The 110,000-nt window shown below is 53.5% G+C and overlaps 4 long non-coding RNA genes across 4 annotated transcripts; all 4 read left to right on the top strand.

Moving 5' to 3' along the window:
- The first annotated feature begins 20,043 nt into the window (after positions 1-20,043).
- LOC135978250 (uncharacterized) lies at positions 20,044-31,172 on the top strand. Its single transcript, XR_010595680.1, has 4 exons — positions 20,044-20,243; positions 21,413-21,526; positions 29,752-29,911; positions 30,593-31,172. It is a non-coding gene; the product is annotated as an uncharacterized LOC135978250 (long non-coding RNA).
- Positions 31,173-45,869: 14,697 nt separating this feature from the next.
- LOC135978252 (uncharacterized) lies at positions 45,870-56,986 on the top strand. Its single transcript, XR_010595682.1, has 4 exons — positions 45,870-46,067; positions 47,237-47,350; positions 55,567-55,726; positions 56,408-56,986. It is a non-coding gene; the product is annotated as an uncharacterized LOC135978252 (long non-coding RNA).
- A 16,053-nt stretch (positions 56,987-73,039) lies between these two features.
- Positions 73,040-82,754, top strand: LOC135978251 (uncharacterized). The gene is made up of 3 exons (XR_010595681.1): positions 73,040-73,163; positions 81,379-81,538; positions 82,220-82,754. It is a non-coding gene; the product is annotated as an uncharacterized LOC135978251 (long non-coding RNA).
- A 15,982-nt stretch (positions 82,755-98,736) lies between these two features.
- On the top strand, positions 98,737-108,423 carry LOC135978249 (uncharacterized). The gene is made up of 3 exons (XR_010595679.1): positions 98,737-98,860; positions 107,076-107,235; positions 107,917-108,423. It is a non-coding gene; the product is annotated as an uncharacterized LOC135978249 (long non-coding RNA).
- Positions 108,424-110,000: the final 1,577 nt, after the last annotated feature.

Here is a 110,000-nt window from a genome sequence, read left to right as displayed (position 1 = left end):
CGTACTGAAAGGTGAACTGTCAGGCTGGAGGGAGGTTACTAGTGGCGTTCTTATATTATGGGAACAAGTAAATAACTTTTCCTTATTCCCTTTCTTCACATCACTCATGATTTCATACACCTCTATCATATCCCCCCATAGTCTCCTCTTTTCCAAGCTGAAAAGTCCTAGCCTCTTTAATCTCTCCTCATATGGGACCCCTTCCAAACCTCTAATCATTTTAATTACCCTTCTCTGAACCTTTTCTAATGCCAGTATATCTTTTTTGAGATGAGGAGACCACATCTGTACACAGTATTCAAGATGTGGGTGTACCATGGATTTATATAAGTGCAATAAGATATTCTCCGTCTTATTCTCTATCCTCTTTTTAATGATTCCTAACATCCTGTTTGCTTTTTTGACTGCCACTGCACACTGCGTGGAAGTCTTCAGAGAACTATCCACGATGACTCCAAGATCTTTTTCCTGATTCATTGTAGCTAAATTAGCCCCCATCATATTGTATGTATAGTTGGGGTTATTTTTCCCAATGTGCATTACTTTACGTTGTCCACATTAAATTTCGTTTGCCATTTTGTTGCCCAATCACTTAGTTTTGGGAGATCTTTTTGAAGTTCTTCACAGTCTGCTTTGGTCTTAACTATCTTGAGCACTTTAGTATCATCTGCAAACTTTGCCACCTCACTTTTTACCCCTTTCTCCAGATCATTTATGAATAAGTTGAATAGCATTGGTCCTAGGACTGACCCTTGGGGAACACCACTAGTTACCCCTCTCCATTCTGAAAATTTACCATTTATTCCTACCCTTTGTTCCCTGTCTTTTAACCAGTTCTCAATCCATGAAAGGATCTTCCCTCTTATCCCATGACAACTTAATTTACATAAGACCCTTTGGTGAGGGACCTTGTCAAAGGCTTTCTGGAAATCTAAGTACACTATGTCCACTGGATCCCCCTTGTCCACATGTTTGTTGACCCCTTCAAAGAACTCTAATAGATTAGTAAGACATGATTTCCCTTTACCTAAACTATGTTGACTTTTGCCCAACAATTTATGTTCTTCTATGTGTCTGACAATTTTATTCTTTACAATTGTTTCAACTAATTTGCCCGGTACTGACATTAGACTTACTGGTCTGTAATTGCCGGGATCACCAATAGTGCCCTTTTTAAATATTGGCGTTACATTAGCTATCTTCCAGTCATGGATGCAGAAGCTGATTTAAAGGACAGGTTACAAACCATAATTAGTAGTTCCGCAATTTCACATCTGAGTTCTTTCAGAACTCTTGGGTGAATGCCATCTGGTCCCAGTGACTTATCAGTTAATTCCAAAACCTCCTCTAGTAACACCGCAATCTGTGACAATTCGTGAGATTTGTCAGCTACAAATGCTGGCTGAGGTTTGGGAATGGCTGGAAGGTGAAAAGAGACAAATTCCTATGACAAATAAGGCACAAATATTCAACAGCGAGGATGACTGACCACAGGAAGAAGCTACCAAGGAAAGTGGTGGATTCTCCGTCTCTTGATGTCATTTAATAAAGACTAGATGCCTTTCTGGAATGTGTTTACCCCAAAAGTAGCTATTGTGGTAGACAGGAGGCCTGTGATATGCAGGGGGTCAGATTAGATGCTCTAACTGTCTCTTCTGCCCATAAAGTCTACTCATTTCTGAGAAACCGAGTGTAGTATTGGGAGCAGCCTCTGCTGTTTTACTGTCTAGCCGGCTTGCTTCCTAGAATGAACACTCATTGAGCGGGGTGATCCACAGAGAGTAGCTCAAACCTCCAAAGGGTCTGGCCTGCGGCAGAACATTAGCACTGCAGGGGAGGGGTGTGTGTGGGAGTGACATCACAAAGGCCTTTTGCAGGACCTCAGGCTATTGGTCAAAGGTGCTGGGGAGGTGGTGACCTCACAGAGAGATGCTGACATCAGCCAGGCAGGACAGGGGCGCAGGGCCAGGGAAACCTCAGAGTCCCCTGTAGCTTTCCTTCAGCAAGTCTCCTTCTCGAGGTCTCTCTTTGAGGACTGAGAGAGTATTAGGGGTCACGTACATGAGCGCCAGGAGGAACCTCTTTTGAGTTTTCTCCTTTCTTTTTCCTGATTTTACTAGAAAACAGACATCCCTGTTTAGAAGGTAAGAGCCTCCGAGAGGTTTGGAACCTGTTCAGTCTGATGCATCTGGCACCAGCTTAATTCTAGGCATGGAAAACACTAGCTTAAGGTGGCCGAATTTTATTCCCCACCTGGGATTTTGTCCCTTAGAATCACTGGGGACATTAGGGTTTGTCCTTTTTGTTTTACCTTTTCCTCCATCCCTCCCTCCTTTCTCTTCATCTCTTACTTCTTTTGTCCTTTCCTCTGTTCCCCTCCCACCACCAGGAGGACTCTGTGTGTGTGTCGTGGGGAGTGCTCTGCAATGGGAACAGGGACAATTCTCCAACTTTGGGCAGTCGAGAGCCTGGGTGAGATAAGGGGCGTTAAAGCCCTTTGTAAAGGAGAAAGGGGAGTTTCATGGTGTTGAGCACCAAGGAATTCTAAACTTTGCTAAAACATCTAGTCTGCAGAAACCAGAAATGGTTGGGGCCACATTGTAACCATTGTCTTTTTTAAAGCCCATTGAGGGATGTGAGTCCCACCCTTTTAGGTATCTGGGGTGCTGGGAGAAGAGAAGAGGTGCCTGTCTCCATTTTATGGCCTCAACAAACTAAGTGCTGTGCCCCAGTTCTCGTCAGAGATCCCTGAAAAAGAACAGAGGGTCCTGTGGCACCTTTGAGACTAACAGAAGTACTGGGAGCATAAGCTTTTGTGGGTAAGAACCTCACTTCTTCAGATGCAAGTGAGGTTCTTACCCACGAAAGCTTATGCTCCCAGTACTTCTGTTAGTCTCAAAGGTGCCACAGGACCCTCTGTTGCTTTTTACAGATTCAGACTAACACGGCTACCCCTCTGATACGTGAAAAAGAACGTCTTCCCATCCATTAACATACCTGGAAAGATACTGGAACTCCTTATTAAACAATCAGTTTGTCAGCACCTACAGGACAATTTGGTTCTTAGGACTAGTGAGCATGGACTTGTCAAGAACAAATCATTCCAAACCAATCCTAGCTCCTTCTTTGGCAGGGTTAGGGGCCTAGTGGAGGTGGGTAAACAGTAGATGTGATCCATCTTGGTGTTAATAAGGACATTCGCACAAGCAAACTAGGGAGATGTGGTCTAGATGCAATTAGTATAATATGTGTGCACAGATGGTTGAAAGCCCGTACTCCAACAGCCCAGAACCAAACACTCCTCCTCCTGGGCAGTGCGCTCTGACCTCTAATGGTCAGATGCTGCTTAGCACTGTCAGAGCAGCTTTTGCTGGGGGAGTCTCCCAGCACTTTCCAATAGTGGGAAAGTATGAAATCCCCATTTGACTGCTGGGGACAGAGCCTAGAGCGGGGAGCAACTTACCCAAAGTCCCACAGGTCAATAGGAAACCAGCAATGGAACCCAGGAGTCCTGACTCCCAGTTCCCTGCTCCAGTCACTCCAGCGGAGCACACTCCCTCTCAAAGCAGGGGGACCGGACATGAAGGCCTGGTTGTAATTGCCAGCTATGGGAGGGAGTGTGCAGCAGTGGTTAGTGAAGGGGCCTGGAAATAAGGACTGCTGGGTCCCATCCCTGGCTCTGACACTTGGTGTGACCCTGAGCCAGTAGCTTCCCCACCCCAGGCCTGTTTCCCATCAGTAGGGTTGGGGTAGCAGCCCCTACAGACCAGGGGGGTTGGGAGGCTCCAGGAAGGTGTGTAAAGTGCCGGGATGTCAGGATCCCGGAGGTGCTGTCACCCCCGCATTAGGCCAGTGTTCTGCACCCCCTGCTGCTGGCCGAGTTTCTCTGTCCCTTGGCAATAAGATAGACTCTTGTTTTCACAGCCAGTCGATCGCCCAGTGCTATCACCCTGCCTGCTGGCTGGGCAGGGTAACTCCTCAGGTCACCACCACCCTCTCCAGCCTGCCTTGGCTTTGGGGAGTGAGGAGGAGGGCGAGGGACGATACTGAACATCCTCCATCCATCGCTCCGTCAGCAGAGCAAGTGAGTGGCATTAGGGTTCCCCGTTGGCGTCCCCTGTCTGTCTGGGGAGAGGCAGAAAGAGGGGGAAAGAATCTCTCCCAAAGGAGATTGGATTTGCAAACCGCCCCCAGGAGCCCCTCGCTCTCAGACTGGGGAGGGGCTTCTCCAGAGCCGTCTCCAGTGTGTTTGGAAAGGTCCCAGCAATGGGGCTCCCAACGCTTCCCTTGTGGGAGACCGTTCCCCAGGCTGAGCGTCTCTGAGCTGGGCCAGACCCTGTGAGCTGCTGAGCATGGAAATCAATGGGAACGGCAGGGGCCCTGGCCTTGCTCTGCCTCGGGACTTTGACGTGGGGAATGGTTTCCCAGGAGAAGTCCGGACTCCTGGGTTCTGTTCCTTCTCTAGCCTGGGGGGGAGTGTGGCCTGGGACGGCAGGAGGGAGCTGCTTGTCCAAAGTGACTGAGCCCAGTGATGGAAAAGGAGGAGACTCCCCGGGCATTGCAGCCCCAGAGGTGACGAGGGGGAACGCTGGGAGCAGATCATGCAATGAACTCCTGCCAGTGCGTGTAGATTGCATTACATGCACCCCTGAGGGGGGAGGAGGAGCTGCTCTGGCTGGGGCAGGGATGGGGAGGGACCAAACAGGCTGGTTAGTGAGAGGCTGCCTTGACCCCAGACTCACGCCCGCTCCCCGCTCGGTTCCAGGGTGGCCAGGCTCCTGAGGATGTTCAGGAAGAAGGCTCTGCAGGTGGCCCCAGAGCCTGAGGGAAGCAGCTGCCATCTTCCCCGGGAGCAGAGCGGCCCCTCCGTCCCCACTGGCGGGGAAGGAGCTCCCGGCCAGGCCAGGAGGTGGAAGTGCCCAGTCTTCTGGCGGAGAAAACCCGCTCCCAGCGCAGGCGCCGAGGTGGGAGAGGCCAGGTCGAAATGGAGCTGGGCCAGGCTGCGGCTGGGCAGGCAGGACCCAGCGCAGGAGGGGAGCTGGGCAGAGTGACTCTGGGACATGTTGTGTGGGCAGCAGCAGCCCCAGGAGCCCAGCCCTGATTCCCAGCAGGAGGCATCGCCCTGCCCGGTCACTGAGGACTTTCCAGCCTCCCCAGGGCAGGAGGTGGAGGATCCCTGTCCCACCACCAGCAGCTCGGCCCGCTCCCCATGGGACAGCAGCAGTGCCTGGGACTCGGGCAGCAGCGAGGCCGATGGGCGCCGCAGCTTTGTTCCAGGTGAGGAGTCAGGCTGGGCTCAGGGAGAGGTGAGGGCGGGGCTGTGAACACCCTGGGCCCAGGCCCTCGATCAGTGCTATGGGGGCGGATCCCCAGCCCAGGGGTCTGGCCTGAGCCACATGAAGCCCACTGACACTAGATGCTGCCACTTTGGTCCTCGGTGCTCCAGTTGGGGGGAGGCACCTCCCAGGGAGTCCAGGACAGCGTGGGGGGGTCTCTTTGCTATGGGCTCCTGAAGGAGTTGGGGGCTGAAGGCATCACTGAGACCGGGGAGTGTGGGGCCCGATCTGCCCTGGGTCCCGGAGGTGGGAAGGGGACACATTGCCCCAGCGTGCCCCTGTCCTTCCCCCGAGTGGCAGCAGGCGTCACCCTGTCCCCTTCTCTCCCTGGTGCAGGGACCGCCAGGGACTCAGGGGACGAGGAGGAGGAATGGGTGGACGTGGCCACAGAGGAGGCTGCTCTCAATAACAGCCGAGAGCAGCTCCAAGACGGAGAAAAGGTACAAACGTTCCCCAGCTGTGCTGGAACCAAGACTGTCCTGCCCCTTCCCAGCACCTGACCCCCTGCAGAGGGTCTTGTCCCTGATGATCCACCAGCCCTAATGGGGACCTTTCTCCTCCATGATCTGGGACCCCAGAGGTGGGGGTGTCTGTCACACACCAGCCAGGTCTCCTCCCCCCACAGGCACTGTCCCAGTTCCTGACCCTGCTTGTGGTGGAGTGGTGGGTGATTTGGACAATGGGCGGGTCCCCACTATCCCCCATTCAGGCCTGAGTCCTGCAGCTGCTGTGTGGGGGCAGGGAGGTCCCTGGCTAACTGGCTCTCTCTCCCCTAACCCCACTCCTGGTGGGTGCAGGAGGAGGCCCAGCAGCTCGTGTTCCTGCACGCCATCCACCAGCAGAGAGGGCAGGACACACTGGAGCCGCACTGCTGCAAGGCTGCTGTGGCGGAGAGGATTGTGGTGAGCGAGACACGGCGCCCAGAGGGAGGACAGAGACATGGGAGGGGCAGGGGTCTCCCCAGGCCAATGGATGGGGGATGGCTGGTGCTGGAGGGGCAGCTGAGGGCAGGGATTGCTGGGGCTGAAGACTGGGGAGAAGAGACGGGAGAAATTCGGAGAGTGGTCACTATTGGGCAGGAATCGGAGGAGCGGGGGGTAGGTGGGGGGATCCTGCTGGCTGTGTGGGGCCCTGGCTGTGTAATCTCCTCACTGGGAAGTGTCAGTGAGGCCCGAATCTCACACGCTCCTTTGTCTCCTTTGGGTCTCACAGGAGCTCATTGAAGAGCTGCCTGATAACTCTCCACCCGGCGCCGTCCTCGCCAACTCCCTGATTGCTGTGGGCAACCTCAGGTACCGAGACCCTCCGGCCCGGTTCCCCTAACCCCAGTGCTGCTCAGGCCCAGGGCTGGGAGTCACTGCCCCTCCCACTCCCAGGTCACCGCCCAAGGGTGGCTCCTCTGGCAGAGGTGCGGGGAAGGTTCACTCTCTCCTGGCTGGGCTGTTCTTTTCACTCCAGTAACATTGCAACGGCTTTGGGGAGAGGCTCACACCCAGGATCAGATACAGGAGGGGCAGCAGGGTGCAGGGAACAGGGGCTATTCCTGCCCTGCCACTGTCTGTCTGAGAAACCTTGGCCTTGTCATTCCCTGGCTCGGTGCCTCAGTTTCCCTTCTTGCCAGCCTGTACCTATTTCCCTGCAGTTTCACCTGCGTGTTGGTGCCAGTCCCATCCCCGTACTGCACAGTCTAATACCGGCCCCTCTCTCTTGCCAGCACCATGACACCTGCCCTGGAGCCAGAGCTGGAGACCCACCTCCTCCGAGCTGCCCTGCACGCCGTCTTCACCCTGGGCATGGAGAAGGACACTGCCCAAGTGCAGGTAGATCATGCTAAAGTCATGGATTGAAGAGCCAGCTGTCATCCTGCCATGAGTCCTTGCTAATTGCCTGCAGTGGGATGTGAAGGAGAGAGGCCAGGATATGTGTTTGGGGGTCACACCAGTGCTTCCCAGAGACCCCACTTCCCATCCTGTGGCAAGTTTAGCCCCAGTTTCCCTAACTCTGACCCATGGCTCTCCCTTGCTTTCAGGATCTGCCTAGGGTCTTGCCAGACCTCCTGGACGCCATGCTGGGGAACCTGCTGGCAGAGTCCCCAGACACCGACAGGCTCCACTACATCTTGGAGGTGAGCCCGATGAGAGGGGTGGGGGCAATTTTACCTTCACTCTTAGATCCATTTTCCAGTCTGTCCTCCTAGCCGGGCCCCCAGTGGGCATCCTTGGTCAGGGCAGTCAGTGCAATGCCTCCTTTCCCCACAGCACATTAACTACTGGATCGTGTCCAGGGTGCCGCGAGAGAGAGCCAGGGCCGTTAAGAGCAGCACGGCCCTGCTCAGATTCACCATCACCCTCCCTGAGTTTGACATAAGTGACCTCTGACCCCAGCTTCCTGACTCCAGGCGTAGGTGATCTGGCTCTGACGGGCTGTAGGATCTGCTGCTGCAGGGGCTGTGGGTTAGGAGTGTTCCTCTTGGGGAGGCAGAGTCAGAGCAGAGAGTGAGCCTGGCTTGAGTCAAGTTCTTCTTGTCCTAGTTAAGTGGTGACTCTGGGCTTTTAAGGGGACTGTGCTCCAGGTTCATGCCTCCCTGTCATCCTGGAGCAGCTGGGGAAGCAAGTCCTCATGGAGGGCCCTGTCCACAGCCCTGTGCTCCAGGCTTCCTTGGGGGCAGAGGAAATTAAGGGTCTGGCTCTAGCTCCTATCCTCTAGCATCTCCTGCAGAGGGGCTGAGGGGAAGGAGAGTCCTGGCCCGGGGGGGACTGGGAGCTAACAGGAAAATGCTGATGGAGTCCCCTCTCCCTCTCCCGTCCATTAGAACTCAGCGGAATTCCCCAGGATGGGTCACCACATGGCACAGCTGGCTCTGTCCGTCAGTGACCCAGCCAAGGACATCAGCCGGCAGGCCAGGGAGGGGGTTTACCGGCTCTACCAGCTGCTGCTGCACCAGAGGGGTAAGGAACCCAGCTGGGAAATGGCACCCGCTAGAAGAGTGAGACTGGGACCCCAGCCAATTTCTCTCGGACTGACCCCGGCTGGAGGATGAGTCTCTCTATCTCTTTCTGTGTTCCACACCACGCCCTGCAATTCTGTTGGGCCGGGCACGCAGCGAGGACTCTGCCCACTGTGCAGCCACCAATGGGATTGGAAGGACACAAGCCCTGCAACCAGAAGGACAAATGTGTGTGTCTCTCTCCCTGTCACCTACTCCCTCCTGGGGGAAACCCAGCAGCTGATGGGGGACAAGGTGAGCAGCTGCATTAGACTCAGGAGATTGGGGCGGGGCCCAGGCCTCATTCCCATCCTGTGGCCATTCGCTGGCCTGGCACAAGGAGCCTGGTGGGGAATGAAAGGGAGAGCAGGTGCTCCTGGGAAGGGAGATGAATTCACCTCCATGAGCAGGAGCGAGCCAGCTTGTCCCCGGAGCAGCTCCACCCAGCTCTTTAGCCAGGCTAATTAATGACAAGCTTTGCCTCATCCCAGACTTACGTTCTTAGGACAGGGTGCTATCGCTCTTGGGAAGGGCAGGAGAGTCCCCCAAGTGCCCTCTGCGAGACTCTCCTGTCCCACAGGGCCGCACCCAATTCCTAGTGGTCTGGTGTCTGTGTCACCCGAGCCACCACCCAGAGTTGCTCCCATCACTGGCAGCCTGGGAGGCCAAGGACTGACGGGTGATGGCATCTGACCAGGCAGGGCTGAGGCACATGGGCAGGGGACGCTTGTCCTGCTGCTGGCAAGGCTGGACCCGTTCTGGAGAGAACAGGAGGATTCAGTCAGCAGTAGGGTTACCATGTCTAATAAATAAAAAAAGAGGACCCTCCACGGGCCCTGGCCCCGCCCATTTCCCCACCCCCTAGCCCCACCCCAACTCCACCCCTTCTCCGCCCTAACTCAGCCCCCTCCTCCCTCCCACTCCCAGCCATGGGGAAAGGGCTGCCCCAGCGCTACCGGCTTCACGGTTTGCCGGGCAGCCCCCAGACCCTGCGCCCCCGGCCGGCGCTTCCCCAGCACAGCTGGAGCCCGGGAAGGGAAGTGCCTGGCCCGTGGCTCGGGGTCCGGAGGCAGGGGGGCCTGCCCGAAGCCAGTAGCGCTGGCTCGGGCATCTCGGCTCTTAAAGTCTGAGAGGGGAGGAGCGGAGCAGCTCAGCTGGAGCCCGGGAAGGGAAGTGTCTGGCCGGCGGCTGGGGGTTCGGAGGCAGGGGGGGGCTGCCCGAAGCCGGTAGCGCTGGCTCGGGCAGCTCGGCTCTTAAAGTCTGAGCGGGGAGGAGCGGAGCAGAGCAGCCGCGGGAGGGGAAGTGCCCGGCCGGCATTTTCCCGGACATGTTTGGATTTTCGGCAATTCCCCCCGGACGGGCGTTTGATTGCCGAAAAGCAGGACATGTCCGGGAAAAACCGGACGTATGGTAACCCTAGTCAGCAGGGGCTGCCGATCCGTCCCATTCACCAGGGCTGCCATCCTGCGGCTTCAGCATTAGTGGCTGGGGTGACTTGGGGAAAGGTCTCAACCTCCCCACATCCCACTTCACTGCTGCCAGAATCCCTCCTGCCCCCCCGCTACAGTCCCCTCCCTACCCAACCTGGGTGGGGCTGGAGGAGAGGGGTCTGAGAACTTGAGCTGTGGATTGGAGGTGGAACGGCTGTCAGGGGCACTGATGGGGAAGTGGCAGGAGCTCCCCGTACAAGGAGGGGGGTTGCCACTGGAGGTCACTAGGAAGGACAACAAGACTCCATCCTGGGGGTCAGGAGGGGGAATCCATCCCTCAGAGGTGGGCAGGGGCTGGGTGGAAATGCTGCTGGTTCCAGGGGCCGTTAATCCCCCCTGATTCCTCGGAGACGTCTGAGTCTCAGAGAGGTTCTCGTTCCCTTGCAGCAGGAGGACGTCACGGCCAATGTGATGCGCCAGCTCCGTATCATGCGGCACTTGCGCCAGGTGCCCGAGGCGCTGCAGGGCCTGTGCCTCTGAGGCCACCAGCAACTCCCGCTCCCTGCTGCAGGTACTGCTCTGGCTCTCTGTAAATGGGGCGCTAGTGGAAGGGGAAATGGAGCCCCCCTGGCACTCACTGAAACCCTCTCCCCTCTCTGTGGGGCAGGGTCCTTTCCTCTGCCCCCAAATTCCTTCATCTGGGACAGGAACTCTTTCCCTCACACCCATTCCCCTCCCCCCTTTCCTTGATCTACCCCCATCCCATTCCCCCTGCGCCCAGGCAGAGCTCTGCCTGCCCCATATGGTGCAGAAAGGCCTGTGATATGCAGGGGGTCAGATTAGATGCTCTAACTGTCTTTTCTGCCCATAAAGTCTACTCATTTCTGAGAAACCGAGTGTAGCATTGGGAGCAGCCTCTGCTGTTTTACTGTCTAGCCGGCTTGCTTCCTAGAATGAACACTCATTGAGCGGGGTGATCCACAGAGAGTAGCTCAAACCTCCAAAGGGTCTGGCCTGCGGCAGAACATTAGCACTGCAGGGGAGGGGTGGGTGTGACAGTGACATCACAAAGGCCTTTTGCAGGCCTCAGCCTATTGGTCAAAGGTGCTTGGGAGGTGGTGACCTCACAGAGAGATGCTGACATCAGCCAGGCAGGACAGGGTCGCAGGGCCAGGGAAACCTCTGAGTCCCCTGTAGCTTTCCTTCAGCAAGTCTCCTTCTCGAGGTCTCTCTTTGAGGGCTGAGAGAGTATTAGGGGTCATGTACGTGAGCGCCAGGAGGAACCTCTTTTGAGTTTTCTCCTTTCTTTTTCCTGATTTTACTACAAAACAGACGTCCCTGTTTAGAAGGTCAGAGCCTCCGAGACGTTTGGAACCTGTTCAGTCTGATCCATCTGTTCCACAAGTTCTTCAGTCCAATCCACTTCCCTAACTAATTTCCTTAATTTTTTAAAGTTAGCCCTTTTGAAAAAAAAAAAACCCTAGTCACAGATCTATTTTTGTTTACCCTACCATTTAGTTTAAACTGAATTAGCTCATGATCGCTCAAACCAAGGCTGTCCCCTACAACCATTTCTTCTAAGAGATCCTCACTACTCACCAACACCAAATCTAAAATGGCATCCCCTCTTGTTGGTTCAGCAACTACTTGGTGAAGGAATCCATCAGCTATCACATCTAGGAAAATCTGAGCCCTATTATATTACTAGCACTTGTCCTCCAGTCTATATCTGGGAAGTTAAAGTCTCCCATGATCACACAATTCCCATTAGTATTTACTTCATTAAAATCATTGAAGAGGTCTCTATCCCTAACCAAATCAGACTCTTGTTCTAACAGACAGCAAACCCCCCCTCTCACCCTCCCGAAAGGCAGAGATAGAGCCCAGGAATCGAGATGGTGGGGAAATTTCATTGAAACCGTTTCTGACCGAAAATCCTATTCAAACTAAACCAGTTTGTTTCTTGAAATCATAACAAGTGGCAATGAAAATTCTTTGTCACAATGTGTTAACTTGTCTCGTGGCACTCAAAGAGGAGACACTTCGATCTCAAAAATTAGATAAGATGCTTCAGTCTGAGCTGAGTAGTTGCTGCTCTTAACAATTGCAAAATAATACAATACAAATAAAATAAACTATTTCAGCCATTCTATTATGTCCTAATCTGATCTGAGTAAACATGATAGGACACCTCATCTTATGCACTGCTCCTAGTGACACTCTCCAATAGACCCAGCAGTCCTTATTTCCAGGCCCCTTCACTAACCACTGCTGCACACTCCCTCCTACAGCTGGCAATTACAACCAGGCCCTCATGTCCGGTCCCCCTGCTTTGAGAGGGAGTGTGCTCCGCTGGAGTGATTGGAGCAGGGAACTGGGAGTCAGGACTCCTGGGTTCCATTGCTGGTTTCCTATTGACCTGTGGGACTTGGGGTAAGTTGCTGCCCCCTCTAGGCTCTGTCCCCAGCAGTCAAATGGGGATTTCATACTTTCCCACTATTGGAAAGTGCTGGGAGAATCCCCCAGCAAAAGCTGCTCTGACAGTGCTAAGCAGCATCTGTTTGCTTGTGAGAATGTCCTATGGGACTGTGTCAAAAGCCTTATTAACACCAAGATAGATCACATCTACTGTTTACCCACCTCCACTAGGCCCCTAACCCTGCCAAAGAAGGAGCTAGGATTGGTCTGGAATGATTTGTTCTTGACAAGTCCATGCTCACTAGTCCTAAGAACCAAATTGTCCTGCAGCTGCTGACAAACTGATTGTTTAATAAGCAGAGGCTGCTCCCAATGCTACACTCGGTTTCTCAGAAATGAGTAGACTTTATGGGCAGCAGAGACCGTTAGAGCATCTAATCTGACCCCCTCTATATCACAGGCCTCCTGTCTACCACAATAGCTACTTTTGGGGCAAACACATTCCGGAAAGGCATCTAGTCTTTATTAATGACATCAAGAGATGGAGAATCCACCACTTTCCTTGGTAGCTTCTTCCTGTGGTCAATCATCCTCGCTGTTGAATATTTGTGCCTTATTTGTCATAGGAATTTGTCTCTTTTCACCTTCCAGCCATTGGGTCTTGTTCTGCCTTTCTCTGCTCGATTAAAGAGCCCTTTAATACCCAGTATTTTCTCTCCATTAAGGCATTTCAGCACTTCAGTGAAGTCACCTTTCAATCTTCTTTTGATAAGCTAAACAGGTTGAGCTCTTTCAATAGCTCACTAGAAGGCATTTTTCTCCAGCCCTCAGAACATTTCATGGCTCTTTGCTGCCCCAGCTCCAATTTCTAGGACCATCTTTTTCAAAGGAGGACACCAAGACTGGAGGCAGTATTCCAATAGGAGTCTCACTGCTGCTGCTGTCACCTCCCTATCCTACTCACGGCTCTGCTCCTACGTCTAATGATGGCTTTAGCCCTGTTCACCACAGCATCACACTGGGAGCTCATGTTGAGTGGCTTCTCCACTCTGGCCCCTAAATCCTTTTCAGAGTCACTGCTTTCCTGGATACACGTCCCCATTCTGGAGGTGTGGCCGGCGTGCCTTGTGGCTACGTATAGGACCTTGCATTGGGCTCTGCTCAAACTTGTTTTCTTTGAATGGGTCCAGCTGGCCAAATGAGCCAGATCGCTCTGTATCACTGCCCTCTCCCCATCAGGAATTACCACTCTGCCTGTATTTTGTCACCCCCCAATCTTATCCGCAGTGATTCTATGTTTTCTCCCAATTCATTGATGATAATTATTTTAAAAAATTAGTCCTTGAGAGCTTCTTCAGACCCTTAGTACCCAGGACCTGCTCCCCACAGCACAGTGAGAAATGCTGTCCAGCCCTGCTGGTACATATGGGATAAGCAGAGAACAAACACACTTTAGGAGCTGTGTTGTCCATAGGCTCTGAACAACATGTGGGGGTCAGCAGATTACAAATGCACGACAGACCTGTAGTGTAGACAGGTCCCAACTGTGTCTCGGTTCCCCACCCTGCTCTAAGTTTAGTCACAGCCGCCATGTCTTTTCCGCCATGTCCCTTAACCCCACGTCACTGCAGAAGAGAGATTTTCTGGTAGCCAGCTGGCTCTCCTGCATGTGGATTTCATTCCAAAAGACGTGCTCTGGCTCAGTCCCATGCTATGGTTGGCTGAAGGAACCACTAGGCCCTGAGTTGTACAGGAGGGGCGACTAGATGCACATAATGGTCCTTTCTGACCTGAACCTCTATCAATCGCTACATTTTCTGCTGCTAGGAAGAGAACTCTGGACCTATTTTCTCTCATTCACTTTCAGTCAGAATAATTTCAATCCAGGCCAAAGGATTTCCTCTTCCATTGTGTCTTCAGCACCTTTGCGAGCAAAGAGTTACTGTTACCCACAGGTTACCAGTTTCAACCTGTCCCTGGGTGAGATGGCCAGGAAAGGGGTTGGAGCTCAACTGCACCTGGCCCAGGTGATGCAGCTCCCTAGGGTGAAGGGAATAAGTGCGGGGGTCACGTGACAAGACACAGCCTGTGACTGGGACCCAGGCCTGCTGAGAGATAGAAGGGCAGCCTGTGCTCAGCCAGGAGAGAGACCCCAAGGGAAGCAGGCATGGGAGGGGCTTGGAGCGTCCTTTAAAGGTCAGGGACAAGCTGGGAAGGGGCCAGGCTGAGCACTAAGGACAAGGCCCTAGGAGGGAAAGACAGGGCAGTTTAGGAGATGGGGCAGATAGTCCAGTTGGTTTCAGCTCCCAGGACCAGACACCCAGAGGTGAAGGTGATTGTCGGGGCTTCTGTCCTTCTTCCCCAGTGTGGACCAGCTTGGTCCCTTGATACACCTTCTTGGGGGAGGGATAGCTCAGTGGTTTGAGCATTGGCCTGCTAAACCCGGGGTTGTGAGCTCAATCCTTGAGGGGGCCATTTAGGGATCAGGGCAAAAAACTGTCTGGGGATTGGTCCTGCTTTGAGCAGGGGATTGGACTAGATGACTTCCGGAGGTCCCTTCCAACCCTGATATTCTATGATTCCTTCAGCAACCAAGACTTCCCTCACGGATCACAGGGGGAACTCAATCCTGCCAACTATGCTAATCATAAATGAATCTACTCATCGTTAGGTACCCCCCGGCAGCCAGGCATGGCATCACAGCCCTCTCGCTGGGTCCCCCATCACAGTCCCCCATCCATGGTCGCTCCAGCACCTCGGCAGTTTCTCTGCCTGGTAACTCCGGCCAGGTCACCACCTTTAGTCCACCCTTCTGGGGCCCAGCTTGCCTCACACTAAAAGTCCAAAGAGGTCTTTCCACAGACAGAAGTCCTTCTGCCATCGCTGGGGCACTTGCTCAGCCTGTAGCCCCCTTGCTGGGCTTGGGAACCCTCTCCAGGTGCGTGCACGCCGCCTCCTCTGGGGCCGGTAGGGGAACCCAGTCCCACCCTGACATTGATAGCAGCTCAGGGCCCTGGACCCAACAGCTAGGTCTGCACCTTTCTCTTTGCTGCACTTTTCCAACCTCTCTTCTCAAGTTCCCCTCCAGGCTTTCCTTGCTGCTCTGAACTTCCTACCTCGTTCTCAATCCTGTTGCTACCCCAGCTGGGGTGTATCACCACTGAAGTCTGGCTCTTTAGGGGGGCGGATATGGTGCCTCTCAGTTCGGGCTCATTCTGTAATCAGCTTTCTGTGAGTGCCAGGGGGCTCCATTTCCCCTTCCACTAGCTCCCCATTTACAGAGAGCCAGAGCAGTACCTGCAGCAGGGAGCGGGAGTTGCTGGTGGCCTCAGAGGCACAGGCCCTGCAGCGCCTCGGGCACCTGGCGCAAGTGCCGCATGATACGGAGCTGGCACATCACATTGGCCGTGACGTCCTCCTGCTGCAAGGGAACGAGAACCTGTCTGAGACTCAGACGCCTCCGAGGAATCAGGGGGGATTAACGGCCCCTGGAACCAGCAGCATTTCCACCCAGCCCCTGCCCACCTCTGAGGGATGGATTCCCCCTCCTGGCCCCCAGGATGGAGTCTTGTTGTCCTTCCTAGTGACCTCCAGTGGCAACCCCCCTCCTTGTACGGGGAGCTCCTGCCACCTCCCCCTCAGTGCCCCTGACAGCTGTTCCACCTCCAATCCACAGCTCAAGTTCTCAGACCCCTCTCCTCCAGCCCCACCCAGGTTGGGTAGGGAGGGGACTGTAGCGGGGGGGCAGGAGGGATTCTGGCAGCAGTGAAGTGGGATGTGGGGATGTTGAGACCTTTCCTCAAGTCACCCCAGCCACTAATGCTGAAGCCGCAGGATGGCAGCCCTGGTGAATGGGACGGATCAGCAGCCCCTGCTGACTGAATCCTCCTGTTCTCTCCAGCAGGGCCGGCTTTAGGAAGGGCGGGGCCCAATTCGAACATTTTTGGCGGGGCCCCGGCAGGGATGACTAACAAAAAAAATAATGTAAAAAAAAGCCTTTCATTTCTTCCATGTATTATTTACTTTCCATAACTATATAAATAATAAAATGATATATTCTGTACATTGCATCATATATGCTGTTGATCGGTTATTAATGAGCTCCATTTCACGTGTCTGGGTCGCCGCCACTCCCTGGGGGTGTGCTAGGGTGACCAGATGTCCTGATTTTATAGGGACAGTCCCGATTTTTGGGTCTTTTTCTTATAGGATCCTATTATCCCCCACCCCCTGTCCCGATTTTTCACACTTGCTGTCTGGTCACCCTAGTGGTGTGCACATGTGTGGGTCCCAGCTGCTCCCTGCCCCCCTCATTGAAGCAGGTGTGCAGGGTTACTGCCCTGGGAACTGCAGGGCACCAGTGGACATGGGGCTGGCTGCAGGCAGGGCAAGGGGTGCGGGGCTGGCTGGAGACAGGGGTGTGTGGGGCTGGCTGGCTTTGGGCAGGGCCGCAGGGGGGTGCGGCAGGGGTTGCCTGGAGACAGGGCAGGGGGTGCGGCAGAGGCTGGCTGTGGGCAGGGGGTGCAGGGCTGGCTGCAGGCAGGGCAGGGGGGCAGGCTGGTGCGGGCAGAACAGGGGTGGCGGGGCTGGAGGTAGGGCAGGGGTGCAGCAGGGGCTGGCTGCAGACAGGGGGTGCAGGGCTGGCTGGAGACGGGGCTGGCTGCGGGCAGGGCAGGGGGTGCGGGCTGGTGCAGGGACGGGGTGCAGCAGAGGCAGCTGGAGCCCCGGCCCTTTAAATAGCCCCCGAGCCCCCCGCTATCCCAGGGCTCTGGGGGCTATTTAAAGGGCCCAGGGCTCCCCTGCTTCTACCGCCCCGGCCCTTTAAATAGCCGCGGGAGCTCTGGGGAAGCAGCGGGGCTCCAGTGGCTATTTAAAGGGCCGGGTTGGTAGAGGCAGCGGGAGCCCCGGACTTTTTAAATAGCCCCCAGAGCCCCGCAGCCCTACCCCAGGGCTCCAGCAGTGGGGGGCTGGTGGCAACTTAAAGGGCCTGGGGCTCCGGCCCCTGCTGGGAGCCCTAGGTCCTTTAAATTGCCCCCTGGGGAAGCCGAGCCACCCTGGTACAGCGCACCGGCTCTTGCCGGTACACCGTACCGGGGCTTGGGCCCGGGGCCCGATTCAGGGGAATTGGTTGAATTGGCCTAAAGCCGGCCCTGGTGGGGGTATGGCCACAGCGCCGCAGGGAGGGGAACCCTGAGGTGTGGGGGCTGGGTGGGTACTGGGAGTTCCTCCTGAAGGGACGGGGGTTGGCCAAGGTCACTCAGCCCCGGGGTGTGGGAGGGGGACTGGCTGAGGGCACTCAGAGCCCCAGGAAGTGGGGGGGGGGGGGGCTGAGGGGAGGGACTGGCCAGGGGCACTCAGAGCTCTGGGGGGGGGGCTGTCCGGGGGGGCACTCACAGCCCCAGGAGGTGGGTGGGGGAGGGGCGCACAGGATTTCCGGAATTCCCTGGCAGTGAAGAGCTGCTGGCGGCAGGGAGGAGCCAGCCGTGACAATCCCCACTTGGGATCCCTGGCTGGGCTAGTGGCTATGGGGGCCCGTGGCCAAGCTGCAGTGGAAGGTGACCTGAAGGAAATGCCTCGGCCTCCAGCTAGGAAGGGCCTGGGCCAGTAATGGTCCACCGTGCAGTGTCCCAGCTCCCTACCCCACACCTGCGGGGCACGGCCCCTCCTCTGTAGGGAGGTTGGCATGTATCTTAGTGCTGCTTCCTCCATCCCCAAAGGCCTCTCCCAGCCAGTCTCTGGCAACCCCTGCCGTTCAGTACGCACATTACCCTGCTGTGACATACCGGGGGGGGGAACCCCTCGGGGATGGGGGGGCTGTCACACAGCTGGGCAATTTAACCCGGCTGGGCAGGAGTGACTGTCTCCCTGGAGCTGGGGTCTCTGCTCCTCTGAGTCTCAGCCCAGGTGTCTCTCTGCCCTTCCCCCCAGTCACCCCCGGGCGAGGTGGGAGAGCCCCACATTGCGTTCCAGCCCCGCATTCATACCCACAAGTGCTGGTGGGTTCCAATCCCAGCTGAACACGCCCACCCGGCCCTAGTGCAGAGCAGAAGGGCCCAGAGCTGCCCCACAGACCCTCTGGCTCTCCGAGCCAGCTCTTACCCATCACTGCAGCACGTCTGGCCCAGGCTGAACGCTGCTGCTCTGTTCAGAGAGGCTGGCACTTCTCGCTCCTGCCGTACGAGGGGCAGGTGCTGCTACCGACTGCTCCCCCTAACCCCCGCCCTGCTGCGCTCTGGGGATGCTGCCCTGCTGTGGAGCTCTCAGGTGTCTTGAACTGGAATTTGTTTGGAGAGAAACTGCTAAGAAGCCCTATCAGCCCCGAGCAGAGAGTACCTGGGAGCCTGCCTGGGTCAGGCGGGTCTGGTACAGCCTCCCGCCAGATAAGGCTCTTCCCTGGACCTGCCACTCATTGGAATCTGGAACGATTCCCTCCGAGGTAACACCCGGGGCAGCCAGGGCAGGGCAGGGCACGGCCTGCTCCCCGGGAGCGTTAGGGCTTTCAGGAGTCAGAGGTGCCAGCGGAGCAGGTTGTACGTTAAAGCAGCGAAGGCATTTGGGGGGGGCAGAGGAATTGGGTGCTTTGCCATTGCACTTGATCAGCTCAATTTGAAACTTCTTTCAAAGGAAATCCAGAAGTATACATCTGACTGGGGTACATGTACACACATACACACGCACACTCACATGTGCACACACTCATGTGCACATACACGTACACACATACATACGCACATGTACACATTCATATATATACAGACGTACACATACACGCACATACGCTGTCCCTGGAGCGCCCCAGGATGCGACTGACGGGGTGGCTGGCTATTATGGAGGCAGAAGGGGGTTGGGAGAAAATAATCAAGAAGAACTTTTGCTGAAAATGCAAACCTAAGCTGGAAATCTGTGCAGGGCTGGGTCAGCGAAAATGATCTTTTGAGCTGTTCTTATTAACCGTGGTCCTGTACTTCCTGGTTTGCGTCGGACCCAGGCAGGAGACTGGGCTGCTCTCAGCTGTAGAAGCCATTGGAATGAGCCAGGTCGGAATGAGCCAGGCCCTCAGAGCCTTCTGCCACCAATCGCCCCAGCAGTCACTGATCCACACCAAACCACGTCCTTCCAGTCAGGCAGTTTCATATGCACACGTCAAACCCTTGGTTTGCCACTCAGACACCACGGTGATGGGCACAGTAAGGACCGAGAGACGCTAAACAGGCAGACAGACAAGGAAATAGTGGCCCTGCCTACAGGTGCGTGTGTGGTGCAAACGGATGAACACCAGTTGCTGGCTGAAGGCACAACCTTAATTCCCACATCCCCTGTCTGTCAGCTATCGTTCGCTTGGCAGCCTGAGCTCCGATTTCTAACGCAGCGTTTTGCTCTGGCCTATTGTGGTTCTCATGTCCGGGGGCGCCTTGGCCCCTGGTATCAGGAGCGGTGCTAAGGAGGCTGCTTTTCAAAGGTCCTTAAGTAGGGTTGCCAACTTTCTACTTGCACAAAACCAAACGCCCTTGATCCAACCCCTTTCATGACCTTCTCTACGGCCCCACCCCCACTCACTCCAGCCCAGCCCACCTCCCTCAGTCGCTCGCTCTCACACCCTCACTCACTTTCACTGGGCTGGAGCTGGGGGTTGGAGTGCAGGGAGGGGTGAGGGCTCCGGTGGGGATGTGGGCTCTGGGATTGGGCTGGAGATTAGGGGTTTGGGGGTGTCAGAGGGGGATCCGGGCTGGGGCAGAGGGTTGGGGTGCAGAGACTGGGAGGGAGTTTGGGTGCGGGAGGGGGCTCAGGGCTGGGGTAGGGGATTGGGGTGGGGGTGTGGGGTCTGGGAGGGATTAGGGTACAGGAGGGGGTTCCGACCTGGGGCAGGGTTTCTGGGTGCGAGCTCCGGCCAGGCGGGGCTTACCTCAGCCAGCTCTTGGTCAATGGCACACCGGTGCTAATGCAGGCTCCTGACCCCTGGTCTCCCTCCGCTGGCAGGCTCTGAGCAAGGCCTGCCCAGAGAACATGGATGACGAGCTCTCGATCCTGCTGACAGCACCCCCCAGCACAGACAAACTTCAGCACATCTTGGAGGTGAACAGAATGGGGAGGGGCCGCAGGGGTTTTACCTTAGCCCTGGGGACTCCTAGAAAGAAGAGACTGGAAAATCCATGTTTCTATTGGATCCTTCCGAGTATGCATTTGTGATATAAACTCACTGGGTGACCTTGGGGTAACTCACTTCCCCCTTACGGCATCAGTCTTCTCCACTATCAAATCTACACTGGGGAAGAAGGACAGAAGCCCCGACAATCACCTTCACCTCTGGGTGTCTGGTCCTGGGAGCCGAAACCAACTGGACTATCTGCCCCATCTCCTAAACTGCCCTGTCTTTCCCTCCTAGGGCCTTGTCCTTAGTGCTCAGCCTGGCCCCTTCCCAGCTTGTCCCTGACCTTTGAAGGACTCTCCAAGCCCCTCCCATGCCTGCTTCCCTTGGGGTCTCTCTCCTGGCTGAGCACAGGCTGCCCTTCTATCTCTCAGCAGGCCTGGGTCCTAGTCACAGGCTGCATCTTGTCACGTGACCCCCACACTTCTTCCCTTCGCCCTAGAGAGCTGCATCACCTGGGCTAGGTGCAGTTGAGCTCCAACCCCTTTCCTAGCCATCTCAGCCAGGGACAGGTTGAAACTGGAAACCTGTGGGTAACAGTAACTGGTTGCTCCCAAAGGTGCTGAAGACACAATGGAAGAGGAAATCCTTTGGCCTGGATTGAAATTATTCCGACTGAAAGTGAATGAGAGAAAATAGGTCCAGAGTTTTCTTCCTAACAGCAGAAAATGTAGCAATTGATAGAGGTTCAGGTCAGAAAGGACCATTATGTGCATCTAGTCGCCCCTCCTGTATAACTCAGGGCTAGAATGTGACCAAGTGGTTCCTTCAGCCAACCATAGCATGGGACTGAGCCAGAGCACGTCTTTTGGAACGACATCCACATGCAGGAGAGCCAGCTGGCTACCAGAAAATCTCTCTTCTGCAGTGACGTGGGGTTAAGGGACACGGGGGAAAAGACATGGAGGCTGTGACTAAACTTAGAGCAGCAAGGCCAGGAAAACCAGGGTTAGGTCCCAGGCCTGGCTATCAGATCTGCTGTTTTCTATTCCTGGCTTTGGGACCATGAGCGAGTCTCTGCACCGCTGGGTGCCTCGGTTTCCCCAGCTATCAAATGGAGCTAATCAAGGTTTTGTTTGTTCTCCCCATTTTACAGGGTGGGAAACCGAGACACAGTTGGGACCTGTCTACACTACAGGTCTGTCGTGCGTTTGTAATCTGCTGACCCCCACATGTTGTTCAGAGCCTATGGATAACACAGCTCCTAAAGGTACGTTTGTTCTGTGCTTATCCCCTATGTACCAGCAGGGCTGGACAACATTTCTCACTGTGATGTGGGGAGCAGGTCCTGGGTACTAAGGGTCTGAAGAAGCTCTCAAGGACTAATTTTTTAAAATAATTGTTATCAATGAATTGGGAGAAAACATAGAATCACTGCGGATAAGATTGGGGGGTGACAAAATACAGGCAGAGTGGTAATTCCTGATGGCGAGAGGGCAGTGATACAGAGCGATCTGGCTCATTCGGCCAGCTGGACCCATTCAAAGAAAACAAGTTTGAGCAGAGCCCAATGCAAGGTCCTATACGTAGCCACAAGGCACGCCGGCCACACCTCCAGAATGGGGACGTGTATCCAGGAAAGCAGTGACTCTGAAAAGGATATAGGGGCCAGATTGGAGAAGCCACTCAACATGAGCTCCCAGTGTGATGCTGTGGTGAACAGGGCTAAAGCCATCATTAGACGTAGGAGCAGAGCCGTGAGTAGGATAGGGAGGTGACACAGCAGCAGTGAGACTGCTATTGGAATACTGCCTCCAGTCTTGGTGTCTTCCTTTGAAAAAGATGGTCCTAGAAATTGGAGCTGGGGCAGCAAAGAGCCATGAAATGTTCTGAGGGCTGGAGAAAAATGCCTTCTAGTGAGCTATTGAAAGAGCTTAACCTGTTTAGCTTATCAAAAGAAGATTGAAGGGGACTTCATTGAAGTGTTGAAGTGCCTTAATGGAGAGAAAATACTGGGTATTAAAGGGCTCTCTAGTCTAGCAGAGAAAGGCAGAACAAGACCCAATGGCTGGAAGGTGAAAAGAGACAAATCCCTATGACAAATAAGGCACAAATATTCAACAGCGAGGATGATTGACCACAGGAAGAAGCTACCAAGGAAAGTGGTGGATTCTCCATCTCTTGATGTCATTAATAAAGACTAGATGCCTTTCCGGAATGTGTTTGCCCCAAAAGTAGCTATTGTGGTAGACAGGAGGCCTGTGATATGCAAGGGGTCAGATTAGACGCTCTAACTGTCTCTTCCGGCCATAAAGTCTACTCATTTCTGAGAAACCGAGTGTAGCATTGGGAGCAGCCTCTGCTGTTTTACTGTCTAGCCGGCTTGCTTCCTAGAATGAACACTCATTGAGCGGGGTGATCCACAGGGAGTAGCTCAAACCTCCAAAGGGTCTGGCCTGTGGCAGGACATTAACACTGCAGGGGAGGGGTGGGTGTGGCAGTGACATCACAAAGGTCTTTTGCAGGACCTCAGCCTATTGGTCAAAGGTGCAGGGGAGGTGGTGACCTCACAGAGGGATGCTGACATCAGCCAGGCAGGATGGGGCGCAGGGCCAGGGAAACCTCAGAGACCCCTGTGGCTTTGCTTCAGCAAGTCTCCTTCTCGAGGTCTCTCTTTGAGGTCTGAGAGAGTATTTGGGTTCAGGTACGTGAGCGCCAGGAGGAACCTCTTTTGAGTTTTCTCCTTTCTTTTTCCTGATTTCACTAGAAAACTGACGTCCCTGTTTAGAAGGTAAGAGCCTCCGAGAGGTTTGGAACCTGTTCAGTCTGACGCATCTGGCGCCAGCTGAATTTTAGGCATGGAAAACACTAGCTTAAGGTGGCCGAATTTTATTCCCCACCTGGGATTTTGTCCCTTAGAATCACTGGGGATATTAGGGTTTGTCCTTTTTCTTTTACCTTTTCCTCCATCCATCCCTCCCTCCTTTCTCTTCATCTCTTACTTCTTTTGTCCTTTCCCCGTTCCCCTCCCACCACCAGGAGGGGTGTGTGTGTGTCGTGGGGGGTGCTCTACAACTCCCATTGTGGGAGGTCCACCGAAAAATGTGGCGTTGAAATAGTGCTCAGACAGTGATCCCCAGCGGTGACCTGGGCCATCCTTTGGGCTCTCTGGTGAGAACCCTCATCCTCCCGCCCCTCGGTCGCTACCCTGATTGGCTGAGCAGGGGGTTATTGACAGGGAGGAGACTCGGGTCCCTGTTGTTTTCTTTTAAGACCAAGTAAATAGTCATAACCAGTCATATGTTCGACAAATTTTGCTGCTTCTCTGCAGTTCATTATTTTCTCTACCATTCCAGTTCTCCTAAAATACTTGCTGAATAATTACTATGAACTCTTGCTGGTCTGGAACTCACTTGAGAACACTTTATTCAGGTCATTCAATGTCTGAAATTCAAGATCCGATGGTTAGTTTGAAAATCAGGGCTCTTGGGTCCTATTCCCAACTCTGCCACGGACTGGCTGTGTGACCTAAGACAAGTCAATTCTCCTTTCTCAGCCTTAGCTTCTCCCTCTTTCAAGTAGGGAAAAGCTACTTGACAATCCGCTCCTACCTACCTCCCGACAGGTGGAGGATGGGGATCTATTGGAGAGTGTCACTAGGAGCAGTGCATAAGATGAGGTGTCCTATCACGTTTACTCAGATCAGATTAGGACATAATAGAATGGCTGAAATAGTCTATTTTATTTGTATTTTATTATGTTGCAATTGTTAAGAGCAGCAACTACTTAGCTCAGACTGAAACATCTTATCTAATTTTTGAGATCTAAGTGTCTCCTCTTTGTGTGCGACGAGACAAACACGTACTCCTGTTCTTTTTGTGACACAGAAGATGCTTTTGTTTTGCAACAAAATATTTTTGCAAAGAATTTTCATGCCACTTGATATGATTTCAAGAAACAAACTGGTTTAGTTTGAATGGGATTTTCGGACAGAAACGGTTTCAATGAAATTTCCCCACCATCTCGATTCCTGGGCTCTATCCCTGTCTTTGGGGGGTTTGCTGTCTGTTAGAACCAGGAGTCTGATTTGGATAGGGATTGAGACCTCTTTAATGTTTTTAATGAAGTAAATACTAATGGGAATTGTGTGATCATGGGAGACTTTAACTTCCCAGATATAGACTGGAGGACAAGTGCTAGTAATATAATAGGGCTCAGATTTTCCTAGATGTGATAGCTGATGGATTCCTTCACCAAGTAGTTGAAGAACCAACAAGAGGGGATGCCATTTTAGATTTGGTGTGGGTAGTGAGGATCTCTTAGAAGAAATGGTTGTAGGGGACAGCCTTGGTTTGAGCGATCATGAGCTAATTCAGTTTAAACAAAATGGAAGGGTAAACAAAAATAGATCTGTGACTAGGGTTTTTGATTTCAAAAGGGCTAACTTTAAAAAATTAAGGAAATTAGATAGGGAAGTGGATTGGACTGAAGAACTTGTGGATCTAAAGGTGGAGAAGGCCTGGAATTACTTCAAGTCAAAGTTGCAGAAACTCTCAGAAGCCTGCATCCCAAGAAAGGGGGGAAAATTCATAGGCAGGAGTTGTAGACCAAGTTGGATGAGCAAGCATCTCAGAGAGATGATTAAGAAAAAGCAGAAAGCCTACAAGGTGTGGAAGATGGGAGTGATCAGCAAGGAAAGCTACCTTACTGAGGTCAGAAAATGTAGGGACAAAGTGAGAAAGGCCGAAAGCCATGTAGAGTTGGACCTTGCAAAGGGAATTCAAACCAATAGTAAAAGGTGTAAAAGGTTCTATAGCCATATAAATAAGAAGAAAACAAAGAAAGAAGTGGGACCGCTAAACACTGAGGATGGAGTGGAGGTTAAGGATAATCTAGGCATGGCCCAATATCTAAACAAATACTTTGCCTCAGTCTTTAAGAGGCTAATGAGGAGCTTAGAGATAATGGTAGGATGACAAATGGGAATGAGGATATGGAGGTAGATATTACCACATCTGAGTTAGAAGCCAAACTCGAACAGTTTAATGGGACTAAATCGGGGGTCCCAGATAATCTTCATTCAAGAATATTAAAGGAACTGGCATATGAAATTGCAAGCCCATTAGCAAAAAATGTTAATGAATCAGTAAACTCAGGGGTTGTTCCATATGACTGGAGAATTGCTAACATAGTTCCTAGCTTTAAGAAAGGGGAAAAAAGTGATCCGGGTAACTACAGGCCTGTTAGTTTGACATCTGTAGTATGCAAGGTCTCAGAAAATGTTTTGAAGGAGAAAGTAGTTAAGGACATTGAGGTCAATGGTAATTGGGACAAAATACAATATGGCTTTACAAAAGGTAGAGCGTGCCAAACCAACCTGATCTCCTTCTTTGAGAAGGTCACAGATTTTTTAGACAAAGGAAACGCAGTGGATCTAATTTCCCTCGATTTCAGTAAGGCATTTGATACGGTTCCACATGGGGAATTATTAGCTAAATTGGAAAAGATGAGGATCAATATGAAAATTGAAAGGTGGATAAGGAATTGGTTAAAGGGGAGACTACAACGGGTCGTACTGAAAGGTGAACTGTCAGGCTGGAGGGAGGTTACTAGTGGAGTTCTTATATTATGGGAACAAGTAAATAACTTTTCCTTATTCCCTTTCTTCACATCACTCATGATTTCATACACCTCTATCATATCCCCCCATAGTCTCCTCTTTTCCAAGCTGAAAAGTCCTAGCCTCTTTAATCTCTCCTCATATGGGACCCCTTCCAAACCTCTAATCATTTTAATTACCCTTCTCTGAACCTTTTCTAATGCCAGTATATCTTTTTTGAGATGAGGAGACCACATCTGTACACAGTATTCAAGATGTGGGTGTACCATGGATTTATATAAGTGCAATAAGATATTCTCCGTCTTATTCTCTATCCTCTTTTTAATGATTCCTAACATCCTGTTTGCTTTTTTGACTGCCACTGCACACTGCGTGGAAGTCTTCAGAGAACTATCCACGATGACTCCAAGATCTTTTTCCTGATTCATTGTAGCTAAATTAGCCCCCATCATATTGTATGTATAGTTGGGGTTATTTTTCCCAATGTGCATTACTTTACGTTGTCCACATTAAATTTCGTTTGCCATTTTGTTGCCCAATCACTTAGTTTTGGGAGATCTTTTTGAAGTTCTTCACAGTCTGCTTTGGTCTTAACTATCTTGAGCACTTTAGTATCATCTGCAAACTTTGCCACCTCACTTTTTACCCCTTTCTCCAGATCATTTATGAATAAGTTGAATAGCATTGGTCCTAGGACTGACCCTTGGGGAACACCACTAGTTACCCCTCTCCATTCTGAAAATTTACCATTTATTCCTACCCTTTGTTCCCTGTCTTTTAACCAGTTCTCAATCCATGAAAGGATCTTCCCTCTTATCCCATGACAACTTAATTTACATAAGACCCTTTGGTGAGGGACCTTGTCAAAGGCTTTCTGGAAATCTAAGTACACTATGTCCACTGGATCCCCCTTGTCCACATGTTTGTTGACCCCTTCAAAGAACTCTAATAGATTAGTAAGACATGATTTCCCTTTACCTAAACTATGTTGACTTTTGCCCAACAATTTATGTTCTTCTATGTGTCTGACAATTTTATTCTTTACAATTGTTTCAACTAATTTGCCCGGTACTGACATTAGACTTACTGGTCTGTAATTGCCGGGATCACCAATAGTGCCCTTTTTAAATATTGGCGTTACATTAGCTATCTTCCAGTCATGGATGCAGAAGCTGATTTAAAGGACAGGTTACAAACCATAATTAGTAGTTCCGCAATTTCACATCTGAGTTCTTTCAGAACTCTTGGGTGAATGCCATCTGGTCCCAGTGACTTATCAGTTAATTCCAAAACCTCCTCTAGTAACACCGCAATCTGTGACAATTCGTGAGATTTGTCAGCTACAAATGCTGGCTGAGGTTTGGGAATGGCTGGAAGGTGAAAAGAGACAAATTCCTATGACAAATAAGGCACAAATATTCAACAGCGAGGATGACTGACCACAGGAAGAAGCTACCAAGGAAAGTGGTGGATTCTCCGTCTCTTGATGTCATTTAATAAAGACTAGATGCCTTTCTGGAATGTGTTTACCCCAAAAGTAGCTATTGTGGTAGACAGGAGGCCTGTGATATGCAGGGGGTCAGATTAGATGCTCTAACTGTCTCTTCTGCCCATAAAGTCTACTCATTTCTGAGAAACCGAGTGTAGTATTGGGAGCAGCCTCTGCTGTTTTACTGTCTAGCCGGCTTGCTTCCTAGAATGAACACTCATTGAGCGGGGTGATCCACAGAGAGTAGCTCAAACCTCCAAAGGGTCTGGCCTGCGGCAGAACATTAGCACTGCAGGGGAGGGGTGTGTGTGGGAGTGACATCACAAAGGCCTTTTGCAGGACCTCAGGCTATTGGTCAAAGGTGCTGGGGAGGTGGTGACCTCACAGAGAGATGCTGACATCAGCCAGGCAGGACAGGGGCGCAGGGCCAGGGAAACCTCAGAGTCCCCTGTAGCTTTCCTTCAGCAAGTCTCCTTCTCGAGGTCTCTCTTTGAGGACTGAGAGAGTATTAGGGGTCACGTACATGAGCGCCAGGAGGAACCTCTTTTGAGTTTTCTCCTTTCTTTTTCCTGATTTTACTAGAAAACAGACATCCCTGTTTAGAAGGTAAGAGCCTCCGAGAGGTTTGGAACCTGTTCAGTCTGATGCATCTGGCACCAGCTTAATTCTAGGCATGGAAAACACTAGCTTAAGGTGGCCGAATTTTATTCCCCACCTGGGATTTTGTCCCTTAGAATCACTGGGGACATTAGGGTTTGTCCTTTTTGTTTTACCTTTTCCTCCATCCCTCCCTCCTTTCTCTTCATCTCTTACTTCTTTTGTCCTTTCCTCTGTTCCCCTCCCACCACCAGGAGGACTCTGTGTGTGTGTCGTGGGGAGTGCTCTGCAATGGGAACAGGGACAATTCTCCAACTTTGGGCAGTCGAGAGCCTGGGTGAGATAAGGGGCGTTAAAGCCCTTTGTAAAGGAGAAAGGGGAGTTTCATGGTGTTGAGCACCAAGGAATTCTAAACTTTGCTAAAACATCTAGTCTGCAGAAACCAGAAATGGTTGGGGCCACATTGTAACCATTGTCTTTTTTAAAGCCCATTGAGGGATGTGAGTCCCACCCTTTTAGGTATCTGGGGTGCTGGGAGAAGAGAAGAGGTGCCTGTCTCCATTTTATGGCCTCAACAAACTAAGTGCTGTGCCCCAGTTCTCGTCAGAGATCCCTGAAAAAGAACAGAGGGTCCTGTGGCACCTTTGAGACTAACAGAAGTACTGGGAGCATAAGCTTTTGTGGGTAAGAACCTCACTTCTTCAGATGCAAGTGAGGTTCTTACCCACGAAAGCTTATGCTCCCAGTACTTCTGTTAGTCTCAAAGGTGCCACAGGACCCTCTGTTGCTTTTTACAGATTCAGACTAACACGGCTACCCCTCTGATACGTGAAAAAGAACGTCTTCCCATCCATTAACATACCTGGAAAGATACTGGAACTCCTTATTAAACAATCAGTTTGTCAGCACCTACAGGACAATTTGGTTCTTAGGACTAGTGAGCATGGACTTGTCAAGAACAAATCATTCCAAACCAATCCTAGCTCCTTCTTTGGCAGGGTTAGGGGCCTAGTGGAGGTGGGTAAACAGTAGATGTGATCCATCTTGGTGTTAATAAGGACATTCGCACAAGCAAACTAGGGAGATGTGGTCTAGATGCAATTAGTATAATATGTGTGCACAGATGGTTGAAAGCCCGTACTCCAACAGCCCAGAACCAAACACTCCTCCTCCTGGGCAGTGCGCTCTGACCTCTAATGGTCAGATGCTGCTTAGCACTGTCAGAGCAGCTTTTGCTGGGGGAGTCTCCCAGCACTTTCCAATAGTGGGAAAGTATGAAATCCCCATTTGACTGCTGGGGACAGAGCCTAGAGCGGGGAGCAACTTACCCAAAGTCCCACAGGTCAATAGGAAACCAGCAATGGAACCCAGGAGTCCTGACTCCCAGTTCCCTGCTCCAGTCACTCCAGCGGAGCACACTCCCTCTCAAAGCAGGGGGACCGGACATGAAGGCCTGGTTGTAATTGCCAGCTATGGGAGGGAGTGTGCAGCAGTGGTTAGTGAAGGGGCCTGGAAATAAGGACTGCTGGGTCCCATCCCTGGCTCTGACACTTGGTGTGACCCTGAGCCAGTAGCTTCCCCACCCCAGGCCTGTTTCCCATCAGTAGGGTTGGGGTAGCAGCCCCTACAGACCAGGGGGGTTGGGAGGCTCCAGGAAGGTGTGTAAAGTGCCGGGATGTCAGGATCCCGGAGGTGCTGTCACCCCCGCATTAGGCCAGTGTTCTGCACCCCCTGCTGCTGGCCGAGTTTCTCTGTCCCTTGGCAATAAGATAGACTCTTGTTTTCACAGCCAGTCGATCGCCCAGTGCTATCACCCTGCCTGCTGGCTGGGCAGGGTAACTCCTCAGGTCACCACCACCCTCTCCAGCCTGCCTTGGCTTTGGGGAGTGAGGAGGAGGGCGAGGGACGATACTGAACATCCTCCATCCATCGCTCCGTCAGCAGAGCAAGTGAGTGGCATTAGGGTTCCCCGTTGGCGTCCCCTGTCTGTCTGGGGAGAGGCAGAAAGAGGGGGAAAGAATCTCTCCCAAAGGAGATTGGATTTGCAAACCGCCCCCAGGAGCCCCTCGCTCTCAGACTGGGGAGGGGCTTCTCCAGAGCCGTCTCCAGTGTGTTTGGAAAGGTCCCAGCAATGGGGCTCCCAACGCTTCCCTTGTGGGAGACCGTTCCCCAGGCTGAGCGTCTCTGAGCTGGGCCAGACCCTGTGAGCTGCTGAGCATGGAAATCAATGGGAACGGCAGGGGCCCTGGCCTTGCTCTGCCTCGGGACTTTGACGTGGGGAATGGTTTCCCAGGAGAAGTCCGGACTCCTGGGTTCTGTTCCTTCTCTAGCCTGGGGGGGAGTGTGGCCTGGGACGGCAGGAGGGAGCTGCTTGTCCAAAGTGACTGAGCCCAGTGATGGAAAAGGAGGAGACTCCCCGGGCATTGCAGCCCCAGAGGTGACGAGGGGGAACGCTGGGAGCAGATCATGCAATGAACTCCTGCCAGTGCGTGTAGATTGCATTACATGCACCCCTGAGGGGGGAGGAGGAGCTGCTCTGGCTGGGGCAGGGATGGGGAGGGACCAAACAGGCTGGTTAGTGAGAGGCTGCCTTGACCCCAGACTCACGCCCGCTCCCCGCTCGGTTCCAGGGTGGCCAGGCTCCTGAGGATGTTCAGGAAGAAGGCTCTGCAGGTGGCCCCAGAGCCTGAGGGAAGCAGCTGCCATCTTCCCCGGGAGCAGAGCGGCCCCTCCGTCCCCACTGGCGGGGAAGGAGCTCCCGGCCAGGCCAGGAGGTGGAAGTGCCCAGTCTTCTGGCGGAGAAAACCCGCTCCCAGCGCAGGCGCCGAGGTGGGAGAGGCCAGGTCGAAATGGAGCTGGGCCAGGCTGCGGCTGGGCAGGCAGGACCCAGCGCAGGAGGGGAGCTGGGCAGAGTGACTCTGGGACATGTTGTGTGGGCAGCAGCAGCCCCAGGAGCCCAGCCCTGATTCCCAGCAGGAGGCATCGCCCTGCCCGGTCACTGAGGACTTTCCAGCCTCCCCAGGGCAGGAGGTGGAGGATCCCTGTCCCACCACCAGCAGCTCGGCCCGCTCCCCATGGGACAGCAGCAGTGCCTGGGACTCGGGCAGCAGCGAGGCCGATGGGCGCCGCAGCTTTGTTCCAGGTGAGGAGTCAGGCTGGGCTCAGGGAGAGGTGAGGGCGGGGCTGTGAACACCCTGGGCCCAGGCCCTCGATCAGTGCTATGGGGGCGGATCCCCAGCCCAGGGGTCTGGCCTGAGCCACATGAAGCCCACTGACACTAGATGCTGCCACTTTGGTCCTCGGTGCTCCAGTTGGGGGGAGGCACCTCCCAGGGAGTCCAGGACAGCGTGGGGGGGTCTCTTTGCTATGGGCTCCTGAAGGAGTTGGGGGCTGAAGGCATCACTGAGACCGGGGAGTGTGGGGCCCGATCTGCCCTGGGTCCCGGAGGTGGGAAGGGGACACATTGCCCCAGCGTGCCCCTGTCCTTCCCCCGAGTGGCAGCAGGCGTCACCCTGTCCCCTTCTCTCCCTGGTGCAGGGACCGCCAGGGACTCAGGGGACGAGGAGGAGGAATGGGTGGACGTGGCCACAGAGGAGGCTGCTCTCAATAACAGCCGAGAGCAGCTCCAAGACGGAGAAAAGGTACAAACGTTCCCCAGCTGTGCTGGAACCAAGACTGTCCTGCCCCTTCCCAGCACCTGACCCCCTGCAGAGGGTCTTGTCCCTGATGATCCACCAGCCCTAATGGGGACCTTTCTCCTCCATGATCTGGGACCCCAGAGGTGGGGGTGTCTGTCACACACCAGCCAGGTCTCCTCCCCCCACAGGCACTGTCCCAGTTCCTGACCCTGCTTGTGGTGGAGTGGTGGGTGATTTGGACAATGGGCGGGTCCCCACTATCCCCCATTCAGGCCTGAGTCCTGCAGCTGCTGTGTGGGGGCAGGGAGGTCCCTGGCTAACTGGCTCTCTCTCCCCTAACCCCACTCCTGGTGGGTGCAGGAGGAGGCCCAGCAGCTCGTGTTCCTGCACGCCATCCACCAGCAGAGAGGGCAGGACACACTGGAGCCGCACTGCTGCAAGGCTGCTGTGGCGGAGAGGATTGTGGTGAGCGAGACACGGCGCCCAGAGGGAGGACAGAGACATGGGAGGGGCAGGGGTCTCCCCAGGCCAATGGATGGGGGATGGCTGGTGCTGGAGGGGCAGCTGAGGGCAGGGATTGCTGGGGCTGAAGACTGGGGAGAAGAGACGGGAGAAATTCGGAGAGTGGTCACTATTGGGCAGGAATCGGAGGAGCGGGGGGTAGGTGGGGGGATCCTGCTGGCTGTGTGGGGCCCTGGCTGTGTAATCTCCTCACTGGGAAGTGTCAGTGAGGCCCGAATCTCACACGCTCCTTTGTCTCCTTTGGGTCTCACAGGAGCTCATTGAAGAGCTGCCTGATAACTCTCCACCCGGCGCCGTCCTCGCCAACTCCCTGATTGCTGTGGGCAACCTCAGGTACCGAGACCCTCCGGCCCGGTTCCCCTAACCCCAGTGCTGCTCAGGCCCAGGGCTGGGAGTCACTGCCCCTCCCACTCCCAGGTCACCGCCCAAGGGTGGCTCCTCTGGCAGAGGTGCGGGGAAGGTTCACTCTCTCCTGGCTGGGCTGTTCTTTTCACTCCAGTAACATTGCAACGGCTTTGGGGAGAGGCTCACACCCAGGATCAGATACAGGAGGGGCAGCAGGGTGCAGGGAACAGGGGCTATTCCTGCCCTGCCACTGTCTGTCTGAGAAACCTTGGCCTTGTCATTCCCTGGCTCGGTGCCTCAGTTTCCCTTCTTGCCAGCCTGTACCTATTTCCCTGCAGTTTCACCTGCGTGTTGGTGCCAGTCCCATCCCCGTACTGCACAGTCTAATACCGGCCCCTCTCTCTTGCCAGCACCATGACACCTGCCCTGGAGCCAGAGCTGGAGACCCACCTCCTCCGAGCTGCCCTGCACGCCGTCTTCACCCTGGGCATGGAGAAGGACACTGCCCAAGTGCAGGTAGATCATGCTAAAGTCATGGATTGAAGAGCCAGCTGTCATCCTGCCATGAGTCCTTGCTAATTGCCTGCAGTGGGATGTGAAGGAGAGAGGCCAGGATATGTGTTTGGGGGTCACACCAGTGCTTCCCAGAGACCCCACTTCCCATCCTGTGGCAAGTTTAGCCCCAGTTTCCCTAACTCTGACCCATGGCTCTCCCTTGCTTTCAGGATCTGCCTAGGGTCTTGCCAGACCTCCTGGACGCCATGCTGGGGAACCTGCTGGCAGAGTCCCCAGACACCGACAGGCTCCACTACATCTTGGAGGTGAGCCCGATGAGAGGGGTGGGGGCAATTTTACCTTCACTCTTAGATCCATTTTCCAGTCTGTCCTCCTAGCCGGGCCCCCAGTGGGCATCCTTGGTCAGGGCAGTCAGTGCAATGCCTCCTTTCCCCACAGCACATTAACTACTGGATCGTGTCCAGGGTGCCGCGAGAGAGAGCCAGGGCCGTTAAGAGCAGCACGGCCCTGCTCAGATTCACCATCACCCTCCCTGAGTTTGACATAAGTGACCTCTGACCCCAGCTTCCTGACTCCAGGCGTAGGTGATCTGGCTCTGACGGGCTGTAGGATCTGCTGCTGCAGGGGCTGTGGGTTAGGAGTGTTCCTCTTGGGGAGGCAGAGTCAGAGCAGAGAGTGAGCCTGGCTTGAGTCAAGTTCTTCTTGTCCTAGTTAAGTGGTGACTCTGGGCTTTTAAGGGGACTGTGCTCCAGGTTCATGCCTCCCTGTCATCCTGGAGCAGCTGGGGAAGCAAGTCCTCATGGAGGGCCCTGTCCACAGCCCTGTGCTCCAGGCTTCCTTGGGGGCAGAGGAAATTAAGGGTCTGGCTCTAGCTCCTATCCTCTAGCATCTCCTGCAGAGGGGCTGAGGGGAAGGAGAGTCCTGGCCCGGGGGGGACTGGGAGCTAACAGGAAAATGCTGATGGAGTCCCCTCTCCCTCTCCCGTCCATTAGAACTCAGCGGAATTCCCCAGGATGGGTCACCACATGGCACAGTTGGCTCTGTCCGTCAGTGACCCAGCCAAGGACATCAGCCGGCAGGCCAGGGAGGGGGTTTACCGGCTCTACCAGCTGCTGCTGCACCAGAGGGGTAAGGAACCCAGCTGGGAAATGGCACCCGCTAGAAGAGTGAGACTGGGACCCCAGCCAATTTCTCTCGGACTGACCCCGGCTGGAGGATGAGTCTCTCTATCTCTTTCTGTGTTCCACACCACGCCCTGCAATTCTGTTGGGCCGGGCACGCAGCGAGGACTCTGCCCACTGTGCAGCCACCAATGGGATTGGAAGGACACAAGCCCTGCAACCAGAAGGACAAATGTGTGTGTCTCTCTCCCTGTCACCTACTCCCTCCTGGGGGAAACCCAGCAGCTGATGGGGGACAAGGTGAGCAGCTGCATTAGACTCAGGAGATTGGGGCGGGGCCCAGGCCTCATTCCCATCCTGTGGCCATTCGCTGGCCTGGCACAAGGAGCCTGGTGGGGAATGAAAGGGAGAGCAGGTGCTCCTGGGAAGGGAGATGAATTCACCTCCATGAGCAGGAGCGAGCCAGCTTGTCCCCGGAGCAGCTCCACCCAGCTCTTTAGCCAGGCTAATTAATGACAAGCTTTGCCTCATCCCAGACTTACGTTCTTAGGACAGGGTGCTATCGCTCTTGGGAAGGGCAGGAGAGTCCCCCAAGTGCTCTCTGCGAGACTCTCCTGTCCCACAGGGCCGCACCCAATTCCTAGTGGTCTGGTGTCTGTGTCACCCGAGCCACCACCCAGAGTTGCTCCCATCACTGGCAGCCTGGGAGGCCAAGGACTGACGGGTGATGGCATCTGACCAGGCAGGGCTGAGGCACATGGGCAGGGGACGCTTGTCCTGCTGCTGGCAAGGCTGGACCCGTTCTGGAGAGAACAGGAGGATTCAGTCAGCAGTAGGGTTACCATGTCTAATAAATAAAAAAAGAGGACCCTCCACGGGCCCTGGCCCCGCCCATTTCCCCACCCCCTAGCCCCACCCCAACTCCACCCCTTCTCCGCCCTAACTCAGCCCCCTCCTCCCTCCCACTCCCAGCCATGGGGAAAGGGCTGCCCCAGCGCTACCGGCTTCACGGTTTGCCGGGCAGCCCCCAGACCCTGCGCCCCCGGCCGGCGCTTCCCCAGCACAGCTGGAGCCCGGGAAGGGAAGTGCCTGGCCCGTGGCTCGGGGTCCGGAGGCAGGGGGGCCTGCCCGAAGCCAGTAGCGCTGGCTCGGGCATCTCGGCTCTTAAAGTCTGAGAGGGGAGGAGCGGAGCAGCTCAGCTGGAGCCCGGGAAGGGAAGTGTCTGGCCGGCGGCTGGGGGTTCGGAGGCAGGGGGGGGCTGCCCGAAGCCGGTAGCGCTGGCTCGGGCAGCTCGGCTCTTAAAGTCTGAGCGGGGAGGAGCGGAGCAGAGCAGCCGCGGGAGGGGAAGTGCCCGGCCGGCATTTTCCCGGACATGTTTGGATTTTCGGCAATTCCCCCCGGACGGGCGTTTGATTGCCGAAAAGCAGGACATGTCCGGGAAAAACCGGACGTATGGTAACCCTAGTCAGCAGGGGCTGCCGATCCGTCCCATTCACCAGGGCTGCCATCCTGCGGCTTCAGCATTAGTGGCTGGGGTGACTTGGGGAAAGGTCTCAACCTCCCCACATCCCACTTCACTGCTGCCAGAATCCCTCCTGCCCCCCCGCTACAGTCCCCTCCCTACCCAACCTGGGTGGGGCTGGAGGAGAGGGGTCTGAGAACTTGAGCTGTGGATTGGAGGTGGAACGGCTGTCAGGGGCACTGATGGGGAAGTGGCAGGAGCTCCCCGTACAAGGAGGGGGGTTGCCACTGGAGGTCACTAGGAAGGACAACAAGACTCCATCCTGGGGGTCAGGAGGGGGAATCCATCCCTCAGAGGTGGGCAGGGGCTGGGTGGAAATGCTGCTGGTTCCAGGGGCCGTTAATCCCCCCTGATTCCTCGGAGACGTCTGAGTCTCAGAGAGGTTCTCGTTCCCTTGCAGCAGGAGGACGTCACGGCCAATGTGATGCGCCAGCTCCGTATCATGCGGCACTTGCGCCAGGTGCCCGAGGCGCTGCAGGGCCTGTGCCTCTGAGGCCACCAGCAACTCCCGCTCCCTGCTGCAGGTACTGCTCTGGCTCTCTGTAAATGGGGCGCTAGTGGAAGGGGAAATGGAGCCCCCCTGGCACTCACTGAAACCCTCTCCCCTCTCTGTGGGGCAGGGTCCTTTCCTCTGCCCCCAAATTCCTTCATCTGGGACAGGAACTCTTTCCCTCACACCCATTCCCCTCCCCCCTTTCCTTGATCTACCCCCATCCCATTCCCCCTGCGCCCAGGCAGAGCTCTGCCTGCCCCATATGGTGCAGAAAGGCCTGTGATATGCAGGGGGTCAGATTAGATGCTCTAACTGTCTCTTCTGCCCATAAAGTCTACTCATTTCTGAGAAACCGAGTGTAGCATTGGGAGCAGCCTCTGCTGTTTTACTGTCTAGCCGGCTTGCTTCCTAGAATGAACACTCATTGAGCGGGGTGATCCACAGAGAGTAGCTCAAACCTCCAAAGGGTCTGGCCTGCGGCAGAACATTAGCACTGCAGGGGAGGGGTGGGTGTGACAGTGACATCACAAAGGCCTTTTGCAGGCCTCAGCCTATTGGTCAAAGGTGCTTGGGAGGTGGTGACCTCACAGAGAGATGCTGACATCAGCCAGGCAGGACAGGGTCGCAGGGCCAGGGAAACCTCTGAGTCCCCTGTAGCTTTCCTTCAGCAAGTCTCCTTCTCGAGGTCTCTCTTTGAGGGCTGAGAGAGTATTAGGGGTCATGTACGTGAGCGCCAGGAGGAACCTCTTTTGAGTTTTCTCCTTTCTTTTTCCTGATTTTACTACAAAACAGACGTCCCTGTTTAGAAGGTCAGAGCCTCCGAGACGTTTGGAACCTGTTCAGTCTGATCCATCTGTTCCACAAGTTCTTCAGTCCAATCCACTTCCCTAACTAATTTCCTTAATTTTTTAAAGTTAGCCCTTTTGAAAAAAAAAAAACCCTAGTCACAGATCTATTTTTGTTTACCCTACCATTTAGTTTAAACTGAATTAGCTCATGATCGCTCAAACCAAGGCTGTCCCCTACAACCATTTCTTCTAAGAGATCCTCACTACTCACCAACACCAAATCTAAAATGGCATCCCCTCTTGTTGGTTCAGCAACTACTTGGTGAAGGAATCCATCAGCTATCACATCTAGGAAAATCTGAGCCCTATTATATTACTAGCACTTGTCCTCCAGTCTATATCTGGGAAGTTAAAGTCTCCCATGATCACACAATTCCCATTAGTATTTACTTCATTAAAATCATTGAAGAGGTCTCTATCCCTAACCAAATCAGACTCTTGTTCTAACAGACAGCAAACCCCCCCTCTCACCCCCCCGAAAGGCAGAGATAGAGCCCAGGAATCGAGATGGTGGGGAAATTTCATTGAAACCGTTTCTGACCGAAAATCCTATTCAAACTAAACCAGTTTGTTTCTTGAAATCATAACAAGTGGCAATGAAAATTCTTTGTCACAATGTGTTAACTTGTCTCGTGGCACTCAAAGAGGAGACACTTAGATCTCAAAAATTAGATAAGATGCTTCAGTCTGAGCTGAGTAGTTGCTGCTCTTAACAATTGCAAAATAATACAATACAAATAAAATAAACTATTTCAGCCATTCTATTATGTCCTAATCTGATCTGAGTAAACATGATAGGACACCTCATCTTATGCACTGCTCCTAGTGACACTCTCCAATAGACCCAGCAGTCCTTATTTCCAGGCCCCTTCACTAACCACTGCTGCACACTCCCTCCCACAGCTGGCAATTACAACCAGGCCCTCATGTCCGGTCCCCCTGCTTTGAGAGGGAGTGTGCTCCGCTGGAGTGATTGGAGCAGGGAACTGGGAGTCAGGACTCCTGGGTTCCATTGCTGGTTTCCTATTGACCTGTGGGACTTGGGGTAAGTTGCTGCCCCCTCTAGGCTCTGTCCCCAGCAGTCAAATGGGGATTTCATACTTTCCCACTATTGGAAAGTGCTGGGAGAATCCCCCAGCAAAAGCTGCTCTGACAGTGCTAAGCAGCATCTGTTTGCTTGTGAGAATGTCCTATGGGACTGTGTCAAAAGCCTTATTAACACCAAGATAGATCACATCTACTGTTTACCCACCTCCACTAGGCCCCTAACCCTGCCAAAGAAGGAGCTAGGATTGGTCTGGAATGATTTGTTCTTGACAAGTCCATGCTCACTAGTCCTAAGAACCAAATTGTCCTGCAGCTGCTGACAAACTGATTGTTTAATAAGCAGAGGCTGCTCCCAATGCTACACTCGGTTTCTCAGAAATGAGTAGACTTTATGGGCAGCAGAGACCGTTAGAGCATCTAATCTGACCCCCTCTATATCACAGGCCTCCTGTCTACCACAATAGCTACTTTTGGGGCAAACACATTCCGGAAAGGCATCTAGTCTTTATTAAATGACATCAAGAGATGCAGAATCCACTACTTTCCATGGTAGCTTCTTCCTGTGGTCAATCATCCTCGCTGTTGAATATTTGTGCCTTATTTGTCATAGGAATTTGTCTCTTTTCACCTTCCAGCCATTGGGTCTTGTTCTGCCTTTCTCTGCTCGATTAAAGAGCCCTTTAATACCCAGTATTTTCTCTCCATTAAGGCATTTCAACACTTCAGTGAAGTCACCTTTCAATCTTCTTTTGATAAGCTAAACAGGTTGAGCTCTTTCAATAGCTCACTAGAAGGCATTTTTCTCCAGCCCTCAGAACATTTCATGGCTCTTTGCTGCCCCAGCTCCAATTTCTAGGACCATCTTTTTCAAAGGAGGACACCAAGACTGGAGGCAGTATTCCAATAGGAGTCTCACTGCTGCTGCTGTCACCTCCCTATCCTACTCACGGCTCTGCTCCTACGTCTAATGATGGCTTTAGCCCTGTTCACCACAGCATCACACTGGGAGCTCATGTTGAGTGGCTTCTCCACTCTGGCCCCTAAATCCTTTTCAGAGTCACTGCTTTCCTGGATACACGTCCCCATTCTGGAGGTGTGGCCGGCGTGCCTTGTGGCTACGTATAGGACCTTGCATTGGGCTCTGCTCAAACTTGTTTTCTTTGAATGGGTCCAGCTGGCCAAATGAGCCAGATCGCTCTGTATCACTGCCCTCTCCCCATCAGGAATTACCACTCTGCCTGTATTTTGTCACCCCCCAATCTTATCCGCAGTGATTCTATGTTTTCTCCCAATACATTGATGATAATTATTTTAAAAAATTAGTCCTTGAGAGCTTCTTCAGACCCTTAGTACCCAGGACCTGCTCCCCACAGCACAGTGAGAAATGCTGTCCAGCCCTGCTGGTACATATGGGATAAGCAGAGAACAAACACACTTTAGGAGCTGTGTTGTCCATAGGCTCTGAACAACATGTGGGGGTCAGCAGATTACAAATGCACGACAGACCTGTAGTGTAGACAGGTCCCAACTGTGTCTCGGTTCCCCACCCTGCTCTAAGTTTAGTCACAGCCGCCATGTCTTTTCCGCCATGTCCCTTAACCCCACGTCACTGCAGAAGAGAGATTTTCTGGTAGCCAGCTGGCTCTCCTGCATGTGGATTTCATTCCAAAAGACGTGCTCTGGCTCAGTCCCATGCTATGGTTGGCTGAAGGAACCACTAGGCCCTGAGTTGTACAGGAGGGGCGACTAGATGCACATAATGGTCCTTTCTGACCTGAACCTCTATCAATCGCTACATTTTCTGCTGCTAGGAAGAAAACTCTGGACCTATTTTCTCTCATTCACTTTCAGTCAGAATAATTTCAATCCAGGCCAAAGGATTTCCTCTTCCATTGTGTCTTCAGCACCTTTGCGAGCAAAGAGTTACTGTTACCCACAGGTTACCAGTTTCAACCTGTCCCTGGGTGAGATGGCCAGGAAAGGGGTTGGAGCTCAACTGCACCTGGCCCAGGTGATGCAGCTCCCTAGGGTGAAGGGAATAAGTGTGGGGGTCACGTGACAAGACGCAGCCTGTGACTAGGACCCAGGCCTGCTGAGAGATAGAAGGGCAGCCTGTGCTCAGTCAGGAGAGAGACCCCAAGGGAAGCAGGCATGGGAGGGGCTTGGAGTGTCCTTTAAAGGTCAGGGACAAGCTGGGAAGGGGCCAGGCTGAGCACTAAGGACAAGGCCCTAGGAGGGAAAGACAGGGCAGTTTAGGAGATGGGGCAGATAGTCCAGTTGGTTTTGGCTCCCAGGACCAGACACCCAGAGGTGAAGGTGATTGTCGGGGCTTCTGTCCTTCTTCCCCAGTGTGGACCAGCTTGGTCCCTTGATACACCTTCTTGGGGGAGGGATAGCTCAGTGGTTTGAGCATTGGCCTGCTAAACCCGGGGTTGTGAGCTCAATCCTTGAGGGGGCCATTTAGGGATCAGGGCAAAAAACTGTCTGGGGATTGGTCCTGCTTTGAGCAGGGGATTGGACTAGATGACTTCCGGAGGTCCCTTCCAACCCTGATATTCTATGATTCCTTCAGCAACCAAGACTTCCCTCACGGATCACAGGGGGAACTCAATCCTGCCAACTATGCTAATCATAAATGAATCTACTCATCGTTAGGTACCCCCCGGCAGCCAGGCATGGCATCACAGCCCTCTCGCTGGGTCCCCCATCACAGTCCCCCATCCATGGTCGCTCCAGCACCTCGGCAGTTTCTCTGCCTGGTAACTCCGGCCAGGTCACCACCTTTAGTCCACCCTTCTGGGGCCCAGCTTGCCTCACACTAAAAGTCCAAAGAGGTCTTTCCACAGACAGAAGTCCTTCTGCCATCGCTGGGGCACTTGCTCAGCCTGTAGCCCCCTTGCTGGGCTTGGGAACCCTCTCCAGGTGCGTGCACGCCGCCTCCTCTGGGGCCGGTAGGGGAACCCAGTCCCACCCTGACATTGATAGCAGCTCAGGGCCCTGGACCCAACAGCTAGGTCTGCACCTTTCTCTTTGCTGCACTTTTCCAACCTCTCTTCTCAAGTTCCCCTCCAGGCTTTCCTTGCTGTTCTGAACTTCCTACCTCGTTCTCAATCCTGTTGCTACCCCAGCTGGGGTGTATCACCACTGAAGTCTGGCTCTTTAGGGGGGCGGATATGGTGCCTCTCAGTTCGGGCTCATTCTGTAATCAGCTTTCTGTGAGTGCCAGGGGGCTCCATTTCCCCTTCCTCTAGCTCCCCATTTACAGAGAGCCAGAGCAGTACCTGCAGCAGGGAGCGGGAGTTGCTGGTGGCCTCAGAGGCACAGGCCCTGCAGCGCCTCGGGCACCTGGCGCAAGTGCCGCATGATACGGAGCTGGCACATCACATTGGCCGTGACGTCCTCCTGCTGCAAGGGAACGAGAACCTGTCTGAGACTCAGACGCCTCCGAGGAATCAGGGGGGATTAACGGCCCCTGGAACCAGCAGCATTTCCACCCAGCCCCTGCCCACCTCTGAGGGATGGATTCCCCCTCCTGGCCCCCAGGATGGAGTCTTGTTGTCCTTCCTAGTGACCTCCAGTGGCAACCCCCCTCCTTGTACGGGGAGCTCCTGCCACCTCCCCCTCAGTGCCCCTGACAGCTGTTCCACCTCCAATCCACAGCTCAAGTTCTCAGACCCCTCTCCTCCAGCCCCACCCAGGTTGGGTAGGGAGGGGACTGTAGCGGGGGGGCAGGAGGGATTCTGGCAGCAGTGAAGTGGGATGTGGGGATGTTGAGACCTTTCCTCAAGTCACCCCAGCCACTAATGCTGAAGCCGCAGGATGGCAGCCCTGGTGAATGGGACGGATCAGCAGCCCCTGCTGACTGAATCCTCCTGTTCTCTCCAGCAGGGCCGGCTTTAGGAAGGGCGGGGCCCAATTCGAACATTTTTGGCGGGGCCCCGGCAGGGATGACTAACAAAAAAAATAATGTAAAAAAAAGCCTTTCATTTCTTCCATGTATTATTTACTTTCCATAACTATATAAATAATAAAATGATATATTCTGTACATTGCATCATATATGCTGTTGATGGGTTATTAATGAGCTCCATTTCACGTGTCTGGGTCGCCGCCACTCCCTGGGGGTGTGCTAGGGTGACCAGATGTCCTGATTTTATAGGGACAGTCCCGATTTTTGGGTCTTTTTCTTATAGGATCCTATTATCCCCCACCCCCTGTCCCGATTTTTCACACTTGCTGTCTGGTCACCCTAGTGGTGTGCACATGTGTGGGTCCCAGCTGCTCCCTGCCCCCCTCATTGAAGCAGGTGTGCAGGGTTACTGCCCTGGGAACTGCAGGGCACCAGTGGACATGGGGCTGGCTGCAGGCAGGGCAAGGGGTGCGGGGCTGGCTGGAGACAGGGGTGTGTGGGGCTGGCTGGCTTTGGGCAGGGCCGCAGGGGGGTGCGGCAGGGGTTGCCTGGAGACAGGGCAGGGGGTGCGGCAGAGGCTGGCTGTGGGCAGGGGGTGCAGGGCTGGCTGCAGGCAGGGCAGGGGGGCAGGCTGGTGCGGGCAGAACAGGGGTGGCGGGGCTGGAGGTAGGGCAGGGGTGCAGCAGGGGCTGGCTGCAGACAGGGGGTGCAGGGCTGGCTGGAGACGGGGCTGGCTGCGGGCAGGGCAGGGGGTGCGGGCTGGTGCAGGGACGGGGTGCAGCAGAGGCAGCTGGAGCCCCGGCCCTTTAAATAGCCCCCGAGCCCCCCGCTATCCCAGGGCTCTGGGGGCTATTTAAAGGGCCCAGGGCTCCCCTGCTTCTACCGCCCCGGCCCTTTAAATAGCCGCGGGAGCTCTGGGGAAGCAGCGGGGCTCCAGTGGCTATTTAAAGGGCCGGGTTGGTAGAGGCAGCGGGAGCCCCGGACTTTTTAAATAGCCCCCAGAGCCCCGCAGCCCTACCCCAGGGCTCCAGCAGTGGGGGGCTGGTGGCAACTTAAAGGGCCTGGGGCTCCGGCCCCTGCTGGGAGCCCTAGGTCCTTTAAATTGCCCCCTGGGGAAGCCGAGCCACCCTGGTACAGCGCACCGGCTCTTGCCGGTACACCGTACCGGGGCTTGGGCCCGGGGCCCGATTCAGGGGAATTGGTTGAATTGGCCTAAAGCCGGCCCTGGTGGGGGTATGGCCACAGCGCCGCAGGGAGGGGAACCCTGAGGTGTGGGGGCTGGGTGGGTACTGGGAGTTCCTCCTGAAGGGACGGGGGTTGGCCAAGGTCACTCAGCCCCGGGGTGTGGGAGGGGGACTGGCTGAGGGCACTCAGAGCCCCAGGAAGTGGGGGGGGGGGGCTGAGGGGAGGGACTGGCCAGGGGCACTCAGAGCTCTGGGGGGGGTTGTCCGGGGGGGCACTCACAGCCCCAGGAGGTGGGTGGGGGAGGGGCGCACAGGATTTCCGGAATTCCCTGGCAGTGAAGAGCTGCTGGCGGCAGGGAGGAGCCAGCCGTGACAATCCCCACTTGGGATCCCTGGCTGGGCTAGTGGCTATGGGGGCCCGTGGCCAAGCTGCAGTGGAAGGTGACCTGAAGGAAATGCCTCGGCCTCCAGCTAGGAAGGGCCTGGGCCAGTAATGGTCCACCGTGCAGTGTCCCAGCTCCCTACCCCACACCTGCGGGGCACGGCCCCTCCTCTGTAGGGAGGTTGGCATGTATCTTAGTGCTGCTTCCTCCATCCCCAAAGGCCTCTCCCAGCCAGTCTCTGGCAACCCCTGCCGTTCAGTACGCACATTACCCTGCTGTGACATACCGGGGGGGGGAACCCCTCGGGGATGGGGGGGCTGTCACACAGCTGGGCAATTTAACCCGGCTGGGCAGGAGTGACTGTCTCCCTGGAGCTGGGGTCTCTGCTCCTCTGAGTCTCAGCCCAGGTGTCTCTCTGCCCTTCCCCCCAGTCACCCCCGGGCGAGGTGGGAGAGCCCCACATTGCGTTCCAGCCCCGCATTCATACCCACAAGTGCTGGTGGGTTCCAATCCCAGCTGAACACGCCCACCCGGCCCTAGTGCAGAGCAGAAGGGCCCAGAGCTGCCCCACAGACCCTCTGGCTCTCCGAGCCAGCTCTTACCCATCACTGCAGCACGTCTGGCCCAGGCTGAACGCTGCTGCTCTGTTCAGAGAGGCTGGCACTTCTCGCTCCTGCCGTACGAGGGGCAGGTGCTGCTACCGACTGCTCCCCCTAACCCCCGCCCTGCTGCGCTCTGGGGATGCTGCCCTGCTGTGGAGCTCTCAGGTGTCTTGAACTGGAATTTGTTTGGAGAGAAACTGCTAAGAAGCCCTATCAGCCCCGAGCAGAGAGTACCTGGGAGCCTGCCTGGGTCAGGCGGGTCTGGTACAGCCTCTCGCCAGATAAGGCTCTTCCCTGGACCTGCCACTCATTGGAATCTGGAACGATTCCCTCCGAGGTAACACCCGGGGCAGCCAGGGCAGGGCAGGGCACGGCCTGCTCCCCGGGAGCGTTAGGGCTTTCAGGAGTCAGAGGTGCCAGCGGAGCAGGTTGTACGTTAAAGCAGCGAAGGCATTTGGGGGGGGCAGAGGAATTGGGTGCTTTGCCATTGCACTTGATCAGCTCAATTTGAAACTTCTTTCAAAGGAAATCCAGATGTATACATCTGACTGGGGTACATGTACACACATACACACGCACACTCACATGTGCACACACTCATGTGCACATACACATACACACATACATACGCACATGTACACATTCATATATATACAGACGTACACATACACGCACATACGCTGTCCCTGGAGCGCCCCAGGATGCGACTGACGGGGTGGCTGGCTATTATGGAGGCAGAAGGGGGTTGGGAGAAAATAATCAAGAAGAACTTTTGCTGAAAATGCAAACCTAAGCTGGAAATCTGTGCAGGGCTGGGTCAGCGAAAATGATCTTTTGAGCTGTTCTTATTAACCGTGGTCCTGTACTTCCTGGTTTGCGTCGGACCCAGGCAGGAGACTGGGCTGCTCTCAGCTGTAGAAGCCATTGGAATGAGCCAGGTCGGAATGAGCCAGGCCCTCAGAGCCTTCTGCCACCAATCGCCCCAGCAGTCACTGATCCACACCAAACCACGTCCTTCCAGTCAGGCAGTTTCATATGCACACGTCAAACCCTTGGTTTGCCACTCAGACACCACGGTGATGGGCACAGTAAGGACCGAGAGACGCTAAACAGGCAGACAGACAAGGAAATAGTGGCCCTGCCTACAGGTGCGTGTGTGGTGCAAACGGATGAACACCAGTTGCTGGCTGAAGGCACAACCTTAATTCCCACATCCCCTGTCTGTCAGCTATCGTTCGCTTGGCAGCCTGAGCTCCGATTTCTAACGCAGCGTTTTGCTCTGGCCTATTGTGGTTCTCATGTCCGGGGGCGCCTTGGCCCCTGGTATCAGGAGCGGTGCTAAGGAGGCTGCTTTTCAAAGGTCCTTAAGTAGGGTTGCCAACTTTCTACTTGCACAAAACCAAACGCCCTTGATCCAACCCCTTTCATGACCTTCTCTACGGCCCCACCCCCACTCACTCCAGCCCAGCCCACCTCCCTCAGTCGCTCGCTCTCACACCCTCACTCACTTTCACTGGGCTGGAGCTGGGGGTTGGAGTGCAGGGAGGGGTGAGGGCTCCGGTGGGGATGTGGGCTCTGGGATTGGGCTGGAGATTAGGGGTTTGGGGGTGCCAGAGGGGGATCCGGGCTGGGGCAGAGGGTTGGGGTGCAGAGACTGGGAGGGAGTTTGGGTGCGGGAGGGGGCTCAGGGCTGGGGTAGGGGATTGGGGTGGGGGTGTGGGGTCTGGGAGGGATTAGGGTACAGGAGGGGGTTCCGACCTGGGGCAGGGTTTCTGGGTGCGAGCTCCGGCCAGGCGGGGCTTACCTCAGCCAGCTCTTGGTCAATGGCACACCGGTGCTAATGCAGGCTCCTGACCCCTGGTCTCCCTCCGCTGGCAGGCTCTGAGCAAGGCCTGCCCAGAGAACATGGATGACGAGCTCTCGATCCTGCTGACAGCACCCCCCAGCACAGACAAACTTCAGCACATCTTGGAGGTGAACAGAATGGGGAGGGGCCGCAGGGGTTTTACCTTAGCCCTGGGGACTCCTAGAAAGAAGAGACTGGAAAATCCATGTTTCTATTGGATCCTTCCGAGTATGCATTTGTGATATAAACTCACTGGGTGACCTTGGGGTAACTCACTTCCCCCTTACGGCATCAGTCTTCTCCACTATCAAATCTACACTGGGGAAGAAGGACAGAAGCCCCGACAATCACCTTCACCTCTGGGTGTCTGGTCCTGGGAGCCGAAACCAACTGGACTATCTGCCCCATCTCCTAAACTGCCCTGTCTTTCCCTCCTAGGGCCTTGTCCTTAGTGCTCAGCCTGGCCCCTTCCCAGCTTGTCCCTGACCTTTGAAGGACTCTCCAAGCCCCTCCCATGCCTGCTTCCCTTGGGGTCTCTCTCCTGGCTGAGCACAGGCTGCCCTTCTATCTCTCAGCAGGCCTGGGTCCTAGTCACAGGCTGCATCTTGTCACGTGACCCCCACACTTCTTCCCTTCGCCCTAGAGAGCTGCATCACCTGGGCTAGGTGCAGTTGAGCTCCAACCCCTTTCCTAGCCATCTCAGCCAGGGACAGGTTGAAACTGGAAACCTGTGGGTAACAGTAACTGGTTGCTCCCAAAGGTGCTGAAGACACAATGGAAGAGGAAATCCTTTGGCCTGGATTGAAATTATTCCGACTGAAAGTGAATGAGAGAAAATAGGTCCAGAGTTTTCTTCCTAACAGCAGAAAATGTAGCAATTGATAGAGGTTCAGGTCAGAAAGGACCATTATGTGCATCTAGTCGCCCCTCCTGTATAACTCAGGGCTAGAATGTGACCAAGTGGTTCCTTCAGCCAACCATAGCATGGGACTGAGCCAGAGCACGTCTTTTGGAACGACATCCACATGCAGGAGAGCCAGCTGGCTACCAGAAAATCTCTCTTCTGCAGTGACGTGGGGTTAAGGGACACGGGGGAAAAGACATGGAGGCTGTGACTAAACTTAGAGCAGCAAGGCCAGGAAAACCAGGGTTAGGTCCCAGGCCTGGCTATCAGATCTGCTGTTTTCTATTCCTGGCTTTGGGACCATGAGCGAGTCTCTGCACCGCTGGGTGCCTCGGTTTCCCCAGCTATCAAATGGAGCTAATCAAGGTTTTGTTTGTTCTCCCCATTTTACAGGGTGGGAAACCGAGACACAGTTGGGACCTGTCTACACTACAGGTCTGTCGTGCGTTTGTAATCTGCTGACCCCCACATGTTGTTCAGAGCCTATGGATAACACAGCTCCTAAAGGTACGTTTGTTCTGTGCTTATCCCCTATGTACCAGCAGGGCTGGACAACATTTCTCACTGTGATGTGGGGAGCAGGTCCTGGGTACTAAGGGTCTGAAGAAGCTCTCAAGGACTAATTTTTTAAAATAATTGTTATCAATGAATTGGGAGAAAACATAGAATCACTGCGGATAAGATTGGGGGGTGACAAAATACAGGCAGAGTGGTAATTCCTGATGGCGAGAGGGCAGTGATACAGAGCGATCTGGCTCATTCGGCCAGCTGGACCCATTCAAAGAAAACAAGTTTGAGCAGAGCCCAATGCAAGGTCCTATACGTAGCCACAAGGCACGCCGGCCACACCTCCAGAATGGGGACGTGTATCCAGGAAAGCAGTGACTCTGAAAAGGATATAGGGGCCAGATTGGAGAAGCCACTCAACATGAGCTCCCAGTGTGATGCTGTGGTGAACAGGGCTAAAGCCATCATTAGACGTAGGAGCAGAGCCGTGAGTAGGATAGGGAGGTGACACAGCAGCAGTGAGACTGCTATTGGAATACTGCCTCCAGTCTTGGTGTCTTCCTTTGAAAAAGATGGTCCTAGAAATTGGAGCTGGGGCAGCAAAGAGCCATGAAATGTTCTGAGGGCTGGAGAAAAATGCCTTCTAGTGAGCTATTGAAAGAGCTTAACCTGTTTAGCTTATCAAAAGAAGATTGAAGGGGACTTCATTGAAGTGTTGAAGTGCCTTAATGGAGAGAAAATACTGGGTATTAAAGGGCTCTCTAGTCTAGCAGAGAAAGGCAGAACAAGACCCAATGGCTGGAAGGTGAAAAGAGACAAATCCCTATGACAAATAAGGCACAAATATTCAACAGCGAGGATGATTGACCACAGGAAGAAGCTACCAAGGAAAGTGGTGGATTCTCCATCTCTTGATGTCATTAATAAAGACTAGATGCCTTTCCGGAATGTGTTTGCCCCAAAAGTAGCTATTGTGGTAGACAGGAGGCCTGTGATATGCAAGGGGTCAGATTAGACGCTCTAACTGTCTCTTCCGGCCATAAAGTCTACTCATTTCTGAGAAACCGAGTGTAGCATTGGGAGCAGCCTCTGCTGTTTTACTGTCTAGCCGGCTTGCTTCCTAGAATGAACACTCATTGAGCGGGGTGATCCACAGGGAGTAGCTCAAACCTCCAAAGGGTCTGGCCTGTGGCAGGACATTAACACTGCAGGGGAGGGGTGGGTGTGGCAGTGACATCACAAAGGTCTTTTGCAGGACCTCAGCCTATTGGTCAAAGGTGCAGGGGAGGTGGTGACCTCACAGAGGGATGCTGACATCAGCCAGGCAGGATGGGGCGCAGGGCCAGGGAAACCTCAGAGACCCCTGTGGCTTTGCTTCAGCAAGTCTCCTTCTCGAGGTCTCTCTTTGAGGTCTGAGAGAGTATTTGGGTTCAGGTACGTGAGCGCCAGGAGGAACCTCTTTTGAGTTTTCTCCTTTCTTTTTCCTGATTTCACTAGAAAACTGACGTCCCTGTTTAGAAGGTAAGAGCCTCCGAGAGGTTTGGAACCTGTTCAGTCTGACGCATCTGGCGCCAGCTGAATTTTAGGCATGGAAAACACTAGCTTAAGGTGGCCGAATTTTATTCCCCACCTGGGATTTTGTCCCTTAGAATCACTGGGGATATTAGGGTTTGTCCTTTTTCTTTTACCTTTTCCTCCATCCATCCCTCCCTCCTTTCTCTTCATCTCTTACTTCTTTTGTCCTTTCCCCGTTCCCCTCCCACCATCAGGAGGGGGGTGTGTGTGTCGTGGGGGGTGCTCTACAACTCCCATTGTGGGAGGTCCACCGAAAAATGTGGCGTTGAAATAGTGCTCAGACAGTGATCCCCAGCGGTGACCTGGGCCATCCTTTGGGCTCTCTGGTGAGAACCCTCATCCTCCCGCCCCTCGGTCGCTACCCTGATTGGCTGAGCAGGGGGTTATTGACAGGGAGGAGACTCGGGTCCCTGTTGTTTTCTTTTAAGACCAAGTAAATAGTCATAACCAGTCATATGTTCGACAAATTTTGCTGCTTCTCTGCAGTTCATTATTTTCTCTACCATTCCAGTTCTCCTAAAATACTTGCTGAATAATTACTATGAACTCTTGCTGGTCTGGAACTCACTTGAGAACACTTTATTCAGGTCATTCAATGTCTGAAATTCAAGATCCGATGGTTAGTTTGAAAATCAGGGCTCTTGGGTCCTATTCCCAACTCTGCCACGGACTGGCTGTGTGACCTAAGACAAGTCAATTCTCCTTTCTCAGCCTTAGCTTCTCCCTCTTTCAAGTAGGGATAACAATCCGCTCCTACCTACCTCCCGACAGGTGGAGGATGGGGATCTATTGGAGAGTGTCACTAGGAGCAGTGCATAAGATGAGGTGTCCTATCACGTTTACTCAGATCAGATTAGGACATAATAGAATGGCTGAAATAGTCTATTTTATTTGTATTTTATTATGTTGCAATTGTTAAGAGCAGCAACTACTTAGCTCAGACTGAAACATCTTATCTAATTTTTGAGATCTAAGTGTCTCCTCTTTGTGTGCGACGAGACAAACACGTACTCCTGTTCTTTTTGTGACACAGAAGATGCTTTTGTTTTGCAACAAAATATTTTTGCAAAGAATTTTCATGCCACTTGATATGATTTCAAGAAACAAACTGGTTTAGTTTGAATGGGATTTTCGGACAGAAACGGTTTCAATGAAATTTCCCCACCATCTCGATTCCTGGGCTCTATCCCTGTCTTTGGGGGGTTTGCTGTCTGTTAGAACCAGGAGTCTGATTTGGATAGGGATTGAGACCTCTTTAATGTTTTTAATGAAGTAAATACTAATGGGAATTGTGTGATCATGGGAGACTTTAACTTCCCAGATATAGACTGGAGGACAAGTGCTAGTAATATAATAGGGCTCAGATTTTCCTAGATGTGATAGCTGATGGATTCCTTCACCAAGTAGTTGAAGAACCAACAAGAGGGGATGCCATTTTAGATTTGGTGTGGGTAGTGAGGATCTCTTAGAAGAAATGGTTGTAGGGGACAGCCTTGGTTTGAGCGATCATGAGCTAATTCAGTTTAAACAAAATGGAAGGGTAAACAAAAATAGATCTGTGACTAGGGTTTTTGATTTCAAAAGGGCTAACTTTAAAAAATTAAGGAAATTAGATAGGGAAGTGGATTGGACTGAAGAACTTGTGGATCTAAAGGTGGAGAAGGCCTGGAATTACTTCAAGTCAAAGTTGCAGAAACTCTCAGAAGCCTGCATCCCAAGAAAGGGGGGAAAATTCATAGGCAGGAGTTGTAGACCAAGTTGGATGAGCAAGCATCTCAGAGAGATGATTAAGAAAAAGCAGAAAGCCTACAAGGTGTGGAAGATGGGAGTGATCAGCAAGGAAAGCTACCTTACTGAGGTCAGAAAATGTAGGGACAAAGTGAGAAAGGCCGAAAGCCATGTAGAGTTGGACCTTGCAAAGGGAATTCAAACCAATAGTAAAAGGTGTAAAAGGTTCTATAGCCATATAAATAAGAAGAAAACAAAGAAAGAAGTGGGACCGCTAAACACTGAGGATGGAGTGGAGGTTAAGGATAATCTAGGCATGGCCCAATATCTAAACAAATACTTTGCCTCAGTCTTTAAGAGGCTAATGAGGAGCTTAGAGATAATGGTAGGATGACAAATGGGAATGAGGATATGGAGGTAGATATTACCACATCTGAGTTAGAAGCCAAACTCGAACAGTTTAATGGGACTAAATCGGGGGTCCCAGATAATCTTCATTCAAGAATATTAAAGGAACTGGCATATGAAATTGCAAGCCCATTAGCAAAAAATGTTAATGAATCAGTAAACTCAGGGGTTGTTCCGTATGACTGGAGAATTGCTAACATAGTTCCTAGCTTTAAGAAAGGGGAAAAAAGTGATCCGGGTAACTACAGGCCTGTTAGTTTGACATCTGTAGTATGCAAGGTCTCAGAAAATGTTTTGAAGGAGAAAGTAGTTAAGGACATTGAGGTCAATGGTAATTGGGACAAAATACAACATGGCTTTACAAAAGGTAGAGCGTGCCAAACCAACCTGATCTCCTTCTTTGAGAAGGTCACAGATTTTTTAGACAAAGGAAACGCAGTGGATCTAATTTCCCTCGATTTCAGTAAGGCATTTGATACGGTTCCACATGGGGAATTATTAGCTAAATTGGAAAAGATGAGGATCAATATGAAAATTGAAAGGTGGATAAGGAATTGGTTAAAGGGGAGACTACAACGGGTCGTACTGAAAGGTGAACTGTCAGGCTGGAGGGAGGTTACTAGTGGAGTTCTTATATTATGGGAACAAGTAAATAACTTTTCCTTATTCCCTTTCTTCACATCACTCATGATTTCATACACCTCTATCATATCCCCCCATAGTCTCCTCTTTTCCAAGCTGAAAAGTCCTAGCCTCTTTAATCTCTCCTCATATGGGACCCCTTCCAAACCTCTAATCATTTTAATTACCCTTCTCTGAACCTTTTCTAATGCCAGTATATCTTTTTTGAGATGAGGAGACCACATCTGTACACAGTATTCAAGATGTGGGTGTACCATGGATTTATATAAGTGCAATAAGATATTCTCCGTCTTATTCTCTATCCCCTTTTTAATGATTCCTAACATCCTGTTTGCTTTTTTGACTGCCGCTGCACACTGCGTGGAAGTCTTCAGAGAACTATCCACGATGACTCCAAGATCTTTTTCCTGATTCATTGTAGCTAAATTAGCCCCCATCATATTGTATGTATAGTTGGGGTTATTTTTCCCAATGTGCATTACTTTACGTTGTCCACATTAAATTTCGTTTGCCATTTTGTTGCCCAATCACTTAGTTTTGGGAGATCTTTTTGAAGTTCTTCACAGTCTGCTTTGGTCTTAACTATCTTGAGCACTTTAGTATCATCTGCAAACTTTGCCACCTCACTTTTTACCCCTTTCTCCAGATCATTTATGAATAAGTTGAATAGCATTGGTCCTAGGACTGACCCTTGGGGAACACCACTAGTTACCCCTCTCCATTCTGAAAATTTACCATTTATTCCTACCCTTTGTTCCCTGTCTTTTAACCAGTTCTCAATCCATGAAAGGATCTTCCCTCTTATCCCATGACAACTTAATTTACATAAGACCCTTTAGTGAGGGACCTTGTCAAAGGCTTTCTGGAAATCTAAGTACACTATGTCCACTGGATCCCCCTTGTCCACATGTTTGTTGACCCCTTCAAAGAACTCTAATAGATTAGTAAGACATGATTTCCCTTTACCTAAACTATGTTGACTTTTGCCCAACAATTTATGTTCTTCTATGTGTCTGACAATTTTATTCTTTACAATTGTTTCAACTAATTTGCCCGGTACTGACATTAGACTTACTGGTCTGTAATTGCCGGGATCACCAATAGTGCCCTTTTTAAATATTGGCGTTACATTAGCTATCTTCCAGTCATGGATGCAGAAGCTGATTTAAAGGACAGGTTACAAACCATAATTAGTAGTTCCGCAATTTCACATCTGAGTTCTTTCAGAACTCTTGGGTGAATGCCATCTGGTCCCAGTGACTTATCAGTTAATTCCAAAACCTCCTCTAGTAACACCGCAATCTGTGACAATTCGTGAGATTTGTCAGCTACAAATGCTGGCTGAGGTTTGGGAATGGCTGGAAGGTGAAAAGAGACAAATTCCTATGACAAATAAGGCACAAATATTCAACAGCGAGGATGACTGACCACAGGAAGAAGCTACCAAGGAAAGTGGTGGATTCTCCGTCTCTTGATGTCATTTAATAAAGACTAGATGCCTTTCTGGAATGTGTTTACCCCAAAAGTAGCTATTGTGGTAGACAGGAGGCCTGTGATATGCAGGGGGTCAGATTAGATGCTCTAACTGTCTCTTCTGCCCATAAAGTCTACTCATTTCTGAGAAACCGAGTGTAGTATTGGGAGCAGCCTCTGCTGTTTTACTGTCTAGCCGGCTTGCTTCCTAGAATGAACACTCATTGAGCGGGGTGATCCACAGAGAGTAGCTCAAACCTCCAAAGGGTCTGGCCTGCGGCAGAACATTAGCACTGCAGGGGAGGGGTGTGTGTGGGAGTGACATCACAAAGGCCTTTTGCAGGACCTCAGGCTATTGGTCAAAGGTGCTGGGGAGGTGGTGACCTCACAGAGAGATGCTGACATCAGCCAGGCAGGACAGGGGCGCAGGGCCAGGGAAACCTCAGAGTCCCCTGTAGCTTTCCTTCAGCAAGTCTCCTTCTCGAGGTCTCTCTTTGAGGACTGAGAGAGTATTAGGGGTCACGTACATGAGCGCCAGGAGGAACCTCTTTTGAGTTTTCTCCTTTCTTTTTCCTGATTTCACTAGAAAACAGACATCCCTGTTTAGAAGGTAAGAGCCTCCGAGAGGTTTGGAACCTGTTCAGTCTGATGCATCTGGCACCAGCTTAATTCTAGGCATGGAAAACACTAGCTTAAGGTGGCCGAATTTTATTCCCCACCTGGGATTTTGTCCCTTAGAATCACTGGGGACATTAGGGTTTGTCCTTTTTCTTTTACCTTTTCCTCCATCCCTCCCTCCTTTCTCTTCATCTCTTACTTCTTTTGTCCTTTCCTCTGTTCCCCTCCCACCACCAGGAGGACTCTGTGTGTGTGTCGTGGGGAGTGCTCTGCAATGGGAACAGGGACAATTCTCCAACTTTGGGCAGTCGAGAGCCTGGGTGAGATAAGGGGCGTTAAAGCCCTTTGTAAAGGAGAAAGGGGAGTTTCATGGTGTTGAGCACCAAGGAATTCTAAACTTTGCTAAAACATCTAGTCTGCAGAAACCAGAAATGGTTGGGGCCACATTGTAACCATTGTCTTTTTTAAAGCCCATTGAGGGATGTGAGTCCCACCCTTTTAGGTATCTGGGGTGCTGGGAGAAGAGAAGAGGTGCCTGTCTCCATTTTATGGCCTCAACAAACTAAGTGCTGTGCCCCAGTTCTCGTCAGAGATCCCTGAAAAAGAACAGAGGGTCCTGTGGCACCTTTGAGACTAACAGAAGTACTGGGAGCATAAGCTTTCGTGGGTAAGAACCTCACTTCTTCAGATGCAAGTGAGGTTCTTACCCACGAAAGCTTATGCTCCCAGTACTTCTGTTAGTCTCAAAGGTGCCACAGGACCCTCTGTTGCTTTTTACAGATTCAGACTAACACGGCTACCCCTCTGATATGTGAAAAAGAACGTCTTCCCATCCATTAACATACCTGGAAAGATACTGGAACTCCTTATTAAACAATCAGTTTGTCAGCACCTACAGGACAATTTGGTTCTTAGGACTAGTGAGCATGGACTTGTCAAGAACAAATCATTCCAACCCAATCCTAGCTCCTTCTTTGGCAGGGTTACGGGCCTAGTGGAGGTGGGTAAACAGTAGATGTGATCCATCTTGGTGTTAATAAGGACATTCGCACAAGCAAACTAGGGAGATGTGGTCTAGATGCAATTAGTATAATATGTGTGCACAGATGGTTGAAAGCCCGTACTCCAACAGCCCAGAACCAAACACTCCTCCTCCTGGGCAGTGCGCTCTGACCTCTAATGGTCAGATGCTGCTTAGCACTGTCAGAGCAGCTTTTGCTGGGGGAGTCTCCCAGCACTTTCCAATAGTGGGAAAGTATGAAATCCCCATTTGACTGCTGGGGACAGAGCCTAGAGCGGGGAGCAACTTACCCAAAGTCCCACAAGTCAATAGGAAACCAGCAATGGAACCCAGGAGTCCTGACTCCCAGTTCCCTGCTCCAGTCACTCCAGCGGAGCACACTCCCTCTCAAAGCAGGGGGACCGGACATGAAGGCCTGGTTGTAATTGCCAGCTATGGGAGGGAGTGTGCAGCAGTGGTTAGTGAAGGGGCCTGGAAATAAGGACTGCTGGGTCCCATCCCTGGCTCTGACACTTGGTGTGACCCTGAGCCAGTAGCTTCCCCACCCCAGGCCTGTTTCCCATCAGTAGGGTTGGGGTAGCAGCCCCTACAGACCAGGGGGGTTGGGAGGCTCCAGGAAGGTGTGTAAAGTGCCGGGATGTCAGGATCCCGGAGGTGCTGTCACCCCCGCATTAGGCCAGTGTTCTGCACCCCCTGCTGCTGGCCGAGTTTCTCTGTCCCTTGGCAATAAGATAGACTCTTGTTTTCACAGCCAGTCGATCGCCCAGTGCTATCACCCTGCCTGCTGGCTGGGCAGGGTAACTCCTCAGGTCACCACCACCCTCTCCAGCCTGCCTTGGCTTTGGGGAGTGAGGAGGAGGGCGAGGGACGATACTGAACATCCTCCATCCATCGCTCCGTCAGCAGAGCAAGTGAGTGGCATTAGGGTTCCCCGTTGGCGTCCCCTGTCTGTCTGGGGAGAGGCAGAAAGAGGGGGAAAGAATCTCTCCCAAAGGAGATTGGATTTGCAAACCGCCCCCAGGAGCCCCTCGCTCTCAGACTGGGGAGGGGCTTCTCCAGAGCCGTCTCCAGTGTGTTTGGAAAGGTCCCAGCAATGGGGCTCCCAACGCTTCCCTTGTGGGAGACCGTTCCCCAGGCTGAGCGTCTCTGAGCTGGGCCAGACCCTGTGAGCTGCTGAGCATGGAAATCAATGGGAACGGCAGGGGCCCTGGCCTTGCTCTGCCTCGGGACTTTGACGTGGGGAATGGTTTCCCAGGAGAAGTCCGGACTCCTGGGTTCTGTTCCTTCTCTAGCCTGGGGGGGAGTGTGGCCTGGGACGGCAGGAGGGAGCTGCTTGTCCAAAGTGACTGAGCCCAGTGATGGAAAAGGAGGAGACTCCCCGGGCATTGCAGCCCCAGAGGTGACGAGGGGGAACGCTGGGAGCAGATCATGCAATGAACTCCTGCCAGTGCGTGTAGATTGCATTACATGCACCCCTGTGGGGGGACGAGGAGCTGCTCTGGCTGGGGCAGGGATGGGGAGGGACCAAACAGGCTGGTTAGTGAGAGGCTGCCTTGACCCCAGACTCACGCCCGCTCCCCGCTCGGTTCCAGGGTGGCCAGGCTCCTGAGGATGTTCAGGAAGAAGGCTCTGCAGGTGGCCCCAGAGCCTGAGGGAAGCAGCTGCCATCTTCCCCGGGAGCAGAGCGGCCCCTCCGTCCCCACTGGCGGGGAAGGAGCTCCCGGCCAGGCCAGGAGGTGGAAGTGCCCAGTCTTCTGGCGGAGAAAACCCGCTCCCAGCGCAGGCGCCGAGGTGGGAGAGGCCAGGTCGAAATGGAGCTGGGCCAGGCTGCGGCTGGGCAGGCAGGACCCAGCGCAGGAGGGGAGCTGGGCAGAGTGACTCTGGGACATGTTGTGTGGGCAGCAGCAGCCCCAGGAGCCCAGCCCTGATTCCCAGCAGGAGGCATCGCCCTGCCCGGTCACTGAGGACTTTCCAGCCTCCCCAGGGCAGGAGGTGGAGGATCCCTGTCCCACCACCAGCAGCTCGGCCCGCTCCCCATGGGACAGCAGCAGTGCCTGGGACTCGGGCAGCAGCGAGGCCGATGGGCGCCGCAGCTTTGTTCCAGGTGAGGAGTCAGGCTGGGCTCAGGGAGAGGTGAGGGCGGGGCTGTGAACACCCTGGGCCCAGGCCCTCGATCAGTGCTATGGGGGCGGATCCCCAGCCCAGGGGTCTGGCCTGAGCCACATGAAGCCCACTGACACTAGATGCTGCCACTTTGGTCCTCGGTGCTCCAGTTGGGGGGAGGCACCTCCCAGGGAGTCCAGGACAGCGTGGGGGGGTCTCTTTGCTATGGGCTCCTGAAGGAGTTGGGGGCTGAAGGCATCACTGAGACCGGGGAGTGTGGGGCCCGATCTGCCCTGGGTCCCGGAGGTGGGAAGGGGACACATTGCCCCAGCGTGCCCCTGTCCTTCCCCCGAGTGGCAGCAGGCGTCACCCTGTCCCCTTCTCTCCCTGGTGCAGGGACCGCCAGGGACTCAGGGGACGAGGAGGAGGAATGGGTGGACGTGGCCACAGAGGAGGCTGCTCTCAATAACAGCCGAGAGCAGCTCCAAGACGGAGAAAAGGTACAAACGTTCCCCAGCTGTGCTGGAACCAAGACTGTCCTGCCCCTTCCCAGCACCTGACCCCCTGCAGAGGGTCTTGTCCCTGATGATCCACCAGCCCTAATGGGGACCTTTCTCCTCCATGATCTGGGACCCCAGAGGTGGGGGTGTCTGTCACACACCAGCCAGGTCTCCTCCCCCCCACAGGCACTGTCCCAGTTCCTGACCCTGCTTGTGGTGGAGTGGTGGGTGATTTGGACAATGGGCGGGTCCCCACTATCCCCCATTCAGGCCTGAGTCCTGCAGCTGCTGTGTGGGGGCAGGGAGGTCCCTGGCTAACTGGCTCTCTCTCCCCTAACCCCACTCCTGGTGGGTGCAGGAGGAGGCCCAGCAGCTCGTGTTCCTGCACGCCATCCACCAGCAGAGAGGGCAGGACACACTGGAGCCGCACTGCTGCAAGGCTGCTGTGGCGGAGAGGATTGTGGTGAGCGAGACACGGCGCCCAGAGGGAGGACAGAGACATGGGAGGGGCAGGGGTCTCCCCAGGCCAATGGATGGGGGATGGCTGGTGCTGGAGGGGCAGCTGAGGGCAGGGATTGCTGGGGCTGAAGACTGGGGAGAAGAGACGGGAGAAATTCGGAGAGTGGTCACTATTGGGCAGGAATCGGAGGAGCGGGGGGTAGGTGGGGGGATCCTGCTGGCTGTGTGGGGCCCTGGCTGTGTAATCTCCTCACTGGGAAGTGTCAGTGAGGCCCGAATCTCACACGCTCCTTTGTCTCCTTTGGGTCTCACAGGAGTTCATTGAGGAGCTGCCTGATAACTCTCCACCCGGCGCCGTCCTCGCCAACTCCCTGATTGCTGTGGGCAACCTCAGGTACCGAGACCCTCCGGCCCGGTTCCCCTAACCCCAGTGCTGCTCAGGCCCAGGGCTGGGAGTCACTGCCCCTCCCACTCCCAGGTCACCGCCCAAGGGTGGCTCCTCTGGCAGAGGTGCGGGGAAGGTTCACTCTCTCCTGGCTGGGCTGTTCTTTTCACTCCAGTAACATTGCAACGGCTTTGGGGAGAGGCTCACTCCCAGGATCAGATACAGGAGGGGCAGCAGGGTGCAGGGAACAGGGGCTATTCCTGCCCTGCCACTGTCTGTCTGAGAAACCTTGGCCTTGTCATTCCCTGGCTCGGTGCCTCAGTTTCCCTTCTTGCCAGCCTGTACCTATTTCCCTGCAGTTTCACCTGCGTGTTGGTGCCAGTCCCATCCCCGTACTGCACAGTCTAATACCGGCCCCTCTCTCTTGCCAGCACCATGACACCTGCCCTGGAGCCAGAGCTGGAGACCCACCTCCTCCGAGCTGCCCTGCACGCCGTCTTCACCCTGGGCATGGAGAAGGACACTGCCCAAGTGCAGGTAGATCATGCTAAAGTCATGGATTGAAGAGCCAGCTGTCATCCTGCCATGAGTCCTTGCTAATTGCCTGCAGTGGGATGTGAAGGAGAGAGGCCAGGATATGTGTTTGGGGGTCACACCAGTGCTTCCCAGAGACCCCACTTCCCATCCTGTGGCAAGTTTAGCCCCAGTTTCCCTAACTCTGACCCATGGCTCTCCCTTGCTTTCAGGATCTGCCTAGGGTCTTGCCAGACCTCCTGGACGCCATGCTGGGGAACCTGCTGGCAGAGTCCCCAGACACCGACAGGCTCCACTACATCTTGGAGGTGAGCCCGATGAGAGGGGTGGGGGCAATTTTACCTTCACTCTTAGATCCATTTTCCAGTCTGTCCTCCTAGCCGGGCCCCCAGTGGGCATCCTTGGTCAGGGCAGTCAGTGCAATGCCTCCTTTCCCCACAGCACATTAACTACTGGATCGTGTCCAGGGTGCCGCGAGAGAGAGCCAGGGCCGTTAAGAGCAGCACGGCCCTGCTCAGATTCACCATCACCCTCCCTGAGTTTGACATAAGTGACCTCTGACCCCAGCTTCCTGACTCCAGGCGTAGGTGATCTGGCTCTGACGGGCTGTAGGATCTGCTGCTGCAGGGGCTGTGGGTTAGGAGTGTTCCTCTTGGGGAGGCAGAGTCAGAGCAGAGAGTGAGCCTGGCTTGAGTCAAGTTCTTCTTGTCCTAGTTAAGTGGTGACTCTGGGCTTTTAAGGGGACTGTGCTCCAGGTTCATGCCTCCCTGTCATCCTGGAGCAGCTGGGGAAGCAAGTCCTCATGGAGGGCCCTGTCCACAGCCCTGTGCTCCAGGCTTCCTTGGGGGCAGAGGAAATTAAGGGTCTGGCTCTAGCTCCTATCCTCTAGCATCTCCTGCAGAGGGGCTGAGGGGAAGGAGAGTCCTGGCCCGGGGGGGACTGGGAGCTAACAGGAAAATGCTGATGGAGTCCCCTCTCCCTCTCCCGTCCATTAGAACTCAGCGGAATTCCCCAGGATGGGTCACCACATGGCACAGCTGGCTCTGTCCGTCAGTGACCCAGCCAAGGACATCAGCCGGCAGGCCAGGGAGGGGGTTTACCGGCTCTACCAGCTGCTGCTGCACCAGAGGGGTAAGGAACCCAGCTGGGAAATGGCACCCGCTAGAAGAGTGAGACTGGGACCCCAGCCAATTTCTCTCGGACTGACCCCGGCTGGAGGATGAGTCTCTCTATCTCTTTCTGTGTTCCACACCACGCCCTGCAATTCTGTTGGGCCGGGCACGCAGCGAGGACTCTGCCCACTGTGCAGCCACCAATGGGATTGGAAGGACACAAGCCCTGCAACCAGAAGGACAAATGTGTGTGTCTCTCTCCCTGTCACCTACTCCCTCCTGGGGGAAACCCAGCAGCTGATGGGGGACAAGGTGAGCAGCTGCATTAGACTCAGGAGATTGGGGCGGGGCCCAGGCCTCATTCCCATCCTGTGGCCATTCGCTGGCCTGGCACAAGGAGCCTGGTGGGGAATGAAAGGGAGAGCAGGTGCTCCTGGGAAGGGAGATGAATTCACCTCCATGAGCAGGAGTGAGCCAGCTTGTCCCCGGAGCAGCTCCACCCAGCTCTTTAGCCAGGCTAATTAATGACAAGCTTTGCCTCATCCCAGACTTACGTTCTTAGGACAGGGTGCTATCGCTCTTGGGAAGGGCAGGAGCGTCCCCCAAGTGCCCTCTGCGAGACTCTCCTGTCCCACAGGGCCGCACCCAATTCCTAGTGGTCTGGTGTCTGTGTCACCGGAGCCACCACCCAGAGTTGCTCCCATCACTGGCAGCCTGGGAGGCCAAGGACTGACGGGTGATGGCATCTGACCAGGCAGGGCTGAGGCACATGGGCAGGGGACGCTTGTCCTGCTGCTGGCAAGGCTGGACCCGTTCTGGAGAGAACAGGAGGATTCAGTCAGCAGTAGGGTTACCATGTCTAATAAATAAAAAAAGAGGACCCTCCACGGGCCCTGGCCCCGCCCATTTCCCCACCCCCTAGCCCCGCCCCAACTCCGCCCCTTCCCCGCCCTAACTCAGCCCCCTCCTCCCTCCCACTCCCAGCCATGGGGAAAGGGCTGCCCCAGCGCTACCGGCTTCACGGTTTGCCGGGCAGCCCCCAGACCCTGCGCCCCCGGCCGGCGCTTCCCCAGCGCAGCTGGAGCCCGGGAAGGGAAGTGCCTGGCCCGTGGCTCGGGGTCCGGAGGCAGGGGGGCCTGCCCGAAGCCAGTAGCGCTGGCTCGGGCAGCTCGGCTCTTAAAGTCTGAGAGGGGAGGAGCGGAGCAGCTCAGCTGGAGCCCGGGAAGGGAAGTGTCTGGCCGGCGGCTGGGGGTCCGGAGGCAGGGGGGGCTGCCCGAAGCCGGTAGCGCTGGCTCGGGCAGCTCGGCTCTTAAAGTCTGAGAGGGGAGGAGCGGAGCAGAGCAGCCGCGGGAGGGGAAGTGCCCGGCCGGCATTTTCCCGGACATGTTTGGATTTTCGGCAATTCCCCCCGGACGGGCGTTTGATTGCCGAAAAGCAGGACATGTCCGGGAAAAACCGGACGTATGGTAACCCTAGTCAGCAGGGGCTGCCGATCCGTCCCAGTCACCAGGGCTGCCATCCTGCGGCTTCAGCATTAGTGGCTGGGGTGACTTGGGGAAAGGTCTCAACCTCCCCACATCCCACTTCACTGCTGCCAGAATCCCTCCTGCCCCCCCGCTACAGTCCCCTCCCTACCCAACCTGGGTGGGGCTGGAGGAGAGGGGTCTGAGAACTTGAGCTGTGGATTGGAGGTGGAACAGCTGTCAGGGGCACTGACGGGGAAGTGGCAGGAGCTCCCCGTACAAGGAGGGGGGTTGCCACTGGAGGTCACTAGGAAGGACAACAAGACTCCATCCTGGGGGTCAGGAGGGGGAATCCATCCCTCAGAGGTGGGCAGGGGCTGGGTGGAAATGCTGCTGGTTCCAGGGGCCGTTAATCCCCCCTGATTCCTCGGAGACGTCTGAGTCTCAGAGAGGTTCTCGTTCCCTTGCAGCAGGAGGACGTCACGGCCAATGTGATGCGCCAGCTCCGTATCATGCGGCACTTGCGCCAGGTGCCCGAGGCGCTGCAGGGCCTGTGCCTCTGAGGCCACCAGCAACTCCCGCTCCCTGCTGCAGGTACTGCTCTGGCTCTCTGTAAATGGAGAGCTAGTGGAAGGGGAAATGGAGCCCCCTGGCACTCACAGAAACCCTCTCCCCTCTCTGTGGAGCAGGGTCCTTTCCTCTGCCCCCAAATTCCTTCATCTGGGACAGGAACTCTTTCCCTCACACCCATTCCCCTCCCCCCTTTCCTTGATCTACCCCCATCCCATTCCCCCTGCGCCCAGGCAGAGCTCTGCCTGCCCCATATGGTGCAGAAAGGCCTGTGATATGCAGGGGGTCAGATTAGATGCTCTAACTGTCTCTTCTGCCCATAAAGTCTACTCATTTCTGAGAAACCGAGTGTAGCATTGGGAGCAGCCTCTGCTGTTTTACTGTCTAGCCGGCTTGCTTCCTAGAATGAACACTCATTGAGCGGGGTGATCCACAGAGAGTAGCTCAAACCTCCAAAGGGTCTGGCCTGCGGCAGAACATTAGCACTGCAGGGGAGGGGTGGGTGTGACAGTGACATCACAAAGGCCTTTTGCAGGCCTCAGCCTATTGGTCAAAGGTGCTTGGGAGGTGGTGACCTCACAGAGAGATGCTGACATCAGCCAGGCAGGACAGGGGCGCAGGGCCAGGGAAACCTCTGAGTCCCCTGTAGCTTTCCTTCAGCAAGTCTCCTTCTCGAGGTCTCTCTTTGAGGGCTGAGAGAGTATTAGGGGTCATGTACGTGAGCGCCAGGAGGAACCTCTTTTGAGTTTTCTCCTTTCTTTTTCCTGATTTTACTACAAAACAGACGTCCCTGTTTAGAAGGTCAGAGCCTCCGAGAGGTTTGGAACCTGTTCAGTCTGATCCATCTGTTCCACAAGTTCTTCAGTCCAATCCACTTCCCTAACTAATTTCCTTAATTTTTTAAAGTTAGCCCTTTTGAAAAAAAAAAAACCCTAGTCACAGATCTATTTTTGTTTACCCTACCATTTAGTTTAAACTGAATTAGCTCATGATCGCTCAAACCAAGGCTGTCCCCTACAACCATTTCTTCTAAGAGATCCTCACTACTCACCAACACCAAATCTAAAATGGCATCCCCTCTTGTTGGTTCAGCAACTACTTGGTGAAGGAATCCATCAGCTATCACATCTAGGAAAATCTGAGCCCTATTATATTACTAGCACTTGTCCTCCAGTCTATATCTGGGAAGTTAAAGTCTCCCATGATCACACAATTCCCATTAGTATTTACTTCATTAAAATCATTGAAGAGGTCTCTATCCCTAACCAAATCAGACTCTTGTTCTAACAGACAGCAAACCCCCCCTCTCACCCTCCCGAAAGGCAGAGATAGAGCCCAGGAATCGAGATGGTGGGGAAATTTCATTGAAACCGTTTCTGACCGAAAATCCTATTCAAACTAAACCAGTTTGTTTCTTGAAATCATAACAAGTGGCAATGAAAATTCTTTGTCACAATGTGTTAACTTGTCTCGTGGCACTCAAAGAGGAGACACTTAGATCTCAAAAATTAGATAAGATGCTTCAGTCTGAGCTGAGTAGTTGCTGCTCTTAACAATTGCAAAATAATACAATACAAATAAAATAAACTATTTCAGCCATTCTATTATGTCCTAATCTGATCTGAGTAAACATGATAGGACACCTCATCTTATGCACTGCTCCTAGTGACACTCTCCAATAGACCCAGCAGTCCTTATTTCCAGGCCCCTTCACTAACCACTGCTGCACACTCCCTCCCACAGCTGGCAATTACAACCAGGCCCTCATGTCCGGTCCCCCTGCTTTGAGAGGGAGTGTGCTCCGCTGGAGTGATTGGAGCAGGGAACTGGGAGTCAGGACTCCTGGGTTCCATTGCTGGTTTCCTATTGACCTGTGGGACTTGGGGTAAGTTGCTGCCCCCTCTAGGCTCTGTCCCCAGCAGTCAAATGGGGATTTCATACTTTCCCACTATTGGAAAGTGCTGGGAGAATCCCCCAGCAAAAGCTGCTCTGACAGTGCTAAGCAGCATCTGTTTGCTTGTGAGAATGTCCTATGGGACTGTGTCAAAAGCCTTATTAACACCAAGATAGATCACATCTACTGTTTACCCACCTCCACTAGGCCCCTAACCCTGCCAAAGAAGGAGCTAGGATTGGTCTGGAATGATTTGTTCTTGACAAGTCCATGCTCACTAGTCCTAAGAACCAAATTGTCCTGCAGCTGCTGACAAACTGATTGTTTAATAAGCAGAGGCTGCTCCCAATGCTACACTCGGTTTCTCAGAAATGAGTAGACTTTATGGGCAGCAGAGACCGTTAGAGCATCTAATCTGACCCCCTCTATATCACAGGCCTCCTGTCTACCACAATAGCTACTTTTGGGGCAAACACATTCCGGAAAGGCATCTAGTCTTTATTAAATGACATCAAGAGATGCAGAATCCACTACTTTCCATGGTAGCTTCTTCCTGTGGTCAATCATCCTCGCTGTTGAATATTTGTGCCTTATTTGTCATAGGAATTTGTCTCTTTTCACCTTCCAGCCATTGGGTCTTGTTCTGCCTTTCTCTGCTCGATTAAAGAGCCCTTTAATACCCAGTATTTTCTCTCCATTAAGGCATTTCAACACTTCAGTGAAGTCACCTTTCAATCTTCTTTTGATAAGCTAAACAGGTTGAGCTCTTTCAATAGCTCACTAGAAGGCATTTTTCTCCAGCCCTCAGAACATTTCATGGCTCTTTGCTGCCCCAGCTCCAATTTCTAGGACCATCTTTTTCAAAGGAGGACACCAAGACTGGAGGCAGTATTCCAATAGGAGTCTCACTGCTGCTGCTGTCACCTCCCTATCCTACTCACGGCTCTGCTCCTACGTCTAATGATGGCTTTAGCCCTGTTCACCACAGCATCACACTGGGAGCTCATGTTGAGTGGCTTCTCCACTCTGGCCCCTAAATCCTTTTCAGAGTCACTGCTTTCCTGGATACACGTCCCCATTCTGGAGGTGTGGCCGGCGTGCCTTGTGGCTACGTATAGGACCTTGCATTGGGCTCTGCTCAAACTTGTTTTCTTTGAATGGGTCCAGCTGGCCAAATGAGCCAGATCGCTCTGTATCACTGCCCTCTCCCCATCAGGAATTACCACTCTGCCTGTATTTTGTCACCCCCCAATCTTATCCGCAGTGATTCTATGTTTTCTCCCAATTCATTGATGATAATTATTTTAAAAAATTAGTCCTTGAGAGCTTCTTCAGACCCTTAGTACCCAGGACCTGCTCCCCACAGCACAGTGAGAAATGCTGTCCAGCCCTGCTGGTACATATGGGATAAGCAGAGAACAAACACACTTTAGGAGCTGTGTTGTCCATAGGCTCTGAACAACATGTGGGGGTCAGCAGATTACAAATGCACGACAGACCTGTAGTGTAGACAGGTCCCAACTGTGTCTCGGTTCCCCACCCTGCTCTAAGTTTAGTCACAGCCGCCATGTCTTTTCCGCCATGTCCCTTAACCCCACGTCACTGCAGAAGAGAGATTTTCTGGTAGCCAGCTGGCTCTCCTGCATGTGGATTTCATTCCAAAAGACGTGCTCTGGCTCAGTCCCATGCTATGGTTGGCTGAAGGAACCACTAGGCCCTGAGTTGTACAGGAGGGGCGACTAGATGCACATAATGGTCCTTTCTGACCTGAACCTCTATCAATCGCTACATTTTCTGCTGCTAGGAAGAAAACTCTGGACCTATTTTCTCTCATTCACTTTCAGTCAGAATAATTTCAATCCAGGCCAAAGGATTTCCTCTTCCATTGTGTCTTCAGCACCTTTGCGAGCAAAGAGTTACTGTTACCCACAGGTTACCAGTTTCAACCTGTCCCTGGGTGAGATGGCCAGGAAAGGGGTTGGAGCTCAACTGCACCTGGCCCAGGTGATGCAGCTCCCTAGGGTGAAGGGAATAAGTGTGGGGGTCACGTGACAAGACGCAGCCTGTGACTAGGACCCAGGCCTGCTGAGAGATAGAAGGGCAGCCTGTGCTCAGTCAGGAGAGAGACCCCAAGGGAAGCAGGCATGGGAGGGGCTTGGAGTGTCCTTTAAAGGTCAGGGACAAGCTGGGAAGGGGCCAGGCTGAGCACTAAGGACAAGGCCCTAGGAGGGAAAGACAGGGCAGTTTAGGAGATGGGGCAGATAGTCCAGTTGGTTTTGGCTCCCAGGACCAGACACCCAGAGGTGAAGGTGATTGTCGGGGCTTCTGTCCTTCTTCCCCAGTGTGGACCAGCTTGGTCCCTTGATACACCTTCTTGGGGGAGGGATAGCTCAGTGGTTTGAGCATTGGCCTGCTAAACCCGGGGTTGTGAGCTCAATCCTTGAGGGGGCCATTTAGGGATCAGGGCAAAAAACTGTCTGGGGATTGGTCCTGCTTTGAGCAGGGGATTGGACTAGATGACTTCCGGAGGTCCCTTCCAACCCTGATATTCTATGATTCCTTCAGCAACCAAGACTTCCCTCACGGATCACAGGGGGAACTCAATCCTGCCAACTATGCTAATCATAAATGAATCTACTCATCGTTAGGTACCCCCCGGCAGCCAGGCATGGCATCACAGCCCTCTCGCTGGGTCCCCCATCACAGTCCCCCATCCATGGTCGCTCCAGCACCTCGGCAGTTTCTCTGCCTGGTAACTCCGGCCAGGTCACCACCTTTAGTCCACCCTTCTGGGGCCCAGCTTGCCTCACACTAAAAGTCCAAAGAGGTCTTTCCACAGACAGAAGTCCTTCTGCCATCGCTGGGGCACTTGCTCAGCCTGTAGCCCCCTTGCTGGGCTTGGGAACCCTCTCCAGGTGCGTGCACGCCGCCTCCTCTGGGGCCGGTAGGGGAACCCAGTCCCACCCTGACATTGATAGCAGCTCAGGGCCCTGGACCCAACAGCTAGGTCTGCACCTTTCTCTTTGCTGCACTTTTCCAACCTCTCTTCTCAAGTTCCCCTCCAGGCTTTCCTTGCTGTTCTGAACTTCCTACCTCGTTCTCAATCCTGTTGCTACCCCAGCTGGGGTGTATCACCACTGAAGTCTGGCTCTTTAGGGGGGCGGATATGGTGCCTCTCAGTTCGGGCTCATTCTGTAATCAGCTTTCTGTGAGTGCCAGGGGGCTCCATTTCCCCTTCCTCTAGCTCCCCATTTACAGAGAGCCAGAGCAGTACCTGCAGCAGGGAGCGGGAGTTGCTGGTGGCCTCAGAGGCACAGGCCCTGCAGCGCCTCGGGCACCTGGCGCAAGTGCCGCATGATACGGAGCTGGCACATCACATTGGCCGTGACGTCCTCCTGCTGCAAGGGAACGAGAACCTGTCTGAGACTCAGACGCCTCCGAGGAATCAGGGGGGATTAACGGCCCCTGGAACCAGCAGCATTTCCACCCAGCCCCTGCCCACCTCTGAGGGATGGATTCCCCCTCCTGGCCCCCAGGATGGAGTCTTGTTGTCCTTCCTAGTGACCTCCAGTGGCAACCCCCCTCCTTGTACGGGGAGCTCCTGCCACCTCCCCCTCAGTGCCCCTGACAGCTGTTCCACCTCCAATCCACAGCTCAAGTTCTCAGACCCCTCTCCTCCAGCCCCACCCAGGTTGGGTAGGGAGGGGACTGTAGCGGGGGGGCAGGAGGGATTCTGGCAGCAGTGAAGTGGGATGTGGGGATGTTGAGACCTTTCCTCAAGTCACCCCAGCCACTAATGCTGAAGCCGCAGGATGGCAGCCCTGGTGAATGGGACGGATCAGCAGCCCCTGCTGACTGAATCCTCCTGTTCTCTCCAGCAGGGCCGGCTTTAGGAAGGGCGGGGCCCAATTCGAACATTTTTGGCGGGGCCCCGGCAGGGATGACTAACAAAAAAAATAATGTAAAAAAAAGCCTTTCATTTCTTCCATGTATTATTTACTTTCCATAACGATATAAATAATAAAATGATATATTCTGTACATTGCATCATATATGCTGTTGATGGGTTATTAATGAGCTCCATTTCACGTGTCTGGGTCACCGCCACTCCCTGGGGGTGTGCTAGGGTGACCAGATGTCCTGATTTTATAGGGACAGTCCCGATTTTTGGGTCTTTTTCTTATAGGATCCTATTATCCCCCACCCCCTGTCCCGATTTTTCACACTTGCTGTCTGGTCACCCTAGTGGTGTGCACATGTGTGGGTCCCAGCTGCTCCCTGCCCCCCTCATTGAAGCAGGTGTGCAGGGTTACTGCCCTGGGAACTGCAGGGCACCAGTGGACATGGGGCTGGCTGCAGGCAGGGCAAGGGGTGCGGGGCTGGCTGGAGACAGGGGTGTGTGGGGCTGGCTGGCTTTGGGCAGGGCCGCAGGGGGGTGCGGCAGGGGTTGCCTGGAGACAGGGCAGGGGGTGCGGCAGAGGCTGGCTGTGGGCAGGGGGTGCAGGGCTGGCTGCAGGCAGGGCAGGGGGGCAGGCTGGTGCGGGCAGAACAGGGGTGGCGGGGCTGGAGGTAGGGCAGGGGTGCAGCAGGGGCTGGCTGCAGACAGGGGGTGCAGGGCTGGCTGGAGACGGGGCTGGCTGCGGGCAGGGCAGGGGGTGCGGGCTGGTGCGGGGACGGGGTGCAGCAGAGGCAGCTGGAGCCCCGGCCCTTTAAATAGCCCCCGAGCCCCCCGCTATCCCAGGGCTCTGGGGGCTATTTAAAGGGCCCAGGGCTCCCCTGCTTCTACCGCCCCGGCCCTTTAAATAGCCGCGGGAGCTCTGGGGAAGCAGCGGGGCTCCAGTGGCTATTTAAAGGGCCGGGTTGGTAGAGGCAGCGGGAGCCCCGGACTTTTTAAATAGCCCCCAGAGCCCCGCAGCCCTACCCCAGGGCTCCAGCAGTGGGGGGCTGGTGGCAACTTAAAGGGCCTGGGGCTCCGGCCCCTGCTGGGAGCCCTAGGTCCTTTAAATTGCCCCCTGGGGAAGCCGAGCCACCCTGGTACAGCGCACCGGCTCTTGCCGGTACACCGTACCGGGGCTTGGGCCCGGGGCCGGATTCAGGGGAATTGGTTGAATTGGCCTAAAGCCGGCCCTGGTGGGGGTATGGCCACAGCGCCGCAGGGAGGGGAACCCTGAGGTGTGGGGGCTGGGTGGGTACTGGGAGTTCCTCCTGAAGGGACGGGGGTTGGCCAAGGTCACTCAGCCCCGGGGTGTGGGAGGGGGACTGGCTGAGGGCACTCAGAGCCCCAGGAAGTGGGGGGGGGGGGGCTGAGGGGAGGGACTGGCCAGGGGCACTCAGAGCTCTGGGGGGGGGCTGTCCGGGGGGGCACTCACAGCCCCAGGAGGTGGGTGGGGGAGGGGCGCACAGGATTTCAGGAATTCCCTGGCAGTGAAGAGCTGCTGGCGGCAGGGAGGAGCCAGCCGTGACAATCCCCACTTGGGATCCCTGGCTGGGCTAGTGGCTATGGGGGCCCGTGGCCAAGCTGCAGTGGAAGGTGACCTGAAGGAAATGCCTCGGCCTCCAGCTAGGAAGGGCCTGGGCCAGTAATGGCCCACCGTGCAGTGTCCCAGCTCCCTACCCCACACCTGCGGGGCACGGCCCCTCCTCTGTAGGGAGGTTGGCATGTATCTTAGTGCTGCTTCCTCCATCCCCAAAGGCCTCTCCCAGCCAGTCTCTGGCAACCCCTGCCGTTCAGTACGCACATTACCCTGCTGTGACATACCGGGGGGGGGGAACCCCTCGGGGATGGGGGGGCTGTCACACAGCTGGGCAATTTAACCCGGCTGGGCAGGAGTGACTGTCTCCCTGGAGCTGGGGTCTCTGCTCCTCTGAGTCTCAGCCCAGGTGTCTCTCTGCCCTTCCCCCCAGTCACCCCCGGGCGAGGTGGGAGAGCCCCACATTGCGTTCCAGCCCCGCATTCATACCCACAAGTGCTGGTGGGTTCCAATCCCAGCTGAACACGCCCACCCGGCCCTAGTGCAGAGCAGAAGGGCCCAGAGCTGCCCCACAGACCCTCTGGCTCTCCGAGCCAGCTCTTACCCATCACTGCAGCACGTCTGGCCCAGGCTGAACGCTGCTGCTCTGTTCAGAGAGGCTGGCACTTCTCGCTCCTGCCGTACGAGGGGCAGGTGCTGCTACCGACTGCTCCCCCTAACCCCCGCCCTGCTGCGCTCTGGGGATGCTGCCCTGCTGTGGAGCTCTCAGGTGTCTTGAACTGGAATTTGTTTGGAGAGAAACTGCTAAGAAGCCCTATCAGCCCCGAGCAGAGAGTACCTGGGAGCCTGCCTGGGTCAGGCGGGTCTGGTACAGCCTCCCGCCAGATAAGGCTCTTCCCTGGACCTGCCACTCATTGGAATCTGGAACGATTCCCTCCGAGGTAACACCCGGGGCAGCCAGGGCAGGGCAGGGCACGGCCTGCTCCCCGGGAGCGTTAGGGCTTTCAGGAGTCAGAGGTGCCAGCGGAGCAGGTTGTACGTTAAAGCAGCGAAGGCATTTGGGGGGGGCAGAGGAATTGGGTGCTTTGCCATTGCACTTGATCAGCTCAATTTGAAACTTCTTTCAAAGGAAATCCAGATGTATACATCTGACTGGGGTACATGTACACACATACACACGCACACTCACATGTGCACACACTCATGTGCACATACACGTACACACATACATACGCACATGTACACATTCATATATATACAGACGTACACATACACGCACATACGCTGTCCCTGGAGCGCCCCAGGATGCGACTGACGGGGTGGCTGGCTATTATGGAGGCAGAAGGGGGTTGGGAGAAAATAATCAAGAAGAACTTTTGCTGAAAATGCAAACCTAAGCTGGAAATCTGTGCAGGGCTGGGTCAGCGAAAATGATCTTTTGAGCTGTTCTTATTAACCGTGGTCCTGTACTTCCTGGTTTGCGTCGGACCCAGGCAGGAGACTGGGCTGCTCTCAGCTGTAGAAGCCATTGGAATGAGCCAGGTCGGAATGAGCCAGGCCCTCAGAGCCTTCTGCCACCAATCGCCCCAGCAGTCACTGATCCACACCAAACCACGTCCTTCCAGTCAGGCAGTTTCATATGCACACGTCAAACCCTTGGTTTGCCACTCAGACACCACGGTGATGGGCACAGTAAGGACCGAGAGACGCTAAACAGGCAGACAGACAAGGAAATAGTGGCCCTGCCTACAGGTGCGTGTGTGGTGCAAACGGATGAACACCAGTTGCTGGCTGAAGGCACAACCTTAATTCCCACATCCCCTGTCTGTCAGCTATCGTTCGCTTGGCAGCCTGAGCTCCGATTTCTAACGCAGCGTTTTGCTCTGGCCTATTGTGGTTCTCATGTCCGGGGGCGCCTTGGCCCCTGGTATCAGGAGCGGTGCTAAGGAGGCTGCTTTTCAAAGGTCCTTAAGTAGGGTTGACAACTTTCTACTTGCACAAAACCAAACGCCCTTGATCCAACCCCTTTCATGACCTTCTCTACGGCCCCACCCCCACTCACTCCAGCCCAGCCCACCTCCCTCAGTCGCTCGCTCTCACACCCTCACTCACTTTCACTGGGCTGGAGCTGGGGGTTGGAGTGCAGGGAGGGGTGAGGGCTCCGGTGGGGATGTGGGCTCTGGGATTGGGCTGGAGATTAGGGGTTTGGGGGTGCCAGAGGGGGATCCGGGCTGGGGCAGAGGGTTGGGGTGCAGAGACTGGGAGGGAGTTTGGGTGCGGGAGGGGGCTCAGGGCTGGGGTAGGGGATTGGGGTGGGGGTGTGGGGTCTGGGAGGGATTAGGGTACAGGAGGGGGTTCCGACCTGGGGCAGGGTTTCTGGGTGCGAGCTCCGGCCAGGCGGGGCTTACCTCAGCCAGCTCTTGGTCAATGGCACACCGGTGCTAATGCAGGCTCCTGACCCCTAGTCTCCCTCCGCTGGCAGGCTCTGAGCAAGGCCTGCCCAGAGAACATGGATGACGAGCTCTCGATCCTGCTGACAGCACCCCCCAGCACAAACTTCAGCACATCTTGGAGGTGAACAGAATGGGGAGGGGCCGCAGGGGTTTTACCTTAGCCCTGGGGACTCCTAGAAAGAAGAGACTGGAAAATCCATGTTTCTATTGGATCCTTCCGAGTATGCATTTGTGATATAAACTCACTGGGTGACCTTGGGGTAACTCACTTCCCCCTTACGGCATCAGTCTTCTCCACTATCAAATCTACACGGGGGAAGAAGGACAGAAGCCCCGACAATCACCTTCACCTCTGGGTGTCTGGTCCTGGGAGCCGAAACCAACTGGACTATCTGCCCCATCTCCTAAACTGCCCTGTCTTTCCCTCCTAGGGCCTTGTCCTTAGTGCTCAGCCTGGCCCCTTCCCAGCTTGTCCCTGACCTTTGAAGGACTCTCCAAGCCCCTCCCATGCCTGCTTCCCTTGGGGTCTCTCTCCTGGCTGAGCACAGGCTGCCCTTCTATCTCTCAGCAGGCCTGGGTCCTAGTCACAGGCTGCATCTTGTCACGTGACCCCCACACTTCTTCCCTTCGCCCTAGAGAGCTGCATCACCTGGGCTAGGTGCAGTTGAGCTCCAACCCCTTTCCTAGCCATCTCAGCCAGGGACAGGTTGAAACTGGAAACCTGTGGGTAACAGTAACTGGTTGCTCCCAAAGGTGCTGAAGACACAATGGAAGAGGAAATCCTTTGGCCTGGATTGAAATTATTCCGACTGAAAGTGAATGAGAGAAAATAGGTCCAGAGTTTTCTTCCTAACAGCAGAAAATGTAGCGATTGATAGAGGTTCAGGTCAGAAAGGACCATTATGTGCATCTAGTCGCCCCTCCTGTATAACTCAGGGCTAGAATGTGACCAAGTGGTTCCTTCAGCCAACCATAGCATGGGACTGAGCCAGAGCACGTCTTTTGGAACGACATCCACATGCAGGAGAGCCAGCTGGCTACCAGAAAATCTCTCTTCTGCAGTGACGTGGGGTTAAGGGACACGGGGGAAAAGACATGGAGGCTGTGACTAAACTTAGAGCAGCAAGGCCAGGAAAACCAGGGTTAGGTCCCAGGCCTGGCTATCAGATCTGCTGTTTTCTATTCCTGGCTTTGGGACCATGAGCGAGTCTCTGCACCGCTGGGTGCCTCGGTTTCCCCAGCTATCAAATGGAGCTAATCAAGGTTTTGTTTGTTCTCCCCATTTTACAGGGTGGGAAACCGAGACACAGTTGGGACCTGTCTACACTACAGGTCTGTCGTGCGTTTGTAATCTGCTGACCCCCACATGTTGTTCAGAGCCTATGGATAACACAGCTCCTAAAGGTACGTTTGTTCTGTGCTTATCCCCTATGTACCAGCAGGGCTGGACAACATTTCTCACTGTGATGTGGGGAGCAGGTCCTGGGTACTAAGGGTCTGAAGAAGCTCTCAAGGACTAATTTTTTAAAATAATTGTTATCAATGAATTGGGAGAAAACATAGAATCACTGCGGATAAGATTGGGGGGTGACAAAATACAGGCAGAGTGGTAATTCCTGATGGCGAGAGGGCAGTGATACAGAGCGATCTGGCTCATTCGGCCAGCTGGACCCATTCAAAGAAAACAAGTTTGAGCAGAGCCCAATGCAAGGTCCTATACGTAGCCACAAGGCACGCCGGCCACACCTCCAGAATGGGGACGTGTATCCAGGAAAGCAGTGACTCTGAAAAGGATATAGGGGCCAGATTGGAGAAGCCACTCAACATGAGCTCCCAGTGTGATGCTGTGGTGAACAGGGCTAAAGCCATCATTAGACGTAGGAGCAGAGCCGTGAGTAGGATAGGGAGGTGACACAGCAGCAGTGAGACTGCTATTGGAATACTGCCTCCAGTCTTGGTGTCTTCCTTTGAAAAAGATGGTCCTAGAAATTGGAGCTGGGGCAGCAAAGAGCCATGAAATGTTCTGAGGGCTGGAGAAAAATGCCTTCTAGTGAGCTATTGAAAGAGCTTAACCTGTTTAGCTTATCAAAAGAAGATTGAAGGGGACTTCATTGAAGTGTTGAAGTGCCTTAATGGAGAGAAAATACTGGGTATTAAAGGGCTCTCTAGTCTAGCAGAGAAAGGCAGAACAAGACCCAATGGCTGGAAGGTGAAAAGAGACAAATCCCTATGACAAATAAGGCACAAATATTCAACAGCGAGGATGATTGACCACAGGAAGAAGCTACCAAGGAAAGTGGTGGATTCTCCATCTCTTGATGTCATTAATAAAGACTAGATGCCTTTCCGGAATGTGTTTGCCCCAAAAGTAGCTATTGTGGTAGACAGGAGGCCTGTGATATGCAAGGGGTCAGATTAGACGCTCTAACTGTCTCTTCCGGCCATAAAGTCTACTCATTTCTGAGAAACCGAGTGTAGCATTGGGAGCAGCCTCTGCTGTTTTACTGTCTAGCCGGCTTGCTTCCTAGAATGAACACTCATTGAGCGGGGTGATCCACAGGGAGTAGCTCAAACCTCCAAAGGGTCTGGCCTGTGGCAGGACATTAACACTGCAGGGGAGGGGTGGGTGTGGCAGTGACATCACAAAGGTCTTTTGCAGGACCTCAGCCTATTGGTCAAAGGTGCAGGGGAGGTGGTGACCTCACAGAGGGATGCTGACATCAGCCAGGCAGGATGGGGCGCAGGGCCAGGGAAACCTCAGAGACCCCTGTGGCTTTGCTTCAGCAAGTCTCCTTCTCGAGGTCTCTCTTTGAGGTCTGAGAGATATTTGGGTTCAGGTACGTGAGCGCCAGGAGGAACCTCTTTTGAGTTTTCTCCTTTCTTTTTCCTGATTTCACTAGAAAACTGACGTCCCTGTTTAGAAGGTAAGAGCCTCCGAGAGGTTTGGAACCTGTTCAGTCTGACGCATCTGGCGCCAGCTGAATTTTAGGCATGGAAAACACTAGCTTAAGGTGGCCGAATTTTATTCCCCACCTGGGATTTTGTCCCTTAGAATCACTGGGGATATTAGGGTTTGTCCTTTTTCTTTTACCTTTTCCTCCATCCATCCCTCCCTCCTTTCTCTTCATCTCTTACTTCTTTTGTCCTTTCCCCGTTCCCCTCCCACCACCAGGAGGGGGGTGTGTGTGTCGTGGGGGGTGCTCTACAACTCCCATTGTGGGAGGTCCACCGAAAAATGTGGCGTTGAAATAGTGCTCAGACAGTGATCCCCAGCGGTGACCTGGGCCATCCTTTGGGCTCTCTGGTGAAAACCCTCATCCTCCCGCCCCTCGGTCGCTACCCTGATTGGCTGAGCAGGGGGTTATTGACAGGGAGGAGACTCAGGTCCCTGTTGTTTTCTTTTAAGACCAAGTAAATAGTCATAACCAGTCATATGTTCGACAAATTTTGCTGCTTCTCTGCAGTTCATTATTTTCTCTACCATTCCAGTTCTCCTAAAATACTTGCTGAATAATTACTATGAACTCTTGCTGGTCTGGAACTCACTTGAGAACACTTTATTCAGGTCATTCAATGTCTGAAATTCAAGATCCGATGGTTAGTTTGAAAATCAGGGCTCTTGGGTCCTATTCCCAACTCTGCCACGGACTGGCTGTGTGACCTAAGACAAGTCAATTCTCCTTTCTCAGCCTTAGCTTCTCCCTCTTTCAAGTAGGGATAACAATCCGCTCCTACCTACCTCCCGACAGGTGGAGGATGGGGATCTATTGGAGAGTGTCACTAGGAGCAGTGCATAAGATGAGGTGTCCTATCACGTTTACTCAGATCAGATTAGGACATAATAGAATGGCTGAAATAGTCTATTTTATTTGTATTTTATTATGTTGCAATTGTTAAGAGCAGCAACTACTTAGCTCAGACTGAAACATCTTATCTAATTTTTGAGATCTAAGTGTCTCCTCTTTGTGTGCGACGAGACAAACACGTACTCCTGTTCTTTTTGTGACACAGAAGATGCTTTTGTTTTGCAACAAAATATTTTTGCAAAGAATTTTCATGCCACTTGATATGATTTCAAGAAACAAACTGGTTTAGTTTGAATGGGATTTTCGGACAGAAACGGTTTCAATGAAATTTCCCCACCATCTCGATTCCTGGGCTCTATCCCTGTCTTTGGGGGGTTTGCTGTCTGTTAGAACCAGGAGTCTGATTTGGATAGGGATTGAGACCTCTTTAATGTTTTTAATGAAGTAAATACTAATGGGAATTGTGTGATCATGGGAGACTTTAACTTCCCAGATATAGACTGGAGGACAAGTGCTAGTAATATAATAGGGCTCAGATTTTCCTAGATGTGATAGCTGATGGATTCCTTCACCAAGTAGTTGAAGAACCAACAAGAGGGGATGCCATTTTAGATTTGGTGTGGGTAGTGAGGATCTCTTAGAAGAAATAGTTGTAGGGGACAGCCTTGGTTTGAGCGATCATGAGCTAATTCAGTTTAAACAAAATGGAAGGGTAAACAAAAATAGATCTGTGACTAGGGTTTTTGATTTCAAAAGGGCTAACTTTAAAAAATTAAGGAAATTAGATAGGGAAGTGGATTGGACTGAAGAACTTGTGGATCTAAAGGTGGAGAAGGCCTGGAATTACTTCAAGTCAAAGTTGCAGAAACTCTCAGAAGCCTGCATCCCAAGAAAGGGGGGAAAATTCATAGGCAGGAGTTGTAGACCAAGTTGGATGAGCAAGCATCTCAGAGAGATGATTAAGAAAAAGCAGAAAGCCTACAAGGTGTGGAAGATGGGAGTGATCAGCAAGGAAAGCTACCTTACTGAGGTCAGAAAATGTAGGGACAAAGTGAGAAAGGCCGAAAGCCATGTAGAGTTGGACCTTGCAAAGGGAATTCAAACCAATAGTAAAAGGTGTAAAAGGTTCTATAGCCATATAAATAAGAAGAAAACAAAGAAAGAAGTGGGACCGCTAAACACTGAGGATGGAGTGGAGGTTAAGGATAATCTAGGCATGGCCCAATATCTAAACAAATACTTTGCCTCAGTCTTTAAGAGGCTAATGAGGAGCTTAGAGATAATGGTAGGATGACAAATGGGAATGAGGATATGGAGGTAGATATTACCACATCTGAGTTAGAAGCCAAACTCGAACAGTTTAATGGGACTAAATCGGGGGTCCCAGATAATCTTCATTCAAGAATATTAAAGGAACTGGCATATGAAATTGCAAGCCCATTAGCAAAAAATGTTAATGAATCAGTAAACTCAGGGGTTGTTCCGTATGACTGGAGAATTGCTAACATAGTTCCTAGCTTTAAGAAAGGGGAAAAAAGTGATCCGGGTAACTACAGGCCTGTTAGTTTGACATCTGTAGTATGCAAGGTCTCAGAAAATGTTTTGAAGGAGAAAGTAGTTAAGGACATTGAGGTCAATGGTAATTGGGACAAAATACAACATGGCTTTACAAAAGGTAGAGCGTGCCAAACCAACCTGATCTCCTTCTTTGAGAAGGTCACAGATTTTTTAGACAAAGGAAACGCAGTGGATCTAATTTCCCTCGATTTCAGTAAGGCATTTGATACGGTTCCACATGGGGAATTATTAGCTAAATTGGAAAAGATGAGGATCAATATGAAAATTGAAAGGTGGATAAGGAATTGGTTAAAGGGGAGACTACAACGGGTCGTACTGAAAGGTGAACTGTCAGGCTGGAGGGAGGTTACTAGTGGAGTTCTTATATTATGGGAACAAGTAAATAACTTTTCCTTATTCCCTTTCTTCACATCACTCATGATTTCATACACCTCTATCATATCCCCCCATAGTCTCCTCTTTTCCAAGCTGAAAAGTCCTAGCCTCTTTAATCTCTCCTCATATGGGACCCCTTCCAAACCTCTAATCATTTTAATTACCCTTCTCTGAACCTTTTCTAATGCCAGTATATCTTTTTTGAGATGAGGAGACCACATCTGTACACAGTATTCAAGATGTGGGTGTACCATGGATTTATATAAGTGCAATAAGATATTCTCCGTCTTATTCTCTATCCCCTTTTTAATGATTCCTAACATCCTGTTTGCTTTTTTGACTGCCGCTGCACACTGCGTGGAAGTCTTCAGAGAACTATCCACGATGACTCCAAGATCTTTTTCCTGATTCATTGTAGCTAAATTAGCCCCCATCATATTGTATGTATAGTTGGGGTTATTTTTCCCAATGTGCATTACTTTACGTTGTCCACATTAAATTTCGTTTGCCATTTTGTTGCCCAATCACTTAGTTTTGGGAGATCTTTTTGAAGTTCTTCACAGTCTGCTTTGGTCTTAACTATCTTGAGCACTTTAGTATCATCTGCAAACTTTGCCACCTCACTTTTTACCCCTTTCTCCAGATCATTTATGAATAAGTTGAATAGCATTGGTCCTAGGACTGACCCTTGGGGAACACCACTAGTTACCCCTCTCCATTCTGAAAATTTACCATTTATTCCTACCCTTTGTTCCCTGTCTTTTAACCAGTTCTCAATCCATGAAAGGATCTTCCCTCTTATCCCATGACAACTTAATTTACATAAGACCCTTTGGTGAGGGACCTTGTCAAAGGCTTTCTGGAAATCTAAGTACACTATGTCCACTGGATCCCCCTTGTCCACATGTTTGTTGACCCCTTCAAAGAACTCTAATAGATTAGTAAGACATGATTTCCCTTTACCTAAACTATGTTGACTTTTGCCCAACAATTTATGTTCTTCTATGTGTCTGACAATTTTATTCTTTACAATTGTTTCAACTAATTTGCCCGGTACTGACATTAGACTTACTGGTCTGTAATTGCCGGGATCACCAATAGTGCCCTTTTTAAATATTGGCGTTACATTAGCTATCTTCCAGTCATGGATGCAGAAGCTGATTTAAAGGACAGGTTACAAACCATAATTAGTAGTTCCGCAATTTCACATCTGAGTTCTTTCAGAACTCTTGGGTGAATGCCATCTGGTCCCAGTGACTTATCAGTTAATTCCAAAACCTCCTCTAGTAACACCGCAATCTGTGACAATTCGTGAGATTTGTCAGCTACAAATGCTGGCTGAGGTTTGGGAATGGCTGGAAGGTGAAAAGAGACAAATTCCTATGACAAATAAGGCACAAATATTCAACAGCGAGGATGACTGACCACAGGAAGAAGCTACCAAGGAAAGTGGTGGATTCTCCGTCTCTTGATGTCATTTAATAAAGACTAGATGCCTTTCTGGAATGTGTTTACCCCAAAAGTAGCTATTGTGGTAGACAGGAGGCCTGTGATATGCAGGGGGTCAGATTAGATGCTCTAACTGTCTCTTCTGCCCATAAAGTCTACTCATTTCTGAGAAACCGAGTGTAGTATTGGGAGCAGCCTCTGCTGTTTTACTGTCTAGCCGGCTTGCTTCCTAGAATGAACACTCATTGAGCGGGGTGATCCACAGAGAGTAGCTCAAACCTCCAAAGGGTCTGGCCTGCGGCAGAACATTAGCACTGCAGGGGAGGGGTGTGTGTGGGAGTGACATCACAAAGGCCTTTTGCAGGACCTCAGGCTATTGGTCAAAGGTGCTGGGGAGGTGGTGACCTCACAGAGAGATGCTGACATCAGCCAGGCAGGACAGGGGCGCAGGACCAGGGAAACCTCAGAGTCCCCTGTAGCTTTCCTTCAGCAAGTCTCCTTCTCGAGGTCTCTCTTTGAGGACTGAGAGAGTATTAGGGGTCACGTACATGAGCGCCAGGAGGAACCTCTTTTGAGTTTTCTCCTTTCTTTTTCCTGATTTTACTAGAAAACAGACATCCCTGTTTAGAAGGTAAGAGCCTCCGAGAGGTTTGGAACCTGTTCAGTCTGATGCATCTGGCACCAGCTTAATTCTAGGCATGGAAAACACTAGCTTAAGGTGGCCGAATTTTATTCCCCACCTGGGATTTTGTCCCTTAGAATCACTGGGGACATTAGGGTTTGTCCTTTTTCTTTTACCTTTTCCTCCATCCCTCCCTCCTTTCTCTTCATCTCTTACTTCTTTTGTCCTTTCCTCTGTTCCCCTCCCACCACCAGGAGGACTCTGTGTGTGTGTCGTGGGGAGTGCTCTGCAATGGGAACAGGGACAATTCTCCAACTTTGGGCAGTCGAGAGCCTGGGTGAGATAAGGGGCGTTAAAGCCCTTTGTAAAGGAGAAAGGGGAGTTTCATGGTGTTGAGCACCAAGGAATTCTAAACTTTGCTAAAACATCTAGTCTGCAGAAACCAGAAATGGTTGGGGCCACATTGTAACCATTGTCTTTTTTAAAGCCCATTGAGGGATGTGAGTCCCACCCTTTTAGGTATCTGGGGTGCTGGGAGAAGAGAAGAGGTGCCTGTCTCCATTTTATGGCCTCAACAAACTAAGTGCTGTGCCCCAGTTCTCGTCAGAGATCCCTGAAAAAGAACAGAGGGTCCTGTGGCACCTTTGAGACTAACAGAAGTACTGGGAGCATAAGCTTTCGTGGGTAAGAACCTCACTTCTTCAGATGCAAGTGAGGTTCTTACCCACGAAAGCTTATGCTCCCAGTACTTCTGTTAGTCTCAAAGGTGCCACAGGACCCTCTGTTGCTTTTTACAGATTCAGACTAACACGGCTACCCCTCTGATATGTGAAAAAGAACGTCTTCCCATCCATTAACATACCTGGAAAGATACTGGAACTCCTTATTAAACAATCAGTTTGTCAGCACCTACAGGACAATTTGGTTCTTAGGACTAGTGAGCATGGACTTGTCAAGAACAAATCATTCCAACCCAATCCTAGCTCCTTCTTTGGCAGGGTTACGGGCCTAGTGGAGGTGGGTAAACAGTAGATGTGATCCATCTTGGTGTTAATAAGGACATTCGCACAAGCAAACTAGGGAGATGTGGTCTAGATGCAATTAGTATAATATGTGTGCACAGATGGTTGAAAGCCCGTACTCCAACAGCCCAGAACCAAACACTCCTCCTCCTGGGCAGTGCGCTCTGACCTCTAATGGTCAGATGCTGCTTAGCACTGTCAGAGCAGCTTTTGCTGGGGGAGTCTCCCAGCACTTTCCAATAGTGGGAAAGTATGAAATCCCCATTTGACTGCTGGGGACAGAGCCTAGAGCGGGGAGCAACTTACCCAAAGTCCCACAGGTCAATAGGAAACCAGCAATGGAACCCAGGAGTCCTGACTCCCAGTTCCCTGCTCCAGTCACTCCAGCGGAGCACACTCCCTCTCAAAGCAGGGGGACCGGACATGAAGGCCTGGTTGTAATTGCCAGCTATGGGAGGGAGTGTGCAGCAGTGGTTAGTGAAGGGGCCTGGAAATAAGGACTGCTGGGTCCCATCCCTGGCTCTGACACTTGGTGTGACCCTGAGCCAGTAGCTTCCCCACCCCAGGCCTGTTTCCCATCAGTAGGGTTGGGGTAGCAGCCCCTACAGACCAGGGGGGTTGGGAGGCTCCAGGAAGGTGTGTAAAGTGCCGGGATGTCAGGATCCCGGAGGTGCTGTCACCCCCGCATTAGGCCAGTGTTCTGCACCCCCTGCTGCTGGCCGAGTTTCTCTGTCCCTTGGCAATAAGATAGACTCTTGTTTTCACAGCCAGTCGATCGCCCAGTGCTATCACCCTGCCTGCTGGCTGGGCAGGGTAACTCCTCAGGTCACCACCACCCTCTCCAGCCTGCCTTGGCTTTGGGGAGTGAGGAGGAGGGCGAGGGACGATACTGAACATCCTCCATCCATCGCTCCGTCAGCAGAGCAAGTGAGTGGCATTAGGGTTCCCCGTTGGCGTCCCCTGTCTGTCTGGGGAGAGGCAGAAAGAGGGGGAAAGAATCTCTCCCAAAGGAGATTGGATTTGCAAACCGCCCCCAGGAGCCCCTCGCTCTCAGACTGGGGAGGGGCTTCTCCAGAGCCGTCTCCAGTGTGTTTGGAAAGGTCCCAGCAATGGGGCTCCCAACGCTTCCCTTGTGGGAGACCGTTCCCCAGGCTGAGCGTCTCTGAGCTGGGCCAGACCCTGTGAGCTGCTGAGCATGGAAATCAATGGGAACGGCAGGGGCCCTGGCCTTGCTCTGCCTCGGGACTTTGACGTGGGGAATGGTTTCCAAGGAGAAGTCCGGACTCCTGGGTTCTGTTCCTTCTCTAGCCTGGGGGGGAATGTGGCCTGGGACGGCAGGAGGGAGCTGCTTGTCCAAAGTGACTGAGCCCAGTGATGGAAAAGGAGGAGACTCCCCGGGCATTGCAGCCCCAGAGGTGACGAGGGGGAACGCTGGGAGCAGATCATGCAATGAACTCCTGCCAGTGCGTGTAGATTGCATTACATGCACCCCTGTGGGGGGACGAGGAGCTGCTCTGGCTGGGGCAGGGATGGGGAGGGACCAAACAGGCTGGTTAGTGAGAGGCTGCCTTGACCCCAGACTCACGCCCGCTCCCCGCTCGGTTCCAGGGTGGCCAGGCTCCTGAGGATGTTCAGGAAGAAGGCTCTGCAGGTGGCCCCAGAGCCTGAGGGAAGCAGCTGCCATCTTCCCCGGGAGCAGAGCGGCCCCTCCGTCCCCACTGGCGGGGAAGGAGCTCCCGGCCAGGCCAGGAGGTGGAAGTGCCCAGTCTTCTGGCGGAGAAAACCCGCTCCCAGCGCAGGCGCCGAGGTGGGAGAGGCCAGGTCGAAATGGAGCTGGGCCAGGCTGCGGCTGGGCAGGCAGGACCCAGCGCAGGAGGGGAGCTGGGCAGAGTGACTCTGGGACATGTTGTGTGGGCAGCAGCAGCCCCAGGAGCCCAGCCCTGATTCCCAGCAGGAGGCATCGCCCTGCCCGGTCACTGAGGACTTTCCAGCCTCCCCAGGGCAGGAGGTGGAGGATCCCTGTCCCACCACCAGCAGCTCGGCCCGCTCCCCATGGGACAGCAGCAGTGCCTGGGACTCGGGCAGCAGCGAGGCCGATGGGCGCCGCAGCTTTGTTCCAGGTGAGGAGTCAGGCTGGGCTCAGGGAGAGGTGAGGGCGGGGCTGTGAACACCCTGGGCCCAGGCCCTCGATCAGTGCTATGGGGGCGGATCCCCAGCCCAGGGGTCTGGCCTGAGCCACATGAAGCCCACTGACACTAGATGCTGCCACTTTGGTCCTCGGTGCTCCAGTTGGGGGGAGGCACCTCCCAGGGAGTCCAGGACAGCGTGGGGGGGTCTCTTTGCTATGGGCTCCTGAAGGAGTTGGGGGCTGAAGGCATCACTGAGACGGGGGAGTGTGGGGCCCGATCTGCCCTGGGTCCCGGAGGTGGGAAGGGGACACATTGCCCCAGCGTGCCCCTGTCCTTCCCCCGAGTGGCAGCAGGCGTCACCCTGTCCCCTTCTCTCCCTGGTGCAGGGACCGCCAGGGACTCAGGGGACGAGGAGGAGGAATGGGTGGACGTGGCCACAGAGGAGGCTGCTCTCAATAACAGCCGAGAGCAGCTCCAAGACGGAGAAAAGGTACAAACGTTCCCCAGCTGTGCTGGAACCAAGACTGTCCTGCCCCTTCCCAGCACCTGACCCCCTGCAGAGGGTCTTGTCCCTGATGATCCACCAGCCCTAATGGGGACCTTTCTCCTCCATGATCTGGGACCCCAGAGGTGGGGGTGTCTGTCACACACCAGCCAGGTCTCCTCCCCCCACAGGCACTGTCCCAGTTCCTGACCCTGCTTGTGGTGGAGTGGTGGGTGATTTGGACAATGGGCGGGTCCCCACTATCCCCCATTCAGGCCTGAGTCCTGCAGCTGCTGTGTGGGGGCAGGGAGGTCCCTGGCTAACTGGCTCTCTCTCCCCTAACCCCACTCCTGGTGGGTGCAGGAGGAGGCCCAGCAGCTCGTGTTCCTGCACGCCATCCACCAGCAGAGAGGGCAGGACACACTGGAGCCGCACTGCTGCAAGGCTGCTGTGGCGGAGAGGATTGTGGTGAGCGAGACACGGCGCCCAGAGGGAGGACAGAGACATGGGAGGGGCAGGGGTCTCCCCAGGCCAATGGATGGGGGATGGCTGGTGCTGGAGGGGCAGCTGAGGGCAGGGATTGCTGGGGCTGAAGACTGGGGAGAAGAGACGGGAGAAATTCGGAGAGTGGTCACTATTGGGCAGGAATCGGAGGAGCGGGGGGTAGGTGGGGGGATCCTGCTGGCTGTGTGGGGCCCTGGCTGTGTAATCTCCTCACTGGGAAGTGTCAGTGAGGCCCGAATCTCACACGCTCCTTTGTCTCCTTTGGGTCTCACAGGAGCTCATTGAAGAGCTGCCTGATAACTCTCCACCCGGCGCCGTCCTCGCCAACTCCCTGATTGCTGTGGGCAACCTCAGGTACCGAGACCCTCCGGCCCGGTTCCCCTAACCCCAGTGCTGCTCAGGCCCAGGGCTGGGAGTCACTGCCCCTCCCACTCCCAGGTCACCGCCCAAGGGTGGCTCCTCTGGCAGAGGTGCGGGGAAGGTTCACTCTCTCCTGGCTGGGCTGTTCTTTTCACTCCAGTAACATTGCAACGGCTTTGGGGAGAGGCTCACACCCAGGATCAGATACAGGAGGGGCAGCAGGGTGCAGGGAACAGGGGCTATTCCTGCCCTGCCACTGTCTGTCTGAGAAACCTTGGCCTTGTCATTCCCTGGCTCGGTGCCTCAGTTTCCCTTCTTGCCAGCCTGTACCTATTTCCCTGCAGTTTCACCTGCGTGTTGGTGCCAGTCCCATCCCCGTACTGCACAGTCTAATACCGGCCCCTCTCTCTTGCCAGCACCATGACACCTGCCCTGGAGCCAGAGCTGGAGACCCACCTCCTCCGAGCTGCCCTGCACGCCGTCTTCACCCTGGGCATGGAGAAGGACACTGCCCAAGTGCAGGTAGATCATGCTAAAGTCATGGATTGAAGAGCCAGCTGTCATCCTGCCATGAGTCCTTGCTAATTGCCTGCAGTGGGATGTGAAGGAGAGAGGCCAGGATATGTGTTTGGGGGTCACACCAGTGCTTCCCAGAGACCCCACTTCCCATCCTGTGGCAAGTTTAGCCCCAGTTTCCCTAACTCTGACCCATGGCTCTCCCTTGCTTTCAGGATCTGCCTAGGGTCTTGCCAGACCTCCTGGACGCCATGCTGGGGAACCTGCTGGCAGAGTCCCCAGACACCGACAGGCTCCACTACATCTTGGAGGTGAGCCCGATGAGAGGGGTGGGGGCAATTTTACCTTCACTCTTAGATCCATTTTCCAGTCTGTCCTCCTAGCCGGGCCCCCAGTGGGCATCCTTGGTCAGGGCAGTCAGTGCAATGCCTCCTTTCCCCACAGCACATTAACTACTGGATCGTGTCCAGGGTGCCGCGAGAGAGAGCCAGGGCCGTTAAGAGCAGCACGGCCCTGCTCAGATTCACCATCACCCTCCCTGAGTTTGACATAAGTGACCTCTGACCCCAGCTTCCTGACTCCAGGCGTAGGTGATCTGGCTCTGACGGGCTGTAGGATCTGCTGCTGCAGGGGCTGTGGGTTAGGAGTGTTCCTCTTGGGGAGGCAGAGTCAGAGCAGAGAGTGAGCCTGGCTTGAGTCAAGTTCTTCTTGTCCTAGTTAAGTGGTGACTCTGGGCTTTTAAGGAGACTGTGCTCCAGGTTCATGCCTCCCTGTCATCCTGGAGCAGCTGGGGAAGCAAGTCCTCATGGAGGGCCCTGTCCACAGCCCTGTGCTCCAGGCTTCCTTGGGGGCAGAGGAAATTAAGGGTCTGGCTCTAGCTCCTATCCTCTAGCATCTCCTGCAGAGGGGCTGAGGGGAAGGAGAGTCCTGGCCCGGGGGGGACTGGGAGCTAACAGGAAAATGCTGATGGAGTCCCCTCTCCCTCTCCCGTCCATTAGAACTCAGCGGAATTCCCCAGGATGGGTCACCACATGGCACAGCTGGCTCTGTCCGTCAGTGACCCAGCCAAGGACATCAGCCGGCAGGCCAGGGAGGGGGTTTACCGGCTCTACCAGCTGCTGCTGCACCAGAGGGGTAAGGAACCCAGCTGGGAAATGGCACCCGCTAGAAGAGTGAGACTGGGACCCCAGCCAATTTCTCTCAGACTGACCCCGGCTGGAGGATGAGTCTCTCTATCTCTTTCTGTGTTCCACACCACGCCCTGCAATTCTGTTGGGCCGGGCACGCAGCGAGGACTCTGCCCACTGTGCAGCCACCAATGGGATTGGAAGGACACAAGCCCTGCAACCAGAAGGACAAATGTGTGTCTCTCTCTCCCTGTCACCTACTCCCTCCTGGGGGAAACCCAGCGGCTGATGGGGGACAAGGTGAGCAGCTGCATTAGACTCAGGAGATTGGGGCGGGGCCCAGGCCTCATTCCCATCCTGTGGCCATTCGCTGGCCTGGCACAAGGAGCCTGGTGGGGAATGAAAGGGAGAGCAGGTGCTCCTGGGAAGGGAGATGAATTCACCTCCATGAGCAGGAGCGAGCCAGCTTGTCCCCGGAGCAGCTCCACCCAGCTCTTTAGCCAGGCTAATTAATGACAAGCTTTGCCTCATCCCAGACTTACGTTCTTAGGACAGGGTGCTATCGCTCTTGGGAAGGGCAGGAGAGTCCCCCAAGTGCCCTCTGCGAGACTCTCCTGTCCCACAGGGCCGCACCCAATTCCTAGTGGTCTGGTGTCTGTGTCACCCGAGCCACCACCCAGAGTTGCTCCCATCACTGGCAGCCTGGGAAGCCAAGGACTGACGGGTGATGGCATCTGACCAGGCAGGGCTGAGGCACATGGGCAGGGGACGCTTGTCCTGCTGCTGGCAAGGCTGGACCCGTTCTGGAGAGAACAGGAGGATTCAGTCAGCAGTAGGGTTACCATGTCTAATAAATAAAAAAAGAGGACCCTCCACGGGCCCTGGCCCCGCCCATTTCCCCACCCCCTAGCCCCGCCCCAACTCCGCCCCTTCCCCGCCCTAACTCAGCCCCCTCCTCCCTCCCACTCCCAGCCATGGGGAAAGGGCTGCCCCAGCGCTACCGGCTTCACGGTTTGCCGGGCAGCCCCCAGACCCTGCGCCCCCGGCCGGCGCTTCCCCAGCACAGCTGGAGCCCGGGAAGGGAAGTGCCTGGCCCGTGGCTCGGGGTCCGGAGGCAGGGGGGCCTGCCCGAAGCCAGTAGCGCTGGCTCGGGCAGCTCGGCTCTTAAAGTCTGAGAAGGGAGGAGCGGAGCAGCTCAGCTGGAGCCCGGGAAGGGAAGTGTCTGGCCGGCGGCTGGGGGTTCGGAGGCAGGGGGGGGCTGCCCGAAGCCGGTAGCGCTGGCTCGGGCAGCTCGGCTCTTAAAGTCTGAGCGGGGAGGAGCGGAGCAGAGCAGCCGCGGGAGGGGAAGTGCCCGGCCGGCATTTTCCCGGACATGTTTGGATTTTCGGCAATTCCCCCCGGACGGGCGTTTGATTGCCGAAAAGCAGGACATGTCCGGGAAAAACCGGACGTATGGTAACCCTAGTCAGCAGGGGCTGCCGATCCGTCCCATTCACCAGGGCTGCCATCCTGCGGCTTCAGCATTAGTGGCTGGGGTGACTTGGGGAAAGGTCTCAACCTCCCCACATCCCACTTCACTGCTGCCAGAATCCCTCCTGCCCCCCCGCTACAGTCCCCTCCCTACCCAACCTGGGTGGGGCTGGAGGAGAGGGGTCTGAGAACTTGAGCTGTGGATTGGAGGTGGAACGGCTGTCAGGGGCACTGACGGGGAAGTGGCAGGAGCTCCCCGTACAAGGAGGGGGGTTGCCACTGGAGGTCACTAGGAAGGACAACAAGACTCCATCCTGGGAGTCAGGAGGGGGAATCCATCCCTCAGAGGTGGGCAGGGGCTGGGTGGAAATGCTGCTGGTTCCAGGGGTCGTTAATCCCCCCTGATTCCTCGGAGACGTCTGAGTCTCAGAGAGGTTCTCGTTCCCTTGCAGCAGGAGGACGTCACGGCCAATGTGATGCGCCAGCTCCGTATCATGCGGCACTTGCGCCAGGTGCCCGAGGCGCTGCAGGGCCTGTGCCTCTGAGGCCACCAGCAACTCCCGCTCCCTGCTGCAGGTACTGCTCTGGCTCTCTGTAAATGGGGCGCTAGTGGAAGGGGAAATGGAGCCCCCTGGCACTCACAGAAACCCTCTCCCCTCTCTGTGGGGCAGGGTCCTTTCCTCTGCCCCCAAATTCCTTCATCTGGGACAGGAACTCTTTCCCTCACACCCATTCCCCTCCCCCCTTTCCTTGATCTACCCCCATCCCATTCCCCCTGCGCCCAGGCAGAGCTCTGCCTGCCCCATATGGTGCAGAAAGGCCTGTGATATGCAGGGGGTCAGATTAGATGCTCTAACTGTCTCTTCTGCCCATAAAGTCTACTCATTTCTGAGAAACCGAGTGTAGCATTGGGAGCAGCCTCTGCTGTTTTACTGTCTAGCCGGCTTGCTTCCTAGAATGAACACTCATTGAGTGAGGTGATCCACAGAGAGTAGCTCAAACCTCCAAAGGGTCTGGCCTGCGGCAGAACATTAGCACTGCAGGGGAGGGGTGGGTGTGACAGTGACATCACAAAGGCCTTTTGCAGGCCTCAGCCTATTGGTCAAAGGTGCTTGGGAGGTGGTGACCTCACAGAGAGATGCTGACATCACCAGGCAGGACAGGGGCGCAGGACCAGGGAAACCTCTGAGTCCCCTGTAGCTTTCCTTCAGCAAGTCTCCTTCTCGAGGTCTCTCTTTGAGGGCTGAGAGAGTATTAGGGGTCATGTACGTGAGCGCCAGGAGGAACCTCTTTTGAGTTTTCTCCTTTCTTTTTCCTGATTTTACTACAAAACAGACGTCCCTGTTTAGAAGGTCAGAGCCTCCGAGAGGTTTGGAACCTGTTCAGTCTGATCCATCTGTTCCACAAGTTCTTCAGTCCAATCCACTTCCCTAACTAATTTCCTTAATTTTTTAAAGTTAGCCCTTTTGAAAAAAAAAAACCCTAGTCACAGATCTATTTTTGTTTACCCTACCATTTAGTTTAAACTGAATTAGCTCATGATCGCTCAAACCAAGGCTGTCCCCTACAACCATTTCTTCTAAGAGATCCTCACTACTCACCAACACCAAATCTAAAATGGCATCCCCTCTTGTTGGTTCAGCAACTACTTGGTGAAGGAATCCATCAGCTATCACATCTAGGAAAATCTGAGCCCTATTATATTACTAGCACTTGTCCTCCAGTCTATATCTGGGAAGTTAAAGTCTCCCATGATCACACAATTCCCATTAGTATTTACTTCATTAAAATCATTGAAGAGGTCTCTATCCCTAACCAAATCAGACTCTTGTTCTAACAGACAGCAAACCCCCCCTCTCACCCCCCCGAAAGGCAGAGATAGAGCCCAGGAATCGAGATGGTGGGGAAATTTCATTGAAACCGTTTCTGACCGAAAATCCTATTCAAACTAAACCAGTTTGTTTCTTGAAATCATAACAAGTGGCAATGAAAATTCTTTGTCACAATGTGTTAACTTGTCTCGTGGCACTCAAAGAGGAGACACTTAGATCTCAAAAATTAGATAAGATGCTTCAGTCTGAGCTGAGTAGTTGCTGCTCTTAACAATTGCAAAATAATACAATACAAATAAAATAAACTATTTCAGCCATTCTATTATGTCCTAATCTGATCTGAGTAAACATGATAGGACACCTCATCTTATGCACTGCTCCTAGTGACACTCTCCAATAGACCCAGCAGTCCTTATTTCCAGGCCCCTTCACTAACCACTGCTGCACACTCCCTCCCACAGCTGGCAATTACAACCAGGCCCTCATGTCCGGTCCCCCTGCTTTGAGAGGGAGTGTGCTCCGCTGGAGTGATTGGAGCAGGGAACTAGGAGTCAGGACTCCTGGGTTCCATTGCTGGTTTCCTATTGACCTGTGGGACTTGGGGTAAGTTGCTGCCCCCTCTAGGCTCTGTCCCCAGCAGTCAAATGGGGATTTCATACTTTCCCACTATTGGAAAGTGCTGGGAGAATCCCCCAGCAAAAGCTGCTCTGACAGTGCTAAGCAGCATCTGTTTGCTTGTGAGAATGTCCTATGGGACTGTGTCAAAAGCCTTATTAACACCAAGATAGATCACATCTACTGTTTACCCACCTCCACTAGGCCCCTAACCCTGCCAAAGAAGGAGCTAGGATTGGTCTGGAATGATTTGTTCTTGACAAGTCCATGCTCACTAGTCCTAAGAACCAAATTGTCCTGCAGCTGCTGACAAACTGATTGTTTAATAAGCAGAGGCTGCTCCCAATGCTACACTCGGTTTCTCAGAAATGAGTAGACTTTATGGGCAGCAGAGACCGTTAGAGCATCTAATCTGACCCCCTCTATATCACAGGCCTCCTGTCTACCACAATAGCTACTTTTGGGGCAAACACATTCCGGAAAGGCATCTAGTCTTTATTAAATGACATCAAGAGATGCAGAATCCACTACTTTCCATGGTAGCTTCTTCCTGTGGTCAATCATCCTCGCTGTTGAATATTTGTGCCTTATTTGTCATAGGAATTTGTCTCTTTTCACCTTCCAGCCATTGGGTCTTGTTCTGCCTTTCTCTGCTCGATTAAAGAGCCCTTTAATACCCAGTATTTTCTCTCCATTAAGGCATTTCAACACTTCAGTGAAGTCACCTTTCAATCTTCTTTTGATAAGCTAAACAGGTTGAGCTCTTTCAATAGCTCACTAGAAGGCATTTTTCTCCAGCCCTCAGAACATTTCATGGCTCTTTGCTGCCCCAGCTCCAATTTCTAGGACCATCTTTTTCAAAGGAGGACACCAAGACTGGAGGCAGTATTCCAATAGGAGTCTCACTGCTGCTGCTGTCACCTCCCTATCCTACTCACGGCTCTGCTCCTACGTCTAATGATGGCTTTAGCCCTGTTCACCACAGCATCACACTGGGAGCTCATGTTGAGTGGCTTCTCCACTCTGGCCCCTAAATCCTTTTCAGAGTCACTGCTTTCCTGGATACACGTCCCCATTCTGGAGGTGTGGCCGGCGTGCCTTGTGGCTACGTATAGGACCTTGCATTGGGCTCTGCTCAAACTTGTTTTCTTTGAATGGGTCCAGCTGGCCAAATGAGCCAGATCGCTCTGTATCACTGCCCTCTCCCCATCAGGAATTACCACTCTGCCTGTATTTTGTCACCCCCCAATCTTATCCGCAGTGATTCTATGTTTTCTCCCAATTCATTGATGATAATTATTTTAAAAAATTAGTCCTTGAGAGCTTCTTCAGACCCTTAGTACCCAGGACCTGCTCCCCACAGCACAGTGAGAAATGCTGTCCAGCCCTGCTGGTACATACGGGATAAGCAGAGAACAAACACACTTTAGGAGCTGTGTTGTCCATAGGCTCTGAACAACATGTGGGGGTCAGCAGATTACAAATGCACGACAGACCTGTAGTGTAGACAGGTCCCAACTGTGTCTCGGTTCCCCACCCTGCTCTAAGCTTAGTCACAGCCGCCATGTCTTTTCCGCCATGTCCCTTAACCCCACGTCACTGCAGAAGAGAGATTTTCTGGTAGCCAGCTGGCTCTCCTGCATGTGGATTTCATTCCAAAAGACGTGCTCTGGCTCAGTCCCATGCTATGGTTGGCTGAAGGAACCACTAGGCCCTGAGTTGTACAGGAGGGGCGACTAGATGCACATAATGGTCCTTTCTGACCTGAACCTCTATCAATCGCTACATTTTCTGCTGCTAGGAAGAGAACTCTGGACCTATTTTCTCTCATTCACTTTCAGTCAGAATAATTTCAATCCAGGCCAAAGGATTTCCTCTTCCATTGTGTCTTCAGCACCTTTGCGAGCAAAGAGTTACTGTTACCCACAGGTTACCAGTTTCAACCTGTCCCTGGGTGAGATGGCCAGGAAAGGGGTTGGAGCTCAACTGCACCTGGCCCAGGTGATGCAGCTCCCTAGGGTGAAGGGAATAAGTGCGGGGGTCACGTGACAAGACGCAGCCTGTGACTAGGACCCAGGCCTGCTGAGAGATAGAAGGGCAGCCTGTGCTCAGCCAGGAGAGAGACCCCAAGGGAAGCAGGCATGGGAGGGGCTTGGAGCGTCCTTTAAAGGTCAGGGACAAGCTGGGAAGGGGCCAGGCTGAGCACTAAGGACAAGGCCCTAGGAGGGAAAGACAGGGCAGTTTAGGAGATGGGGCAGATAGTCCAGTTGGTTTCAGCTCCCAGGACCAGACACCCAGAGGTGAAGGTGATTGTCGGGGCTTCTGTCCTTCTTCCCCAGTGTGGACCAGCTTGGTCCCTTGATACACCTTCTTGGGGGAGGGATAGCTCAGTGGTTTGAGCATTGGCCTGCTAAACCCGGGGTTGTGAGCTCAATCCTTGAGGGGGCCATTTAGGGATCAGGGCAAAAAACTGTCTGGGGATTGGTCCTGCTTTGAGCAGGGGATTGGACTAGATGACTTCCGGAGGTCCCTTCCAACCCTGATATTCTATGATTCCTTCAGCAACCAAGACTTCCCTCACGGATCACAGGGGGAACTCAATCCTGCCAACTATGCTAATCATAAATGAATCTACTCATCGTTAGGTACCCCCGGCAGCCAGGCATGGCATCACAGCCCTCTCGCTGGGTCCCCCATCACAGTCCCCCATCCATGGTCGCTCCAGCACCTCGGCAGTTTCTCTGCCTGGTAACTCCGGCCAGGTCACCACCTTTAGTCCACCCTTCTGGGGCCCAGCTTGCCTCACACTAAAAGTCCAAAGAGGTCTTTCCACAGACAGAAGTCCTTCTGCCATCGCTGGGGCACTTGCTCAGCCTGTAGCCCCCTTGCTGGGCTTGGGAACCCTCTCCAGGTGCGTGCACGCCGCCTCCTCTGGGGCCGGTAGGGGAACCCAGTCCCACCCTGACATTGATAGCAGCTCAGGGCCCTGGACCCAACAGCTAGGTCTGCACCTTTCTCTTTGCTGCACTTTTCCAACCTCTCTTCTCAAGTTCCCCTCCAGGCTTTCCTTGCTGCTCTGAACTTCCTACCTCGTTCTCAATCCTGTTGCTACCCCAGCTGGGGTGTATCACCACTGAAGTCTGGCTCTTTAGGGGGGCGGATAGGGTGCCTCTCAGTTCGGGCTCATTCTGTAATCAGCTTTCTGTGAGTGCCAGGGGGCTCCATTTCCCCTTCCCCTAGCTCCCCATTTACAGAGAGCCAGAGCAGTACCTGCAGCAGGGAGCGGGAGTTGCTGGTGGCCTCAGAGGCACAGGCCCTGCAGCGCCTCGGGCACCTGGCGCAAGTGCCGCATGATACGGAGCTGGCGCATCACATTGGCCGTGACGTCCTCCTGCTGCAAGGGAACGAGAACCTGTCTGAGACTCAGACGCCTCCGAGGAATCAGGGGGGATTAACGGCCCCTGGAACCAGCAGCATTTCCACCCAGCCCCTGCCCACCTCTGAGGGATGGATTCCCCCTCCTGGCCCCCAGGATGGAGTCTTGTTGTCCTTCCTAGTGACCTCCAGTGGCAACCCCCCTCCTTGTACGGGGAGCTCCTGCCACCTCCCCCTCAGTGCCCCTGACAGCTGTTCCACCTCCAATCCACAGCTCAAGTTCTCAGACCCCTCTCCTCCAGCCCCACCCAGGTTGGGTAGGGAGGGGACTGTAGCGGGGGGGCAGGAGGGATTCTGGCAGCAGTGAAGTGGGATGTGGGGATGTTGAGACCTTTCCTCAAGTCACCCCAGCCACTAATGCTGAAGCCGCAGGATGGCAGCCCTGGTGAATGGGACGGATCAGCAGCCCCTGCTGACTGAATCCTCCTGTTCTCTCCAGCAGGGCCGGCTTTAGGAAGGGCGGGGCCCAATTCGAACATTTTTGGTGGGGCCCCGGCAGGGATGACTAACAAAAAAAATAATGTAAAAAAAAGCCTTTCATTTCTTCCATGTATTATTTACTTTCCATAACTATATAAATAATAAAATGATATATTCTGTACATTGCATCATATATGCTGTTGATGGGTTATTAATGAGCTCCATTTCACGTGTCTGGGTCACCGCCACTCCCTGGGGGTGTGCTAGGGTGACCAGATGTCCTGATTTTATAGGGACAGTCCCGATTTTTGGGTCTTTTTCTTATAGGATCCTATTATCCCCCACCCCCTGTCCCGATTTTTCACACTTGCTGTCTGGTCACCCTAGTGGTGTGCACATGTGTGGGTCCCAGCTGCTCCCTGCCCCCCTCATTGAAGCAGGTGTGCAGGGTTACTGCCCTGGGAACTGCAGGGCACCAGTGGACATGGGGCTGGCTGCAGGCAGGGCAAGGGGTGCGGGGCTGGCTGGAGACAGGGGTGTGTGGGGCTGGCTGGCTTTGGGCAGGGCCGCAGGGGGGTGCGGCAGGGGTTGCCTGGAGACAGGGCAGGGGGTGCGGCAGAGGCTGGCTGTGGGCAGGGGGTGCAGGGCTGGCTGCAGGCAGGGCAGGGGGGCAGGCTGGTGCGGGCAGAACAGGGGTGGCGGGGCTGGAGGTAGGGCAGGGGTGCAGCAGGGGCTGGCTGCAGACAGGGGGTGCAGGGCTGGCTGGAGACGGGGCTGGCTGCGGGCAGGGCAGGGGGTGCGGGCTGGTGCGGGGACGGGGTGCAGCAGAGGCAGCTGGAGCCCCGGCCCTTTAAATAGCCCCCGAGCCCCCCGCTATCCCAGGGCTCTGGGGGCTATTTAAAGGGCCCAGGGCTCCCCTGCTTCTACCGCCCCGGCCCTTTAAATAGCCGCGGGAGCTCTGGGGAAGCAGCGGGGCTCCAGTGGCTATTTAAAGGGCCGGGTTGGTAGAGGCAGCGGGAGCCCCGGACTTTTTAAATAGCCCCCAGAGCCCCGCAGCCCTACCCCAGGGCTCCAGCAGTGGGGGGCTGGTGGCAACTTAAAGGGCCTGGGGCTCCGGCCCCTGCTGGGAGCCCTAGGTCCTTTAAATTGCCCCCTGGGGAAGCCGAGCCACCCTGGTACAGCGCACCGGCTCTTGCCGGTACACCGTACCGGGGCTTGGGCCCGGGGCCGGATTCAGGGGAATTGGTTGAATTGGCCTAAAGCCGGCCCTGGTGGGGGTATGGCCACAGCGCCGCAGGGAGGGGAACCCTGAGGTGTGGGGGCTGGGTGGGTACTGGGAGTTCCTCCTGAAGGGACGGGGGTTGGCCAAGGTCACTCAGCCCCGGGGTGTGGGAGGGGGACTGGCTGAGGGCACTCAGAGCCCCAGGAAGTGGGGGGGGGGGCTGAGGGGAGGGACTGGCCAGGGGCACTCAGAGCTCTGGGGGGGGGCTGTCCGGGGGGGCACTCACAGCCCCAGGAGGTGGGTGGGGGAGGGGCGCACAGGATTTCAGGAATTCCCTGGCAGTGAAGAGCTGCTGGCGGCAGGGAGGAGCCAGCCGTGACAATCCCCACTTGGGATCCCTGGCTGGGCTAGTGGCTATGGGGGCCCGTGGCCAAGCTGCAGTGGAAGGTGACCTGAAGGAAATGCCTCGGCCTCCAGCTAGGAAGGGCCTGGGCCAGTAATGGCCCACCGTGCAGTGTCCCAGCTCCCTACCCCACACCTGCGGGGCACGGCCCCTCCTCTGTAGGGAGGTTGGCATGTATCTTAGTGCTGCTTCCTCCATCCCCAAAGGCCTCTCCCAGCCAGTCTCTGGCAACCCCTGCCGTTCAGTACGCACATTACCCTGCTGTGACATACCGGGGGGGGGGAACCCCTCGGGGATGGGGGGGCTGTCACACAGCTGGGCAATTTAACCCGGCTGGGCAGGAGTGACTGTCTCCCTGGAGCTGGGGTCTCTGCTCCTCTGAGTCTCAGCCCAGGTGTCTCTCTGCCCTTCCCCCCAGTCACCCCCGGGCGAGGTGGGAGAGCCCCACATTGCGTTCCAGCCCCGCATTCATACCCACAAGTGCTGGTGGGTTCCAATCCCAGCTGAACACGCCCACCCGGCCCTAGTGCGGAGCAGAAGGGCCCAGAGCTGCCCCACAGACCCTCTGGCTCTCCGAGCCAGCTCTTACCCATCACTGCAGCACGTCTGGCCCAGGCTGAACACTGCTGCTCTGTTCAGAGAGGCTGGCACTTCTCGCTCCTGCCGTACGAGGGGCAGGTGCTGCTACCGACTGCTCCCCCTAACCCCCGCCCTGCTGCGCTCTGGGGATGCTGCCCTGCTGTGGAGCTCTCAGGTGTCTTGAACTGGAATTTGTTTGGAGAGAAACTGCTAAGAAGCCCTATCAGCCCCGAGCAGAGAATACCTGGGAGCCTGCCTGGGTCAGGCGGGTCTGGTACAGCCTCCCGCCAGATAAGGCTCTTCCCTGGACCTGCCACTCATTGGAATCTGGAACGATTCCCTCCGAGGTAACACCCGGGGCAGCCAGGGCAGGGCAGGGCACGGCCTGCTCCCCGGGAGCATTAGGGCTTTCAGGAGTCAGAGGTGCCAGCGGAGCAGGTTGTACATTAAAGCAGCGAAGGCATTTGGGGGGGGCAGAGGAATTGGGTGCTTTGCCATTGCACTTGATCAGCTCAATTTGAAACTTCTTTCAAAGGAAATCCAGATGTATACATCTGACTGGGGTACATGTACACACATACACACGCACACTCACATGTGCACACACTCATGTGCACATACACGTACACACATACATACGCACATGTACACATTCATATATATACAGACGTACACATACACGCACATACGCTGTCCCTGGAGCGCCCCAGGATGCGACTGACGGGGTGGCTGGCTATTATGGAGGCAGAAGGGGGTTGGGAGAAAATAATCAAGAAGAACTTTTGCTGAAAATGCAAACCTAAGCTGGAAATCTGTGCAGGGCTGGGTCAGCGAAAATGATCTTTTGAGCTGTTCTTATTAACCGTGGTCCTGTACTTCCTGGTTTGCGTCGGACCCAGGCAGGAGACTGGGCTGCTCTCAGCTGTAGAAGCCATTGGAATGAGCCAGGTCGGAATGAGCCAGGCCCTCAGAGCCTTCTGCCACCAATCGCCCCAGCAGTCACTGATCCACACCAAACCACGTCCTTCCAGTCAGGCAGTTTCATATGCACACGTCAAACCCTTGGTTTGCCACTCAGACACCACGGTGATGGGCACAGTAAGGACCGAGAGACGCTAAACAGGCAGACAGACAAGGAAATAGTGGCCCTGCCTACAGGTGTGTGTGTGGTGCAAACGGATGAACACCAGTTGCTGGCTGAAGGCACAACCTTAATTCCCACATCCCCTGTCTGTCAGCTATCGTTCGCTTGGCAGCCTGAGCTCCGATTTCTAACGCAGCGTTTTGCTCTGGCCTATTGTGGTTCTCATGTCCGGGGGCGCCTTGGCCCCTGGTATCAGGAGCGGTGCTAAGGAGGCTGCTTTTCAAAGGTCCTTAAGTAGGGTTGCCAACTTTCTACTTGCACAAAACCAAACGCCCTTGATCCAACCCCTTTCATGACCTTCTCTACGGCCCCACCCCCACTCACTCCAGCCCAGCCCACCTCCCTCAGTCGCTCGCTCTCACACCCTCACTCACTTTCACTGGGCTGGAGCTGGGGGTTGGAGTGCAGGGAGGGGTGAGGGCTCCGGTGGGGATGTGGGCTCTGGGATTGGGCTGGAGATTAGGGGTTTGGGGGTGCCAGAGGGGGATCCGGGCTGGGGCAGAGGGTTGGGGTGCAGAGACTGGGAGGGAGTTTGGGTGCGGGAGGGGGCTCAGGGCTGGGGTAGGGGATTGGGGTGGGGGTGTGGGGTCTGGGAGGGATTAGGGTACAGGAGGGGGTTCCGACCTGGGGCAGGGGGTTGGGGTGCCGGGTGTGAGGTCTGGGAGGGAATTTGGGTGTGGGAGGGGGTTCTGACCTGGGGCAGGGTTTCTGGGTGCGAGCTCCGGCCAGGCGGGGCTTACCTCAGCCAGCTCTTGGTCAATGGCACACCGGTGCTAATGCAGGCTCCTGACCCCTGGTCTCCCTCCGCTGGCAGGCTCTGAGCAAGGCCTGCCCAGAGAACATGGATGACGAGCTCTCGATCCTGCTGACAGCACCCCCCCTTACGGCATCAGTCTTCTCCACTATCAAATCTACACGGGGGAAGAAGGACAGAAGCCCCGACAATCACCTTCACCTCTGGGTGTCTGGTCCTGGGAGCCGAAACCAACTGGACTATCTGCCCCATCTCCTAAACTGCCCTGTCTTTCCCTCCTAGGGCCTTGTCCTTAGTGCTCAGCCTGGCCCCTTCCCAGCTTGTCCCTGACCTTTGAAGGACTCTCCAAGCCCCTCCCATGCCTGCTTCCCTTGGGGTCTCTCTCCTGGCTGAGCACAGGCTGCCCTTCTATCTCTCAGCAGGCCTGGGTCCTAGTCACAGGCTGCATCTTGTCACGTGACCCCCACACTTCTTCCCTTCGCCCTAGAGAGCTGCATCACCTGGGCTAGGTGCAGTTGAGCTCCAACCCCTTTCCTAGCCATCTCAGCCAGGGACAGGTTGAAACTGGAAACCTGTGGGTAACAGTAACTGGTTGCTCCCAAAGGTGCTGAAGACACAATGGAAGAGGAAATCCTTTGGCCTGGATTGAAATTATTCCGACTGAAAGTGAATGAGAGAAAATAGGTCCAGAGTTTTCTTCCTAACAGCAGAAAATGTAGCGATTGATAGAGGTTCAGGTCAGAAAGGACCATTATGTGCATCTAGTCGCCCCTCCTGTATAACTCAGGGCTAGAATGTGACCAAGTGGTTCCTTCAGCCAACCATAGCATGGGACTGAGCCAGAGCACGTCTTTTGGAACGACATCCACATGCAGGAGAGCCAGCTGGCTACCAGAAAATCTCTCTTCTGCAGTGACGTGGGGTTAAGGGACACGGGGGAAAAGACATGGAGGCTGTGACTAAACTTAGAGCAGCAAGGCCAGGAAAACCAGGGTTAGGTCCCAGGCCTGGCTATCAGATCTGCTGTTTTCTATTCCTGGCTTTGGGACCATGAGCGAGTCTCTGCACCGCTGGGTGCCTCGGTTTCCCCAGCTATCAAATGGAGCTAATCAAGGTTTTGTTTGTTCTCCCCATTTTACAGGGTGGGAAACCGAGACACAGTTGGGACCTGTCTACACTACAGGTCTGTCGTGCGTTTGTAATCTGCTGACCCCCACATGTTGTTCAGAGCCTATGGATAACACAGCTCCTAAAGGTACGTTTGTTCTGTGCTTATCCCCTATGTACCAGCAGGGCTGGACAACATTTCTCACTGTGATGTGGGGAGCAGGTCCTGGGTACTAAGGGTCTGAAGAAGCTCTCAAGGACTAATTTTTTAAAATAATTGTTATCAATGAATTGGGAGAAAACATAGAATCACTGCGGATAAGATTGGGGGGTGACAAAATACAGGCAGAGTGGTAATTCCTGATGGCGAGAGGGCAGTGATACAGAGCGATCTGGCTCATTCGGCCAGCTGGACCCATTCAAAGAAAACAAGTTTGAGCAGAGCCCAATGCAAGGTCCTATACGTAGCCACAAGGCACGCCGGCCACACCTCCAGAATGGGGACGTGTATCCAGGAAAGCAGTGACTCTGAAAAGGATATAGGGGCCAGATTGGAGAAGCCACTCAACATGAGCTCCCAGTGTGATGCTGTGGTGAACAGGGCTAAAGCCATCATTAGACGTAGGAGCAGAGCCGTGAGTAGGATAGGGAGGTGACACAGCAGCAGTGAGACTGCTATTGGAATACTGCCTCCAGTCTTGGTGTCTTCCTTTGAAAAAGATGGTCCTAGAAATTGGAGCTGGGGCAGCAAAGAGCCATGAAATGTTCTGAGGGCTGGAGAAAAATGCCTTCTAGTGAGCTATTGAAAGAGCTTAACCTGTTTAGCTTATCAAAAGAAGATTGAAGGGGACTTCATTGAAGTGTTGAAGTGCCTTAATGGAGAGAAAATACTGGGTATTAAAGGGCTCTCTAGTCTAGCAGAGAAAGGCAGAACAAGACCCAATGGCTGGAAGGTGAAAAGAGACAAATCCCTATGACAAATAAGGCACAAATATTCAACAGCGAGGATGATTGACCACAGGAAGAAGCTACCAAGGAAAGTGGTGGATTCTCCATCTCTTGATGTCATTAATAAAGACTAGATGCCTTTCCGGAATGTGTTTGCCCCAAAAGTAGCTATTGTGGTAGACAGGAGGCCTGTGATATGCAAGGGGTCAGATTAGACGCTCTAACTGTCTCTTCCGGCCATAAAGTCTACTCATTTCTGAGAAACCGAGTGTAGCATTGGGAGCAGCCTCTGCTGTTTTACTGTCTAGCCGGCTTGCTTCCTAGAATGAACACTCATTGAGCGGGGTGATCCACAGGGAGTAGCTCAAACCTCCAAAGGGTCTGGCCTGTGGCAGGACATTAACACTGCAGGGGAGGGGTGGGTGTGGCAGTGACATCACAAAGGTCTTTTGCAGGACCTCAGCCTATTGGTCAAAGGTGCAGGGGAGGTGGTGACCTCACAGAGGGATGCTGACATCAGCCAGGCAGGATGGGGCGCAGGGCCAGGGAAACCTCAGAGACCCCTGTGGCTTTGCTTCAGCAAGTCTCCTTCTCGAGGTCTCTCTTTGAGGTCTGAGAGAGTATTTGGGTTCAGGTACGTGAGCGCCAGGAGGAACCTCTTTTGAGTTTTCTCCTTTCTTTTTCCTGATTTCACTAGAAAATTGACGTCCCTGTTTAGAAGGTAAGAGCCTCCGAGAGGTTTGGAACCTGTTCAGTCTGACGCATCTGGCGCCAGCTGAATTTTAGGCATGGAAAACACTAGCTTAAGGTGGCCGAATTTTATTCCCCACCTGGGATTTTGTCCCTTAGAATCACTGGGGATATTAGGGTTTGTCCTTTTTCTTTTACCTTTTCCTCCATCCATCCCTCCCTCCTTTCTCTTCATCTCTTACTTCTTTTGTCCTTTCCCCGTTCCCCTCCCACCACCAGGAGGGGGGTGTGTGTGTCGTGGGGGGTGCTCTACAACTCCCATTGTGGGAGGTCCACCGAAAAATGTGGCGTTGAAATAGTGCTCAGACAGTGATCCCCAGCGGTGACCTGGGCCATCCTTTGGGCTCTCTGGTGAGAACCCTCATCCTCCCGCCCCTCGGTCGCTACCCTGATTGGCTGAGCAGGGGGTTATTGACAGGGAGGAGACTCAGGTCCCTGTTGTTTTCTTTTAAGACCAAGTAAATAGTCATAACCAGTCATATGTTCGACAAATTTTGCTGCTTCTCTGCAGTTCATTATTTTCTCTACCATTCCAGTTCTCCTAAAATACTTGCTGAATAATTACTATGAACTCTTGCTGGTCTGGAACTCACTTGAGAACACTTTATTCAGGTCATTCAATGTCTGAAATTCAAGATCCGATGGTTAGTTTGAAAATCAGGGCTCTTGGGTCCTATTCCCAACTCTGCCACGGACTGGCTGTGTGACCTAAGACAAGTCAATTCTCCTTTCTCAGCCTTAGCTTCTCCCTCTTTCAAGTAGGGATAACAATCCGCTCCTACCTACCTCCCGACAGGTGGAGGATGGGGATCTATTGGAGAGTGTCACTAGGAGCAGTGCATAAGATGAGGTGTCCTATCACGTTTACTCAGATCAGATTAGGACATAATAGAATGGCTGAAATAGTCTATTTTATTTGTATTTTATTATGTTGCAATTGTTAAGAGCAGCAACTACTTAGCTCAGACTGAAACATCTTATCTAATTTTTGAGATCTAAGTGTCTCCTCTTTGTGTGCGACGAGACAAACACGTACTCCTGTTCTTTTTGTGACACAGAAGACGCTTTTGTTTTGCAACAAAATATTTTTGCAAAGAATTTTCATGCCACTTGATATGATTTCAAGAAACAAACTGGTTTAGTTTGAATGGGATTTTCGGACAGAAACGGTTTCAATGAAATTTCCCCACCATCTCGATTCCTGGGCTCTATCCCTGTCTTTGGGGGGTTTGCTGTCTGTTAGAACCAGGAGTCTGATTTGGATAGGGATTGAGACCTCTTTAATGTTTTTAATGAAGTAAATACTAATGGGAATTGTGTGATCATGGGAGACTTTAACTTCCCAGATATAGACTGGAGGACAAGTGCTAGTAATATAATAGGGCTCAGATTTTCCTAGATGTGATAGCTGATGGATTCCTTCACCAAGTAGTTGAAGAACCAACAAGAGGGGATGCCATTTTAGATTTGGTGTGGGTAGTGAGGATCTCTTAGAAGAAATGGTTGTAGGGGACAGCCTTGGTTTGAGCGATCATGAGCTAATTCAGTTTAAACAAAATGGAAGGGTAAACAAAAATAGATCTGTGACTAGGGTTTTTGATTTCAAAAGGGCTAACTTTAAAAAATTAAGGAAATTAGATAGGGAAGTGGATTGGACTGAAGAACTTGTGGATCTAAAGGTGGAGAAGGCCTGGAATTACTTCAAGTCAAAGTTGCAGAAACTCTCAGAAGCCTGCATCCCAAGAAAGGGGGGGAAATTCATAGGCAGGAGTTGTAGACCAAGTTGGATGAGCAAGCATCTCAGAGAGATGATTAAGAAAAAGCAGAAAGCCTACAAGGTGTGGAAGATGGGAGTGATCAGCAAGGAAAGCTACCTTACTGAGGTCAGAAAATGTAGGGACAAAGTGAGAAAGGCCGAAAGCCATGTAGAGTTGGACCTTGCAAAGGGAATTCAAACCAATAGTAAAAGGTGTAAAAGGTTCTATAGCCATATAAATAAGAAGAAAACAAAGAAAGAAGTGGGACCGCTAAACACTGAGGATGGAGTGGAGGTTAAGGATAATCTAGGCATGGCCCAATATCTAAACAAATACTTTGCCTCAGTCTTTAAGAGGCTAATGAGGAGCTTAGAGATAATGGTAGGATGACAAATGGGAATGAGGATATGGAGGTAGATATTACCACATCTGAGTTAGAAGCCAAACTCGAACAGTTTAATGGGACTAAATCGGGGGTCCCAGATAATCTTCATTCAAGAATATTAAAGGAACTGGCATATGAAATTGCAAGCCCATTAGCAAAAAATGTTAATGAATCAGTAAACTCAGGGGTTGTTCCGTATGACTGGAGAATTGCTAACATAGTTCCTAGCTTTAAGAAAGGGGAAAAAAGTGATCCGGGTAACTACAGGCCTGTTAGTTTGACATCTGTAGTATGCAAGGTCTCAGAAAATGTTTTGAAGGAGAAAGTAGTTAAGGACATTGAGGTCAATGGTAATTGGGACAAAATACAACATGGCTTTACAAAAGGTAGAGCGTGCCAAACCAACCTGATCTCCTTCTTTGAGAAGGTCACAGATTTTTTAGACAAAGGAAACGCAGTGGATCTAATTTCCCTCGATTTCAGTAAGGCATTTGATACGGTTCCACATGGGGAATTATTAGCTAAATTGGAAAAGATGAGGATCAATATGAAAATTGAAAGGTGGATAAGGAATTGGTTAAAGGGGAGACTACAACGGGTCGTACTGAAAGGTGAACTGTCAGGCTGGAGGGAGGTTACTAGTGGAGTTCTTATATTATGGGAACAAGTAAATAACTTTTCCTTATTCCCTTTCTTCACATCACTCATGATTTCATACACCTCTATCATATCCCCCCATAGTCTCCTCTTTTCCAAGCTGAAAAGTCCTAGCCTCTTTAATCTCTCCTCATATGGGACCCCTTCCAAACCTCTAATCATTTTAATTACCCTTCTCTGAACCTTTTCTAATGCCAGTATATCTTTTTTGAGATGAGGAGACCACATCTGTACACAGTATTCAAGATGTGGATGTACCATGGATTTATATAAGTGCAATAAGATATTCTCCGTCTTATTCTCTATCCCCTTTTTAATGATTCCTAACATCCTGTTTGCTTTTTTGACTGCCACTGCACACTGCGTGGAAGTCTTCAGAGAACTATCCACGATGACTCCAAGATCTTTTTCCTGATTCATTGTAGCTAAATTAGCCCCCATCATATTGTATGTATAGTTGGGGTTATTTTTCCCAATGTGCATTACTTTACGTTGTCCACATTAAATTTCGTTTGCCATTTTGTTGCCCAATCACTTAGTTTTGGGAGATCTTTTTGAAGTTCTTCACAGTCTGCTTTGGTCTTAACTATCTTGAGCACTTTAGTATCATCTGCAAACTTTGCCACCTCACTTTTTACCCCTTTCTCCAGATCATTTATGAATAAGTTGAATAGCATTGGTCCTAGGACTGACCCTTGGGGAACACCACTAGTTACCCCTCTCCATTCTGAAAATTTACCATTTATTCCTACCCTTTGTTCCCTGTCTTTTAACCAGTTCTCAATCCATGAAAGGATCTTCCCTCTTATCCCATGACAACTTAATTTACATAAGACCCTTTGGTGAGGGACCTTGTCAAAGGCTTTCTGGAAATCTAAGTACACTATGTCCACTGGATCCCCCTTGTCCACATGTTTGTTGACCCCTTCAAAGAACTCTAATAGATTAGTAAGACATGATTTCCCTTTACCTAAACTATGTTGACTTTTGCCCAACAATTTATGTTCTTCTATGTGTCTGACAATTTTATTCTTTACAATTGTTTCAACTAATTTGCCCGGTACTGACATTAGACTTACTGGTCTGTAATTGCCGGGATCACCAATAGTGCCCTTTTTAAATATTGGCGTTACATTAGCTATCTTCCAGTCATGGATGCAGAAGCTGATTTAAAGGACAGGTTACAAACCATAATTAGTAGTTCCGCAATTTCACATCTGAGTTCTTTCAGAACTCTTGGGTGAATGCCATCTGGTCCCAGTGACTTATCAGTTAATTCCAAAACCTCCTCTAGTAACACCGCAATCTGTGACAATTCGTGAGATTTGTCAGCTACAAATGCTGGCTGAGGTTTGGGAATGGCTGGAAGGTGAAAAGAGACAAATTCCTATGACAAATAAGGCACAAATATTCAACAGCGAGGATGACTGACCACAGGAAGAAGCTACCAAGGAAAGTGGTGGATTCTCCGTCTCTTGATGTCATTTAATAAAGACTAGATGCCTTTCTGGAATGTGTTTACCCCAAAAGTAGCTATTGTGGTAGACAGGAGGCCTGTGATATGCAGGGGGTCAGATTAGATGCTCTAACTGTCTCTTCTGCCCATAAAGTCTACTCATTTCTGAGAAACCGAGTGTAGCATTGGGAGCAGCCTCTGCTGTTTTACTGTCTAGCCGGCTTGCTTCCTAGAATGAACACTCATTGAGCGGGGTGATCCACAGAGAGTAGCTCAAACCTCCAAAGGGTCTGGCCTGCGGCAGAACATTAGCACTGCAGGGGAGGGGTGGGTGTGACAGTGACATCACAAAGGCCTTTTGCAGGCCTCAGCCTATTGGTCAAAGGTGCTTGGGAGGTGGTGACCTCACAGAGAGATGCTGACATCAGCCAGGCAGGACAGGGGCGCAGGGCCAGGGAAACCTCAGAGTCCCCTGTAGCTTTCCTTCAGCAAGTCTCCTTCTCGAGGTCTCTCTTTGAGGACTGAGAGAGTATTAGGGGTCACGTACATGAGCGCCAGGAGGAACCTCTTTTGAGTTTTCTCCTTTCTTTTTCCTGATTTTACTAGAAAACAGACATCCCTGTTTAGAAGGTAAGAGCCTCCGAGAGGTTTGGAACCTGTTCAGTCTGATGCATCTGGCACCAGCTTAATTCTAGGCATGGAAAACACTAGCTTAAGGTGGCCGAATTTTATTCCCCACCTGGGATTTTGTCCCTTAGAATCACTGGGGACATTAGGGTTTGTCCTTTTTGTTTTACCTTTTCCTCCATCCCTCCCTCCTTTCTCTTCATCTCTTACTTCTTTTGTCCTTTCCTCTGTTCCCCTCCCACCACCAGGAGGACTCTGTGTGTGTGTCGTGGGGAGTGCTCTGCAATGGGAACAGGGACAATTCTCCAACTTTGGGCAGTCGAGAGCCTGGGTGAGATAAGGGGCGTTAAAGCCCTTTGTAAAGGAGAAAGGGGAGTTTCATGGTGTTGAGCACCAAGGAATTCTAAACTTTGCTAAAACATCTAGTCTGCAGAAACCAGAAATGGTTGGGGCCACATTGTAACCATTGTCTTTTTTAAAGACCATTGAGGGATGTGAGTCCCACCCTTTTAGGTATCTGGGGTGCTGGGAGAAGAGAAGAGGTGCCTGTCTCCATTTTATGGCCTCAACAAACTAAGTGCTGTGCCCCAGTTCTCGTCAGAGATCCCTGAAAAAGAACAGAGGGTCCTGTGGCACCTTTGAGACTAACAGAAGTACTGGGAGCATAAGCTTTCGTGGGTAAGAACCTCACTTCTTCAGATGCAAGTGAGGTTCTTACCCACGAAAGCTTATGCTCCCAGTACTTCTGTTAGTCTCAAAGGTGCCACAGGACCCTCTGTTGCTTTTTACAGATTCAGACTAACACGGCTACCCCTCTGATACGTGAAAAAGAACGTCTTCCCATCCATTAACATACCTGGAAAGATACTGGAACTCCTTATTAAACAATCAGTTTGTCAGCACCTACAGGACAATTTGGTTCTTAGGACTAGTGAGCATGGACTTGTCAAGAACAAATCATTCCAACCCAATCCTAGCTCCTTCTTTGGCAGGGTTACGGGCCTAGTGGAGGTGGGTAAACAGTAGATGTGATCCATCTTGGTGTTAATAAGGACATTCGCACAAGCAAACTAGGGAGATGTGGTCTAGATGCAATTAGTATAATATGTGTGCACAGATGGTTGAAAGCCCGTACTCCAACAGCCCAGAACCAAACACTCTTCCTCCTGGGCAGTGCGCTCTGACCTCTAATGGTCAGATGCTGCTTAGCACTGTCAGAGCAGCTTTTGCTGGGGGAGTCTCCCAGCACTTTCCAATAGTGGGAAAGTATGAAATCCCCATTTGACTGCTGGGGACAGAGCCTAGAGCGGGGAGCAACTTACCCAAAGTCCCACAGGTCAATAGGAAACCAGCAATGGAACCCAGGAGTCCTGACTCCCAGTTCCCTGCTCCAGTCACTCCAGCGGAGCACACTCCCTCTCAAAGCAGGGGGACCGGACATGAAGGCCTGGTTGTAATTGCCAGCTATGGGAGGGAGTGTGCAGCAGTGGTTAGTGAAGGGGCCTGGAAATAAGGACTGCTGGGTCCCATCCCTGGCTCTGACACTTGGTGTGACCCTGAGCCAGTAGCTTCCCCACCCCAGGCCTGTTTCCCATCAGTAGGGTTGGGGTAGCAGCCCCTACAGACCAGGGGGGTTGGGAGGCTCCAGGAAGGTGTGTAAAGTGCCGGGATGTCAGGATCCCGGAGGTGCTGTCACCCCCGCATTAGGCCAGTGTTCTGCACCCCCTGCTGCTGGCCGAGTTTCTCTGTCCCTTGGCAATAAGATAGACTCTTGTTTTCACAGCCAGTCGATCGCCCAGTGCTATCACCCTGCCTGCTGGCTGGGCAGGGTAACTCCTCAGGTCACCACCACCCTCTCCAGCCTGCCTTGGCTTTGGGGAGTGAGGAGGAGGGCGAGGGACGATACTGAACATCCTCCATCCATCGCTCCGTCAGCAGAGCAAGTGAGTGGCATTAGGGTTCCCCGTTGGCGTCCCCTGTCTGTCTGGGGAGAGGCAGAAAGAGGGGGAAAGAATCTCTCCCAAAGGAGATTGGATTTGCAAACCGCCCCCAGGAGCCCCTCGCTCTCAGACTGGGGAGGGGCTTCTCCAGAGCGGTCTCCAGTGTGTTTGGAAAGGTCCCAGCAATGGGGCTCCCAACGCTTCCCTTGTGGGAGACCGTTCCCCAGGCTGAGCGTCTCTGAGCTGGGCCAGACCCTGTGAGCTGCTGAGCATGGAAATCAATGGGAACGGCAGGGGCCCTGGCCTTGCTCTGCCTCGGGACTTTGACGTGGGGAATGGTTTCCCAGGAGAAGTCCGGACTCCTGGGTTCTGTTCCTTCTCTAGCCTGGGGGGGAGTGTGGCCTGGGACGGCAGGAGGGAGCTGCTTGTCCAAAGTGACTGAGCCCAGTGATGGAAAAGGAGGAGACTCCCTGGGCATTGCAGCCCCAGAGGTGACGAGGGGGAACGCTGGGAGCAGATCATGCAATGAACTCCTGCCAGTGCGTGTAGATTGCATTACATGCACCCCTGTGGGGGGACGAGGAGCTGCTCTGGCTGGGGCAGGGATGGGGAGGGACCAAACAGGCTGGTTAGTGAGAGGCTGCCTTGACCCCAGACTCACGCCCGCTCCCCGCTCGGTTCCAGGGTGGCCAGGCTCCTGAGGATGTTCAGGAAGAAGGCTCTGCAGGTGGCCCCAGAGCCTGAGGGAAGCAGCTGCCATCTTCCCCGGGAGCAGAGCGGCCCCTCCGTCCCCACTGGCGGGGAAGGAGCTCCCGGCCAGGCCAGGAGGTGGAAGTGCCCAGTCTTCTGGCGGAGAAAACCCTCTCCCAGCGCAGGCGCCGAGGTGGGAGAGGCCAGGTCGAAATGGAGCTGGGCCAGGCTGCGGCTGGGCAGGCAGGACCCAGCGCAGGAGGGGAGCTGGGCAGAGTGACTCTGGGACATGTTGTGTGGGCAGCAGCAGCCCCAGGAGCCCAGCCCTGATTCCCAGCAGGAGGCATCGCCCTGCCCGGTCACTGAGGACTTTCCAGCCTCCCCAGGGCAGGAGGTGGAGGATCCCTGTCCCACCACCAGCAGCTCGGCCCGCTCCCCATGGGACAGCAGCAGTGCCTGGGACTCGGGCAGCAGCGAGGCCGATGGGCGCCGCAGCTTTGTTCCAGGTGAGGAGTCAGGCTGGGCTCAGGAGAGGTGAGAGCGGGGCTGTGAACACCCTGGGCCCAGGCCCTCGATCAGTGCTATGGGGGCGGATCCCCAGCCCAGGGGTCTGGCCTGAGCCACATGAAGCCCACTGACACTAGATGCTGCCACTTTGGTCCTCGGTGCTCCAGTTGGGGGGAGGCACCTCCCAGGGAGTCCAGGACAGCGTGGGGGGGTCTCTTTGCTATGGGCTCCTGAAGGAGTTGGGGGCTGAAGGCATCACTGAGACGGGGGAGTGTGGGGCCCGATCTGCCCTGGGTCCCGGAGGTGGGAAGGGGACACATTGCCCCAGCGTGCCCCTGTCCTTCCCCCGAGTGGCAGCAGGCGTCACCCTGTCCCCTTCTCTCCCTGGTGCAGGGACCGCCAGGGACTCAGGGGACGAGGAGGAGGAATGGGTGGACGTGGCCACAGAGGAGGCTGCTCTCAATAACAGCCGAGAGCAGCTCCAAGACGGAGAAAAGGTACAAACGTTCCCCAGCTGTGCTGGAACCAAGACTGTCCTGCCCCTTCCCAGCACCTGACCCCCTGCAGAGGGTCTTGTCCCTGATGATCCACCAGCCCTAATGGGGACCTTTCTCCTCCATGATCTGGGACCCCAGAGGTGGGGGTGTCTGTCACACACCAGCCAGGTCTCCTCCCCCCACAGGCACTGTCCCAGTTCCTGACCCTGCTTGTGGTGGAGTGGTGGGTGATTTGGACAATGGGCGGGTCCCCACTATCCCCCATTCAGGCCTGAGTCCTGCAGCTGCTGTGTGGGGGCAGGGAGGTCCCTGGCTAACTGGCTCTCTCTCTCCTAACCCCACTCCTGGTGGGTGCAGGAGGAGGCCCAGCAGCTCGTGTTCCTGCACGCCATCCACCAGCAGAGAGGGCAGGACACACTGGAGCCGCACTGCTGCAAGGCTGCTGTGGCGGAGAGGATTGTGGTGAGCGAGACACGGCGCCCAGAGGGAGGACAGAGACATGGGAGGGGCAGGGGTCTCCCCAGGCCAATGGATGGGGGATGGCTGGTGCTGGAGGGGCAGCTGAGGGCAGGGATTGCTGGGGCTGAAGACTGGGGAGAAGAGACGGGAGAAATTCGGAGAGTGGTCACTATTGGGCAGGAATCGGAGGAGCGGGGGGTAGGTGGGGGGATCCTGCTGGCTGTGTGGGGCCCTGGCTGTGTAATCTCCTCACTGGGAAGTGTCAGTGAGGCCCGAATCTCACACGCTCCTTTGTCTCCTTTGGGTCTCACAGGAGCTCATTGAGGAGCTGCCTGATAACTCTCCACCCGGCGCCGTCCTCGCCAACTCCCTGATTGCTGTGGGCAACCTCAGGTACCGAGACCCTCCGGCCCGGTTCCCCTAACCCCAGTGCTGCTCAGGCCCAGGGCTGGGAGTCACTGCCCCTCCCACTCCCAGGTCACCGCCCAAGGGTGGCTCCTCTGGCAGAGGTGCGGGGAAGGTTCACTCTCTCCTGGCTGGGCTGTTCTTTTCACTCCAGTAACATTGCAACGGCTTTGGGGAGAGGCTCACACCCAGGATCAGATACAGGAGGGG

This window comes from Chrysemys picta, unplaced genomic scaffold (assembly GCF_011386835.1).
Source record: "Chrysemys picta bellii isolate R12L10 unplaced genomic scaffold, ASM1138683v2 scaf182, whole genome shotgun sequence".
NCBI lineage: Eukaryota > Metazoa > Chordata > Testudines > Emydidae > Chrysemys > Chrysemys picta.
Note: the sequence above shows the minus strand (reverse complement) of the source record. Positions and strands in the feature narration are given on the sequence as shown.